The 121,896-nt window shown below is 44.1% G+C and overlaps 1 protein-coding gene across 1 annotated transcript; it reads right to left on the bottom strand.

The window, feature by feature from the left end:
• Positions 1-4,622: 4,622 nt before the first annotated feature.
• TAF1B (TATA-box binding protein associated factor, RNA polymerase I subunit B) lies at positions 4,623-64,462 on the bottom strand. Its single transcript, XM_077310522.1, has 15 exons — positions 64,217-64,462; positions 61,484-61,582; positions 60,483-60,570; positions 57,842-57,939; positions 53,174-53,272; positions 48,452-48,584; positions 41,955-42,108; positions 37,918-38,017; positions 16,804-16,951; positions 12,522-12,699; positions 11,507-11,550; positions 10,147-10,237; positions 7,941-8,011; positions 6,741-6,966; positions 4,623-5,451 (listed from the first exon to the last, which is right to left on the bottom strand). Exons 1-15 carry the CDS (start codon positions 64,232-64,234, stop codon positions 5,229-5,231), a joined length of 1,770 nt encoding a protein of 589 aa, XP_077166637.1. The 5' UTR covers positions 64,235-64,462; the 3' UTR covers positions 4,623-5,228.
• Positions 64,463-121,896: the final 57,434 nt, after the last annotated feature.

Here is a 121,896-nt window from a genome sequence, read left to right as displayed (position 1 = left end):
CAAGGTGTCTGTTGTGGGGAGAGGAATGGGAAGGCGACTGTAAGCCGCTTTGAGCCTCCTTCAGGTAGGGAGAAGTGGCATATAAGAACCAACTCTTCTTCTTCTAGTCCCAAGCCTTTCTGCTTGGCAGGGGCTCATGGGAATTGTAGTCCATGGACATCTGGAGGACCACAGGTTGACTCCCCCTGTTCTAAAGGATTGAGTTATTCAGCCTATAGCAGGCCGAGACCTGAGCAGCCAAGATGCACCCTGGATTCCTAGACATAATTTTCCTCTGGGTCCTTCCTTCAAAGTGATGGAGATTCCACTTTCACGTGACTTTTCACACTGGCCGAGTATTGCTACTTAGGCAGCCTATGCCGAAATCATGTTCACACAGAGGTAATATTTGTACCAACCAGTTCTTCTACATCACAATTACTCATGATTCAAAATATTTATAAGGCTGCCTTTCTCTTGACCAAGTCAGGTCCCAGGAAGGAAACCATAGAACACAATACAACCAACACTTAACAAAAAAAAAAAGAAAAACATCCTGCAAACCTATTTCTAGCGGCCCAGCTCCAAACTGCACTAAATGCTCGGCATGTTCTTCAGCCACCCCAGAATGGTAGATGATTCCTGACCTCTTGTGGGAGGCTGTTCCACAGGCATGGAGCAGCTGCTGAAAACACTCTGAGCATTTGCAGAGTATGCTCTAAGACAGCAAGGGCACACACCCCAGAGACCAGTGGTTCTCAACCAGGAGGTTTGGGACCCCCCTTGGAGTTCGAACGACCCTTTCACATTGGTCACGGCAGGGCAAGCAACTTGGCTGGGGGAACGCCATCCACACAACAGCCTTGAGGGGTAGATCGATATAGAGCGTTTGTCTGTCTGGAGCAGTGGAAAGGAGCGAGATCGGCATGGTGGGACAAGAGGCAGAGCTGAACTGAGAAACCCCAGAAAAAAAACAATTTATATACAACCATGAACAATGGTTCTTCACACCATCGGTCAGTATTGGATTAATTTCTGTGAAAGAACACTTGCATAATGTTATGGTTGGGGGTCACCACAATATGAGGAACTGTATTAAAGGGTCGTGGCATTAGGAAGGTTGAGAACCACTGTCACAGACCCTGCGAGGGAGAGCAAAGCCACCATACAGAAGCATGCAGGAAAGAGCCCAACTGGATCTGACCAATGGTCCATCTAGTTTCATTTGATTGCCTTGAGTTCTAGTACTTGGGGAGCGGAAGAAAATGTTCTCTTTTTCAACTCTCTCCAACCAATGCATAATTTTATAGACATCTATATCATGTCCCCTCTTAGTCATCTCTTTTCTAAATGGAAAAATCCCAGAATCTGCAGCATTTCCTCATAGGGAAGCTGCTTCAGTTGTCTTGGTTGCCCTCTTCTGTGCTTTTCCCAGCTCTGCAATGTCCTTTTTGAGATATAGGGACCAGAACTGTACACCGGATTCCAAACGAGGCCACAGTATTTAGATCTATACTGGGGCATTACGATATTGGCCATTTTATTCTCAATCCCTGCCCTAATAATTCCTAACACAGACCTTGTTTTTCACTGCTGTAGCAAACTGGGTTGGCATTTCCATTGAGTTATCCACTGTGACCCCAAGATCTTTTCACTTCTGTTTCAGTAAGTTCAGTCCCCATTAACCTATACTTGGATTTTTTTGCTCCAGTTATGCACTAACCAACATTGAACTTCATCTGCCACACTGTTGCCCACTCACCCAAGAGGGAGGTCCTCTTGGAGCTCTTCATAGTCTTGGAGCTCTTCACCATCCTAGATGATCTGGTGTCATCTGCAAACTTGGTCATTACACTGCTCACTCCCAGTTCCAGATCTTGGATGAATACATTAAATAGTACTGGCCCCAACAGTGATCCTTGTGGGACCAACCGTTGTGAGGAATGGATTTACTTCTCTCCATTGTGAGAAATGTCCATTGATTCCTACTCTTTGTTTCCTGTTGTTCAACTAGTTTTGAATCCATGTGAACCCGTTCTCTTGTCCCATGACTGCTAAATCTACTCAGGAGACTTTGATGAGGTACGTTGTTAAAAGCCTTTTGAAAATCCAGATATATGTCTAGTATACAGATATATGTCCAGATATATATCCAGATATATGTCTACTATGTAGTTCTTCTCCAACATTGTGGCAAACCATTTCTTAAAGGACACCTCCTCATTTTTTATAGCCTCCTTGACTTGCATTGTTAGCCATGCAGACCTTTCCTAACCAGCAGAATGCGTTCTATTTGGGCTTCTAGTAGTACAGTTTTAAATAGTATCCAAGCATCCTCTGGGATTTGACTCTCTTTTGTTTCCTTTTAGTATTCCCCTCATTTTTGTAAAGCTCACTAGAAAACCCCTGCTTGATCAGACCTATGGCCCATCTAGTCTAGCATCATGTCCCACAGTGGCCAACCAGTTCCTCCAGAAAGGCAGAGAGGTAAAGAGCTTACCCTGATGTTGCCTCTTGTCTCTGGGATTTAGAGGTTTAATGCCTCTCAATGTGGAGGCTCCCCTTGGTCACCAGGCCTAGTAGCCACTGATAGACCTATGCTCCATGAATCTATCAAATCCTTTTTTTAAAGCTGTTTATTCTGGTGGCCATCACTACATCCTCTGGCAGCAAATTCCACATTTTAATCACTTTCTGCTTAAATAAGGCAAACTGAGTGGTTGTATAGACAGCTTCCTCATTTAAAAGGCATCTCTAACCCATGTTCATTTAACTAAATGCACTTCAGCACCTGCATAGCTTGTGGGGGTCAGGGCCACCAACATGGGACAACTGGCCTTTGGCCATTGTTCACAATGTCCGTTTTAAATGCAAAATACTACTTTTCTTTTACTTGAAGCAATTTATACTGAGCCTCCGGGGAGGGCGGTATATAAATATAATAAATAAATAAATATATTGATGAATACAAATCAAGAACAGGCTCAGAAGAAGTCCAAAAGTCTAACTGTTACCGTAAGCGTAGGTGTTCTCTACTTGCCGACCACCCAAAAATAAATGAGCCCAGAATTTACAGCCACGCAGCATCTACAGTGTTCTGTAACCTTGGTGTCCTTTGTTGTTGTGTAAGCCTTATGCCATAAAACAATATCCAGTATTTTTCATAGGGCTGAAATTCTCTTGAAGAAAAAAAGAAAAACAACACAAATAAAAACAACCCTCCCCCTGAGATAAGAGTCCCTTTTTGCCTAAAAAGAAAAAACATCAACCCAGATAAAATGTTGATTTTTGCTGAAAGCTTTCCGTAAATGGCAGGGAGATCAAGGAGCTGCATATTGAATACAAACAGAAGACGTAGTTAAGCTGTTGTTTTGGAGGCACACACCCTGCCCTTGGGCTATCTAGCCTCATGTTCCTGCTTAAGAAATGCAGCTCCACCTCAGCAGAAGGTTGACTGGACTCAAATCATTTGCATCTCAAGCTCAGCCCAACTACCATTTCAGTAAAGATCATGTGTCCCACCCCTCTAAGTCTACAGACCCCATAGCTATCTTTACACCAACAAAATGTTGATTCATTCACTTGGAAGATACTGTTATCAGTCCCAACGAGAGGCAAATATCTTTTAACTTTTAAAGATCTGCTCTGCTCTAAGAGTCACAATGTTATAGACATTAAGCAAAAATATCTACTGCGGTATACTGAAATCCTACATTAAGTTACTCCAACATCCATAAAAGGGGTTTAGCTAAACTCTTGGATCAGGATCTGCCGAAGTCAAGCGCTTTACAAGGATGCAGAATTGACTGTGGCAGTCACAAAGGAAAGCTGTGCCTGTAATTAAGTGTGCATCATCTTTTCAAAAGGAGGTAAGCAATTAAACACAAGCCTTTAAAATAAGATTACTACGGTAACTCAAACGAAGATTCTAAAATAGGGCGTTAGCCTAGTGGGGCTCCCCAAATTGCACAACTATTTCAGGCAGAATGCATTATTAAATTTTCTGCAAATCATGGCCGCATCAGATATACTGCATCAGGACTGTTGCTGTAGTGGTTAGGAGCACGGACTTCTAATCTGGCAAGCCACGTTTGATTCCCCATTCCCCTACATACAGGCAGCTGCATGACCCTGGGTTTGTCACAGCACTGATAAAGCTGTTCTGACAGAGCAGTGATATAGAATCATAGAATCATAGAGTTGGAAGGGGCCATACAGGCCATCTAGTCCAACCCCCTGCTCAACGCAGGATCAGCCCAAGGCATCCTAAAGCATCCAAGAAAAGTGTGCATCCAACCTTTGCTTGAAGACTGCCAGTGAGGGGGAGCTCACCACCTCCTTAGGCAGCCTATTCCACTGCTGAACTACTCTGACTGTGAAAATTTTTTCCTGATATCTAGCCTATATTGTTGTACTTGAAGTTTAAACCCATTACTGCGTGTCCTCTCCTCTGCAGCCAGCAGAAACAGCATCCTGCCCTCGTCCAAGTGACAACCTTTCAAATACTTAAAGAGGGCTATCATGTCCCCTCTCAACCTCCTTTTCTCCAGGCTGAACATTCCCAAGTCCCTCAACCAGGGCTCTCTCAGCCTCACCTCACTCACAGGGTGTCTGTTGTGGGGAGAAGAAAGGGAAGGCGACTGTAAACTGCTATTTTTTAATTCCAATATATTAAGGATTTGTTTTTACAGTGGAAAATAAGGCAACCTTTAAGTGAAAAAATAATCCGAATACGTACAGATGTATCAAAACTTTACATAAAGGTAAAGGTAAAGGTATCCCCTGTGCAAGCACCGAGTCATGTCTGACCCTTGGGGTGACGCCCTCCAGCGTTTTCATGGCAGACTCAATACGGGGTGGTTTGCCAGTGCCTTCCCCAGTCATTACCGTTTACCCCCCAGCAAGCTGGGTACTCATTTTACCGACCTCGGAAGGATGGAAGGCTGAGTCAACCTTGAGCCGGCTGCTGGGATCGAACTCCCAGCCTCATGGGCAAAGCTTTCAGACGGCTGCCTTACCACTCTGCGCCACAAGAGGCTCTAAAAACTTTACATAGGCATTGACAATATATGAAAAAAGCAAAACTTATCCAGATCTCTCCTATTATGCAATTTTCCTACATATGTGAACCACATGTACAGACAAGTTGCAGAGACGTGTCTCAGTCCAATCCTTTGCTTTCAGTGGTCTTCCCTGGAAGCACCAAATCAACTACATGAGCTGCATCACTTGCTGCATGCGAGTCTTCATTATTGTTCTAGCCTATGGTCTTTATGTCTTCCTGCTTTTTTACCTCGGGAGATTCTGGGTTTCTTAGGGACCTCTAAACAGAAGAGTCGGTGTTCTATAGCACACACTTCTTCATGGACGAGAGAAAGCTGAACCCGTAGGATGAAGGCGAACAGGCTTAACACAAACCGGTAGGTATGAGGAAAGTCTGACTCTTTATAGTGTGCCAGACGACCACATTTTCTGTAAAGAGAAAGAAAAAGGGATATAAGATTACACATCCATGCTAAATTACAGTATCCAGACAGGTTCCAGTGGGTAGCCATGTTGGTCTGAAGTGGCAGAACAAAGTTTGAGTCCAGAAGCAACTTTAAGAATGAAATAAATAATAAACTTGAATAAAACTTTGATGGTCTTAAAGGCACCACTGGACACAAGCATCCAGATAGGCCCGATAGACAGATAGATAGACGGATGGACGGATAGATTAGAAAGAGGTGGAAAATCATTCAAGATGGAAAAGGCCCCTTTTTTTCTGTGGAAAAATTTCCACCTCACGTGTGTAATTATAGCTCATCTACAGTTGTTACAGCAAATCAATCCTGTTAGAAAACCAAAATGTGGAATATGAAACATCAGTGCTTGTACATGGTCCAGGCTTGTACAAAGTATTTTTGCCTTCTTTTCCTAACATTATTTACTAGCATTATTTAACTAAATTGGAAAATATTCCGATTTCCCCGAAAACCCACATCACCTAAAACCCTTCTTGTACTGCTCCTTCTAGTTACAGCTAAGCACTCATACAGCGCTTGTAATCTGCCAAGGGTTTAATTGTCTTTGCTGTGAAGTGCAAAGTTATGCCTTATTACCCTGCTATCCCATTAGATGGGTAGCTAAGGCCAAGGGACAGAAACTTACACAAAGATGTGCACGTTCAAGAAAAAGGAAGGCCTCCTTCTTCCCCAGACCACTGACTTCCATAAAAGGCTGTTCTTGCAAAACAGGGGAACTGATAGAAATTGCCAATTTAATCTGGATCCATCCCACTACTACAGAATACTGTCCATACTACTCTGTTCAGAGCCCTTTCAGGTAACAGCACCTCAGGACACAAACTCTGGGCCAGATGCTCCACTCTTCCTACTGGGAATACAATTAACCCCACGCACATGTAAGCAAAGGAAAAGGACCTCTACCCCAAACTCTGAATGGTGGCACGACTCCCCACCCAACTACGCACAGAACAGAAAGATCTCCTAAGAGGCATTCACTGAATGTTGGGTCATTGTCTGTACTCTCATCGCTCAACCTGCTGAAGCCAAGTAATACTGCTGTGCCTTCTTTTAAACTCATAACAAAAAAGTAACAAAACCTGTCATTGATTTGGACTAATTACAGTGTTGCGAAGTGAAACAAAGTCTAATCTCACCATTCCACAACTCTGCCTTTCACAAAAATCTGCCCCAAGCTACTTGGTTTTAAAAACTAAACCTCTAATCGCACACATTTCACAAGTGTCAAATCCTTACTTTGCCTTGCACAGTTTCGTTGTGCACAACCAGTATTCTGTCCCCGGAATGGTAAGGCCGCGGCCCTCTTGTTGCACAATTCCATCCAGACTGTGGCCGTGAAAACAAGGCCTTTCTGGGTCGTCCTCTGTCCAGTGAAGCTGGAAACTTGAAGGCTTCTTCTTCTCTGCATGCTCAGCGGTGCCAGACAATGCGCGAAACTGTTTTTGAAGGACGGTTACCATTCCTGAACAAAACAGAAAACAAACACAACCATCAGTCCCAAGTATTTTTTTTAAAGCATTTTAGAAGTTTTACACACACATGCTTCATCACGTGCACAATTGTTGTTTTAAAATGTTGTTTATTTGCAAAAGGTCTTGATACAATGTTAATTGTAAAATGTTGATAATTATAATCCTTCTGAAGAATGTGGAGCCTCTTGTGGCGCAGAGTAGTAAGGCAGCAGACATGCAGTCTGAAAGCTCTGTCCATGAGGCTGGGAGTTCGATCCCAGCAGCCAGCTCAAGGTTGACTCAGCCTTCCATCCTTCCGAGGTCGGTAAAATGAGAACCCAGCTTGCTGGGGGGTAAACAGTAATGACTGGGGAAAGCACTGGCAAACCACCCTGTATTAAGTCTGCCATGAAAACTCTGGAGGGCGTCACCCCAAGGGTCAGACATGACCCGGTACTTGCACAGGGGATACCTTTACTTTTACCTTTAAAGAATGTGGGTGTCACAGAAGTTAGCAGAAGGCATAATATGATCTTGTGCTCTTTTACTATCCACATGCAAAAGAAGAATTAAAGTGACAAACAAAAAGGCGTTCAGGTTCTTCTTTAAAGATTATCATCCTAACTCCTGCATTACCTTTGGGAACATAGAACGGATTATGATATGAATTTTTCCTCTTCTACGATGTCACTGTTCACCTACTTGCTTTGTTTAACAGAATATCTTTAAAAGATGCCACCAAATATAAGCCTGCTGGGTGAATACAAAATGTTGCATCCTCCACTGGGGTAAAGGCTATTCTACTCCTAGTTCCTTGTGAAGGGGTGGGGGAGGGGGTTTCCCACCACTGCCTCCTGATCCCGGACTCCCACGCAAGATGTTACAGCAATCTGGTCTGAAACAATTTTCTCCCCTTGGGTTTATGATCTATTATATTAGGAAATTATTATAGGAAATATATAAAAATATAAAAATTTGCACATACGCCTTTTCTTGAGAACTATACTCCTTTTGCCGTGTAAGTAGAAGAGCGGCTGTTTGGATCTCCATAAATACCTGCAGATTAAAAAGTTGAAAATAGTTGGGAAGAAACTTTCAATACAGTCATATTTATGACAAAGATCTAGATTGTGGTGGCCAAACTGTGGCTCTCCAGATATTCATGAACTACAACTCCCATGAGCACCCAAGTGCTCATGGGAATTGTAGGACATCTGGAGAGCCACAGTTTGGCCACCAATTTGGCCTTGATTTAGAGGAATCTTACAAATTAGCCTAGAAACCTGCTAAATTTTATTATTCCTTCAACAAACGTAAAACTGACTTTCTCGTTAATACCCCTGAGTCTGATTAGTGAACTATGGAGTAAACGGCAAACATTTTTTCTATTTGATCAATTTCTAAGTAAGTACAGATTGTTAATACTACTTCACAAAGTTTTTTTTTTAATTAAGATTATTTAGAATTTGCAAATTCTCCATTCATTAATGAGTATAGCAGAGAACATGCATAAATATGCATATGACACATACATACGCTCAAGAGACAAAATGCAAGACCAAAAAAGAATGACCGTTCAAACTCAAACCAGAGAATTACCTGACTGGCTTCCCTTTCAAGTAGTGAACCAGGTTACAAAATGGAGTTAGAGAGTAGAAGGACTGAAGCATGAAGGAGTGAAGACCCAAGGCTGAGCCTGCAGGGCCCACAATCCATGCTAGTACTTCAGTAGTCCAACAGAAACATCACTAATACAAAACCCTACGTTAGCTTATCTGTCAAAAACTGTTGACTCAGCTCTCCTGTATCAATAAAACAACTTTCAGAAGTTCTTTGCTGGGGGTCCCCCAGCTAATTATGTTTCACCTGAATCCCATCAAAATCCCTAACCAAAGCGGGCCCAGTTTTATCTGCAGCCCAATAGTAGACTCAATTTCTAGAGAGAGGGATGAATCTAAAACAGATCTTGCACAAATGGAAGGTGCTTCAGTTCATGCAAGTGGGATCGCTTGCTTGTAATAACTGTAGTCTGACATACCTATGCAGGCCACTAGAGAGCTGGAAAGAAGGAATATGAAGCCACACAACCTGTTTAATTAATTAAACATATCTATATGGCCCACCTTTCTCCTGAGCATCTCAGGACCCAAGGCTTGCCTAAACACAGAAATCGCAAATCATGATTTCCCATGATGTCTGCACTGAACCTTTAGCTATGCAATTTCTAGGAAGTCAATAGGACTTATAAATATTGCTGTAACCGTGCCTTATATTTTTACTCTACCCCGAAATAATGCAAATTATAGGGCAGCACTTTTTAAAAGGCATTACTGTCCTGTTACTGAAAACGCAGCCAATGCTTAGAAATTCAAAAATAACCACAATTCCTTATTTCCACCCTTCTTTTTTTCCCATAGGAACAGTAATATTACATTTTGCTTGTTATCCAAAGGGTTTAGAAATTATGAAACCAATTTCAAATAGAAACATGTGTGCTACACCAGGGGTAGTCAACCTGTGGTCCTCCAGATGTTCACAGACTACAATTCCCATGAGCCCCTGCCAGCATTTGCTGGCAGGGGCTCATGGGAATTGTAGCCCATGAACATCTGGAGGGCCACAGGTTGACTAACCCTGCGCTACACATTTCAATGCCTATTCCCACTTAGCAGTAACAAATGCTAATACTTGGTTTCTCTAAATTAAACATACAAATCAGCCTTTCTCAACTTTTTTACCATTGAAAACCCCCTGAAATCTACTTCAGGCTTCCAGAAACCCTAGACGTGGCACGATTGTGCAGAAAATAGTTGGGAAGCACAGTTGTGTACATGCCCACCCAGGGCCCCTCCCCTTCTCACCCAGGCCTATCATTGGCCATTTTGGGGATGGGGATGGCAGGTTGACATGACAAATTTAAAAATATATATATTATAAATGAATTAACTCCCACCCGTTCAGCAAAACCATTCCTGGGCCGTCAAGAAACTCCAGGGTTTCACAAAACTCTTAGTTGAGAAAGCCTGATATAGATTATCACTATTTTTTTTTAAAAAATAACCTCATTTGTACCCTTCCTTTCTTCCTAAAGGGGATCCAAAGCAGCTTTTAACATTTTCCTGTCCTCCTTTTTATCCTTACAACAACCTTGTGAGGTAGGTTAGTCCAAGAGAATACTTTTAAACACTGACCTGACTCTTTCTTCCTCCAGTTTCTTTTGCTCCACATCCATAACCTTCTTTACAACCATGTACCATTTCTTGATATCAAAAACTGGACGGCCTGCGGTACAAGTAACTGTTATTAATCTGAGCCCCATTCTTCCTTCGTGGAACTCAGGGTAGTACTGCGTGGAGAAATCCTAAGCAGCTCTTCTTGGAAGCCAGTCTCATTGTACTCCGTTACTACTAGGAAAGTGTTCTCAAAACACTCATAATAGCCATGTAAAATCAGTTTGATAGAGAAGGGACCAACTCAACATGACCCACCAAGTTTAATTTTGAGCCCAAATACATAATACTTTAGATAGATAGATCTATCCTGGATTTCTTTAAAACTATGATCCATTTGGAATTACAGAGCTTGTTTCCACTGGCCTTGCACAAATGGAAGATACTTCAGTTCATGCATTACTGACCCATGTGTCAAACTCATACTAAATTTCCCTATGGGTGATTCAACCCATGTCATCAGTGTTGTGCCTGGACACATGATGCTCATCCAGGGATACCTTGGAGGGATAGGAACTATCACAGACCAAAAACCTGGAAGACATTAGAGGTTAAAGATCTCAATGTGTTTTTTTATATTTGTACACTGGAAACTTGCTGGTCTATGACCGTATTAAATAAATTACACTGGATAAATTTGTGCAAGAAGAAAAATAAGGACCGAAGAGAGGAAGCAATTAAGCTTCATTGCATCAGCCGTTGCCATGATGGATTTCTCTTATGTTCCTGACAATTCAGGGCTTTGTTATTTATTACGTACACCCATTCTGCATCGGCCTGAAATCTAAAGGTGACCTTCATTCTAAAAACCAGACTCAAATGCCCGGTGTCATGCCCAGTTTTCCTCCGTTTCTGTCCATACACCTGATTGATTTGATAGTTTATTTTTAAATTCCCACAGTTTATTAAACAAATCTATAAAACTTTCTCACATGGTGCACGCCAGCCTTTCTCAACCTTTCCACCAATGAGAAACTCCTGAAACATTTTCCAGGCTTCGAGAAACCCCAGGAGCGGCACAATCGTGCAAGATAGGGTTGGGAATAGGGCTGGCGCTTCAGCATCTGAAGCGGCTGTTCGCGCCCAAAGCAGGGTGGGTGGTTTGCGCACAAAGAGGGGAGGCCACGACACTGGCTGTTTCGGGCATGAATGGCCACTTCAGATGCCAAAGGGCCCACCCCAAGTTGGGAAGCACAGCTGTGTACATGCCCACCCAGAGCCACCCATTTGGGAAACCCTTCCAGGGACGAAACCCTGGTTGAGAAAGGCGGGTGTAAGCACTGCAAAACGTATATTAGGCTTCCAATGAAACATCTGGTACCTTCTGGCTTTTTGTTTCTCTCTTTAGCGTAGTTCGACACCTGCCTGAAAATAATATATTCATCATATCCTCAGTTTACTGGAATGCTAAGCAGGTCTACTCACAACAGCAGGTACATTCTACTCAATGGTGCTTTCTCCTAGGTAAGGGTTCTTAAGCATTGCAACCGCCACTTTCCAAACTGCTTAAATATATTAAAAACTGGAACTGCTCTAGACAAGAAAGTAAAGCCCTTTTCATTTCTCCTTGGGGGGGAAAAAAAAAACTCCTGAATCCTTCCTGAAACTTTACTTGCCCTATGAGAGACTCCCAAAACTATTTTTATGAACTTAGGCTCCGCACTCTTTGCTCGATCCTTTAGACTAGTGATCCCCAACCTGTGGGCCGCGGACCACATGTGGTCCTTCGACTAATTGGAGGTGGGCCCCGAAGGACGCCTTCTCCCCCCCCCCGGCCCTTTACTTCACCCCCCCCCAGCCCTTTACAACACACTTCATTGTTGTGGCGTGTCTGTATCTTATTTTGAAGGGATGTTTAAACATTCCCATAGCGATCAGAGAGCGTTAGGGCAGTGGTTGAGAGTAGAGGAGTAAACTACCCCCCCCCACCGGGCCTCAGTAAAAGGCGTTGAGTGGTCCCCAGTGAGTGGTCCCCGGCATTGAGTGGTCCCCGGTGATAAAAAGGTTGGGGACCACTGATTTAGACTTGAACAAGTTTTATTTTGTTGCATGGAATGGAACTTTTCAATCAGCCCTGTGCATAATACAAGTCAATCTGCTTTAGAGCTTTATTAAATAATGCTTTTCTGTCTGCAAGGAAGGCAGAAGTATCCCAAGTACTATGCCTGTTTACTAAAAACGGAACGAAGCCTAGGTGCTTTTACTTTCACTAAACCGAACCCCATCTGCTTAGCTAAAAGGAGTTACAAAAAACATTTGCTTAATGGGTTTGTGATCCTGAGATAAAGCAAATTAGTATGCTTCCTTTGATTATGCAGGAATTAAGTAATACTTACCATTCGTATTCATCATTCAGCAAAAAAAGAATTTTCAGCACCACTATGACAACAGCTACTGCCATAATATCGTATTTCACTTTCCGGATCGATTTATTCCCAGGGTGAAGCGTCAGAAAGTCCACTTCACCGATACCAATTTCTTCGACCACTCTACACGTCCAATTGTGCATCTCATCTGAATGAATAAAAAACAAACCGAGGACTGATTCAACATAAAAATCCCAACTCAGAAATGAATGTTCCATGAAGGAATCTGCATATTTACTTATTTGTTATTTATATATTTTTATATTTGGAAGCATGCAGATCACCAGTATCTGGGCTAATGACTGCAGTGTTTGAAAGCAGTTTTAAAGTTGCAAGTCCATGCATTTTTGAAGTTGCAGAAACAAATAGATGGGATGGAGTTTGCTGTAAAACTGGAGATTTCTCTATTAATACCTTAACAAGTATTATGTGACCTACCCTGAACCATATCTGAAACATGAGACTTTTGCAAACTTCCCATATAGGAATCTTAAATGTGCTGCATTAAACAGCCACTGGGTTGCAAGAAAGCTTCCTTCCTTCCTTCCTTCCTTCCTTCCTTCCTTCCTTCCTTCCTTCCTTCCTTCCTTCCTTCCTTCCTTCCTTCCTTCCTTCCTTCCTTCCTTCCCTTTCTTTCTCCCTTATTTTTCCTTCCTTCCTTCCTTCCTTCCTTCCTTCCTTCCTTCCTTCCTTCCCTTTCTTTCTCCCTTATTTTTCCTTCCTTCCTTCCTTCCTTCCTTCCTTCCTTCCTTCCTTCCTTCCTTCCTTCCTTCCCTTTCTTTCTCCCTTATTTTTCCTTCCTTTCCTTCCTTCCTTCCTTCCTTCCTTCCTTCCTTCCTTCCTTCCTTCCTTCCTTCCTTCCTTCCTTCCTTCCTTCCCTTTCTTTCTCCCTTATTTTTCCTTCCTTCCTTCCTTCCTTCCTTCCTTCCTTCCTTCCTTCCTTCCTTCCTTCCTTCCTTCCTTCCTTCCTTCCTTCCTTCCTTCCTTCCTTCCTTCCTTCCTTCCCTTTCTTTCTCCCTTATTTTTCCTTCCTTCCTTCCTTCCTTCCTTCCTTCCTTCCTTCCTTCCTTCCTTCCTTCCTTCCTTCCTTCCTTCCTTCCTTCCTTCCTTCCTTCCTTCCTTCCTTTCCTTCCTTCCTTCCTTCCTTTCTATGCATTAACATGCTTCTCCTTGCTGGATACTGTATTTCCCAGAAAGGGTCAACTGAACCCCATCTAAGGTGGTAGAAGCACAATGCCCTTCAGGATCTCCGCCTTCCGAACAAACATTACTTGTATTTCCAGGTTTCAGCTTCAATTTGTTTGCTCTTCGGCCTTTTAACCACAACAGCCAGGCAGCAATTCAGGATCTGTACCGCATCACCAGGAGATTTGAATAAGTGTATAGACAGCTTGATATTGTCAACATATTGATGATGACAACCCAATAATGAAAGATCTGATCTGTCCTAAGCGTTCTGCATAAAGATTGACAATCATGGGGGACAGGATTGTGCCCTGCAGAACCTCACGGAATAGGCACCACACAGATAATAACTATTGTTCAACAGCAACCCTTTAAATCCAATACTTGGCAAACAATCTGAACCAGTCCATCACACATCCCATATTTTTTGAAATTTATTTTTAAATTTCTATACCACACCCTCGTGAATGGTCTTAGCTATTCCTCAACAAGTTCCTCAACAAGATGGCATGGATCTCTATACCAAAGGATGCCTTGATGGCGGTGGTTCTGCTGTCCTTGAAGAAATGTCCCCTCTCCCTTAGATTCTACATTAAAGGTAAAGGTATCCCCTGTGCAAGCACCGAGTCATGTCTGACCCTTGGGGTGACGCCCTCCAGCGTTTTCATGGCAGACTCAATACGAGGTGGTTTGCCAGTGCCTTCCCCAGTCATTACCATTTACCCCCCAGCAAGCTGGGTGCTCATTTTACCGACCTCGGAAGGATGGAAGGCTGAGTCAACCTTGAGCCAGCTGCTGGGATTGAACTCCCAGCCTCATGGGCAGAGCTTTCAGACTGCATGTCTGCTGCCTTATCACTCTGTACTACAAGAGGCTCTTAGATTCTACATTAGAGTCTTTAATGCAAGGGTAGTCAACCTGTGTTCCTCCAGATGTTCATGTACTACAATTCCCATAATCCCCTTCCAGCAAACGCTGGCAGGGGCTCATGGGAATTGTAGTCCATGAACATCTGGAGGAACACAGGTGGACTACCCCTGCTTTAATGTGAATCAACCTCTCAACCTGCTCTCATTCAGGGTTGAATGACGAGGAACATTGTGTTCGCAGAGTACACTGATTCCAAATAAATTGATAGCCATTGCATATAAAACACATGGTCAGAGTCAAAAAACTGGACTCAAAAAACTGAAATAATGGTCATGTTTACTTAACGACAAGCAAGTTGTTTTTCTGAGATGCGAGCCGCATACCTGTAGTACAGAGTCTGGATGGCTGAAAACATAGGAAAAAGTGCTTAAAAAGTAAGGTAAGAATACTTAGATGAAGACGGTAAGATGTTAACAATGCAGTTCTATCTATTCAGAGGTCTTGTGACCTTTGATTTCAATAAGTTTAGGTCACCTTAACTCTGCACAGGGTTGCACTTTAAGGGACCAAGTAGTGAGGAGTACCTTATTTCTGTAAAGTTAAAATCCACCTTTGGTCAAGGAGCATGGGATGATTCATTAGGGTAGCTGTATTTGAGTGTTTTATATTTCTGCTAGTATAACGCAGCAGTCAGGACAAGAAATTGGAGTTTGTGGGCATGATACTGCATTAAATTATATTAATGAAATTTCCACCCCACCCCGCATTAAGTACATATTGAAATGAGACTTGAACCCACAAATCAATTTACAATATGAGGGAGAAAGTCAAGGCACTTTTAGGAGCATTTGTATTGGTTTTTAGTCTGCCTTTTCTCCAAGGATCACATAAAGCCTAATGCGGTAGAATTTCCCGAGAGATAGCAGCTTAGATGCAGTTCACCCACAGAGCATGACATTCTTGCCCCTCCCCTCCCACTGCAACCTAAAATGTCCCATGAAATGCTGCAGAAAAGAGCAAGAGTCCAGTAACACTGTAAAAACTAACAAAAATTGTGGCAGGGTATGAGCTTTCCTGAGTTACTGTCTAGCTTTCTAGAGTTACTGCTCACTTCTTCATATACACACACACACACACATTAGCTTACCCAAAACATATTCATATACATATATATATATACACATACACATACATATACGTACACACACACACAGACACACACACACACACAGACACACACATATACCCATCCCTCTCTCTTCTTAAGAAATGCTGTTCATGGAACTCCCTCAAAAGCAACATTTCAGGAAGTACTTGGGCTACCGCAGATTGGGAGAGGAAGAGACAAGAAAATTGTACATCCTTTTGCCCACAAAAAGGCTCTGCTGGCCCGAAGCCAGCATTTAAAATGCTCTATCAGAAGTAGTTTAGCCATAATAGTGAAGTGTCACCTCGGTGCTCAGAAGCAGAGTATATCTGAACTACCAGGTGCTGAGGTAAACAACAGAGAGAGGCACTCCCTCCAGCCCTGGTTGTAGCCTTCCAGGCTGCCCACTGTTGGAAACTGGAAACCAGTCCAATCTAGCAAAGGTCCTTCCTTAGAATTCCCGTCACATGCTAAGATAATGGGGCTGCGTCAAATGTCAATGTGATAGCAGATATTTTTGTTAAAGCATGGACAGTGCTTCAGATGCTCTTGGGGAAGTATTTGAGAACAAAATCAATAAAAATTTAACTAGACACTTCAAAAGTCTAGGATTGCTCCATCATCACGCCGCACCAGGTCCTCTCCCCTTAACAGAGGCTCAGGGTGATCTTACTATGAGCCAGCTTGGTGTCGTGGTTAAGAGCAGCGGCTTCTCATCTGGTGAGCTGGATTTGATTCCCTGCTCCTCCACATGCAGCCGGCCGGGTGACCTTGGACCAGTCTTGTTAGAACTGTTCTCACAGCGCAGTCAGAGCTCTCTCAGCCCCACTGGGTGTCTGTTGTGGGGAGAGGAAGGGTTTGCGATTGCAAGCCGCTTTGAGACGACTTCAGACAGTGAAAAGCGGAGTATAAAAAATAAATCTTCTACTTCTTCTATTTACCTCCCTGGCATGAAAAGCTTCAGTTGCCCATTTCTACACACTGAACCTTTATTAAAGGGACTGGACATTTTTTCTCCACACTCTTGCCAACCCTACAAAGCACCCTTACCAGGCAGGTTGGCTTCCATTAAATACTTCATACAGAGAATGTTTGGATGAAAGAAGCTGTCCTCTGCTATATCTGGGAAACGGGGGAGCTCCAAGTAAGTGGCAAGGAACTGCATTTGCTTATGGACATCTTCATAAACAGGCCAAGACTGAAAAACAAAATATGAAAAGCAATTTTAAGTTGTCCCGTTAAGTTTTAATATTCTTGCTTCTACAGATCTTTTTCTTAAACACTGAAATAAAGGCATGTTTTAAGTCCCAATGGAGCAGGGGTGGACTGATTACCATGAGCCCCTGCTGGCATGGATGCTGACAGGGGCTCATGGTAATTGTAGTCCACGGACATCTGGAGGGCCACAGTTTGGCCACCCCTGCGAGTAATAGAAATTATTATGCACACACATGCATTACTGAAGCAGGCACAAAAAGTGAAGGGGGACAGAATCACCAGCTGCTGGAAAACAAAGGCTATTTCGTTTATGGTGTACCAAGCTAGTTTTCTTTTTAAAGCTCATCTATGTTTCTGGCAATAAAACACCCACCCCAATCTCTCATATTTAATCATTTCAATTAAATAAACACATTCTCAGATTTAAGGGCTTGAAATGTTTACTCATGCATGTAAATGTTCACAGGCCATACTTAGGCGCACAATCTTTCGAAACAGCAAGTTTTTTTAAAAGTAACCTTTCTGCCTGAAGGGTTTTTCTTGCAAAACGAGAAATACCTGCATTACAGGACTGTGGCACATCAGGGTTTAGAGCAATCTTCAGACATTTCAGCACTACAGTCTTACAGCAAAATTCAATGGTGAGAGTGACATCATTCTGCTTTCATTGCTAGCCCGCAAATAAATATCTTTTACAATCTTTTTTTTAAAGGACATTGGGGGTGGGGAAAATTTCCCCCCTCAGGATGCAAAAGAAATACAATGCCCAGCTAACTTACCAAACTGAATGTACAGGCAAGGGATAAATCTTAAGGAGATGAAACTGAAACAGAATTCCCTCTAAACATATTAAAGTTCAGAAGAGAAGCTATTACCAGAGTTGGGAAAGCAAGGAGACCGTAACAGGAATTTATTTATTTATTTCTACTTTGACTTGGCTCGTGGCAGGTTACAGATTATCCACCGATAAAAATCCCATAAAAACCCGCTCACACTCCCCAAAACTATTAGCCTAATGGCGAGAAACCCCTCCAGACAGTGTTCCCATCTTGGGAGGGGGGGGGTTAAGGCTGATGACCTGGCTCCACCTACGGGAGGGTCCAAGGTCTATTAAGAAGATGAAGAAGAGTTGGTTCTTATATGCCACTTTTCTCTACCCAAAGGAGGCTCAAAGCGGCTTACATTCACCTTCCTTTTCCTCTCTCCACAACAGACACCCAGTGAGGTGGGTGAGGCTGAGAGAACCCTGAGATCACTGCTCAGCTTTATCAGTGCTGTGGCGAGCCCAAGGTCACCCAGCTGGCTTCATGCAGGGGAGCGCGGAATCAGATTAGAAGTCCACACTCCTAGCCACTACACCAAGCTGGCTACTCCAGGAATGGTGGTAGACCCCCCAAATTGAAGTTACTGCATGGAAGATGTTGCTAAAAGAAGACAGGTAATCTCCTTTTCTTGAGATTGTAAAGAAAGCCTAAAATATATGGTTTTAGCTGAGGGAATCTTGACAGATCCTTTCCCCAGTTAAGATCCTAGGGCTAGAGAAAAACAAAAGGCAAACAGTGTTGTGCATGGAATACTGCTGCATATGCAAAGAGGTATTGTTGGCTTGTGGCATTACAGTATATGCTACGGGCCACACATGCTATAAATTAGCTGGAGCATATGTTATAACTCAAATCCTGTACTTAAAAGATATTAGGCCCTCTGGAAGGCTTGTGCTCTGCATCAGTCTGACTGCCAAGCAACTCAATCTTTATGGGCATACTGAAGAGCCTCTTGTGGCGCAGAGTGGTAAGGCAGCAGACATGCAGTCTGAAAGCTCTGCCCATGAGGCTGGGAGTTCGATCCCAGCAGCCGGCTCAAGGTTGACTCAGCCTTCCATTCTTCCGAGGTCAGTAAAATGAGTACCCAGCTTGCTGGGGGGTAAAGCGGTAATGACTGGGGAAGGCACTGGCAAACCACTCCCTATTGAGTCCGCCAAGAAAACGCTAGAGGGCGTCACCCCAAGGGTCAGACATGACTCGGTGCTTGCACAGGGGATACCTTTACCTTAACCTTAATGAAACAGAACTCAATCTGCGATGTGTGTTTTCCCACCCCCCAACAAAACAAACCCCACAACAACCCTGGACCCTCTTACATCGACATATAGAGCTACCTGGGTTACATCTGCCTCTCCTGCTTTATTGAATAATATATTTTCCTTTCCTTCAGCTTGTCCTGCACCATTGTCATAACTTCAAAGCTTCTATTCCCAAAATGCTAGAATCTATATTAACAAGAAAAGTTATAGTATTTCTTAATGTTAAATGAGTACTTTCCAAAATGGTTGTACTCCTATAAGATTTAGCTACTTCCAAGGAATAAATTCTTTACCTATTTTCAGAACTGTTTAGGTTTAAGCGCTTTAAAAAATGTAGTGGTAAACCTGGTGCAAAGCTTAATTTTAGCGTAATGATTTGGGAATCTAATAATTTAAAGGTAATCTTCATGTAATTGATAATTCTACTGGGATACAAAAGCATTATTTTAAAAATAACATGCTCTAGTATACTTTTCTTCCTTTTAGAGTAATATTTTTGAAATACAACTTAAGTATGTAGCCAGCCGTATAATTTAAACAGAATTGGAACATGAAGGAACTTGGGAGGAGCACATGTACTCCACCCAAGGCCACTCCACTGATTCCTATGGAAAACCCCAAATACTGAGGTGCACAGAACACCATATAGCAAACCCCTCACTAGCTTGCAGACAGGCCAGCAGGGGGAAGGAAATTCACCAAGAAAAGACAAGGGGGTTCTACCACTGTGTAGTTCTTCTATATGCCTCAGCAAACCAAAAGTGTTTTAAACAGACATGCTTCAGATTTTGTCTGTTATGAGTAATAATGTCCTGTTTTTCAACTTTCTTAGTAATTAGTGGCGCGTATTGTATGTTACACAAATTTCAACTTCTTAGCCAATGTGAAAGTGTCTTAAGCATTTAAGTCTCCGTTTGTGAAGAAAAGTACATAAAGATCATATTTCAGGCTTTCTTAGTAGAGCATCTTGTATGTTTGGCATGTGTACAAAAATCCAAATTGTTCAGACCTCACCTTATGCAGCTTTGGACACTCCAAAGGGGGTGAAGTCCTCCCTTTGACACTTGAGCTGACAATATTCCAGCCGTGGCCAATGAGGATGCCCCAACGGTTATGAAGCTAGAGGCAGAGGTGGGCAGCAATACCAAAAATAATGTCACCTTCGCAATGGCCTGAACTGCTGTTGGGTCCACTCAGACCAACGGGTCTGTTGCCTTGGCCTCAGAGACAGGGGCAAAAGTCAGAGTGGGCCAAGATATCCTATGAAAAGTGAAGCTCACACAGTCTGTTCAGAGGCATGCATACTTCACCAGACAGGGCCAAGGAATCATAGAATCCCAGAATCCTAGAGTCGGAAGGGGCCATACAGGCCATCTAGTCCAACCCTTTGCTTAATGCAGGATCAGCTGAAAGCATAGTTGATTAGCATCTGTCCAGCTGCTGCTATAAGACTCTCATTGGACTTCTTATACTCCCAACAGGCATCCAGAGTGAGGTGACAATAAGCACAGTACAATAAGCACACAGTATGTTATCATTAACATAAATCCTGCCTCCTCTGAGGATCAGCAGTGACATGCTCTATAACTAGGAGACTATGTAATCGCTACATAGGGCTCTAGCTCCTCTATTTATCTGAAAGGAAACTAGGCTTTTCTCCCCAGGAATGCTGAAATAGGGGACTATCTTGGATTTGCATAAAATCATGGGTGTGTATAGTGATAAAAAACATTTGGCATATAACCTTTTAGGAGGAGGGTCATCTTACATTCAGGATCATCTGAGACAGCCAGGATGGTGTAGTGGTTAAGAGCAGCAACCTCTAATCTGGAGAGTCAGGGTTGATTCCCTGCTCCTCCTCCACATGCAGCCAGCTGGGTGACCTTGGGCCACTCAAGATTCTCTCAGAGCTCTCTCAGCCTCACCTACCTCACAGGGTGTCTGCTGTGGGGAGAGGAAGGGAAGGCGACTGTGAGCTGATCGGAAACTCCTTAAGGAACAGAAAAAAGATGTATAAAACCTATTCTATTCCTTTATCATTTTCCTATTAGGCAACTAAGGCACACTAGCCACATGTAGGAAACGTGGTCATCACCACCACCATCTGGCAATGAACATGGCAAATTCACATACAAGGTAGAGGTTCTAGTAAACAAAAGATAACCCTGAATAGTAGATGAGGATTGAGTATGCTGGCTGCCTACAAGGAGGTGGAGAAAGGGGAGAGGAGTAGTTAAGGATCCGTTTCCAAAAGACAGCGTAAAACAAAAGGGGGAGAGAAATTGGCATCCTTGAAGCCCTTCTATGATCCCAGCATGAAACAGGATTTGTGAAATATGATTCAGTTGGCATTAGAGAGATTTGGTGGGATGATTCCCATGATTGGAATGTAGCAGTAGATGGGTAACAGTTGTTCAAGAAAAATTGAAAGGGTTAAAGAGGAGGTGGCAAGGCCCTGTATGTGAGGAGAGGATTAGCTTGTCAGGAAATACTGGGGGAGGCAGATGACAGCCCAGGGGAAAGTATCTGGGCGAGGATAAGGTTGGAGTCTGCTGCAGGCCACTTGACCAGGGTGAGGTGATGGATGGTACCCTCCTTGAGCAGTCCGACAATGTATGCAAGCAACATGACTTTGTGGTTATGGGTTACTTCCCTGACGTGTGCTGGGAGACAAACTCTGCTAAGTGTCCAAAGTCATGCAACTTCCTGACCTGCCTGACTGACCATGGTGGAAGAAGCTACAAGGGTTGGCCATACTTGATGTACTATGAAGCAACCAGGCAAGGGTTGATAGATGAGGTGAAGGTAATGGGGACCCTAGGGAGAAGTCCCCATTACCTTCACCTCATCAGAGTATTTGATGTCTCTGCTCAAATACTTTGGCCACCTCATGAGAAGGAAGGACTCCCTGGAGAAGAGCCTAATGCTGGGAGCGATTGAGGGCAAAAGAAGAAGGGGACGACAGAGAATGAGGTGGCTGGATGGAGTCACTGAAGCAGTCAGTGTGAGCTTAAATGGACTCCGGGGAATGGTAGAGGACAGGAAGGACTGGAGGATCATTGTCCATGGGGTCACAATGTGTCGAACATGACTTACAACAACAAAGGGGGAAGTGACCAAGTCTTCCTAGAATTCTGTTTTTGTTTTGTTTTTTGGAATGGGGGCAAGCAAGTTTGTAGCCAGATTTTAGATTTTAGTATATCAGACTTTAATGAACTTAAGAGGCATGATGACAGTCATTCCCTGGGAAGCAAAAGGAGCAAGTGAGAAGGAACTCTTACAAGCTCAAGCCATCACTATTCCAATTAGACAGAAATATGGTAGGGATTTCAAGAAGACAATGTGGATGAACAGAGAATTCCAAGAGGAGGCAAGAAAGAAAATGTAAATGTTCAAAGAACACAGTGAAGAACATATGTCTAAAGAAGAGTATTTAACGGTTGTTAGGCCCTATGGATCAGCCATTGGAGAGACCAAAACTCAAAGTGAGCTGAGGTTGGTCAGGGTGACTTGCCACAATAAAAAAGATTTCTTCAGCATTGTGAAGGTAAAAGAGGTGACAGGCTCACAATTGGACAAAAATCAAAGAACTAGGAGAGAAAGCAGAAAGGCTCAACTCCTATTTTGCCTCAGCGTTTTCCCTGAAGAAGAGAACTGACTTATCTAGAGATGGCAGCAGGCAGAGCATGGCATCTAGGTTGCTAAATGAGAAAGGCAGACATGTTGTTGAGAGTACAAATCCTCCAGGGACAGACATTGTGCACTTGAGTGCTCAAACAGTTTTCTAGAGAACCTGCAGGACATTTGTCCATCATCTTCAAGCCCTCTTGGAGGATGGGAGGTGTGCCACAAGACTGCAGAGGGACAAATGTTACCCTAATCTTAAAAAAAAAGAGGAGGAAACATGACTACAGGAAACTACAGACCAGTCCGTCTGATCTTTGTCTCAAGGAAGATACAGAAACAGATTTTATAGGGGTCAATCAGCAAGCATCTGAAGGACCATCTGGTGAAAAGGGGAAATCTTTCTCTTCCACAGGTCCTGCCAAACCAATCTAATTTTCTTCAATTGAGTGACAAGTTTACTGTACCATGAGAACACTGTTGATGTTGTTTACCTGGATTACAGTAAAGCTTTTGACAAAGTTCTTCATGGTATTCTGATGTGTAAACTGGAGGACTGTACACTAGACTCTAGGATAGTTAGGTGGTTAGGGAACTGGTTAGAGAACCCACCCAAAAATAATTTTCAATGACATTTCAAATGAGTGGAGGAAAGTATCCAGTAGGATGCCACAGGACTTGGTTGCGGGCCCAGGATTTTTCAATATCTTTCTAAATGATCTGGATGAGGGGGTGGAGGGACTATTCATTATATTCACTGATAACACCAAATAGGGAGGAGTAGCAAACATCCTGGAAGATAGCGATAGAATTCCACAAGATCTGAACACACTGGGAAAATGGGTGGATGTGAATAAGATGAAATTTAGCAACAAAAATGAGAAGTACATATACTGGATGGGGGACAGACTTCTAGATAGCAGTGTGTGTGAATAAGATCTTGGGATATGAGTGGACTGTAAGCTAAATATGAGCAGTCAGTGTGATGCAGCAGCAAAATGGGCTAATGTGGTCTTGGAATGTATCAACAGACGCATAACATCCAAAACACATGATACCATAGTCCTGCTGCACTGGTAAGGCTGCACTGGGAATACTGTGTGCAGTTCTGGGGACCTCACTTCAAAAAGGACGTGGACAGAATAGAGCAGGTGCAAAGAAGTGTGACAAGGACAATCAGGGGCCTTATGAGGAAGGGCTGAGGGGTTAGGAATGTTCCATTTGGAGGACACTGTGTAGGGTAGCGATCCCCAACCTGTGGGCCGTGGAACACATGTGGTCCTTAGACTAATTGGAAGTGGGCCCCGAAGGACGCCTTCTCCCCCCCCCCCCCGGCCCTTTAGGTCATCCCCCCAGCCCTTTACAACACACTTCATTGTTGTGGCATGTCTGTATCTTATTTTGAAGGGATGTTTAAACATTACCATAGCGATCAGAGAGCGTTAGGGCAGTGGCTGAGAGTAGAGGAATAAACTACCCCCCCCCCCACCGGGCCTCAGTAAAAGGCGTTGAGTGGTCCCTGGTGATAGAAAGGTTGAGGACCACTGGTGTAGGGGACATGATTGCTGTCTTCAAGTATTTGAAATTCAGTCAGAGGAGGGCAGGGCTGTGGGTAGCAGAGGATGGGACTTGCAATAATGAGTTTCAATTAAGGGGGAAAGTTACTGGCTGGATTTTAAGGAGGGAGTTCACAGTAAACCTAGTTCATCAGTGGAATTGCCTGCCTAGGAAAGTGGGCATCTCCCCCTCACAGGCAGCCTTCAAGCAGTAACTGGGCAAACACTTGCGGGGAATGTTTTAGGCCAGGGATGGGAAAACTGTGGCCCTCTAGATGTCCATGGACTACAATTCCCATGAGCCCCTGCCAAGGGCTCATGGGAATTATAGTCCATGGACATCTGGAAGGCCACAGTTTGCCCACCCAGCTTTAGGCTGATCCTGCATTGAACAGGGGGTTACTAGATGCCCTGTGTGGCCCCTTCCAACTCTATGATTATAGGATGAAATGTAATATCTCCACATTGGCTGGCCTGAGATCTGCAGAGGGAAAATCTGACAGAAAACAACTGTGTGTCTGTTACTTTATCACTGCACAATTATAGAACACGTTAAACAAAAAAACCAGGGTAGGGAACAAATCTTATGAACAAAAATAAACAAATTATGTTGGAGGATACAGAATCAGGAGATGCGTGTTGAAAGATGTTCATTTCAACATTGCCCAACTTTTCTCATGTAACCTGAAGGAGGGGAATTAGGATTAAGAAATGAGTGCAGTTGGGCGTTCATCCGCCATTCCTAATTTCCACCTCCCAGACTACATATAGGGAGGATAATTTAGGAAAGACAATTAATTAGAATCACTGGAAGAACACCCTTCCATTCCTTATTAATCACACCTCCTCTTTAGCATTTTAGCTGCAGAGGGTGAAGAATTCCAAACAGTTTAAAGTATTTTAGATTAGGGGTACAAATAAGGTCAAGGGAGGAACCCCATATAACACTGGAGTTAAAAATATGTACCTCACACTGTACCGTTCTATTTCAGACTAGATGAGGAGCTGCCTGCTCACCTAGGCCTAAACCCGAGAAGTCCACCCTCTAAGGCAGTGGTTTCCACACTTTTTCAGGCCACTACTTCAATCCAAATGCCCCATCCGACCCTATAAAAAGCATTATTCAGAACAGCGGTTTGCACAACCAGCTAAGGAAGATAATAACAATGAAATTCAAAATAGTAACAATTGATTGCACATTTATTTAAGACCCCACTAAAACCTTTTAGTCTAATTTATTCAGAAAAAACTGATATACTTCATCCAATACCGGCTTTTCAAAGTCTGATACTCATTTAGTCAGAATCTTAGACACCACATTTTGTAACTAGTAAAATCTTAAGGTGATAGTTGGGCTTGGCAAAGTGATACCAGTTTCCCAAAGTCTGGTTTGAAGTCAGAGCGAGTCTTAAATCACCATGTTTAGTAATCTGGAGTCGATTTCTTAGCTTGGTGAGAAGTTAGATGACCACACTAAAACCACGTTCCACTAAATATGATGTTGAAAATAGAACAAGGAGCTTCTTGACCACTATCCATAGTGCTGAATAGCAATCATTTCCTTCTGTAACTAAAAACCTTGGTACGATTTCTTAACCTTTTCTTCAGCTCAGTGTCATTTTGTGGCTTAATTCGTTCTTCCTCCACTACCCCAACTTTCTTGACATATGAAAATGCATTCATCACCCATCTGGAATATCCATTGAAAGAAGATTCTCAAATGACTCAGACAGATCTTCATGAAGCAATATCCAATGGTCTCAAAAACTTGCAAATCATCATAATTTTATTCACTACAGTAATGATGGCATGAAATGACTTGCACAGCTGATCTCTGAGAGGTCTTTTGCAACTGCATGTTGGCAATGGATGATAAAGACATTTGGCACTGCTTTTATCAAGTAAGCGACAAACCCACCATAGTGACCAGTCACAGATAATTCCCCATCAGTTGTACAAGCAAGTATGTTACCAAGCTCAATTTTCTTGTCTTTGAAGAACTGTTCAACAACATGAAATATGAACTCCCCTTCAGCATCTCTTCTTAGTTGCCTTGCAAACAACTCACAAGACATTTTTTAAATAAAACATACATAAGCGAGAAGCAAAGATTCTCACCTAAGTTGTCATCCAGCCATAATGCAAATTTTGTTGTTTTTTTGCTGATGCACAATGCATCTTCCACATTTTCAGCCATTTATCAATTATCAATTATTATCAATTATCCACATTTTTCCTTCTATGTCTCAATTTTTTTAAAAAATAGTATTTTTTTCCTTTTTGATAACCGTTATTGATAACTGTTAAATCCTCTATAACCTAGAAATATTAATACGGGGTAGGCTGCAACAAAAATAACACTTCCACAGCTTAAGAAGCGCCCTTCATAACCAACAGGTTCAATAACCAAGAACATAGGAAAATAAATGTCACATAATACTATGAAGAAAAAGGAGGAAGAGGAGGAGCTGGATTTTATATATCACTTTATCTACCAGAAGGAGGCTCAAAGTGGTTTACAATCACCTTCCTTTTTCTCTTTCCACAACAGACACCCTGTGAGGTATGTAAGGCTCGGTCAGAACAGCTTTATCAGGGTTGTGGCGAGCCCAAGGTCACCCAGCTGGCTGCATGTGGAGAAGCAGGGAATCAAACCCGAATCACCAGATTAGAAGACACTGCTCTTAACCACTACACCAAGATGGCTCCAGCAAAAACATCAACAAAGAGACAAAAAGACATATGGTGATGGCAACTTCTCAGAACAAGGCATAATATTTTAATTAGAGCTCTGGTGATCAATTTACTAACAATTCTGACCATTCCTACCAGATTTCAGCAATATGCAGAGGCGGAAACATGGAGGGCCATTTGATAACATCTAGCTTGGTCAATCATAAATTAGTGAAGCATATGGTTGAGGGGGCATATTTGCTATGCCTCCCTGCCACCCTTTTGCCTCTTAGTTCACCCCTTCTGGCCCCTTACCTGTTAACCCCCCCTCCAGTCAATCTCGGCAGGGAGTAGTACCCCAGGTGAGCCTCCCAGGATGTAGGACTGGCCACTTTGAGAACCACTGCTCTAAGGCACTATTTAACAGACCCACAATCTATTACACTCTAATAACATCAAGTATAAAGGAAAATATTAATATGTCAATTAAGCACATCCACGTATGTACTTCTTACCTAAAACAAATAAATGAGCATGCTCACTGAACTACAGAATGCTGATAACTGCTCAGGCATTATAGAGAACAACAACCTATTAGTTGAGTCCTTGACTTCAGCGGTCTCATGCTATTGCTCTACAAATGCAGAAAATTGCCCAGAAGTTTAACTTCCCAGGGGTACCTTTGGAACCCACAGTGTGTACCCTTAAGATGTAACTTAAGTACAAACAAGCCACTCTAAGATAAATCTCTCATACAGGTGAGAGTATGAATACTACATAGTATTAAAAAGATCAAAAGAAGTTAACAGATTGATGATGCAACAGTGCCCATGTAGCTGGCTGCCAATTATGTAACAACTGGCAATACTGTCAATGCCAATCTGATAGAAAAATTACTGCCACCCTTGTACGTGAAATACAAATGACCTAGTGACTCAGTGTCTTGCAGACTGGCATTTTATAGATTGACATATCAGATTAAAGTACCTGTTAAAACTATCCCTTAATTGTTTTGCATTATATTTCAGCCTGCTAATGTTTACATCCTTTCCCCACCTTAGATAAGGTAGGATGCAACCCTTGGAGGGGTGTGAGTGAATAGGACTCAATGACACCACTGACTACTAAACTCTCTTTTATGTTCACAGCTTCTCCTCCCCCCTTATCTTCTTCCCTTACAAATACAGTTGTGCTTCTGAAACTCTCAAATATAGCAATTTGCAGATTAAGAAGACAATAATTCATTCTAGCCTCATTAGTTACCTACCGGTACTATCCAAATGCGTAGCTCACCCTTATTAACTCTCTCTCTCTGAGTCAATATGGATAGAAATGGGCTACATGATTTCACTTTAGTGCAAGTACTTTATAAAGACTTTCACTAACTGGATCCAGTATATGATTCCTCATTACTTAGGGTAGGAACAAGACATATCTGTTAAACAAGCTACCAAGCCTGAAAGCAGATACCCTATATAATCGCATATAAGCCTAGTTTTTCAGCACCTTTTTCACACTGAAAGGCCCTCCTCGGCTTATAAGCAGGTATATACGGTAATTGAAATAAAAGCCTGCTCCAGCCAGCCAATCGTTGCTCTGGCAGCTTGTAGGACATCAGCGGTTTGGCTGAGGGACTCTGATCTTTCTTTTTCCTTTCGCCTTCACTTCCTCTTCTTAATAACTTCTTCCAAACGATTGTTTTGGTTTCTGTGGGTGAAAAATAGGGTACTAAACCCAGCAGCTATTCATCTGCTTGACTTTTCTGTATTTGTGTGTGGGGGGAGGCTGGATGGGAGAGGCTGTGATGATTGAGCATTTCTCACCTACGGCTTATATGCGAGTCAACAAGTTTGCCCAGATTTTGTGATAAAATTGGATGCCTCGGCTTATATGCAGGCTGGCTTATATGCGAGTATATATGGTAATTATTTTAAGATTTTGAATCAGCCTTGTCAGAAAGTTCCACACACACACCAATCTCTCTGGTCATCTAATGCAGGTGACCCCTGAGGTAGACCTGCCTGTTCAGAGCAGAGGGATAATATCAATCTTGATTAAACATCCAAATTCAGATACGGTTTCCCACTCAAAGACATTCTACATTTCTATTTAAAATTCTTCTGAAAAAAACTCATTTTGTCAGTGGGGTTGTTGAAATGAGATTTGTGTGGAAGGAAACGAATCACACTAAAACATAACTTCTACATAAACCCTTTGACAATGCAACCCTATGCAGAACTACTCCGGTGTAAGTCTGCTAGAAGCTGGAGCAACTCTGCCTAGCACTGCGCTGTTAATTATCATGAGGGGTCATGGAAACTGATACATAACAAAATGGCACATCTTCAAGAATGAATTAAGCGACTGGGCCAAAGCCGAAAGGACACTCGGTTGTGGAGGTAACTGGAGGTGAAAAGACAGTCCGATGCTTTAAAGATTTTTATTCCATAGGAACCTGGAACGTCAGATCCATGAATCAAGGCAAGCTGGACATGGTTAAACAAGAGATGACAAGATTGAACATTGACATTTTAGAAATAAGTGAACTAAAATGGACAGGAATGGGTGAATTTAATTCAGATGACCACCAGGTATACTACTGTGGACAAGAATCTCACAGAAGAAATGGAGTAGCCTTCATAATCAATAAGAGAGTAGGAATAGCAGTCGGGATACAATCCCCAAAATGACAGAATGATCTCAGTTCAAATCCAAGGCAAACCATTCAACATCACAGTAATCCAGGTCTATGCCCCAACCACTGCTGCTGAAGAGGATGAAGTTGACCAGTTCTATGAAGCTCTATAACACTTTCTAGAAGCAACACCAAAAAATGATGTGCTTATCATCATGGGGGATTGGGATGCTAAAGTAGGAAGCCAAAAGACAACCGGGATTACAGGCCAGTTTGGCCTTGGAGTACAAAATGAAGCAGGGCACAGGCTGGTAGAATTTTGTCAAGAGAATACAATGGTCATAGCAAACACTCTTTTCCAACAACCCAAGAGACGACTCTACACATGGACATCACCAGACGGTCAACACAGAAATCAGATTGACTATGTGCTCTGCAGCCAAAGATGGAGAAGTTCTATACAGTCAGTAAAAACAAGACCAGGAACTGATTGTGGTTCAGATCATCAGCTTCCTGTTGCAAAATTTAGGCTTAAATTGAAGAAAGTAGGGAAAAGCACTAGGCCATTCAGGTATGAACTAAATCATATCCCCGATGAATATACAGTAGAGGTGACAAATAGATTTAAGGGATTAGATCTGATAGACCGAGTGCCTGAAGAACTATGGACAGAGGTTCGCAACATTGTACAAGAGGTAGCAACGAAAACCATCCCAAAGAAAAAGAAATGCAAGAAATCAAATGGCTGTCTGTGGAAGCTTTACAAATAGCTAAGGAGAGAAGGGAAGTGAAAGGCAAGGGAGAAAGAGAAAGATACACCCAAATGAATGCAGAATTCTAGAGAAAAGCTAGAAGAGATAAGAATGCCTTCTTAAACGAGCAGTGCAAACAAATAGAAGAAAACCAGAGAATGGGGAGGACCAGAGATCTTTTAAAAAAAAAATTGGAGATATGAAGAGAACGTTTCATACAAACATGGGTATGATAAAGGACAAAAATGGTAGGGATCTCACAGAAGCAGAAGAGATTTTTAAAAGGTGGCAAAATTATACAGAGGAACTATAAAAGAGTGAGCTTAAGATCCCTGATAACCATGATGGAGTAATCACTGACCTGAAGCCAGACATTCTGGAATGTGAAGTCAAATGGGCCTTAGGAAGTTTGAGCAACAATAAAGCTAGTGGTGGTGACAGCATTCCAGTTGAACTATTCAAAATCTTAAAAAACGATGCAGTAAAAGTGCTACACTCAATATGCCAGCAAATTTGGAAAATTCAACAATGGCCACAGAATTGGAAAAGGTCAGTTTACATTCCAATCTCGAAGAAGGGCAATGCCAAAGAATGTTCAAACTACCGCACCATTGCACTGATTTCTCATGCGAGCAAAGTTATGCTCAAAATCCTACAAGCTAGGCTCCAGCAATATGTGGACCGAAAACTTCCAGAAGTACAGGCAGCATTTCGAAGAGGCAGAGGAACTAGAGATCAAATTGCCAACATACGCTGGATCATGGAGAAAGCTAGGGAGTTCCAGAAGAACATCTACTTCTGCTTCATTGACTATGCTAAAGCCTTTGATTGTGTGGAGCACAACTAACTGTGGCAAGTTCTTAAAGAAATGGGAATACCAGAGCATCTTATTTGTCTCTTGAGAAACCTATATGCAGGTCAAGAAGCAACAGTGAGAACCGGGCATGGAATCACTGATTGGTTCAAAATTGAGAAAGGAGTTCGGCAAGGCTGTATACTGTCGCCTTGCCTATTTAACTTGTGGGCGGAGCACAACCTGAGAAAGGCGGGATTAGATGAATCACAAATAGGGATCAAGATTGCAGGGCGAAATATCAACAACCTCAGATATGCACATGATACCACTCTAATGGCAGAAAGTGAAGAGGAACTAAAGAGCCTGTTGAGGCGGGTGAAGGAGGAAAGTGAAAAGTTGGCTTGAAACTCAACATCAAGAAAACAAAGATCATGGCATCCGGCCCTCTCAATTCCTGTCAAATAGATGGGGATGAAATGGAGATAGTGACAGATTTTATTTTCCTGGGCTCCGAGATCACTGCAGATGGGGACTGCAGCAAAGAAATTAAAAGACGCTTGCTCCTGGGGAGGAAAGCTATGGCAAATCTAGACAACATCCTAAAAAGCAGAGACATCACCCTGCCAACAAAAGTGCGTTTAGTCAAGGCTATGGTATTCCCAGTTGCAATGTATGGCTGCGAAAGTTGGACCATAAGGAAAGCCAAGCGTCAAATAATTGAGGCTTTTGAACTCTGGTGCTGGAGAAGACTCTTGCAAGTCCCTTGGACTGCAAGGCGAACAAACTGGTCAGTCCTAGAGGAGATCAGCCCTGACTGCTCCTTAGAAGGCCAGATCCTGAAGACGAAACTCAAATACTTTGGCCACCTCATGAGAAGGAAGGATTAATGCTGGGAGCAATTGAGGGCAAAAGAAGGAGGGGCCGACAGAGAATGAGGTGGCTGGATGGAGTCACTGAAGCAGTGGGTGTGAACTCAAATGGACTCTGGGGAATGGTAGAGGACAGGAAGGCCTGGAGGATCATTGTCCATGGGGTCGCGATGGGTCGGACACAACTTTGCAACAACAACTTTAGCTTTATATTTCCACTGTTATGATGGTAGTCTGAGGAAGAGTGCATGCACTCGAACGCTCACACCTTGAATAAATCTTTGTTGGTCTTAAAAGTGCCACTGGACTCCAATTAAGTTTCTCAAAAATACTAAAAGAATTATACAGGAGTCGAAGACTGTGTTGGAAACATACAGCAACGATACAAAGGGTAGTCACGTATATTGTAATACTGAAGCACAATCGCACAATGAGGTGACAAAGGAGGGGTGTGCCTGGGATTACTAAAAGACAACAAATGGCAGGAAAGAACAAATATGTGGGTGAAACGCCTACAGCCAGTGTTTGAGAGCTGCTTAGCATCCCGAGTTGTTCCAAGGAAGAAACACTTCATGAAGATAGTAACACCCAAAAAGGGAGATAGAGAGACTGACAACAGAAATTTCCCCAGATCCTCTGTATAGCAAACAGCTGAGATATGCAACAGCCATGGCACTAAAGCTCCCTTGGGAAGAGATGCCAAGGTTTGGCAAGGGAAGCAAAAATTCACTCAAGGTTTTGATCCCAAGCCAATAGCTTGGTGCAACTTCACTCCCTACCCAGCCACACTTTAGTTTGGAGGCATTGTTACACCCAGATTAGCAGGTGTCATGAACACAGAAAATCATTCAATTGGAAGATACTAAAAGGGCATGCGGTGCTATTCCCATGCAGCATGCATGATCTTTTGCACACACACACACTTTCACAAACACGCAAACACAAAAAGTTCCCTACATGTCATCCAATGCAAATCACAGTGATATACTCTAGGAAGATGAGGCTCATAATCATCATTAAAACATAAAGCATATATCTTGGAAGAACAGAGCAAGCCTCTGAAAATAAATTGTCCTGTATGACAGGTCCAGATGAACATCAAACTGGACAGATAAACACAGGGAAGCACAGAAAACCGTAATTACAGACTCCCCAAAGTCAATATCACCTGCACATAATTTTATTTTTAAAAACCCACAATCCCAGAAAAGAACTTTTGTTTCAATTTGACCAACATTTCAGCAGGCCTATTTTCTCTCTCTGTTAAGCAACGCTTCGACAGGTAAGGACAAGCCAGAGTTTCTGTTACACAACAGCAGATTCCTATGATAGACCTGATTATAATAAATGTCAGAAATGAACTTCCTCCTCAGCGCTTTTTAAAAGAGCCTCACCCTTGCCTATTGTCATTTCTAGAGCTGCTTTCAGGAGATAAAATAAAACGCTGCATGTGCACCTGCTAACGTCATTATCTCCAGTAATTTTTTTTTCAAATGAGATAGAAGATGTTTAAGCACCCCTAAATTTTACCCAGACAGACAAGGAAGGTATTTATAGGACAAAAAGGAAAGGGGGAGGAGATTGAGAAGTTGAGCCCTTCGTCTTATGTGTCTAATACAGGCCTGACAGCTAAATTCATACTGCCTTGATTACTGTTCTGATTAAATGAAAGCAAGATGTAGCCCATTAGAGACAATAACCATGACTTCAAAAATAAAAAACTGAATCCAGCACATCCCTGTTTTTTGACCCATGCCAGCCACCATACCTTAGCCTCACCTAGTCATTTTTGTCCCCAACACAAGGTGATAACTGACATCAAACTTGGCTATGGCATGAATCCAAGTAGAAAAGACAGGAAAACCTGACTTCCACAAGTCTGATTTTGAGGTCTACTGAAATCATGGTGATGCTGTGGAAGGCCGTTGAGGAACACTTCCTCTAGACTGGGGTCTGGAAAGGAGGAATGGGATTGTGCGAAGGGACAATGTAAAAGGTAATGGGATGCTAAGGTGAGCAATAAACTACAGACACAGCAGCAGCTCAGGAATGGAAGTGTCAGGTAGTCATATGTCTTGCAATAAGCCAACCTGGTAGGATGACCCGGAGAACATTTATTCAGCGACTCAAAGACCCAGGAGCAGATGAGGCAAACGTTTCCTGTGTCAGAGACACAAGATGGGCATTCTGAGGACTCGGGCAACTGGAGGAAACTCTCTGGAAGGAGAACTTCATATGGGTAGCCCTTTTGGTCTGAAGTAGCGGGAAAAAAATCCAGTGGCACCTTTAAGACCAACAACGTTTTATTCACGGTCTGAACTTTCGCATCCGGTAGGAGAAGTGAAAAGTCCCCAAACAGGAATGGGAACAGTGGTTCGTTACCACCTTATACGGAATACCCATGAAGTCATTAAGCTTTGGAACAGTCCCTTTGCCCAATTAAGTTGTCGGTGGATTTTTATTTCACTAGAATAAAAATGACTGTGCAGGTGGATCTACCCTGAGTTCTTCACTCCCATATTAAATGACAGTATTCAAGTTTTATAGCTCCTTTCCAAAGCAAAGAGAAGCTTGTCTTTTTATTCATGAGGCGACCAAACTGAATACTACTGAGGAAGAACTTATAATCAAAAGGGGTGAGGCATGCTGAAGAGATGACAGCTCATGAGCAACCTGTCCCAGCTTCTCCACTGCCCAAACAACAACAGCAGGAAAAGACTAGCAAATATATTTTTAAAAATCTTTCATGGTGCATCTTCAAAGTGACAGTAAAAAAGCTTATGGAGAAAACCTACTTGCGGAGAATGTATCTCTGTGAGGCAATATTTGCCAGAAACCTGAAGGTGCATGTACTATACCAAATCTGTTTCTTATATATCTTTGTGATATTAAACCACTTTTACACTCAGAAGTCAAATATAGACAAGTTTTATTTTTTAACTATGGGGCTGATACCTATGACAGTGCACCCGATCGACACAGACAACAGGAGAAAGTATACTTCTTTTTCAAGCCTTTTTCAAAAAACAAACAACCTGTATTAAATACAAGCAGAAATTCAGTACTGCTTGGAATTACAAACATAAATGAGGCAATATGCTTATTATTCTGATTTCTGTTGAAGGAAAAGTATACAATCTTCCAGGTGTACCCAGTAATTTCTCTAGGCAGAATGTGTAGGTGGCCAATTTCCAGCTAAATGCTGAGCAATGCTGCTAATTAATGCGATTTTTTCCCCTGGCTTGCTGCCAAAAGGCATGGAATCGAAAGCCACAGCAGGAAGTTCCTTTGGTGCTCATGGCCAGTGACGGGTGCTTATGGCTTATGAGTATGTTGGCGGAGCAGAACCTTTGAGCTGGGGAGGAAGGGACTAAAAGGTAAGGATGCTCAACCACACAGGAAGAGCTCTGCTGCCTCCTTGCACAAGTAAGTCAAAGGTTTGGTGCCTCTGACTATGGAATCTCTCCGCCACTGAATCTGTCCAACCCCTTTTAAAGACATCTACATTTGTGGCCATCACCACATCTTCTGGCAGTGGATTCCACAACTTAATTACTCCTTGTGTAAAGAAGAATTTCCTTTTGACTGTCCTGAATCTGTTGCCCTTAAATTTCATTGGGTGCACTTTTAGTATTATGAAGCCTGTCTTTGTCCTATTGCAAGCTATCAGCAATTCAGCATTTGGAACAAACAGAAAAGTTCGTGCTTCTCTTATTAATAAGCCTGTTTTCTGATTGGTGCCTCCTACCTTTTTGCAATTTTAAACACTGTCAACGCAAACAGGTTTTGCAGATTTCTGTGATTCTTTAGGGAAAACTTGTTCATACAACCATCTGAGCCCAAATCGCCTAACCTCTAGATTAGCGACCCCCAACCTGGACCACATGTGGTCCTTCGACTAACTGGAGGTGAGCCCCGAAGGACGCCTTCTCCCCCCCCCCCGGCCCTTTACTTCATCCCCCCCAGCCCTTTACAACACATTTCATTGTTGTGGCATGTCTGTATCTTATTTTGAAGGGATGTTTAAACATTACCATAGCGATCAGAGAGCGTTAGGGCAGTGGTTGAGAGTAGAGGAGTAAACTACCCCCCCCCACCGGGCCTCAGTAAAAGGCGTTGAGTGGTCCCCGGTGAGTGGTCCCCGGCATTGAGTGGTCCCCGGTGATAAAAAGGTTGGGGACCACTGCTCTAGATCACTTCGGAGCACTTGCCAAAGAGTGCCTAGATTAGTTGTCAGGATCCAATAGCTAAGCCCAGGAGCTCTAACTGGCTGAGTAGCAACAAGGAGACACAGTCCCAACATAAAATTAATCATCACAGTTACTTCAGGTATGAAAGGTGTGTAACTGGTTATTACTATTTTCCAATTCAAAAGATTTCACCACAGAGATAGGGACGTGCCATTCTGTATCTCTAGACATTAACAGTCAATGGCCGTTTTCTTCTGAATACTGGAACTTCAGGCTGTGCAGGCTGGTATTTTTCCATTTCTATGAGGAGCTCCAAAAAAATTTTCAAGGCCTAATTCTCATCTCTGGCAAGAAGTTGCCAACCAACTGGGAAGTTTCTGGCTGTCTCAAGGGGGGGGGGGGAGAAGTTCCAATGTTTATTCCCCTCATATCCCATACATGTGTTGGAAAATCTGTTCCACTATATATTTCTGGTAAGGGCTTGGAGGAGGAGCGCGTCTCATGGCTTAAGTGCCGCTCAGTGCTTAATACCCACTCAGGGCAGCTGTCCCACCCCTGAGGGCCTCCTCCTCCAACCAGCTTGCCTGTCTGTCCAGCAGCCAGCCAATCACCTTCTGTCCCCCACCCTTGACCACCCCCCTCCTCCTTCCACTTCCCTCTGAGGCTCGCAGGATGCAGATCCCTGCTGCGTGAGAGCTGCCCCTGCCAGTGAGTTCCATAACATCTCCTTGCAGCCTTTTTGGGCATTGCAGGGAGGGGGAAGTTCTTCTACTCCACCCCCCTAATCTAGTGCCCGTTGTATTCCTGAATGCAATGGGCTTGGCCCCTAGTAATTTATATGGATAAAACAAAAAATGCATTAAAGACAATACTTTTACCATTCCACAACACCTGTGTTAATGCATGCTACAGAACACTGCATGTATAATCATGCAACATGGCAGTAATACAGGAAAAGAAAGGCAGGTTAAGAGCTGGGAGAACTCTGGGCAGGCAGAAATAAGAAATGGCATGTGCGACTAAATAGCATATGATATACAACAGTGGTCCCACAGGCCAGTGAACCCTTTTCAAGCAAAAGCCCTATCTTCTAAGTACAGACCAAAGATTCCCAGCCGGGGAACCCTGAGGTTATGAGAGAGCTCCCCAGGGGTTATGTGGCCTTTCCCAGAAGTTCAGATGGCCACTGATATCACTAGACATCACTGGAACCTGCTTCGCCTATTCCTCTATAGGCGACTGACTGACTGGATGGTTCCCACATCTTACTTCTGCACCTATTTCTCTGAAGGAGCATGTCACTACTTCCTGGGTTCCTTGGTCAAAAGGTTGAAAAAGGCTGGCACAGACTAATAATATTATCTCTCCTTTTGTAGCTAAAGCAAGACTCTATTCTCTTTCTTTGAGACCTCTTTTAGGAAGTACAATGACAAAAATGACAATACCAAACTAATATCTAAATTCCTAACATGAACTGGGGGTAGGGAGAAATTTGCTGGGCGACAACCACTACAGGAAAAACTGCCGAAATCTATCATGGACACCCAATTTAATTCAGCTGATAAACTATATATGCATATAGAGTAGGGGTAGTCATCCTGTGGTCCTCCAGATGTCCATGGACTACAATTCCCATGAGCCCCTACCAGCAAATGCTGGCAGGGGCTCATGGGAATTGTAGTCCATGGACATCTGGAGGACCACAGGTTGACTACTCCTGATATAGAGGATGAAATGCTTGCACATAAGATAAATGGATAAAAATCACCTCTACATGGAAGATCTTGAAGTCAGTCCCATACACCTTCATCTCCTCTGGGAAATCTTCATACGCATTCACGTAAGGAATGTGACCATCCATTACCAGCCTGAGTTGAAGGGGTAAAAGTAAAATCAATATGTACAGAGTGATTTAAATGAACACACACAGCAAGTCTTACAATAACAAAGCAAAAACAGCAAAGTAAGTGACTGACAGTGCCCATCCTAAGCAGAGTTACACCCTTCTCATTTCAACAAAATCAATGGCCTTAGGATGGGCATGGCGAAATCTCCAATTATTGCCAGGAAGAAAAGCAAATACAAAAGACAACTGGTTGGAAATTGGCACTGTTCATACTCTGCCTTAAGTGCACTAGTGTGAAGTATTACATTATTGTACCATGTACTTTTGGGGCAAAGCTGTGCAGAAATATCCATTTAGATGTAGATGTATGTACTTCCTGTCCATTCTGAATAATGAGAATGTCACAGCACTACTTTAAGAGGCGATAACAGAAAACGGAGGCAGCTACACACTTGTTAATACATAGTGTGGCCTCCTTGCTGACCAAGGGGGAAGTTCCTTAGGCCCCAAGGTGAAGGGAAAACAAAACCAACTTTCCTCAGGACACAGGCAAGCTGAACACCCAGGCACCTTTACATGACAATGAATATTAAGGCGTGTTATTTCAACAGCAAAAATCAGCAAGTAGATTAATTTATTCAGTGTATATGGGGAAACAGAATTGGGTAACACATTTTAAAGTATGCATAAAACAGGAATGACTCAAGCGTCAGGATGGATATTCTTGAGCTCCACAATGGAGCAATTAATTAGTAACATGGCTGTCCAATAAATCTAGTGACAAAGTAATAAGGTAGATGAGTCCCAAGTTTTCTCATTTCAAAGATAACAAAGGTCTTAACAAAAACTTCTAAGGCTGACTATAACACGTCATTCATTCATTCATTCATTCATTCATTCATTCATTCATTCATTCATTCATTCATTCATTCATTCATTCATTCATATTCTAACTTTTATACCACTGCTCTCAAAGACTCACAGCAGTTTACAATAAAATAATAAAATAAAACAACCCAACCTGTAAAATCCCCAACACATTAAGGTAAAGGTATCCCCTGTGCAAACACCGAGTCATGTCTGACCCTTGGGGTGACGCCCGTTAGCGTTTTCATGGCAGACTCAATAAAGGGTGGTTTGCCAGTGCCTTCCCCAGTAATTACTGTTTACCCCCCCCCCCCAGCAAGCTGGGTACTCATTTTACCCACCTCAGAAGGATGGAAGGCTGAGTCAACCTTGAGCCGGCTGCTGGGATTGAACTCCCAGCCTCATGGGCAGAGCTTTCAGACTGCATGTCTGCTGCCTTAGCACTCTGCACCACAAGAGGCTCTTCCTCCCCAAAACATTAAAAGATGGCTATTCACTGGAGTTAACTCCCCATCTCCCTTCTCCTATACAGCTACAGTCAGGAGCTCTTTCATTAGGAGCGAGGGTCCTGATCTCACTAGTTCTAGGGGATCCCCTGATACTAACTCCGGGACCTCAGCCCTGCCTCAAACATACATCTGGCGGAAAAGCTCCGTCTTGCAGGCCCTCCAGAAAGCTGATAACTCCGGCAGGGCCCTTAGTTCTTCCAGGAACTCATTCCACCAGGTTGGGGCCAGGGCCAAAAAGGCCCTGGCCCTAGTTGAGGCCAGGTGAATGTCCCGGGGGCCTGAGATGACCAACAGATTCATACCCACGGAGTGGAGTGCCGTGTGGGGGGCATATTATGTAATTTACTATAAAATGTAAGGAGTTATGGTTAATCATCCAACACAGAAAATATATCTTAAACTAGGGACAAAGTCCGCTGCATTCAGGAATACAACGGCCGCTAGATTGGGGGGATGGGGTAGAAGAACTCTACAGATGGCCTCTCCGTCCCCCAGGACTTAGAAATGTCATTATGGAACCTAAAACTCGTAACATTTCTTTTTTATTCATTTTACATTTTAACTCTAGCCTATCCTACCCTGCAAGCAGGCTAAGGGCAGTGTACAAGTGTCAACAAACAACTAACTGGTGGGTTAGGAACTTAAAAGTCACAAAATGTAGCCAAGACACAATTTCGAAAGCAGCGTTAGTAGCTATTCATAGAAAGGCTCATAATTTTGGATATAATTATCTTCCTAATGCCATTTTTAATTATGCATCCATAAACGGTAATGACTGGGGAAGGCACTGGCAAACCACCCCGTATTGAGTCTGCCATGAAAATGCTGGAGGGCGTCACCCCAAGGGTCAGACATGACCCGGTGCTTGCACAGGGGATACCTTTACCTTTACCTTTAAGTGACCTAAGATGTGGATCTGCCCTTTAAAAGTACTCAGAAACCTCAATTGGTACAGAATGCTGCAGCCAACATGTTGTCTCGAATAAGTGGTAGGGACATATCAGTCCAGTCTTGGTGCAACATACTGTTCTGACCTTCAAAGCCCTTATTTGTTTTGGGGAACAGCACACTGGAAGGGCTGCATAATCCCTTATGGTTATCTTTGGAAGCCATGCTTCAGTACCCCCACTAGACAGGCAGCAACTGGGGAGAGGGCCTTCTCAGTCATGACACCAAAGCTCTGGAACTCTCCCCCTGGGAGATTTGTCTGTCTACTTCTGTTGCCACCTTCCACCAACAGATGAAGACTTTTTTGCTTGGCATTCCCTCAATGATCCCTCCTTCCTAACCAGTATTTTAATGTTTTCTATATATTTTAACTTGTTTTTTTAAGTTGTTTTAGTGACATACGTTTGGAAGCGGTACTGATTTTAATTCTATTTTATCCTATTCTTAACTGCCAATTAGAGTGTCATCTGGACCGATTCCAATAGCCCAATGTGTGGGGAAGAGTTTTCAAATTGTGTACCACCACAATTGTTGGGGATTGCTTTTAAGATTCTTATTAATGTGTTATATGGTTTTATGTTGGACTAGTAATCAAGCCCGCTGCAGCTAAATGCAGCGGGCACTAGACCACGGAGCTTCCGCAGCCGCGCAGAGCGCGGCTGCCGGGGCTCCGTGTGTCAGGGGGCTGACGCTGCGAGAGGCGCTTTGCGCCTCTCGCAGCATCAGCCTGCCAGGCAGGGAGCCCCCGGCAGCCGCACGGCCTCTCACCGCTTTGGACCGCCGGGCAGGGAGCCCCCGGCAGCCGCTCTCTGCGCGGCTGCCGGGGGTTCCCTTTGCGGGCGGGCTGAAGCGGCGAGAGGCGCTTTGCGCCTCTCACCGCTTCATCCCGCCGGGCAGGGAGCCCCTGGCAGCCGCGCAGAGAGCGGCTGCCGGGGGCTCCCTTGCCGGCGGCCTGACGCGTCGGAGGCGCTTTGCACCTCCCGACGCGTCAGGCCACCCTCAAGGAAGCAACTGCGAGCCGCGCTTCGCGTGGCTCACCGTTACTTCCTTCAGCAGCCTAGGAATCGGCCGGGCCAATCGGCAGGTGCTTCGGCCGATGGTCTGTCAGGAGGAAGGGGCCAATTAGGCCCCTTCCTCATCACGGACAAAGCCCTTATAAATGAATAAATATATAAACAAATGAATAAAGACAGCCCTTGTAAAGGCAGCTTGGTGTAGTGGTTAGGAGCGTGGATATCTAATCTGGCGAGCTGGGTTCAATTCCGCACTCCCCCACATGCAGCCAGCTGGGTGACCTTCGGCTTGTCACAGCACTGATAAAGCTGTTCTGACCAAGCAGTGATATCTGGGCTCTCACAGCCTCACCCACCTCACAGGGTGTCTGTTGTGGGGAGAGGAAAGGGAAGCTGAATATAAGCCGCTCTGAGACTCTTTTGGGTAGAGAAAAGCAGCCTATAAGAACCAACTCTTCTTCTTCAGAAAAGTAGGACATTAATTTTGTAAATAAATAAATAACCAAATCAGAGTGTGGCAAATCTTAGTCACTAACATTTCATTCAGACAAATACACAGAGCCGTATTTGAAAGCAGAAGTTAAGGTGGTCTTAATACTGATTCACAAGATATTGTTCTCACCTTAAGAGATCAGATAATGTAATGGATTCCCTCAGCCATAGCAATGCCATATAGCAGAAAGCCAGGGTCATTGGCATTGTCATGGTCACATGTCCTTTCCTCTTGTTCCGTAAATATGCACTCCCATCTACTGATCCAGACCAGTTGGACATTTCTGTGGAAAAAGTGTACGAAACTTACAAAGTACACAGGCTACACCAGACTTATACTATATATTAATATTAAATATATAATAAAGGGAAAGCAATAACTGAGAACGTTCTTATTTTGATAAAAGAGATGGAAGAAAATAATGCTGAGACAAATATATTAAACCACCCACTATGGGTCATGGCTTAATCTTCTTCCATCTCAAAAGACTTGTATAAAACAAACCATTTAATGGCTGGAATCGTATGGCTCTTCATTCAGCATCCGCAAATCGTCTGACAATCCCCGGCCCCAGAGAAGCCCCACCGGCCTTGACCAGGGCCAGGGCTTTTTATACATAGGTAGCATTTAGTCTGTACAATGCTCAGCATTTCTAACCCCATGCCAGGAAAGGTACACCTGTGGCTTGTTCAAAAAAGGGCATGCAATTGATGTCCTAGCTAACAGTGTAATCCCATGCAGTATTATCCCTAATCATTGGGCATAGACTTTACAGATTAATACTCATTAATGGTACCTAACTTGTCACACAAAATCCTGAGGGCTGCCAATTCGTTTTGTTATATTAAATGCTATTTGCGCTTCATATTTCCTATAGAAATACTTTGATATGTACATACATGCTGATTTGATATAACATAATAAAATATTAATGATGGAGCTGCTATTAATATGAGTTGGCTGAGGGAGGGCAGAATAGAAGTCTAAGGCAGTGGTCCCCAACCTTTTTATCACCGGGGACCACTCAACGCCTTTTACTGAGGCCCGGTGGGGGGTAGTTTACTCCTCTACTCTCAACCACTGCCCTAGCGCTCTCTTATCGCTATGGTAATGTTTAAACATCCCTTCAAAATAAGATACAGACACGCCACAACAATGAAGGGTGTTGTAAAGGGCTGGGGGGGATGAAGTAAAGGGCCGGGGGGGGGGGAGAAGGCGTCCTTCGGGGCCCACCTCCAATTAGTCGAAGGACCACATGTGGTCCACGGCCCACAGGTTGGGGATCGCTAGTCTAAGGGATAGATGGATGGATAAATATTTTTATTGTGTTAAATCAAACATAAATATGCCAAACATTCTATGCCACCTTTCCACCAATGCAACTTACAACATACATTAAAATAATAATCACTCAGTTTCATAATCTTAAAGTACAAACAAAATACCCCAGCAAAATCCACTGCCCTTTTGTTTCTCAACAAAACACCTGATAACAGTTAGTGAAAGCAGTTTCTAGTGTGTGATTCCTAAAAACCCAGTAGGAAACACTAGAGCTGCTCTGAATGGCTATTGTGCATATGTGAGTCATTGAACAAAATATCTGAATCTCAAGTATGGTAATCCCTTTCAGTCATCAGTTTTGCCCTTTTCATGTAGAGGCTGAGCCTTAAGAGTACTTGTGATGGAAACTCTATTGCTAGCTCCATATTCTGCCCAGTTTACAATAATCCTTGTATTCTATTTATAGCCATCGTGTTAACATGGAAGCTTTCATTTTATTTGGTTGAGATTACACGGGACATATCAGACAGTCAGCACTAAACCCAACACGACGTACAATTTAAGACATGTCATAGCAATCAACACATTAAAAAGGCTTCCCAAGCAATGTTTGTATACTGCCTCCAATGGAGGGGTTCATCCTACCAACTTGGATAACAATAATCCAGTGGTTCTCAATCTGGGGGTCGGGACCACTTTGCGGGTCGAACAACCCTTTCAAAGGGGTCGCGGCAGGGCAAGCAACTTGGCCGGGGAAGGGGGTATCCACACAACAGCCTTGAGGGGTAGATCGAGAAGCAGAAAAGAGAGAGATCGGCATGGTGGGACAAGAGGCAGAACTGAACTGAGAAACCCCAGAAAAAAACCTATTTATGTACAGTCATAAACAATGGATCTTCATGCCATGGGTCAGTTTCGGCTTAATTTCTGTGAAAGAACACTTGCATAATTTTATGGTTGGGGGTCACCACAACATGAGGAACTATGTTAAAGGGACGTGGCATTAGGCAGGTAGTGAACCACTGCAATAATCAAACAGTCAGTACCACCAGAAAAATCTCTTTAAAACCCCAAACACCACATCATGCCATAGTGTTGCAGAAATGAGTGTTTACTGGGTGCCGATCACCAACCACAGTGATACTGCACAAAACACCCTACCTTGAGCCTTACAGAGAAGCCTGCACAAAACCAGTTCTAGGGCAGGGGTGCTCTTAAAACAACTTATTCAAAACACGTAAAAAGGGAGATCATACATTGTGTCAAACAGCAAGCAGTGAATTTTGCTAGAACCTACACAACACAACAGTCCCCACGCACCTTTCCTCACCAAGTAATAAGTTTTCAATCCTCCTGTCTAAACTCTTTTAAGAATCTAAACTGACGGACTTTCTGTAAAAAAAAAAAAGGCTACTCATTTTTAGGTATCACGATATAACATCCAGTAATCCTCATCTCCAGGTGAAACCATATACCAGACTGTTCCAATTAAGTTTACCTCTCCCAGCAGCTAGTTGCCCCAGACCAGCCACAAAACTGACTCATCTGAACTTCACAAAGGATTCAATTTCTCAACTAATTCCAGAGGTAGCAAAAACAAATGAATGTCTAATGGTAGTATAAAGATTAATGCATTTTTATGCTGACATATCAAGAAGAATGCAAACAGTGCAGTTAAAAGGGGCCATAAACTGCAGGAAAACATAGGGTGAGATGTAAAATGTAATCAAGACAAGTAGAGACTCTATTTACAACAACCGTAATTGACAAGCTTCCTAGTTCAGCCAAACACCTGCAATGGCTACAGAAATCCAGATTTTGTTTAATTAACATTTGTATCGTATGAGAAATTTCTAGTTCTTCCTGGCCCTCAGGAGTCACATTGGCGTCACGACCTGAAGTTCTTGGGTTAACAATGGAGATCTGCATTTCATATTAATGACACAGTTGTGGGTACCCTCATGGCCCCACAGGATAAAAACATATTCATGGCTAATCACCAGCTGAAGGAAGCTCTCAAGGGATTCTACAAGTACTTCGATAACTTTTTCCCCACCATCAACATAAGCCTGGACCTGTCTACATAATGAGTCCATTTTCAGGACGCTACTGTTCAATTGCATAATAGACACATAAATCCTACTTTGTAATGAAAACTCACAAATCGATAATTTCTAAATGCTTCCAGCTATCCCCTGGAGCTCACCAAGCAACTGGTTGTCCACAGCCTACATTACAACATTTGCTCCATTTCCTTCAACACAGATGTATTCCTAGAAGGTTTACAACAGCAAGCCTTGGGATGGAAACATCGGCCTAAAGTCATAAAAAATGGTTTGACAAGCCAGACTGGCACCAAGAAATAGCCCATTACAAGACAGGCCCCAAAGAGTTAACAACAGAACACCAATGGTGGTCACCTACAACTCCCAGCTCACATTAACCCAGCCCAGCGGTTCTCAACCTTACCTTCGCGGCGACCCCAACTTGGCGGTGGTTGGTGCGGCAGCGGCAGCAGTGTGCATGTGTGCACGGGTGGCATGCACATGTTCGGGTGTGAGCGCACAGGCGGGCACATGCACGCAACAACTGAGGCAGCGTGGAGGTGGCCACTGACATGGCTCCACTGCCTCCGCTACCACCTGCCTCCACCTGCTGCCACCCGACCCCAAGGTTGAGAACCACTGCTTTAGCCCAACTCACCATCCAAGATGCATAGTCTATCCCGGACATAGGGCTTATGTGGCCTTTTCTTGTTGATATGCACCCCCCTTCCACTAGAACAGTGGTTCTCAACCTGGGGGTCAGGACCCCTTTGGAGGTCGAACAACCTTTTCACAGGGGTTGCGGCATGGCAAGCAGCTTGGCTGGGGGGGGGGAGCTCCGCCAATGAGGAACTGCATTAGGAAAGTTGAGAACCACTGCACTAGAACAGCTTCTTACAAATAGTGCGCCTCTGAATAGCAACACAAACCCAGGGATCAGACACTAAAGGAAGCTAAATGCCAAATCCGTCTCCCATATTCACTGGACAATACCATAACAGCAGCCCATATTATCTTGGATTTATCCCTACTCATCCTCTAATGTAATAACTGCTCCTTGCATAGGACAAATAGCAGTCTCAAGACAAAAGAATAAATGAACACAAATATGACAAGTGGCATATTTTTAAAAGCAATTTCCAGAAACCAATCTGTGACATAAATAAAATTAGACTGGCATGGTGAGAGAAGTTGGGACTCATTGTCTATCTGATGAGCTGTCTGTCCAACGAACGGCCCATCAGGTTGGCTGCATCCCCCCCCCCCAACTTCTTCCCCATTGACGAAGTGCCAGCCCACAGTAAGCCAGGCAGTGTGGGGGAGGGAGAGGGAGGGCCTGGGACTATGGGCCCGGGGGGGGGAGGGAGGGAGGCAATTCCCGTCAGCACTCCTTCTGCCCCGAGCAGCCCCAAACCACAACCTTGGCAGGCCTCAGCAGGGGTGCCCGAGTTGGGGAGCGGGAGGGGGAGGGAGACCGCCCTACTAGCGCTCCCCTCCCCCTCCTGAGCAGCTCCGGTGCAGCCTCACCAGGTCTTGGCAGACCTGCTCAGGTTGTGGACGGGGGAAGGCTAGCACCCATTATATTTTTTGTACAACGGGCTTTTCTGCTACTAGAGGAATATTTCAATATCTGTAGGGGACTTAAAAGTCACTGTTCCCTAGCAAAACAATTTAAAAGGAGGATTCAAGTGGTAAACTGCTGAGCTAGAATTCAGAACCCTGATACTCTCTCAAATGGGTTTTAACGTGGGATTCTGCCGACATTACAGCATCAACTGCTTATGGGGAGATTGCCATTGCAAATCGTCTTTATACTTTGGTTGATTACGTTTGAGTTTCACCTAATTATGTCTCAACCTGTATTTCCTGAACTTCATGGCCCTTTCACCCTAGTGTTACAATTTCCCCAGGGGTACAGGTCACTTACTTGTTTGCACACAAGGAAACATTACGAACAATGCAATAACATTTTAAGAATTTTCATGCCAACATTTTCTACATTGTTTAATACACAGGATCATCCATATATGACTTTTACTGCCAAATACTAGGTGGAGTTAGGTAAAGGTATCATATCTGACCCTTGGGGTGACGTCCTCTAGCATTTTCATGGCAGACTCAATACAGAGTGGTTTGCCATTCCTTTCCCCAGTCATTACTGTTTTATCCCCCAGCAAGCTGGGTACTCATTTTACCGACCTCGGAAGGCTGGAAGGCTGAGTCAACCTTGAGCCGGATGCTGGGATTGAACTCCCAGCCTCATGGGCAGAGCTTCAGACTGCATGTCTGCTGCCTTACCACTCTGCGCCACAAGAGGCTCACTAGATGGGAGTTATTTTAGGTTAAACCAGATACTTTTATCTCTGCTCAGACTCGGGTAGTCCAAGGAAGCCTAGTCTCATCAAATCCTGGAAACTAAACAGGATTAAGTATTTGGATGGGCGACCACCAGAGAAGTCTAGGATTGCTACGCAGAGGCAGGCCATGGCAAACCTCTGAATGCCTCTTGCCTTGAACATCAGGGGGTTGCTTTTATTCAGCTGTGCCCTGATGGCAAAAAAGTGCCCAGTTTTAATTATTCGGTTGAGGTCAACCTGTACCATCACTTCCCAAGGGCCCTCCTCCTGAGACCCCTGCTATGGCACCCACCATAATTCTGCCCAACCCACTGGGGCATCAGTATAAGTTAATTTAATGTTTCCCACATTTTTCTAGTGTTCCATGTTGCTTGTTGTTTCACTTCATTCATTATTGTTAATCTAAGTTATCTGTATTGTTTCTGTTCTGTTTTATGTGAACCCCCTTGAGCCTTTGGGCTCGGTGGTATATAAATATAGATTATATTAAAATAAAATAGAATAAATTTAGAATAAATTTAGAATAGAATAGAATAGGGGTAGTCAAACTGCGGCCCTCCAGATGTCCATGGACTACAATTCCCACGAGCCCCTGCCAGCGAACACTGGCAGGGGCTCATGGGAACTGTAGTCCATGGACATCTGGAGGGCCGCAGTTTGACTACCCCTGGAATAGAACATATAAATAAATAGGCGTGGACTGGAGCAGTACTGTCAACAGTGCAATCCTAAACAGCATGACACCATTTTTAATTCACCAGTCAATGGGCTTAGAAGAGCGCTAAACAAGTCCACTCAGTATCCTACTCAGGTCTGTTCAATGGGACTTTCTTCCAGGGAAGTATATTTAGGATTGCAATGTTAATCTCCTAGACCAACAGGGTATTTGCACATTGAGACGATTACGTACAGAACTGATTATTCAAGATCCATTTACTCTTACCTGAAGTAACAGAAGAAGTCTCTCCAATGCTAAAATCGGATGTTAGCTCTACATCGCTTCCAGACGAGGGCAAGCCAAGAAGTCTAACAATATCTCGTTCCGGGTTCGCTTCGCTATCAGTATCAGATGGCTGCTTAAAAAAAAAAAAATTAATGACAGCATGACTGCCAACACAGCTCAAATCCATACAATTATTCTTTCAATATTTGTTCTCTCTGGTTGCATTCAGGCGTTACAACCAACCACAAATGGTTTGTGCCAAGGACTGAGTTCAAATCAGTGGGCTTGTAGTGCTTCCACACCAGAGTGCTTAAGAGTGGCGGACTCTAATCTCAAGAACCAGATTTGATCCCCCTCTCCTCCACTTGCAGCCAGCTGGGTGACCTTGAACTAGTCATAGTTCTCTTAGGGCTGTTCTCACAGTGCAGTTCCCTCAGAGCTCTTTCAGCCCCACCTACCTTACAGGGTATCTGTTGAGGGAAGAGGAAGGGAAAGGTATTTGTAAGCTGCTTTGGGACTCATTCGGAGAGTGAAAAGCAGGGTATAAAAAAACAGCTCTTTTTCTTTCATACAGAACCACAGTGGAATATTTCTTGCTCAAAGAAATCTAATTTAACCACAATTTGCTGTGATGCCTTCATGAACTAAGATTTGTTCCTTTACCACTAACTAAGACTCTTAGCCATGGTGTGATCCTGGTATAGCGTTCCAGTTATTGGTAAAGATACAAACCCTTATTTGTTCCAACTGTGCAGAGTTCAATCAAAAGGAAATTAGGCAATCTTGGATGTGTGAGGAGAATGGAGGGGATAAGAGGTCACAGGGAACATACAAGGAGGAGGAGGAGGAGGAGGAGAGTTGGTTCTTATATGCCGACTTTCTCTATCCGAAGGAGTCTCAAAGTGGCTTACAATCGCGTTCCCTTTCCTCTTGTTTGCATCATGAAGCCTGTTTGCATCGTGAACAATATGTAGTTGGGGACATGAGAATACAACCTCTTTCTTAAAAGAAGTTGTGCTAAAAATATCCAATGGCTATCAAGCAAAATTTACTCTGCCAACACACAGACCTAGTTTTTTATATACAATATTTATTTATTTTATTTATTTGTTTGATTTCTATACCGCCCTTCCATATGGCTCAGGGCAGTTTACATACAACATGGGGGATACATGGAACAAATTAATACATAACGTAAACAAATACAACAATAGTATAAACAGTTGTGACTTATGTCTAGTGCAATGAGAAGGATCTGCGTGGGGAAACATTCCACTACAAACAGAAGAAAAGGAAAGCATCATCAATCTCTTGGTTGAGATCTGTCTTGATGGTTAGTTCCCCCGATACATAATCAATGTCGACAAAATTTGCCATCTTCACAGCTATAATTTTTTTTGTGGCGGGGGGGTACCAAGTCAGTGCCACATGTCTTATACTGGTGCAAGAACAAGCTTTGCACATATTTTATACGGTTAAATATAAGTAGTAGGTCGTGTCACATGGTATTTTCTACCTAGTTTCACCACGAGGCAATAGGCCTCATGATCACACATGCCCTTTTACACTATGCGTAATCTGCCCTGTGTCCCTGTGAGAAAGTCCCTGAGCCTCTTCCTATCTGGTTCTAAGATTGTTCTGAAACCAGATTTTCACAGAACCTGGTATTAATTATTGGTGGAAGGCAGGTTAAGATATGGTTTGAGAACGTTACAGTTTTACAGAAACCACAACTTTGCCATTAATGTATTTACATCCCACTCCCCACCCGCCAATAGGACTCAAAGTCCTTTACATCATTGTTCTGCCCTGCTCCGTTTTATCCTCACTGCTTAGCTAAGGTAGGCTTTTCTGAGAGAATGCAGCTGGCCCAAGGTCACCCAGTGAGCTTCCATGGCAAAAGTAGACATCTGAACTTCCGGTGCGGAGTACAGCAAGGACACGGTGTCCAAAGGTCCATTCCCAGACACTGTAGCTGGCTAGAAAATGCAATCTGAATGAAGCCACTATAGTTCTTCAATACATTTACAAGGTTTGCATGCATTTGCAGAATATGTTTTCTGAAGAACAGCATATGAGGCTCCATCTGGATAATTCAACACTCAAAAAATAACCCCCCTGAACGTTGCAAAATAAACATTTGTACATGTACTAACTGAATAATTAAATGTCAGTGGAGTACACATTTTTAAGGGAGAACCAACTCCCAGCATCAATGTCTTCTTACAGGTTCTGAGTAGAGATGCCATGAAAGTCTGTAACTATCTGGTAATTGTTACACACGCTTGCCCAGAATTACAAGTGTTTTTCACAAAGGTCAGCTGCACTGTAAACTGTACCATTTTCTCTGGAACCAAAAGACATTAAGTGAGATTCTATGCTGGCATTCAGACAAGATGCTCAAAACCAGCAGCCTGCTGGAATCTGCAGAAATTGATTAGGATATTTATACCCAGATTTCCCCACAATGGGGATCCAAAGGACCTTATTCTCCCCTCTTTCATTTTGTCCTCACAAGTACTACTCCAGGAAGTAGGATACACTGAGAAAGAGTGACTGGCCCAAGGTCACCCAGCAATCTTCCTAGCAAGGTAGGGGTTCAAAACCAGCGTCTCACAGATCCTAGTCTGACATGCTAATGGCTACACCATACTGGCTCTAACAATAATGTCTTACACGCTCTATGAAATACTATTGATTATTATATTATCAGATCACTTGCCCAAACAGCCTGTTATCAGCTGAGCTTGCTCAAATCCTTTGATGCACCCCTTCAAATGTTTTAATTGGTTGTTATTCTTCAGCTGAGTTCCTCTCTTGTTCCCAGATACATGTTTGTGTTCTGGAGGGTGGGGTGGAGTTGAGTAATTCCCAGCCAATTTCCCAAATCTGGTAACATGGGGTGGGCGCAGGGCAAGCAATTCTCATAGAGCAGTGATTCTTACCCTTCCTAATGCCGTGACCCTTTAATACAGTTCCTCATGTTGTGGTGACCCCCAACCATAAAATTATACAAGTGTTCATTCACAGAAATTAAACCAAAACTGACCAATGGCGTGAAGACCCATTGCTCATGATTGTGTATAAATCGTGAAGAATCTCTAATAGTAGTAGAGATCTAAGCAATACAAGAAAGAAGCCCAATTCACATGTTACAGTGAATGTATAAACAACCCATGCAGTGTGTATATTTGTTTTTTCTTTATACATGCCTTGAGTAATTCTCATATCATATTCAATGCATGCATTTCTGAATGTGTTATTTAAGCCCAACGTTTATCCAGGTGCCAGTCCCTGATTTCATTTGCAAAAACAGAAGCACATGGATACTTTCTTTAAAACAGGTAGTTCATGGCAGTTCACAAAAACAAAAAAGCAATTATCAGAGTACCACCAATCCTTATCCATGGTTATGGTTCCTCTATATATTTGTGAAACAGCCTGGGGGTGGGGTGGAAAGTGTCTGGCTGTCTAAGTTGGGCCAATCAGGATGCAGCTAGTAAAACAATAAAACAATTTAAACATATATACAAGTGCAAAATGGCTGTATACTAAATAACTTTTAAAATCGCTCCCCATATTCCGGATATTAGTCTTAATACTGATAAAATTTGTACTGGCTGAAAGGCTCAGTTTTTAGGATGGCACAAGCAAGTTTCAGAAAACAAGGTGCCAGAAGTTCTGTTTTACAAACGAAACACCCACTTTTTCAACTTTTGCCCATGAAGGAACTCCTGAAATATTTTTCAGGCTTCAAGGAACCCCAGAAGTGGTGACGTGCCTCTTCAGAAAATGGGTGTGGGAGTTGATCTAAATCAGGGGTAGTCAAACTGTGGCCCTCCAGATGTCCATGGACTACAATTTCCAGGAGCCCCCTGCCAGCAAATGCTGGCAGGGGGCTCCTGGGAATTGTAGTCCATGGACATCTGGAGGGCCGCAGTTTGACTACCCCTGATCTAAATGATCAATTAATCGACCATTTACTGTTTCCATCATGGAAAAAGAGACTATTCCTGTAGAGCAACAGCAGAAGTGGGCTCCAGTGATGTCTACTGATGTTAGCAGCCATCCAAATTTCTGGGAAAGGCCGCATAACCCCCAGGAAGGTCTCAGATAATTCCAGGGTTCCCCAAAACCTTAGCTGGGAATCTCTGGCCTAGACAGCCAGCTTGGTGTAGTAGTTAGGAGCGTCAACTTCAAATCTGGCGAGCTGGTTCTGATTCCCCAATCCTGCTCCTCCACATGCAGCCAAGCTGGGTGACCTTGGGCTCATCACAGCCGTGATAAAACAGTTCTGACAGAGTAGTAACATCAGGGCTCTCTCAGCCTCACCTCCCTCACAGGGTGTCTGTTGCGGGGAGGGGAAAGGGAAGGTGATTAGAGGCCATTTTGAGACTCTTGGCAGAGATAAAGGGAGTATAAAGAACCAACTCTTCTACTTCTAGGGACTTCTCTTCCAGGAGGGATAGGGCTTCTGGCTTGTCTCTTTGTAATGGAGAATGGTAATGGAGAAGGACCAGCAGCACATAGCCTCTCTGCTGTTCCTGCTTCCATCATCATGGAGGCCACTGTACTTTCAGAAAACATGAGTTATAACCTCAGTTCCAAGCACAACCATGATGGCACTCTGCAGTTTGGTGTATATTATTATGTCTATATAAACTGCACTGGACACCATCAATGAGGGATAAATGGGCTGGTCATTCTGAATGCCACACTTACAGGTAAGGTATCAGCAGAAGCACTCCTGAGGACTTTTTCACGACATGGCTGCATGCTCTTCTGAAGGTAATGTTTCCATAAATTCCACAGAACTTCATCCTGACAGGAACAGTAAAATATGTTCAATTTGACCCAAGGGTGCCTTTCCAGGGGCACCTATACAGCAGAGAAAACTCTTGGCAAACACCCCTGGTTCTAAGCACAGCACCCCATGCTGCTCCTGGAGTTTTCCTACCCAATCATCAGGAGCGGTTTTTAGGATGGCACAAGCAAGTTTCAGAAAACCAGGTGCCAGAAGTTCTGTTCCATCAATGGAGCTCCCACTTGCGGCTATGAAGTCAGTTTTATAGAAATAGGCTAGAAACATACAAAAATGAAGACGGAGATCCTGTAGCTGAAAAGGAAGGAAGCAGAGGATGATGTACGCCTCCTGTCTTAATGGGTTGCAGCTACAAGCTGCACAGACTGTCAGGAATCTGGGCGTGACCTTCAATGCCTCCCTTACTATGGAGGCACAGGTCACACAAGTAACTCCTCAGGCAATTTTCCATCTTCTCCAGATGAAGCACCCTACCTGGATCCAGAATATCTAGCCAGTGATCCATGCTACGTCACCTCCAGGCTAGATTACTATAACAGAATGCGGCTTCCTGAGTTCTTATGAGCAGGAGTAGTCAACCTGAGGTCCTCCAGATGTCCATGGATTACAATTCCTATGAGCCCCTGCCAGGGGCTCATGGGAATTGTAGTCCATGAACATCTGGGGGGGCACAGGTTGACTATCTCTGCTTAAGAGGACCCTTGTCAAGAACTCACACTTGACCTGTTCTCCTGCGGCTGCCCTGGTTGCTGGTTGAATTCCAAATCAGGTTTTACGGTGCTGGTTTTAATCTTTAGGAGCTAAGCAATCTGCGACTTGCATATATTAGCGACCTCCTCTCCGAGGATGCCCCCCGAAGAGTGCTCCGCTCTGCAAGTGCCAACAAGCTAGTGATCCCCAGGTATGAAGAGGTGTGCTTGGCCTCAACCAGAGCCAGGAGCTTTTTGGCCCTGGCTCCAGCCTGGTGGGATGAGCTGCCAGCTGAGATTCAGGCCCTTTTGGGACTGTCAAAGTTCTGATGGGCCTTTAAAACAGCACTCTCCCATAAGGCTTATGGTTGGGGCCAAGGCTAAGCACTTATTGGCTGCTGACCGGGACCCTCCACCACCACCACCCTTTTCCACCTGAGCCTGGGTGAAACTTGGTTCCATATGGCCCCAGTCTTAGTGACGGAGCATGTTTGTTTCATTTTATTCAGTACCCTTTTAAATTGACTATTAAATACATACAATTTTATCTTGTATGCAATGAAATGCTATTGATGTATAAGCCGCCCCAAGACTGTTGCCAGCAGGAGGCAGCCTAGAAATAAAAGCCACTTTGGTGTAGTGGTTGGGAGTGCGGATTTATAATCTGGCTTGCCAGGTTCGATTCTGCACTCCCCCACATGCAGCCAGCTGGGTGACCTTGGGCTTTCCACGGCACTGATAAAGCTGTTCTGACCAAGCAGTGATATCAGGGCTCCCTCAGCCTCACCCACCCCACAGGGTGTCTGTTGTGGGGAGAGGAATGGGAAGGAGACTGTAAGCCGCTTTGAGCCTCCTTCAGGTAGAGAAAAGTGGCATATTAGAACGAACTATAATAATAATAATAATAATAATAATAATAATAATAATAATAATAATAATAATAATAATACTCACCTCCACTTAGTCCAGGTCAGGCAGTTCCTTACTCAAGGCCAGTCTAACCCACACTGCTTTAGCCCATTACATTGTATTACACAGGATGGAACATGTTCTGCTTTGATGATGTCAAAGATGCATTAGCATTTCCCTTGGCATGTACAGAGCAGAATCAGGCAAATTTATTACAGCTTCAGGTAAGGAATTTGATAGCTCTCCACATTCTCACAGCCGGTCAATGTCTGGGTGCCAAAAGTCCTTTAAACACTGTGCACACACAGGCATGCCTACAAAGATCATCCTAATCCTGCAGTTCAGGTCAGGTAAATATCAGAGGCAGAAGACCCTGTCCTGACAACACCAGGTCCTGAAAAGAGACACAGAGAAAGATGAGGGCCAAGTAAGGAATTCAACAAGAAAAATGCGGGTGACAGCTTTTATAGAATTGCCTTCAGATTATTCTAAAAGTACCTAAAATAATTTGAAGGCAATTCTATAAAAGCTGCCACCCACATTTTTCTTGTTGAATTCCTTACTTGGCCCTCATCTTTCTCTGTGTCTCTTTTTAGGTCATGGTTTAAGAGAAAGATATTCTCCTTACAGAAGAAAAAAATCACAGTTTTCTCCCTATATCTAATGCTTAGTCATTTTTCCTCTTTATTATCTATTCCCTCTGCTACTGATAATATATGCAGACAGTGCTTTTCCATATCCTCACTGCAGGGATACAGGGCCTCTAAGCTAAAAAAGAGAATGGGGCGGACACAATAAGCCTCTGCGCATATGCATGCACAAACTTAAAAAATAAAAACAAAAACAGCAACGAACGCACACAAGGCATATAGCATTTGTGTAATCACGTTCCATTCTGCAATGCAGCACAAGCACTATTGGGGGTGGGGGAACCACATTTTTTGAACAACAAAATACTATGGTCACTTGGAAAATGTAATAATCCAGTCCAACTAGTCCCCCATTAGAGTGGGGCTAAATCACGGGGGACTAGCAAAGGACAGCATGGATGGAACCACCTTCAGATTACAAAAGGATTGGAAAGACGTTAAAGGTTTATCTTTAAATGGGGCCAGAAGTATTTTTTTAAATAGCCATTGGACTTTGTTACTGTACATGATAACGGCTGCAAGACTCTTATACACTCAGAATTGGAAAACTACAGAACTACCTACAGTAGAGGACAGGTGAATATGCTAGGATTAGCAGAAACAGCTAAAATTACATTATTGGTTAGACTGGAGAAAAGACAACAACTTCCTTTATAACTAACTGAAAACCCCTCATGGACTTCTTGCAATTAAGAGGGGCGGAATGACTGGATGACTTGCAGCTTTAGAGATTGAAGAATGCAATTGTACCACATTTAATTTCGACTTTAAGAAGTAAGTTTGATATAAATCGATAAAGTATAGTTTAAAATCCAGTTGGATGGAGAATCAAAAAATTTATTGTAACAAATGTAATTAATTCAAAATAATTTTTGGCTAAACATCCATAAGAAGTTCCTAACAGTTAGAGCAGTTCTGCAGTGGAACAGGCTTCCTTGGGAGGTGGTGAGTTCTCCTTTGGAAGTTTTTAAGCAGAGGCGAGATAGTCATCAGACAGAAATGCTGATTTTATGAACTTAGGCAGACTGTGAGTGGGTGGGCAGGAAGGGATGTGCCAGTGTTTGTCTCTTGTGGCCCTTCCTCCTTGTATACCCAGGGAATTGCTAATCACCACTGTGGAATGATTTTCCTCCAGGCCAGGCTGGATTCTGGAGATATGGGGGGGGGGTCACTTGGACATGAAATTGGGATCACTGTGGGTGGACAGGTAGTTGTGAGGTCCTGCATTGTGCAAGGGGTTGCAGTAGATGACCCTGGGGTCCCTTCCAACTCTATAATTCTATGATTCTAAGCTAATAGGTCTGTTCTTTATTCTATTTTTGATGTTACTGTTGTAGTCTTTCTATCTTTTAAAAAGTCTGCATAAAATCACTAATAAAAATGCTTTAAAAAATATTACAAAGGAATTTTTTTTAAGCGTTGAGAAGAAAAGGAGAGAATGCCCCAGGTGGGTGTGCATGCTTGGGCATGCTTTAAAGGAGGTAGTGAGGTGAAGTTCTGGGGTTGGACTCTCCTTAGTATGGCGAGTGATATAACTCAACAGGGACTGTAACTTGGTAATGGCAGAGGCAAAGGAAAGAAAAAGTTAAAATATGGTTGCCAACTGTTTTTCACATGGCATTGATTCAGGAGGGTAGCCACGTTGGTCTAAAAGCAACAGAACAAATCTGAATTGTAGAATCATAGAGTTGGAAGGGACCTCCAGGGTCATCTAGTTCAACCCCCTGCCCAATGCAGGAATTCACAGCTACCTGTCCACCCACAGTGACCCCAATTTCATGCCCAAGTGATTCTCCTTCCCCCGGCCCCCACTACCAAAAATCTCCAGAATCCAGCCTGACCTGGAGGAAATTCACCTACCATCCCACAGTGGTGATCAGCAATTCCCTGGGTTTGCAAGGAAGGTCCACAAGAGACAAACACTGGCACATCCCTTCCTGCCCACCCACTCACAATCTGTCTGTTCTTAAAATCAGCATTTCTGTCAGATGACTATCTAGTATCTGCTTAAAAACCTCTTGGAGAGAAGAAGTGTGCATGCATATGAAAGTTCATACCCAGAATTAATCTTTCTTGGTCCTAAAGATGCCACTGGACTCAAACCTTGTTCCACATGTCATGTAGGTATGTTCTCGGGTACCCAAAGATTGAGGCTGAGCACGGCCCTTCCCCAGCTTCCTCCATGTTGTGGTCTCGGCCACAAGAGACAGCGCACAAGTGCCTTCCTTAATGCACATTCTGTGAGCTACTCCTTACTTTAACACCCAATGAAATCTGCAGTTCAGTACTACCCTAGTTGTGTTAAGTCAAGTCAACATACCTTCATACGTGAAGAAACACCTAAAGACTGCAGTGATTCTGCTTGCTTCTGGAGTATGTACTGAAATCCTTCACAGATGTACCACTCCAAGCCTTTCTCTAAATTTCAAAAGGATAATAGAACGTTACAATTCACAGCTTGCATTTATTAATATCTCAAAAAAATACACCAATTAGGATACTTGCCAAATTACCATCTACCTAAACAAGTGTAAGTGACTAGCAAACTTGTCCAAAGAAGCGGCCATCGCATGAGCTACTCTGCCTGATTAGCTTTCGTTCAGTCGCCTATTCTCAGGAAGATCCTGCATCCTAGATACAGGTCATGGATTCCTAGACAGGAAACTGCTCTATCACAGTGGCTGCTAAACCAGATCCCTGAGACTCATTACACAAACCAAAGGCCCTGCAGGAAAAGAAAAATCTTGCCCTCCGCACTTCTCTGCTTCTCCTATTCTCTACCATCAGGAAACCCCATCTTGCTGGTGGTAGGGAAAAACAGCCTTTGAAATACTACATGATGCTCAAATTTAGCACTGCTGTTCAAAGAGATCTGGGATTTGACACACACATATACTCCAACCCCACAAATTCCAGTGACGTGGGCTTCCATAGACATGTGTCCTCTCCTTTTTAAAATTTGTCTCATTTATATCCCGCTTTTCTCCCTAATGGAGACCCAACATAGCATACATTTTCCCCTTCTCCATCTTATGCTCACTACAACCCTGAGAGGTAAATTAGGCTGAGAGTGTCTGAATGGCCCAATGTGTCCAGGCAAGCCTCTATGGCAGTGGGAATTTGAACCAGAGGTTTCTCAGATTCCAGCCCAACATTCTAGCCCAGGGGTAGTCAAACTGCGGCCCCGCAGATGTCCTTGCCAGCATTCGCTGGCAGGAGATCATGGGAATTGTAGTCCATGGACATCTGGAGGGCCAGTTTGACTACCCCTGCTCTAGTCACTACCAGACACTGGCTCTGTTAATTTCATTAGGGAATGCATAAGACAAGTTGACTAATTCACGTGTTTTATGAACACGTGTATTCAAGACAGGACTACCTGTGTTGATGGTATAATCCCTCTTTCTTGTGTCTTTACATATTATGCAATAGCATGGATAGGATTCTGTTTGGTCGTGGAAGATACTGCACAGCCCTTAAACTCATATGTCGAGTCTGGACAAGTCTCAGCAAAACCCACTTACTGGATTGATGCAAGGATAAATTGAGAGAGAGAGAATATAAAAATCAAAATATGCATACTAGACAAAGCTATAAACTAAGAGGAGACACATGAAGAGCCACATCTAATTTACATATTTCAATAGACTACAATTAGCATCATTTCTATGCTTATACGTACCTATAAATAATGTTACTGCTATCTCATAAGGGACAAACAGCCATCCTGCTAAACTTATGTCAATTTATTACAGTTCTGAGGCCATTGTTTTCAATTCTTGTCTTTAAGGGAAGAACTAGATTGGAAATAATGATTGCAGAAATGCCTAATGAAGGCAGATTCCTTTTATAAGTTCTCCTCCCTGCCACCTCAATAACCTTTAAATATGTTTGCCATTTTATTTTCCAGTACATTCTTGAATTCATCATAACTAGCACTCTATTAAAATGAAGCTTGGATTCTCAAGCTAAGGAACATGCTGGGAGATCTCTTAGGAAAGCCACAGTCTGGATCCAGAGTATGGCATGCATCTGGATTCAACCCACTGAAAACATTCTCAAAAATGGCCCCTCAGACCTGATATTTGCTCCACATGGGACAATATAAATTCACAAGCTTTCCCTGGGGGGGGGGGGGAAACAGTTCCTCCAAGGGACCATCTAAAGTTGACAAAACAGTGAAGGGTGGGAAAGAGTTAAAAAGCCTTCATCAACCTTGAGAATATTTAGTTCCCAAGACTTTCAGTATATCTTGCTGTGCCCGTCATAAACTGTGTCACACGTTTCTGTCAAAAAACTGTCTACCTGTGTTACAATTCTGACTGCAGTTTTCTTCAACGTGAATTAGTTTGAGTTTACATGCTATCCGGTCTCTTCTCCTTGTATGATCAGATGCATCCAACCCACAAATTAAAGTCTTTTTCTCTCCCCCCCCCTTTTTTGTGCAGATTAGGATTTCAAACTAGAGCCAGAGTGATCATGAGGTAGTGGTTGGAATCAGACTAGGATCTGGGAGATCCAGATCTGAATCCCAACTCTGCCATGGAAGCTTGCTGGGTGACCTTTGGCCAGTCACAAACTCCCAGTCTTACTTTACTGGGTTGCTCTGAGAATAAAACAGAGGAGACAACAATGTAAAGCCCTTTTGGGTCCCCACAGGGAAGGAAGGTGGGAAATAAACAAACAAACAATAAATACATTTGAAATACTGTTTGTGGGGAAATCACAAAACGTAGTTTGGCGCTCTAGCAATATGACCATTGCATACAGGAGAGTGCCCAATCTTGAGAATATCTGAAGCTCATTCTCAAAGTATAAAACCATGGTTTCCACATCTGAACTACGTCAGCATATGGTGAGAGTTGACTACAACTTTGTAAGACTGTTCCCTTCTTGATACAACAGGTGGAAAAGACACATAACCCACATTTTATAAAACAAGTTTTGAGGGAAAATCTTACCAAATTTGTTTTTATTTCTTAATCCTCTAGAGATAGACTGTCCTCTGGCATTTGAAGTCACGTCTCCACTTACAACTTCTCTCGTCCGCTGCAAAGACAGCAACCAAAACGCCTGAGTCTCTTTAGAACTGAATGTAGAAGTAGCACAAGAATCCCCAGCTTGGTGTAGTGGTTAAGAGTGCAGACTTCTAATCTGGCGAGCCGTGTTTGATTCTGAGCTCCCTCATGTGCAACCAGTTGGGTGACCTTGGACTTGCCACAGCACTGATAAAGCTGTTCTGACCAAGCAGTGATATCAGGGCTCTCTCAGCCTCACCTACCTCACAGGGTGTCTGTTGTGGGGAGAGGAAAGGGAAGGCAAATGTAAACTGCTTTGAGACTCCTTCAGGTAGGGAAAAGCAGCATATAAGAACCAACTCTTCTTCTTCATTTGGAATAGCATGTAGATTTCCACCGAATTACCCCAATGCATCATTTGCTGGGGTCTGTGAAACACTCAATTGCATCTGGGATGAATTTCTGAATTTTGAATAGCCTTGTATGCCCAGGAAAATGCTAATTGCTGTTGAGGGATGGTAGGTGAATTTCTTCCAGGCCAGACTGGATTCTGGAGATTTTTGGTGGGGAAGGGATCACTTGGGCATGAAATTGTGGTCATCGTGGGTGGGCAAGTTGTTGTGAATTTCTGCATTGTGCAGGGGGTTGGACTAGATGACCCTGGAGGTCCCTTTCAACTCTATGATTCTATGATTCTACGTCACAAACTATACCTCTTGTATTTCATGGCCTTTTTACCCACTCTTCGTATCTCCCTCCTGATTGAAGCTCGGCCTTCTGAGGACGTTGAACTTGTGCTGCAATAACTGCTTTATAGACACTGGTCAGTACAATGAGTGCTACATCTGGATCAAAAGTGTTCACGTATTGCCATCATTTCTTTAGTAGGAAATGGAGGACAGTTTGGGGGTTGAGAAAAAGAAGAACAGACATTAATAACTTACTTCAATAACATTATGGCAGGTTCTGCAGTAAAAAGCGCCCTCATCCGTAAGGCCCCAGTGGACCTCTGAACACTGGGGACAGGGTTCATTGTAGTCTCTCTGGAAATAAAAGAAGAATTTGGGTAGACCCATAAGAAACAGTTTGGTGTTTTTGTTTTTGAATGCACAATAAATACTACTTCATAGCCAAAACAAACGGGGGGAAATATGTCAGTATGCTGCAGTGAAGTATCATGCCTGGCCAAAAGAGTGAATTGTAAATTAGAGGAGAAAATGCGATGGCGTTCACAGTCCAAAGGTACGAATGTTTATATCCCACGTAGATTATATGAACCTGCCCCAATTCAGTGTGCAGACTGGAGCCTTAAACCATTTGTGTATTTATTATAACTAGCCTCACTGAGTTCAATAAAGCTTAATGTGCATGGAATCACAGGCTCTGAGAGCACTTCTAAGCAGGGCTATTCATCAATACCATTTTATTCAATAGTGACACTCCCTGTAGCATGTAGCAGGGGTAGTCAACCTGTGGTCCTCCTGATGTTCATGGACTACAATTCCCATGAGTCCCTGCCAGCATTTGCTTGCAGGGGATCATGGGAATTATAGTCCATGGACATCTGAAGGACCACAGGTTGACTACAACTTCAGACATCCAGTTAGCATCAATAAGTAAGATTTCAGCACATGAACATCTTTGACAAAAGATGCCGTCTTCTATCTATTAATAACATAATAATTGTGTCAAGTCACAGTGGATTCATGGCAACCTCTCGTGGGGTTTTCAAGGCAAAAGATTGAATATTAGTCTTTATATATCCAAACTAATCATCTATGCAAAAAGACCAAAGGTTCGTTCGGTATCTGAATTCTGTAAACATTGAACAAGTGCATTGTTTCAAACTTAGGAATTATTTTTCAGGCCTCTGGTATTAGGAAGGCACATATTGAATATGTTATATCAAATGGCAGTAAAAGTGCAGGAGCTACAAAAAATTCTGGTGGACAAAATGTTACTGCAGGATTAAAATTGTATTTGGCAAAATCTCCCATTCAACTCCACTGAGTCGCACAGCAGAAAAGACAAGTGGGAAAAAGTGCAGTCTAAATTCTTAAGTACCATCAAATGTCTCCAATGTAGCTATATGCATGGAGACAGGAATAGTTACTGTGGGCAGGCCTGTCTTTGGATTGCTGCTATATCCTAATAAATATGTGTCCCAAGAATCTGGTCACCCTAATTTTTAAGGATACCTATGTCCCTCAATGGGCCAGAATGGTAAGGAACAAATTGGGCTGTTTTGGTTTTCCCATCAATTTCTGTTAAGTATGTAATATAATCAAGCCAAGGTCATTGTTAAACAAAGAATCTTGGATATGTAAAAGGAGCACAATCTACATTGGGTTAAGAGACAGTTATTTGGTTGATCTTAACAGGGTTACCCCCAATGCCCTATTTAAGAAATTTTAAGACAGTTTTAATAGCTTTTACTCTCTTCAGTCAGAATGCTTTACTCACTGCTGTACTGGATGGCAAATTTAGGAGGATTCCATAAGACCACTTATGGGGGGATGGGAAGGCTGAGTGCATACTATATAAGCACATCCAAGATATTAGCATAGAACCCTTATGTGCAGAAAACACCAGAAAAGATAGAAGTTTTATCTTTGCAGATTTTTAGACAATAAGAATGAAGAGATTACATGTGAAGTGACTAAGTATGAATGAGTGGGAGTTTTTACATATATGTGTGTGTTAAACATTTATTGTAATATAAACATTTATTGTAATATAACCATATTTGGTCATGATGACCCCCTCCCAAAAATGGCCAATGATGCGCCTAAGGGGGTGGGAGGGGGAAGGGCTCCAAATGATCCATATTCTGCAGGACCACATCACTCCTGGGGTTTCTTGAGGCCTAAAAATGTATCAGGGGTAAAAATGTTGAAAAAGGCTGACCTAAACAAATAAACATGGTTAAGCATCCTATTCCACAAGGGAAACTTTCCAGAGCATGCGTCCTAGTAGTAGCTTGGTGTAGTAGTTAGGAGTGCTGACTTCTAATCTGGAGAGCCAGGTTTGATTCCCTGCTCCCCCACATGCAGCCAGCTGGGTGACCTTGGGCTCGCCACAGCACTGGTAAAGCTGTTCTGACCGAGCAGTAGTATCAGGGCTCTCAGCCTCACCCACCCCACAGGGTGTCTGTTGGGGGCAGAGGGAAGGCGACTGTAAGCTGCTTTGAGACTCCTTCGGGTAGAGAGAAGCGGCATATAAGAACCAACTCTTCTTTTTGAACAGCTACTCAGAAGGCAGCTGTTAAACGCCCAGGCTTCCTAAGAAATGAGGCGGGAAACTTTAAAGCCGCCCCGAATCCATCCATGTTTTCCCACCAGCCAGGCACAAGCAACACTCTTCTCTCACACCAGCTACACGTGCGACGTACCACTACAAACCCTTCTAGCACTTGGCGCGGTTGCAACCAAGATAAAACAGGAGGCCAGAAGAGGCATCAGGCCAAACAACACTGCATTCCGGCATGAACGTGACCAAGGCCGAAAAGGCGAAAGTGCAATGCTGGATTTCTACCCCGGATACTCCAGGACCAGACCGGTGCCCAACCAGACATCCCTCCCTCCCTCTCTCTGCCTTCAGGGCTTCGTGCCCCCACACAGTGTGCCCGAGGGGGCGGCGGAGGGACTGCAAAACGCCGCCGCCGCCCCCACCCTCACCGTGTCTTCCTCCTCCATCGCGTGCTCACGCTCCAAGCTGGCCGTCAATCACCGCCACTGCGCCCTAGCAACGGCTCAGCCGGCGGAAGGCGGAGGGGGGAGCTGCAGCCGACCGGGAAACAAACCCTCCAGCACTTTGGTTCCGAACGTCCTGTGGGAAGTAGGATCTCTTCACGCGCCAGCAGCAAGGGAGAGTAAACCGCCTCGGAGTGCAAAAGGAGCCCTGCAGAATCATAAGCACTAACCCAGGGGTAGTCAAACTGCGGCCCTCCAGATGTCCATGGACTACAATTCCCAGGAGCCCCTGCCAGCGAATGCTGGCAGGGGCTTCTGGGAATTGGAGTCCATGGACATCTGGAGGGCCGCAGTTTGACTACCCCTGCACTAACCAATGTATTGTGGTAGCGGCTTTGGAGGGCTCGCTGCTAGTTTCTCAGTTTCATTAAATGTATCGTCCAATGGGGGGGGGGGGAGAGGAATGATTGCGTTTCTTTTCTGTTTTTAAACTAGTTATTTTTTTCTGCATATTCTTCAGTATAGTGTGATATGTATTTATATCTGAAGAAATGTGCTTGCACACAAAAGCTTATATCTTTGTTGGTCTTAAAAGTGTCACAGTATTGGCTGTATTGCGTCTTAAGATCTAGGGATGCCAATCCCCAGGTGAGACCTGAGGATTTTTCATCTCGTATCCAGGCAACAGAATAGTTCCCATGGAGAAAATTACTACGTTGGAGGGTAGACTCCATGGCATTATACTCCACTGCGGTGCTCCTTGCCTCAAATCCTGGCTTCACTCCTGAAGTCTCTAGGTATTCCCCAACCTAGAGCTGGTAACCCTATTAGGATCCTTTATATTTTTTCTCCTGTGGCTATAGTTGTGTGTGTGTGTGAGAAGATATTGAGGACTTTATAGGGTTACTAACCTCCAGGCGCAGCCTGGAGATCTCCTGGAATTAAATTGGTCTCCAGATGACAGAGATCAATACCTTTGGGGAAAATGCCTGTGTTGGAGGATCCACTCTATGGCATTGCATCCCTACAGAACTCTGCCCTTCAAATTTCCAGGAGTTTCTCAATCCAGTGTTGGCAACCTATACACCTTAGGAAGTAAGATGTTCTCCACCAAATCTACAATAAATTTATTAGCCTTTAAGGTGCAACAAATACTCTTTACTTGGAAAAGTGCCTCTGCACTTGTGCAGAATAATCACAACTTGTTGTCTTACAAGTGAAATCCTATTCTGAAGGTTTATTTATTCAGAGATTAAACTGATTTTTTACAATGTGCAAACTTAACTTACTAGTGAATGTGTTTTTTTCTATATATAACTTTTACAGTATTTCTATATTCTGTGATGTAGTTCTAGGGTTGACAGGGCCACTTGCAGGGGATGTGGGATGGGGTTTCCAAGTCCAGGTTGGGAAACTCCTGAAGATTTGGGGATGGAGTCTCAGGTGAACTGGGAACTCCATGGAGTACAACGCCATAGACCAGTGGTTCCCAAACATTTTTGGCCGGCACCCCCTACACACACACACATAGGAACACATACACACACATAAATTCTATGATTCTAACCAGAGGAAGGCAATGGCAAGCCATCTTAGAATGTCTCTGACTAGGGAAACGCAACCATAGCAAGAAGAGTCAGACTGCTGCTCCCCTACTGCCTCAAAATTCCTCACTGTCCACCTGGATCCTTCCCTCACCCCCTGGGGGAACATACCACCCACTTAGGGAACTCCTACGATAGACTCTACCCCCCCCCCCCAAAGCATCCATTTTCTCAAAGGAAACTGATCTTTGTAGTTTGGAGAAGAACTTCAATTCTGGGGAATCCCAAGACCTCACCTGGAGGCTGGCATCCTTATTTGTTTCTTGTTCATTAAACAACTTGAGAATGGTGCAGCTTTCATTTTGTAGGTTTTCCATTTGCTAAGATGTCATTTAATTTACCACATTAGATGGTAAATAATAGATGGTACATTAAAAGACGTAATTTAATTTACCACATTAAATATTACACAAATAATAGGTGGTACATAAAAAGTACAATAATGCAGAAGTTTACCTTTAAAAAAAATTGATAGTCAAAATAATATGAACGCCAACAATAAAAACCTGTTGCGCCACAATTTCCACATACATAATCACTATAATCTGGGAAACACTGTGACCTTATTACCGGTACATTACAGTATTATTCAGGGAATGAAGGTGTTCTAATTATTTGAATCCATTATGTCATCATACTCAGAAGTGTTTGGATGGAACCAGCCACGCTTCATTTGCTTATACTAATTCATTTAAATAAGTGAACCTTTCCCTAGAACAAAGTCAGACAATAACAATAGCAAAATTGTTTACACTGTTTAAAAATAAACCTCCCAGCTCTCTGCCTAATCTAGATGAGGGACAAAGTCTGGAAATCATCATAATAGTAAGAGAGTATCTCTGTTGGTTTTTTAATCTAATGCTGTAGTCCCCAACATAGCGCCCATCAGGGTCCTAGATATGTTTCCTAGTGCCTACTTGCTTCCCTAAAAAGGCAGTTCTGGGTTTCCATCACCTCACTGGAACACCAATGTTTCAGAAGACTCAAGGATGCTTATGCTTTATGTGTACATAGATTGCTAGTTCAGAAATACAGAACAATGGTTTCCATGATAGGAGGTTGTTTACCTTGTAATTTGAGAACATGTCATGATTGGCCACATCGCATGGCAGCCATTTTGTGATTTGCCCCACCTCCTGTGCCTGCCACTTTGCATTCCAGTGACATTAACATTACGAAACAAAACTTGTAATCTAATGTTTTACACAAGTAAGTAGAGCACACAGGTTGAAAAAGAGGACAGTTTGTCTTCAGGTTTATAGCAGGGTATCAAATGCCACGTGTTGAGAACAATAGAAGTTCAAGCTCATCCCTGACGGTTTAGCGTAGGAGGGTGGGGAAGCATAAGATAAAGCCAGCACATATATAAAGTGGCAAAGATCAAAAGAATTCCAAAATGTATCTGATTTCTTAAAATAAGATCCATTTGGAATTGCCTTGAAAAAGAGAATCAGGTGATTATGTGGGGAGTCAATGGGAATTGCACGTTATAAATACTGCAATGTAAAAGGAGCTTCCAATTAAAAATAATTTACACTATAAAAACACAAGAGCTATTGCTCTGTTTTGCCAGCTACATGGCTTGCTTAAGCCCACTGGATTTCTTTCTTGAGCTTTCTGGGATATTGGCTCACCAACTACTTGACAGGAAAATGTCCTGTCCCTTTTAATAGAGGCTTAATAGGTTGTTATTTGCTGGATGATATGATTTACCTCCTTGCTATGAAAAGCTTTACCTGTCCATTCCCACACATTAAGCCTCTCTTAAAGAGTCAGGCCATTTTCCTCCAGGCCTAATTTTAATACAATAAGGTATTCAATTAAAGTAACATCAAAAAGGCCAAAGCTGAGAGTGAGCTAAGATTGGCCAGGGAAGCCCACTGTAAGAAAAGATTTTTCAGTTATGTGAGGAGCAAACGTAAAATAGAGGAGGCAATAGGCCCACTGTTGGGTGCGGATGGACAAACTCTAATGGAGGATGCAGAGAAAGCAGAAAGGCTCAGTGCCTATTTTACATCTGTTTTTTCCCACAGGTCAAAGGGTTTAGGTACATCTAGAGATGGCAGTAGCCAAGAGCCAAGAGATAGTGTCTGGGTGGCAGGTTGACATGGACAGAGAGGTTGTTGAGAGGCATTTAGCTGCACTGGATGAGTCAAAACCCCCTGGGCCGGATGAAATGCACCCAAGAGTGCTCAAAGAACTTTCCAGAGAACTTGCACAACCCTTGTCCATCATCTTTGGGACCTCTTTAAGGATGTCCCGGAGGACTGGAAGAGAGCAAACGTTATTCCGATCGTCAAAAAAGGGTGGAAGGATGACCCGGGAAACTACAGACCAGTGAGTCTGACCTCTGTTGTCAGTAAGATAAGGGAGCGATCTGCAAACATCTGGAGGACAATTTGGTGATCCAAGGAAGTCAGCATGGATTTGTCTCCAACAGGTCCTGTCAGACCAACCTGGTTTCCTTTTCTGACCAAGTGGCAGGTTTGCTGGATCGTGGAAATTCGGTTGATGTCGTTTACTTGGATTTTACTAAAGTTTTTGATAAGGTTCCCCATGATGTTCTGATGGATAAATTGAAGGATTGCAATCTGGATTTTCAGATAGTTAGGTAGATAGGGAATTGGTTAGAGAACCAATGGTGTTTCATCAGACTGGAGGGAGGTGAGTAGCGGGGTACCTCAGTGCTCAGGGTTCGGCCCAGTACTTTTTTACATATTTATTAACGATCTAGATGAGGGGGTGGAGGGACTACTCATCAAGTTTGCAGATGACAACAAATTGGGAGGACTGGCAAATACTCCAGAATAGCGATCCCCAACCTGTGGGCTCCGGACCACATGTGGTCCTTCGACTAATTGGAGGTGGGCCCCAAAGGACGCCTTCTCCCCCCCCCCAGCCCTTTACAACACACTTCATCGTTGTGGCATGTCTGTATCTTATTTTGAATGGATGTTTAAATATTACCATAGCGATCAGAGAGCGCTAGGGCAGTGGTTGAGAGTAGAGGAGTAAACTACCCCCCCCCCACCGGGCCTCAGTAAAAGGCGTTGAGTGGTCCCCGGTGATAAAAAGGTTGGGGACCACTGCTCCAGAAGATAGAGACAGAGTTCAATGAGATCTGAACACAATGGAAAAATGGTAAATGAGAACAAGATGCAATTTAATACAGATAAGTGTAAAGTTCTGCATCTGGGTCAGAAAAATGAAAAGCATGCCTACTGGATGGGGGATACGCTTCTAGGTAACACTGTGTGTGACCAAGACCTTGGGGTACTTGTGGATTGTAAACTAAACATGAGCAGGCAGTGTGATGCAGCGGTAAAAAAGGCAAATGCCATTTTGGGCTGTATCAACAGGAGCATCACATCAAAATCACAAGATGTCATAGTCCCATTGTATACGGCACTGGTCAGACCACACCTGGAGTGCTGTGTGCAGTTCTGGAGGCCTCACTTCAAGAAGGACGTAGATAAAATTGAAAGGGTTCAGAGGAGAGTAACGAGGATGATCTGTGGCCAAGGGACCACGCCCTATGAAGATAGGTTGAGGGACTTGGGAATGTTCAGCCTGGAGAAAAGGAGGTTGAGAGGGGACATGATAGCCCTCTTTAAGTATCTGAAAGGTTGTCATTTGGAGGAGGGCAGGATGCTGTTCCCATTGGCTGCAGAGGAAAGGACGCGCAGTAATGGGTTTAAACTACAAATACAACAATAAAGGCTAGATATTAGGGGAAAAAATTCACAGTCAGAGTAGTTCAGCAGTGGAATAGGCTGCCTAAGGAGGTGGTGAGCTCCCCCTCACTGGCAGTCTTCAAGCAAAGGTTGGATACACACTTTTCTTGGATGCTTTAGGATGCGTAGGGCTGATCCTGCGTTCAGCAGGGGGTTGGACTAGATGGCCTGTGTGGCCCCTTCCAACTCCAATTCTATGATTCTATAACATACAAGCAGAACACCTTTAAAATCAACAAAGTTTTATTTGTGATATATATGCTTTTGGATGCAAGTACACTTCTTCAGATATAAGTAAGTGAGCTTGCAAATGAAAGCTTTTATCTTAAAATTTTGTGGGTTTTGAAAGTGCCACTGGACTCAAACTTTGTTCTTCTGCTTCAGACCAACATGGCTACCCACTAGAAGCATAAGAAAAGAATCCTTCCCTCTTTCCCTTACCTTCCAGAGAGGTTTCAGTAACAATACACATTGGATGTATGTTTGACTAAATCACTATTTTTCTTTCCCATTCTTTTCTCCTTAGAAGCGCCATGATACATAGATTGTTTAAACCTGCTGCTTTAGTGACACAAGGACTATTTTTCATATATTGCTTCATTAATTAGCTTAATATGCTGTCACATTTACCATAATTATCAGCCATACATTTTTCCAATGTGGCGTGGCGGTTAAGAGCTAGCGTGGTATAATAGTTAAGCGCAGCAGTCTCTATTCTGGGAAATCGGGCTTGATTCCCACTCCTCCACATGAAGCCAGTTGGATTACCTTGGGCCAATCACAGTTCTCTCAGAGCTCTCTCAGCCATGTCTATTTCACAGGGTGTCTGTTGTGGAGAGAGGAAGGGAAGTCGATTGGAAGCCACTCTGAGACTTCTTCAGGTAGTGAACAGCAGGGTATAAAAAACAACTCTTCTTTTTGGGCTTGGAGTCCTGCTTCCTTGTGCTTTTCTTTATCTTATAAACATTTTAATTCATTTGGCTTGCTCTTTTGGAGGCTTTAGCCTCCTCCCTGTCCTGTGTTCAAGGGCTCAGATTACCCCACAGACCTGTTATTGACTCCATTAAGAAAGTTACATGTAGTAGCCACATAAGGAATGGGATTCTCACAGCACATGTGTGATACAAAGGCTGTGGGGGGATTAATAAAGCTTTTATTCAAAATTTTAAAATATATTTTAGATAAAAAAGAATAATAGTGATTACCAGATAAAAAGAGAAAGGTAAATGAGAGAAAGGAAGAACAGAGATGGAGAGACTTTGTGTTGCAATGCATAGATGGAGCCTCAGATGTGAGTGACAGGTTTCCCTTGATTCCTCACACCTACTGCACAATTTGGATATGGATCACAACACATACAGGGTAGGGGCTTCACCCTACATGCCCCGTTTTCTTGATATGAAGTGACCTTGGAAGACATCATCTGGCCTGTTGGGGATACCCACATGTATTCCAGGAAATACACGAGTTCCCCTGCGACACAAAGAACTCTGGACCATTATAGGTCAGGGAAATGTGACAGTGGGAAAAGTTGGGGCTCATTCTGCATGCATGTCATTGTCCTAATCCAGTTTTAGGAGCCTTCTTGGCATTCTAATGCCTCTGGCTACCAGAAACATGCAACATATAACAGGCACAATATGCTGTAAAACATGAGGAATCAAATATAGAACCGTGGATTCCTCAATGTGAACTCAGAAGGAAAAAGGAAGTCACGAGGCACATAGTAGTCTTCTCTATGTTTATAGATGAAAAGGTTATAACATAAAGCATAAATGGTCAAACATATGATCAAACATAAAGAGTCAACCAAAACGGGATCCTAGGTTAAGTGACCCGCTTCATAAAGTGCACTTTATGAAATCCCCAGACAATTATGAGCATTTTGCCAATGTGATACTACGACTACTACTGTGACAGTATATTGGAAGAGCAACCAAGTGGTGCAGGGGTTCAGGCGGTGACAAAAGAGCAACCACTTTACGAAGATAAAACAGAAAGCGGGTCACTTAACCTAGGATCCCGTTTTGGTTGACTCTTTATGTTTGATCATATGTTTGACCATTTAGACTTTATGTTATACCCTTTTCATCTATAAACATAGAGAAGACTAGAGAAGACTACTATGTGCCTCGTGATTTCCTTTTTCCTCCTGAGTAAAACATGAGGAACCAATGTTCTTATACAAACATTCCCACCCGCTACGAGTCCATGGAGAGTGGCGGGATATAAATTGCATATATAAATAAATCATATCTAGGGTTGGACTTATAACCGCTCCAGATGATAGAAATCTGTCCCCCTGGAGAAAATGGCTACTTTGGAAGGTGGACTCTGTACGGCATTATATCCTGCTGAGTTTCCTCCCCTCTTCAAGGCTCCACTCCCAAATCTCCAGGAATTCCCCATCCTGGAGCTGGCAACCCTAGACTGGTTTTTGTTATATCATTACATTTTAAGAGGCAGCAAGGCCCGAAAGGTAATTGTTTCACGGCAGCTTAAGCTTCTTGCAACAGTTGTGGCTCTTTTAATACATGGGAACCAGCAACTGATCTGGGGATGCAAGGAAAATAGACTCCAGATAAAGAGGCTCTGTAACTCATGCCAGATGCAATCTCATTTCAATATGTGTGGGATGGATTAATGCAACACCCTTGAATGAGAACCATGTACGTGGCTCGTATGCATGAACAAGCTTTGATTTCTAGATTACCACTCGGGTTCAGTCAGTGGAAGGAAGGTCTGTGTGCCGATATTCTATGAAGAGTTTTCATAATAGTGTAAAGTCATATCATATCTTCTTTTGTGCCTGGCTTTCAGAAAATAAGATGAAGAGTTGGTTCTTATATGCCGCTTTTCTCTACCTGAAGGAGTCTCAAAGGGGCTTACATTCGCCTTCCCTTCCTCTCCCCACAACAGACACCCTGTGAGGTGGGTGAGGCTGAGAGAGCCCTGATATTACTGCTCGGTCAGAACAGCTTTATCAGTGCTGTGGCCAGCCCAAGGTCACCCAGCTGGCTGCATGTGGGGGAGTGCAGAATCGAACCCGGCTCGCCAGATTAGAAATCCACACTCCTAACCACTACACCAAAGTGGCTCCCCCCCCACCCCCCCTCAAACATGCAGGCAGCCCTCGTGTGACTGCCAGAACTTTTCTTGCACCAACTCTGAAGGCAGAATCCCACCTCCACATCCCACTTTGCCCCAGAAATAAATGCACACAACAGTGTAAGGAAAAAAATTAACAATTAACAAACCATTTGTTTTTTTAACAAAAATGTTGGGGGAATATGGTAATAGGGGTCAATGGGAATACTTGTCCTTTGGCTTTATTACCCATCGCCTTTTTGCTGTTGCCCCTGGCTGGACCAAGGCCTGGTCTGAGTGCCCTAGCTGATTCCAGGAGTGGGGGGATGGGTCGGGGGCTGGTTGTACAGGGGAGCTGTGGGGAGATCAAGGGTGGCCGGGTTGGGGTTCTCCTTTCCCCTGCCCTCCATAACAGTCACCGTCATCTCCGTAAGGTCCCCCATCCTGTTCAGTGACTCCACAGCCCCCATGAGGACTGTGTTGCTCCTGTCCATGGAGGCACTGAAAGCCTCCCTGGCTAGCCTTGCCTCCTCCGTGTCCAGCATGGCATCCTCCCTGTAGTCTTCCTGACAGTGGACTAACCTCTCCCTTTCCAACTGGAGCATCGCCTCCCCCAGCTCCCTGGCCTGCCTCATGTCTTCTTCCCCCTACTCTAGGTTGGTGAGGAGGGAGATACACTTCTGCCTCCTCCTCTTCCTCCGCAGCTGCTCCTCAGCTTATGTCCACCAAGAAAATCAGAGTCCAGTAGCACCCTTAAGACCAACAAAGCTTTATTCAAGGCGTGAGCTTTCGAGTGCAAGCACTCTTCATTGGATTTGCACTCAAAAACTCGTGCCTTGAATAAATCTTTGTTGGTCTTAAAGGTAGTACTATCCACCAAGAGGCCGCTCAAGGTTCCGCTCAGCCACCTCTCCTTCCTCCTTCTCTCCTGAGAATCACCTGGGAAAAAAAGAAAAAAGCGGTGTGGGGGGGGGAGCATTGGAATCCTCCACATCAACGCTCTTTGAGTTGACACTGAGCACCCGCCTCTGCCCATCAGCAGGCCTCTTCCTGCTGAAGAGACTAGTCTTTCCATGGCAGGACAGGCTCAGTGGATGTGGTCACCCCTTGTGTGACCTCGAGCAGGATCCTGTGGAATGACCACCACTGCTTAGCTTTGTACAGAGTGAGGGATACTTACCACCGGACATCTTGGGCCTGCTAGGGCAGGTTCCCTCCAAGCCACAGCTCCAGGCTGCACCCTAGAACAGTGGTCCACAACCCCGGGCCGGGGACCAGTACCCGTCTGTGGATCAGTCGGTACCAGGCCGCCGCTCCCCCTCGTCCTCCTCCCTGGCTGCTGTCTCGGGGGCTGCACTGTCACTCTGCCACCAGCTCACCTTTGGTGCTCTCCAGCTGCCGCCATGGCTGGGGCTCCCCCTCAGAGTGGCACTATGCAGCTGCTGCTGGCAGCACCCCCCAGCGGGCTTCAAGAAGTGAGGGACGCTGGTGAGAAAGCAAGTGGAGCAGGGGTTCAGGCGGCGGCAACGTCCCTTGGCAAAAGACTACCCCCCCCCCAGCCGGGCCTCAGTAAAATTTTCAAGCGTTCACTGGTGATAAAAAGGTTGGGGACCACTGCCCTAGAAGGGGTTGGTGAGATGTAGTCTGTGGAGAAAAGGTAGGTCAGACCTCTGAAGCATTTTTGTGCAAGAAATGAGAAGCACAGTGGAGGTCTGTTGACGCCTTCTTTGCAAATAGAAGCCTTCTCCTGCTCAGAGAAACCTCCCTGGGGAGCTTCTCGGAGAACCAACACCTTCCCACCCCCCTCCCAAGGATATCTGGTTGGCACAAGCACCCACCAGTCTCCATGGCAGACAAATCACTGCCCTGCAATTCCTCTCCACAAAGAGACATATCCTAGGATTTGGGGGGTGCTGGCTTGGGAGAAGGATGCCCTGTGAATGAATAGCAGATGTTGTGGCCAGCTGCCCAGAAAAGTTCCCAGGACTGCTAGCAGGATACACAGAGGTTGGGAGGGGTAGGGAACAGTAGCGGGGAAGCCTCTAGTGACCCAGCACACAGCAGGAGATGGAAGAGCCATGGATGGGCAGTGTCATTTAGCTGAGATTCCCCCCTACATGGAGCAACAAATCTGCATAGGATCACCAGGCACATGTCAAAGGGTCCACACGTCAAAGGGTCTGTCCACCCAAATCTGTACCCTGGGGCTCCCAGCTTACCTGCAGAGAGGGGAGGGGAGCAACGACAGCTGTGTAGTTCCCCCTGCTGAATAGGGACGAAGTCCAGGGTCACAAACCTGGTCCCTGGGATCCTCTCCAAGGCAGCTTGCTTCTGTGGCTGCTCCCTGGAAGTGGAGAGCAAATCCAAAAACCATGGAGAGCTTGAGTGTCCTAAAGAGTCTTAGGAAAGGTTGTAATGAACATATACATCTGGCAGCTGAGGGGAAATTGGGGATCTGTTATAGTAACTGATAGTATTACACAATGTAGCTGCTCTTCTTTTTGTATTTGCAGCTATGTTTATTGGACAATACTTGAATAGAGACACTGGACCACTTTAAAGTTGTTTGCTGCTTCTGGACAGAACAGAAGAAATAAGTTAATTCCAAACCTGTGCAGTCTTTGTTGGGTCACCTTCGAAGGAAGACAATTAGACCGTCTTAAAATTGTATTGCTGCTATTGATCTTATTTATTTCATCCTAGCTTTGCACAGAGCATAAGTTCCCTTTAAAATTATTTGGTTGCTATTGTTGAACAAAGGCACAAGGTCACTTTAATGACTGGATTATACTTGAAGAAGATCATCTGGAATGCACACTTTGTCTGTCAGCAAGGAATAAACCTGAACATGGCTATGTCGCTTGTTAGTGCTATGAATGTTTAGTTATTTATGGCTATTTCCGAAAGAGTAATGTTGTTTGGATTGTATATACAGAGGGGAAGAAGTTGTAAAATGAAATACTTGTAGGGTGTGGGTTTTATATTGTTGAATAGGGCCTACTCAAGGTAATAGGTTTTAACAGTGGAAATACAAAATGGTGTTACTAGTGGATTTAGTTACTGAGATTTAATGAAATGTTGAGTCAGTGTACAGCTTAAGAGTTTGATTATAGCTATCATTTGAATATAAATGAATAAAGAGGAAGTCTTAACACTTGTGTAGTGATTTGGGGTCTGTAAAAGATAGAAGTAGGATAAAAACCATTTTCGCATGAGGAACATATTCCTGGACAGCCCTCAAATGTTGGTGGGTTTTAGAGCCACATGACATCACCTGCATCCCGAGGCTGTCCAGTAGCTGGGTTGAGTTTGGGGCATTTTTAACTCACGATTTTGGGTATCGGCAAAACTGGGGGCCATTCCGCACCCAAGTAAAAAAGTGAAATACTAACCTTATGCAGATGCTTTTTTTTTTTTTACATTTTGCACGACGTTGTCTACATCCAGCATCCCAGCAGCAAACCGGCAGCTAAATCCTTCATTTTAAAGTGATAGTTGGGGAATCCCAAAAAGTGGATTTCCCCAACCATCTAGTGCTAGCAGAAGGAGACCAAGTAGCAAGCCACGCGCTAAGGACGTGTGCATAACCAACATGGGCAAAGTAGCACGATCTCCGTCTCCAGCACCCGTCCTCGTCTGCCTTCTACCCAAACAATTTTTTTTTTGAGCAAGCTGCCTGGACCAACAAATATGCATTGGTCCATAGAGGCAGAACAAAACAAATTCCCAACCACCAGTTTGCATACAAAGCATCCCTCTCAACCCCCCACCAAGAAAAATCTGGGGGGAAAATTACTTCTGTTCATCTTCAAGTGTCAAACTTCCAAAATGGGCTGGCTAAACTATGCCCATGCATCTATGATTATATGCATAGGCATAGCAACTGAGAAGTTTTACTTAAAAAAAAAAGATTGCTTTCCCATTAAAGCTAGGAGAAAGCTGATTGGCTGGCTGCCATGATTGACAAGCAGGGGGAGACTCGCTGGTAATGCGAGTCCCTCTCCACAGCCATTTTAATCAACCGTGCTGAGTGCCTGGAAGCATGAGAAAGCGGGAGGAGAGCAAGGAGGTGAGAAATGGGGGGGGGGCGTGTTTTATAATACCATTAAGCAATTGCGGTTGCTTAATGCTACATTTTTAGAAGTGCAAATGGCCCTGGATTTACATCCCTAAATTGAGTGTCCCTTTGGTGAGCAACCAGTCAGGATTTGAACCTGTGTCTTCCAGACAACTATTCAGACACCCTAACCCTATACTGGCTCAGCATTCCATTTTCACAATCAGCTGCATGTCGAATTGCCCCTGGTATTCAGTCTTCTCCCCTCTGTCTGAAAGGTAAGATTTCCTTCTGTTATATTAATTTCTACAGGGGACTGACCCCTTGCAGTCATTAATCCATGAAAGAGTGGATTAACACTTCCTTAATTACACTGTTTCTTCTTGAGACACAAGATACTACTCCTGGCCCATAGCGTCTTGCTTAGGAAACACTGGAGGTTTTGCCAGTATAAAATAAAGCAGACCTTTCTTGTGGAAGGAATGGATTGTTAATGGTCTGTCTGTACAAATGAAAGACGATGTCATGTGGAAACATGGAGACAGAAAAAAAACACATCAGTCAGGTCATTGAAATGTCTGAAATCTTTAGTGTGGAAGCAGCCCAAATGTTGGGTTGGACCCCGGGTTGGACCCTTCCTCACGACAGACAATCGGAGGGACCAATCGGCAGGCGCTTCGCGCCTGCCGATTGGTCCCTCCGATTCCCAGCCTAAGCAACTGCGAGCCGCGCGCAGCGCGGCTCGCAGTTGCTCCCGGCCTGACGCCCCAGGGAACCCCCGGCAGTCGCGCGAAGCGCAGCTGCCGGGGGTTCCCTCCCTGGCGGTCTGACGCAGCGAGAGGCGCGAAGCGCCTCTCGCCGCATCAGGCCGCCGCCCGAGGGAACCCCCGGCAGTCACACGAAGCGCGGCTGCCGGGGGTTCCCTCCCTGGCGGTCTGACTGCCGCCCGAGGGAGCCTGCCGCAGCAGCGGCGTCCCCCAAGGAAAACCAGCAGAGAGGCGTCGGGGAAGGGGCTGCCCGGCCGCCGCCTCTCCGGGCCTGCGTCTCCTCGCCCATGGTCCTTCGCCTCCACCCACGGCGCGACGAGCGGACCTCAGCGACGGGGTCTGAGCTGCCTTCCCGCAGCCGGACCCACCAGCCCCAGCAGCAGCAGCAGCTACGTTCCCCGAGCAAAGCCGGTGAGTGTACCTGGCGTTCTCTCTCGCCTTCGGAGGGAGGACTGCGGCGCCGCTTTTCGGGGGGAGCCTCTAGGAGAGGGGGTGGGTGGGACCGTGTCCCTTACCCTTCCCCCTTCTCCCCTTTCAAACCCCCTTTTTATAAAGGGGCTTTGAAACTAGTCAAGTATAATTGACACACCTGCCCGTATTAAATCACATAACTACATTTTGTTAAACAGCAACTGCTTTAATAGTACTCAGGTACTTTATTACACTGACTTAATGACTGGAAATGCCAAGACAATAAATCACAGTGAATATTGGGATAGTCTTAGTCCTGCAAAAACTGGAGAAGCACCTAAACGTCTGCTGAATGGGATTCAGTTACTACTAGAGTCACCACCACAAAAATCAATATATTAGTGGGATTTGGGGAAAAGTTTCCAGCAGAAATTATGTAGCTAGAAATAACCCTCTTTGCTGCCCAAAAAGCCATTGTTTCCAACAATATTATATGCTGGCGAGAGTGTCTGAGTAAGACTAGAAAGACACAGGTTCAAATTTTCTCTCAGCTATGAAATTCACTGGGTTGAGTACCACAGCTACAGAGCTCATCTGAGGCAGTCCCACAGCCTCAGCCTAATCTACCTCCCAGAGTTGTTGTGGGGAAAAAAACATGTGCAGTGTCCCTGAACACCTTGGGGAAAAGGGTGGAATCAAATTCCTCACATGAATTTTGAGACAATGATAGGATTAAGGACCATTAAAGTGGTTTCAGTGCATTTCTCTCCTCTATCGAAAAGCTAAAGCTAAACGCTACTGAGATTTGGAATACAAACAACTGTGCTGCTGTTGTTCGTATTTGGAAATAGTAGTTTTATTGTCTGAGGTGTTCAATCATATAACTGTTGAGATCATCCATTCACTCAACTGATTTGACTGTGTAATCCTGTTTTTCTCAATCAAGGTTTTGTGAAACACTGAGATCATTTCCGGACAAGAAACATGTTCCTGGACAGCCTCTGAATATTGGTGGCTTTTCAAGTCCCCTCGACATGACATCACCAACATACCAAAGCTGTCCAGTAACTGGGGCCCATTCTGCACATAATAGATAATGCAATTCAAATGCACTTTAGAAGTAGATTTTCCTGTTCTGCACAGGAAAATCCAGCTGCAAAAGTACACTGAAAGTGCATTATCCCATGTGTGCAGAATGAGCCCGGGTCAATATTCAGCCATTTTTAAAGTGTGGTGCGGTAAGGAAAGTGATTTACCACCCTCTATTGCACGTCCCATCGGTGAGCAAACAGTGAGCAGCCAGGGATAAGACCATATGGAGGGGGGAACATGCTACAGTTTCTTTAGCGTTATTCTGCCCTCACACCCATCCTTCCCTCTCAATTTCCTGCATTTGTATCCAATGCCTGTGTTTGTGTCTTGCCTCGTCCTCCTCACTATCCCTGTTTCCTTCCCAATGGCCCTGGCAGCTGCTGCCACTGCTAATTGCCCCCGCCTCATCCTCCTTACCCCACTTCTTGTCTGCCAGCACACTGCTGCCCCTGCTACCCCTGCCTCCTTCTCAATGCTCCGGACAGCTTCCGCCACTAATTGCTCCCCACCTAGACCTCCTCACCCCCCTTTCTCACCCGCCAGTGCCTCACTGCCCAAGCTGCCACTGCCCCTGACTCCCCACCATGTCTTCCACTGGCCAGCCATACTGCTGCCTAGGTGTCCGCGGGGGAGCTTGTCCAGCACCAGCGTAACGCGGGTGGTGCCCAGCACTGGGGCCAAGCCAGCCACACACAGCTTGCCGTGTTCGGCTATACCATCTTTGCCCAGGAGCCAGGCATTTGAATTTTTTGTTTGTACAGTTCTTTCTGTGGCATTGTGTACGCATAGCAACACATTGCAACGCATAAGTTTGAAGTTTTTTAAAAAATAATAATTTTGCACCCGGGAGAACTTTGGAGGCACACAAACCTCCACTGAGAGGGGATTGGTTGCCTCCAGTGATTGACGGGCTGAGGAGCAGTAAGTAAAGAGCATGTTGTTCTCTCTTCTGTCTTTTCCCCCTGCTAGTGAGGAGGGGGAAAGGCATGACAAGGCAGCATAAAAGTGCGAAAAGGCTTTATAGGGTGGAGGAGCGAAAAAGCTCAATTTACTATCCTGCAATTGCAGACAGGAGACAATGCACAATTTGGCCCTCTACGCAGAAATGGTCTGAGGTTTCATAATGGCCCCAGAATGGCTTTGTCAATGAGTAGGAGCTAACTAATTTTTAATTAAAAAAAAATTTTTTTTTAATTAACAGGTGATATGACCATATATGGTAATGTCAACCTGCCCCTCCTCCTAAAATGGCCATTGATGTGCCTGTATGTGGTGGGAAAGGGAGGGGCCCCAGCCATACAAATCCCTGCTGGCCAAGGCTCATCACAGGTGGTAGCAAATGAAGTCCAGAGAAGTTAGTACTCTCATTTTAACTTAACTGCCCGGGGAGGGGAGGCAATGGAGCGGAATGGGCCTGCTCCAGCCTTGTTTCTGGAGTTGAGAGGGTGGAGATGACTGAATGAAATAGGCCTACCTTGGCCCTGTTTCTGGCATGGGGAAATGGAGGTGGCCCTGTTTCTGCAGGCTCTCTTTGGTGAAGAAAAGCAAACTGGAAACCAGCCTAGAGTACCGGTATGGTTCTGTTTACAAATCATCTGAAAATATTTCTGTGCTGTCACTTCCTGTGCTGTGGGAGTGGCCTGGTTATATCACATCAGGTGGGCGTGCCAGGATGATGTCACTTCTGGTGACAGTTGACTTACAGGGACATGGCAGCAGGGTGTGGCCTGCTGTCATCACTTACAAGGTTTCTTGAAGCCTGAAGAATGTTTCAAGGGGTTTCTCAACAGTAAAAAGTTTGAGACATAACCGGATTGGAGGAAAGCAAGTTCTGCGCTTAAATAACAAGATGTACATAACCGGTTATTCAACATATACTCACAAGTTTTAACCTTTGTCCCTAATTATAAGTTACCCAAGTATACAGAGACATTGATAGGAATATGATAATTTTGGAGTTAGGAGACAGACTGTCTTCTCACTTCAGTTCACTTTTCTAATTAAGATCATTATATGCACTGCACATGGGCTGATGCACAGCTCAGATAAGTATCAGGCATCATTTCTAATGAACAGGGTTCTACTGCCAATATTACAGTTTTGATTCCTGTTTTCCCAACCTGCACAGCTGAATAAGCATATATACTACTATAATGAAACCATTAATCTCCACTATAATAGAACCATGCTCTTAAGTTATATTGTTAAATGTCCTGGCATTTGCTTTTAGAACACCCCCAAGCTTTTGCAGAACCAACTTTAAACAACGTTCACAAAGGAGCAGTCAGTACAACCTCTGGCCAACCACTAACTTGTCACGGAACAAAATCCACTTGTACATACATGTTCATTTTTTAAAATGTTTTCCAAGTTGGATTTTGTTCATACTTCACACCAGGATCGCTTTTCCTGAATTATATGCAAAGTGCAAACATATATAACAATTTCCACCAAGCATATTTTATCTTAGGGGGCAATATACCCTCCCCCCTGGTGATGGGCCGGTGGAAGGAGTCAGGGAACAGTGAGGAATTTTGGGGTAGTAGGGGAGCAGCAGTCGGACTCTTCCTGCTGGGGCTGTGTTTTCCTAGTAAGACACGTTCCAAGGTGACTTGCCATTGCCTGCAACCCTGGACTTCCTTGGTGGTCTCCAATTCCCAGTGTTGACCTTGCTTAACTTCCTGAAGAAAATGACAGCTTCAGAAGGTGGGGTGGATAGGATCAGATTCCTGTTGAATTCCTTCCCCTCCTCAGATTCTGTCCTTCCAAGGCTCCACCCCAGATCTCCAGGAATTTCTTAACCCAGGGTTGGCAACCCTTTCCCAAAAGCCTCCATCTTTGGGAGGCTGGAAAAACCTTTTCCTGATTGCTCTTGGCCACGACATTTCCCATTGCTTCTCTCTATCTCGGCATTTCCGCACCTCTTAAATATAGTGAAATGCTCACCTTATGTAGTCGTTATATTCCGGCCCCTCCGCATGTCGCCAACATCCAGCATCTGGGCGGTAACTGGCTGGCTACATCCTCCATTTTAAAGTGTTAGTTGGGAAATCGCATAAAGTGGATTCACCGACCTATTTAGTGCTAGCTAAGGGAGAGCAACCAGCAGGCAACCAGCAGAGAGAAAGTATGGAGGCTCAAACACACTAAAGGCTAACATCCTGAAGCAACCAATAGGTGGACAAGCGTGCAGGCAATGCTAGAAATAAAAGAACTTTTATTCAACATTGTAACACAAGGCATGCCTCTCTAAAGTTTTCTCCCTGCCCCCCCAAATCAGGAATGAGCTTAATTTTTAAAAGTGTTCTATGGCCCTATTGAATCCTGCTAGGAATACGGTGGTATGTTATTTTCTTAAAGTTAAGCAGGTCCAAAAGCTAATCAGGCTAACTGTCAGAGACAAACTGTATAGGAACACCATGTGAGATGTTCCAAGGATTTGAAAGGAAGAACAGGATGTGTAATACATAAATAATAATTAAATGTTAGGGTGGGGGGATTGAGAATAAATCAGAAATACAGTAAACCTTCATAGACAACTTGTAGCAGAACTATGGCTCTTTACTAATTACCAAATAGATATTGCATCACGGACTATAATGCAAAGTGGGACCAAATAATGTCAATCAGACTTCATGGAAAAGCCTCTCTATATAACTGTTTGTTTGTTTATTATAAATTATGCACGGGTCCTCACTAAATCATCTTGGAGGTCCCATGTTCAGCCTCTGCTGAAGCAGCTGCACTGGTTGCCAGTTTGTTTCCGGATTAGGTTCAAGGTTTTGGTATTAACCTTCAAGACTATACGCGGCTTGGGTCCTGCATACTTGAGGGACCGCCTATCTCCTTATGCCCCCCGCAGGGTACTTCGCTCTGCGGGTAAGAATCTGCTGATGATCCCAGGACCCCGGGAGGCACGCCTGGCCTCGACAAGGGCCAGGGCCTTTTCGGTCCTGGCCCCTACCTGGTGGAACGAGCTCCCTGAAGAGCTGCGGGCCCTGTCGGAGCTCTCTGAGTTCCGCAGAGCCTGCAAAACGGAGCTCTTCCGCCAGGCGTTTGTCTAAGGCCGGGTGATGGCCCGGGGCTAAGATCGGACCCCTCTCCCCGGAGGGGGGAGGCCAGTACTAGACTGACCTGGTTCCCCAGATTGTTCGACCCTATGGCCAATTATCCATCCGTTCCCTTCTGCTCATCCAGTGGGCCTGTACGGGAATAGTTTTTTAATCGCCATCATTGTGACTCAGTCATTATTTTAATGGGGTTTTAATGGGGAATTTTAATGGTTAATATATTGTATTTGTATTAAAACATTGTGAACCGCCGCGAGCCGGTTTCCGAGAGCGGCGGTCATACAAATCAAATAAATAAATAAATAAAATAATAAATAAGATTTCTTTACTACTCTTCCCAGCATGGCCAGCTTGAGGCAGTTTCCAACATATTCCATCACAGAACAATACAAAATTAGTTCATACAGTACAATTCAGAAACTTCAAACACTAAAACATAATTAAAACCTATTCAATCAGTTAGACCAGCTGTTTGCCAAATAATGTTCTTTCAATGCTGTCATCATCATTACTTCTTTGTTTTGGTGTGTATTTGTACACAGGGAGGCCCAGATCACATTTTTATTGTTAATATGATTATAAACAGAAGACACTGGGTTTGCAGGGCACTGTACATTGCACTGGTTCTGCTGGGCCTGCAAAAATGCCTTGCCCCTTCAGTTTCTACTACAGACATATTCTGAATCAGAATAGCCTGATCTCGTCAGATCTCAGAAGCTAAGCAGGGCCAATGTGGAGGCTGGCAATGACCTTACAGGATAAACATTAGTCAGCTGTGACTTGATGCCCAAAGTTTATAGAGGAAAGGGATACCAAAAAGTTATCTGCCCTGAGCACCAAATAGACTAGGTAATTTGTTGATAATTAGAGATGACTACAATGCAAAAGCAAAAAACAAAGGAGAATCAAATATTTTCAGATTTGGACTAGGAGTATGAAATGAAGCAGAAGAGCACATCATAGAACTGTGCAAAGACAACAATTTGTTCATTGCAAACATCCATTTCAGGCAACCAAACAGACAATTGTATACATGAACATCACCAGATAGCCAATATAGAAATGAGATCGTTTACATTACTGGAAGCAGAAGATAGAGAAGCTCTATTCCCTCTGCTAAAATGAGACCAGAAGACATTTGTGGTATTGTTAATACCAAAAAATCAGAGGAAAGCTGAAGAAAAAAAATCAAAACATTCATCATACCAAAATCCAACATTCCTGAAGAGCTTAAAGACCATATACATAACAGATATGCATTACTAAGTTCAAGTGAACGTGAACTGGAAAAACTGTGGGTTGAAACCAGAGATATTCTCAAGGAATAATGCGTAAAGACTATTCCTGTAGCCAAACAAAATGAAAAGCCTCAAGATGGATAAACAAGTACATTCTTCACATTGCTAATGATAGAAGAGAAGCAAAAGGTGACAGAAAAAGAACCAGAAGTCTCTAGGAATACCACAAACTGTCTATATTCTAAGGCACTGAGACTACAGGCTGATAGCCCACAATTAATATGATAGATCCCTGTGCATCCTACTATAGAACCACCAAGGTTTAGTAGTTAAAGTGTCATATTAGATCTGAGAGATCCAATTTCAGATAATCAGTTTGCCATGGAAGTTCATTTGGTAACCGTGGGCTAATAACACTCTAACATATATCCCAGGGCCTTGTGAGGCTAAAATGGAGGACGGGAGAATGATGTAAGTCCTCATCCACGAGGGAGAAAAGCAAAATCTGTCAGAATAATTATATACATTCTATATAAGAAAATTTTACCTATTTAATTTTGGGGATAGTACGAATCTGGAAGGCCCAGGCTAGCCTAACATCAGACCTTGGAACTAAATGGAATTAGCCGTGGTTAGTACTTGGATGGGAGATCACCAAGAAAGTCCAGGATTGTAATGCAGAGGCAGGCAATGGCAAACCAACTCTGAACATCACTTGCCTTGAAAACCCTGCGAGGCCTCCGTTGGCTGGCTGTGACTTCATGGCACTTCCCACCACCACCAGGTATTTATTTGTAATAAAAGGAAAGTTAACAACAAAACTTTCCACACTACATGCCCCTCACAGACTTGAAGTTCATGCATAGCTTTTTGCTTAAAAAAAAATAACATGCCACTTGTTTCCTGCATCATGCAATCATCCGTAATTAATTATAGTTCTTCCCTATTTTCATGATTTCTCCTGTCCTGCATGTGTCCCTGAGAATAAGTAGCTGAAGTAGAGAAAATAAAGGTAGGTATCCATGCTTGCTGAAGTCTATAGTGCAGAGCGCAAATATATGAGCAATTTGTCCAGCTCTTTGAAAGATGCTCCTTGGGAACACTTTGAGCGGGTTGGAATCAGATTTAACTTCAGTCTATCACCAGGTAAGTGTAAACCTCAACTGGAAAAGGAACATCTTGCCTAGATAAAAACTGTGAGCGGCAAGTAGAACATATTTCCACAATGTCATCTCCCAACATGGGTTGTTGATCCTGTTTATGTAGAGGTAAGGATCGCCACCTTGTGGAGCTGGAATGTTACCACAGTACCAGCATGCCCCAAACCAGGATTAACATCCTGCTAAACCAGGCAGGGGTGGGCAACTGTGGCCCTCCAGATGTTCATGGACTAGAATTCCCACGAGTCCCTGCATACTAATGCTGGCAGGGACTCATGGCAATTGTAGTCCATGGACATCTGGAGGGTCACAGTTGCCCACCCTTGTAAGGTCATTGAAGCCAATGATCTTAGAATCGTGTAACACTGCTTAGAATGTCAGTATATAACAAGAGAATTTTCCACATGGGTTTGCCTCCCCTTGGTTCTGGCCCCATCAAGTTTATCCCATGATTTCTACATATGTGTCTTTACTTTTCACTTAGGTTTCCACCCTTTTTCCCTCTTTTTCCAGAGCACATTCACCAAAGTGAATATCAACCTAATCATGCATACATGCACACATACAAAATTTAGGTTTAGTGGGTTCTCTGAATTGCCATCTTTCTTTTTCTTTTTTTTAAATCTCTAGCTCATTCCCTTATATTGTAAAAAAACAAAAACAGATCAACAAGGTCAGAATGGTACCAAGGGTTAACCAGCTACAAGATAAGCCCAAATGAAACAACAGGACACCACTGTTGGTCACATACAATTCTCCTCATAAACCAGTTCAGCACATCATTAATGACTTGCAACCTATTCTAGATAAGGAAGCTGTCTTATTGGGACAAATCTGTTTATTAGTCTCCATCCACTCCATGACTACCTCCAGACACAGGTTCAGTTTTTGCAGCCTTCCAAGGTTAGAGCTGAGTGTCATCCACGTTGTGCTGACTACCCAGCCCAGAAGCCTACCAGGTTATTCCATTATTCTAGAACTGGGGTAGTCAAACTGCGGCCCTCCAGATATCCATGGACTACCAATTCCCATGAGACCCTGCCAGCGAATGCTGGGCATCTGGAAGGCTGCAGTTTGAATACCCCTGTTCTTAAACCCCACCAGCATATCAACAGGAGCACCAACCATATCAACAGGAAAATCCCTTAGACTGCCCCAGCTCCAGTGCAGGAGCACAAAACGGGGGCGGATGAGGTGCACCAGGCCAAATGCTCCCCCGTGTGGGTGCAGGAAGAGGTGGGGCAACCTGCCATGACTAAAACTCCAGCCTGCAGACTAGCATGGAACCTCCAGTGCATAGGGGAAACTGGAGGACAAAACAAAAACCATATAAAACATATATCCAAACAGGAGCTCTACACCTTAGCTGTTACATGGTAAAGATTCAAGATGGATCGACTCTCTGCCTAAGGCAGAGCTCTTCTCAAACAAAGGGAGGAAGCAGAAAGCTTCTCTTCCTGCTAAACTTGTGGATGTGACAAACCTGAGTCAGGTAATGGCCCCAGCAAAACAAATCTGCATATCTAAACAGACCACTTGACCCACTCTGCCTGTCCATAAGGTGACCAGATTGTCCCACTTTTGGAGGGACATCTGGGGGCACCTGGCAAACTGTACTTACGTTGAAATTAAAAATATATATATTACAATACTATTTTTGCATTCTATGCGTTCAGTGCAATTTTTTGTTGCTCCATATAGAACAAATTTTTAATCAGGAACACCCCCCCTCCCCATGGTGTCCCACTTTACCACTGTTAAAATCTGGTCACCTTACGCCCATTAGCAACAACTGTAAACAATCAGTTTAACTCTTTGATTGACAGTCTGTGGCTGGCTCTTTCTAAGAGACAAAGTCCAACATCCATCTGGCTCCAGGAGCAGATAGATCTCTGATCCCTACAGAGCCTTGATAAGTCTTGATATCCCTGAGCAAACAGTGGTCTATGCATGACAGAGAGACTGTCATTGTATATCAATGACATCAGATAGTGATGTGATCAATTCAGGACAAAGGAACAAGCAGAGCTAGTGAAAGTGGCTCTGAACAGTATATTTAAAATGGAAGCGGAAACCAATGAACTTTTCAAAGAAATATTTCTGTCCCACTGCAATTGCAAGTTTGTACCCCAAAACTGAAACTATCAAATAGTTAATAAATCATAATAAATATCTACCTTGCTCTCAATCTATTCCAGTGCTTTTAGTCAATAATAGAGGGAAGAATAACATATGCCAACCCTAGAGTATTTAGAGAGCAATCTTAAGCAGGTCTACTCAGAATCTTAATCAGAGAGGATAAATGGGACTTACTTCCAGGAAACTCTTATTGGGATTGCACTGCTAGTCTGACTGATGTGGCCCTGCATGATAATTTCAATCTATGGAGTACAACTTCTTCACCTTCTCCCTCCGATGGTGGCCCAAAATGCCTCCTTGAGTGATGTTTGTTGGGTATAGGGAACTCCATTGGAACAAAATGAGTTGGAAACTAGAAGTCAGGAGTAGGGAATCAGCAGAAACCATCCCTCCAGCTTCCATTTGTGGAAATCTTCCATGGGAGCTTGGTAACTTTTCAGAAAATCTATAACATCCTCTTGAACACATGATCAGGTCTGGTTATCTAAATGCATATAGAAAGTGTTCACTATCCAAGTAAATAACGCTTAAATTCATTGGAATGATTATATTTGTTCAGCTTTTGGCTCTTCCACTCCGTGTCTCTCTCAGTCCGTCTCACCATCTTGAATATGTCTGTGTTTTCAGTGGTGATTTATATGAGTGTAAAGGCTAATGAAAGAGATAGTGTAACCTCCCTGTTCAAAATTATCTGTTCCAGTCTCTAAGCTGTTCGGTATCTTCCAAGTCCAACAATATTTTATTCTCCTCTGTAATTTACTGTTCTCTGAACGAACATTTGCTAAATAATGCTATGGTAGCTAGCTGCCATGACTTTCTTAATACTTAAAGAACACTGTGCCCATTTTAGGAAGTTTTGAAATAAATTGTAGGTTCTCGTGCCTAATAAACCTCCTGTGCTGTAGTGACTGCTTAAATAAGACACCCAAAAAAGGAGTCTTACAAACTCTTTGTTGAGCAAGTCAGTGAGAAACCTATGGCATAAATGACATCTGATTGAATAAATGTACTTGTATACATTGAGGCACCAGGGCATGTGGTGTATTTGCCTCTGGCAACAGCGTTCACAGTCTAAAAAAAGTTACTTTCTAGATGTTCTAGATGCACACATATACACTCGTGAAAAACGTGTCACAGAGGTGTGTTAATGCTAAGCCAGCTTGGTGTAATGGTTAGGAGCACGGACTTCTAATCTGGCGAGCCTAGTTTGATTCTGTACTTCTCTACATGCAGCCAGCTGGGTGACCTTGGGCTCGTCACAGCACTGATAAAGCTGTTCTGACCAAGCAGTAATATCAGGGCTCTCTCAGCCTCACCTCCTTCACAAGGTGCCTGTGGTGGGGAGAGGAAAGGGAAGGCGAATGTAAGCCACTTTGAGCCTCCTTCTGGTAGAGAAAAGTGGCATATAAGAGCCAGCAATTAAAGATTTTGATAGTGGTATTTGTTAGAGGATAAAATTAGTAGCATCCAAGATGTAAAGCAGCCTCTTGGTTTCCAAAATTGCATTATACATTTCTCAATATTTAAAAATCTATTTTTCTTATATCAGGTATGGCATCTTTGACCCTGTGTTGTGAGAGGTTCCCTTCAGTCTGTTGGATGGTTCCAAATGAAAATGTTCAGTAAACTGGGATTGTTAAACCGCTTAAGCATTTCAGTAGTATGTGGATTGGCCTCCTGACTTTCAGAGATGAGCAAAGAGAAACTTTTCCTCATAACGTTAGACCGAGGCTCCTCTGGAACAATATTTGTGTTTCTTCTAAAAATAATATCCTAAACAATAAGAATTAATGCCAGTTTTATTGAATAGCTTTCCAATAAAATCATAGAAGGCATATTTTTCTTATTCCTGGTTTTATACAAAGTAATAAATATAATTAGAGCAAGGAAACAAAAGGAAAAGAGAGTAGCTGAAGAAGTAAAGGTAGAATCAAAGGGGAGTGACAAAAGAAGAGTCGTTTTTTATACCCCACTTTTCACTATATGAAGAAGTCTCAAAGTAGCTTACAATTACCTTCCCTTCACAACAGAAGAGATACGTGGGGATGAGAAAACCATGATAGAACTGCTCAGTGAGAACTGTACTATCAGGACTATGACGAGCCCAAGGTCACCCAGCTGGCTGCACTTGGAATAACAGGGGATATAAACCTGGCTCTCCAGATTAGAAACCTCTGCTCTTAACCACTACACCAGGGGTATGGTTAGAGGTGAAAGGGACTGTACCAAGGGGGAAAGACAAGATTTGCCTGATTAAAAACTAGGATCAGGGGGTGGGCCTTGTGGATTTCATTAAGGGCTTCCTTCTTAACCCCCCACCCCCACCCCCAATCTAAGCATTGCATACTTACTTTTCCCCTGTAGGATTTAACAGCTATTATTATTACATTTTTTTTCTGGATATGTTCCTCATATCAAGCAAGCCTAATTGCTGTTGCTTCCAGTCCTGTTATTTTTATTTTAAATTTAAGAAGACTTTCTGATCTTAAAAATTACTTGAGAGCTTGTAGCTCCTTGCCACTTTTGAAAGCGGCCAGTCTAAATGAGCGTGCTCCTCTTCCTGTCATGCAGCAAACAGAAAATGCAGCCTCATTTTTATCAGTTTAAAGAAGAAATCCCAAGAAACATGAATGGCATGAGATCAGTACAGAGTAATGGTACTCATTAGAAATAACATGACACAGTGTGTCTATTAGGGCCCATTAACAGATGCCCAACCAGATTCCCCATAGCTATCAATATAGCCATGGGTGTGCAGTTATCCCAGGCACAAAATATTGTGCTCTGAATGCTGGGGGAATATAATCCACAACAAAACCACTACCCTGAGGGAAGATAAGCATCCACTCCACATTTTATGAACACAGCCCTCTGAGTCCTTCAGGAAACTGTCCAAACCACTGATTGATACAATGCAAAAGGGAAGAGAGTTCATCTGATGAATGTTAAGAGAACTTCCATGGCCCTGGTCCATTAAACATCATTGATTTTATTCATAGCGAAGCCACAAGCTTGACAGGGTATAAATAAGAGACTCTACACAACGGTTTTGGTGATAGTTCTTTCTCTGAATACAACTGAGAGCACGAGCCCCTCCAAATACTTTCAGCAGGGATTTCTTCAAGGGATTTTGTTTTACTTGTAAGATTTAAGCAGATTGCTGATTTTAAAAACAGGCTGGTAAAAACCAGGATTTCGGTTGGTGAAAGGCACTTTGGCCAGTGGGAAAGGAGGATGATTTCCACCAATTCTCTCCCTCCCCCCCCCTACTCTTTGCAGACAACAGCCCAGTCCCTAGAGCACAACTTCAGGGACGTAGCTTGGGCCACCAGGCACAGTGAGAAGGGAATGAGCTTCCTTCAAGTAAAATCCCATTTGCAGGATTCTTCCCCCAACCCCCCTCTGTTCTCAGCTCAGTGAATAGCAGGTGTCAAGAATGTGTAAAAACAGTCCCCCCCCCCACCCCCAGCTCAAGGTCATCCCACAGGCATACAGCTGGCCTACTAATAATTTTATTGATCACATATGTAGGGGTTGGGGGGGGGGGGTGGAGCATCACTTATCTTCCCAAATGGTCTCACAGGACACATCTTGATTGGTTATAGGAGGAGCTGAACTGTGGCCTAAGTTTCGTATACATGGAGACTAACATGGTAGGCCTCACCTCCTTCCCTTTGGTACCTTTGGTTGCTTGCGATTATAGCAGTTTTGGATTACGCTGTTTATGAGGCCAAGCACCCAAAGCGCCCTGAGACAGGCAACCGAGAGGGACAGTATATAACTTGCTAAATAAATAACTAAATAAATTCCCTCAAGGGTTAACTTGATTATTAGCAGGCCTGTTCCAGCTCACATGTGTCTGTGGTTTGGGCCTTCCTACAGATGCCATCCTTATCTCTTTCAAGGTCCTAAAGAATGAGGTAATCAGTTCATAACAAGAAGCTGTACTCAGCTGTATAATCAGATGAAGGGGGGGGGGGGTTGGAGCAGACCTCTGAAACTTCCATCAAAAGAGATTCCTGATTGGATCCAAAGGACTGCTTGATGCCAGAGGGCAAAAGCTATAACAAGGCTAGACCAAAGGGAAGCTATGCTGACTTTATGCAAGTATGTTTTGATATGCTGTATCATGCTGGACTGCAACATATAGAAGTCTTAAGTTACAGCTTGAACTCTTACATTGCAAGGAGGTATGCCATCTAATACCAGGTACGAAATGTGTTAAATACAAAAATTAGCTTTTTTATTTCTTTGTTGCTGAGCTGCTGTTGCTTCTGATGTCAATGCCAGGATGGCAGGTCATGGGCTAATTAATTGGTTAGGTAGGCAGGAAGCCTTCCGGCCATCTAAGCAGTCAACAGCTAAATGGGATAAACTTCATTCCTGATGCATGAGAGACCATGCCTCAATGCAGCCTGGGAAATGTAGTCTCCAGGATGCCTGCCTTATTTTCATAAGGAAAAAAGGAGAGGAGAGAGGAGGGAGAATTCCATGCAGAGGAACAAAAGGACAAATAACATTATCATTACTTTTCCAATATAGAAATGAAACTATCATTTTTTCATTTCATTTTCCATTAAGAAACAAATGCAGGTCTCTATAAGTGTATGTCTAGTGAAATAGAGGGACATACTAGAATAGTGGTGGAATTCTAAGCTCCTAAATAGGAGACCACCTCACAGAAAAGTTGAGATTTCAAGGGAAAAGGGTAACAAACTCTTGGGCCAGTGAATTTCAGACATCAGTGTTGGAAGAGCCATACAAAGAAACAACTACAAATCAACAGCAACAAAAAAAAATTCCACTCTTGCACCCTATGAAAAATAGAGGCTGTGCAAAGAATTTCTGCTAAAATATTTTCACACAGTTTTTTCACAGACCAACACCGTGAGACATTCATAATTACTTCAGATTGCATAAAAATAGCCTTTTACAGAACCAATGCAAAAGAACAGCAAACACCCAATAACTTACTGAAAGAGATTTTGTATCCTAGCAACCATGCAGGGTCTCTGCAGAAAAGAGAGGTGGTTGGAAAAACAGGCTGCCAACTACGTAAAATCATAAAAGAAAGAAAGATCTCTAAAAGAACTGGAGTGATCACTAGTGTCACTTGTTATTTTTTCATTTTGTCTCAGTCACACGCACCTCACCTTTCCTCTGATGTGAAATCACACATAAGATTTAAAGTGTGGTAGAAATGATTGGAACGTTCTTGCACTGCATAACTAATTAAGGCGCCTCCTTCCACCACAACAATATTAACAACAACGCTACAATCTATTAAATAATGAAGTAGGAACTGAACAAGATAGTGACCACCTTCCAATCACTCTGGACCTTAACATCTGCAACCTATCAGAACGTACTTCTGAGCATCTCAAGAATGACCTAGAATCTGTTCTGGGCTACAGAAGGTTAGTGTGGTTGGAGAAAGTAGATAATTAATGCCAAAAATACTTTACTTCAGGCATCTCAGCTCTGAAACACTGTGATCTCAGCAAATGCCTTAGATACAGTCATTTCATCATACCAACTTACTCTGTGCTGGATGCAAACCCTCTTAAGGAAACCTCATGGCCACAATACACAACCATTAAGCAAGAGCAAATCAAAGATCTGATTTCAGGTCTTTCAGAGTAAAACAATTTAGTGGCCAATTCTAGCAGTACAGGGTAAGTAATGTATCCAAAATTCCCCGAGCTTAAAGCCATAAAGTCGTGCTATTAAATCTGTGGGTCTGGTCAGACACAGGCACTTAAGCACCAAACAACCATGCAGCTTTATTGAATATGTAGAACTGAACAGCTATAGGCATAACTGGTGGGCCTTGAATACTTGCTTAAACCACACCCCGAGACACACCATTGGCTGATAACATACATTATATGTTTTAAATGTCCTTCTCAGATTAGAGGTTGAGCTGATCTCCTTGGATAATTTCCTTGCTACTCTTATCTACCTACTGGCTAAAACTCATTTTCAGTCTGGTGGGTCTAGAATCCTTGTTCCTTGCTGATAGCCACTGCTCGACCTGGGAAAGAACCGAGGAGAAGGGCCTCTTCCCCCAAGTTTTACTGCATCCTGGGTATGAAAAAGCAAAATAAATAATTAAACAGTGGTGCTGGGATCATGCCCTACAATCAGATAGGGTACAAGCACAGAAATATCCAGTTATTCTGCATCATATCAGACATTTTCAGATAACAGATTATTTTATATCCCTTGAGATCACCAAGGGCCATTCCGCATGCCATAAATTTAACGTGATACTTAACCCCAAAAGATGTTATATTCTGGGTGCTCCGCATGATGTCACCAATCTCCCGCGTCCGGCCAGCAAACTTCACACTAAATCCGCCACTTTAAAGTGCAAGTTGGTGAATCCCAAATAGTGGATTCACCAACCTAAAAAGCGCTTTCCCCCAGTGGACAACCAGCATAATACACGTCAAAGAAATGTATGGAGGCGAAGAAGTGCTATCTCTACCTCCAATGTCCCATCCTCGCACTCACCTCCCTCTCCCTTCTCCCGGAGATGGGATTTTTTTAAGTGAACTGCCTGGAGCAACGAATAGTTTTGCATACATGCAGGCAAAGCCAAAAATATTTTCCCTCAAAGTTGTCACACAAAGCATGCCTCTCTAAAGTCCCCTTCCCAAAATCAGGAACAAGATTAATTTTTTAAAGATTCAAGACTCATGATTCCATAAGGGGTGGCATTATCAAAAGCACTATGCATCTATGATTAAATGCATAGGTGTTTAAATGGAGAACTATTAATTTTAAAAATTGGTGGGCATCACAGGACTTTTAAAAAATGAAAAAGAGGATTGGCTGCCTGGCTTGACTGAGAGGCAAAAGAGAGTCACGGATAAACCGCGTTGCTCTATTCTGTCATTTCCAGCAGCACTTGTGGAGGGTAAGAACCGCAAAAAGGCAGCAGACTACAGCGGGATGGCAAGAAGGTGAGGAATGGCTGGAGGTGCGATAATATTTAGTGCTACACCATTCAGCTGGCATATTGCTATTTTTTGTGATGTGTGGAAACTCCCCAAATATCAGAGAATGTTTACTCTGGCACATTTTAATGCACTCCTAGAAGGCAGATACCTCTCACTCCCTCAATAGTTTTGTCCATGTCATATAGGGAAAGCAGAGTATATTCAACATATTCTACTGCATTGCCCATTCTGTAATGACATCCAACACCAGTACATTGTCTCCTGAGAAGAGTCTACAAGGAGAGCAACTATTCAAGTTGCCAAAATCTCCCTGCGGTCATGTAGGACAGTGGTCTCCAATCCCCGGTCTGGGGACCGGGACTGGTCCACAGATCAGTCAGTATCAGGCCGCAGCTTCTCCACCTCCTCATCTCTGGCTGCTGCCTCGGGGGCTGCCCTGCCTCTCTGCTGCCAGCTCACCTTTGGTGCTCTCCAGCGGCTGCCATGACTGGGACTCCCCCTCGGAGTGGCATTGCGCAGCTGCTGCTCGCAGCACCCCCCAGCAGGCAGCGAGAAGTCAGAGACGCCGGTGGGAAAGCAAGTGGAGCAGGGGCTCAGGCGGCGGCGGTGTCCCTCAGCAAAAAACTACCCCCTCGGGCCTCAGTAAAATTGTCAAGCGTTGACCAGTCCCTGGTGATAAAAAGGTTGGGGACCACTGATGTAGGATATGCAAGTGGCTGATTGAGTCCCAATAACTCTGTTGACAGAAGGTGTTAACCTCCCTGCCCCTCCTCTTAATCTGTGCTCTTTATTTGATGCTTGTTGCTCTGCATGTTTTCTTTTTTTATTATTGCTGACTCTCTGGAGTTGATTTTGCATCAAAATAAAATCTAAAGAACAGCTGTTTTCTCTTAAACATAATAGAATTTATTTAGAAGTGAAACAGCTGAATGATTTCAGTATTTGTGATGGCTTCAGATAGGTACAGTTTTCCTTGTTTCTCTAGAGTTCTTTAAATAGACATAGTCACAAAAAGCTTATATTCTCACTTGGTACTCAGCTAATAACTTCCCCAAATTTCCCTCACAGCACTTTATTCTTCCTCACTCAGCTCTCTTTCCACAAACACTGAAATCTCTCATTCTCTCCCAGTCAGTGAGATCCACTTCCTAGGGTACACCTACCAAACAGTCGTAACACAATTCAGTTGACTGAAGCAGCCCTCTTTCCATGCCACCCGTGGCGCTTCTATGGTCCTTCCACGCCACCCCATGCAGCTTCCACGCTGCCCGTGCTGCCGCCACACCGCCAGAGATCTTGCCTTAGGTGGCGGCGGCGGCGGCGGCAGTGGCAGCAGCACAGCAGCAGCACAGGGAGCATGGAGGCGGCAAGGAAGTGGCACAGGTAACATGGAGGTGGAACGGGCAGCATGGTGGATGGCACAGAGGCGGCACAGAGGCGGCGCCCCGCTTAAGAAGTGGTTGGGGAGGGAGAGGGAGGGCAGGAGTCCTAGGCAATTGTGGAAGGGAATGGCTGAGTGACAGGTGGGCGGACCAGCAGGGTGGTGAAGGAAAGAGAGGAGAAGAAGGGACGGGGGTCTGACAACCAAGAGGAGGAAGGGAAGGAGGCACTTAATTAAAAAAAACACTACATTAAGACTTAATGAAGGTTGAACTGACACGGGGGTGGGAATCTGCCTCACTGGGCAGGAAATGGAGGGGGGCACAAGTGAGGGCAGGACAAAACTGCTGAGTCTATCGCGCCTTTTCCCCTCCATATGTTCTTTGCGCTGGTTGTTCACTGGTGGCTCGCGCATACCTCTCTGTTAGTAATCCATTTCATTTTCTAATCTAAATATCTAATCTATTGGTTATAGTTACCTGTAAGCACCACTTTGCATAATTTGACCATTCCATTTCTAGGATTGCCAACTGTTCATTCATCTTCTGCTCAAGGGACTTTAAAAACAACCCAAAAATGTAGAAAGGTAGCAGGGGTAAATTTTACTATCATGGAAATAGAGTTGCCAAGTGGGGCTGCAATTACAGCTGATCTTCCAACTACAGAGATCAGTTTCCTGAGGAAAATGGCTGCTCTGGAGGGAAGAGTCTGTCGCCTCACATCCCAAATGAATTCCAACCCCTCCCCAAAGTCTACCTTTACCCAAGGACCATCCCCAGATCTTGAGGAATTTCCCCAGCCAGTGACGGCAACCCTAAAGTGAAGTAAAAAAAATGTTTAATTGCTGTGTAAAAAAGCAGGGCTAGTAAACGTTTTAGCAACTTATGCTTTTCTCTGTAGGGCTGCCAAATGATTTGGAAATTACTGGGCAGGTGAAGGTTTCCTTATCTTCTCTCAGGCTGCTGTTGCCAGGCAACAATTCTGTTTTCCTCAGCTGTTTGTGTCCCTGCGCTGGAGATGGGAGAGAGCTGGCCAACAAGGAAGAAGTTTTACATTCACTAGGCCACCGTATTATAAAAGGATGCCACATACCACTGCCAAGGAGAGAGGCCATGGATTGGGTTCTGTCTGACTCCTGTTGTGGCTGGGCTGGGTTTTCCATTCACTTGCTTATTCATTGACGGTTTCCACATTAGGAGACATACCATATATACTTGCATATAAACCGAGTTTTCCAGCACAGCTTTTAGCACTAAAAAGTCCTCCTCAGCTTATACACGGGTAATTGAAATAACAACCTGCTCCCAGCCAGCCAATCGTAGCATTGCTTTTTGCAGCAGAGTTTATTGCAAACTGTGCTGACCTTGTTGCAAGATGAGCTTATTACTCCCAGCCAGCCAATCGTAGCATTCCTTTTTGCAGCTAAGCTTCTTGCAAGTGAGCTAGTTGCTCCTAGCCAACCATTACCTTCTGCAAAGATCTTGAAAGCTGGCAGCTTGTAGGACATCAATGGTTTGACTGAGGTTTGACTCCCCCCCCCTTCTTTTCCTAATGACTTCTTCCAAACTATTCTTTTGGTTTTTGTGGGTGGGGTGGATTTTGAGGGTGCTTTGGGATTGACTGTTTATTTCTCCTAGTGTTTCTTCTTTTATCTGAGGGGCAGCATTGTTTGCCTTTTCTTCTTGGGGTTGTGTTTCTTTTAAAAGTTGATTTTTACAGTTCTTTCAGTTTTCAGTTTTACAGTTGTTTATTTCAGTGTTTTGTTCTGGTGGGCAATGTAGCCCCCAGTTTGGTAGCTGTTGTACTTGTTGTAGTAGGATGCCAACTTTGGGTACTATTGTTCTGTACTGGTTGGCCGGCCTGGGGGGGCACTGTTTGGTTCTCCTGCCAGAGCTGTTCTCACAGAGCAGTTCTGTCAGTGCTCTCTTAGGGTGTCTAGCATCAAGAGAGGAAGGGAAGGCAATTGTAAGCCGCTTTGAGACTCCTTTGGTTAGTGAAAAGTGGGGTACAAAAACCAGCAGCTATTCATCCTCTTGACTTTTCTGTATTTGTTGTGGGCGGGAGGTTGGATGGGAGAGCCTGTGATGATTGAGCATGGATTAAGCACTTAGGCTACCTTGTAAATTTACCAGTAGCCTGCTGCATTTCCCACCCTCGGCTTATATGTAAGTCAATAAATTTGCCCAGATTTTGTGGTAAAATTAGGTGCCTCGGCTTATATTTGGGTCGGCTTATATGCGAGTATATACAGTACCTTGTTTTAGCCTCTCTGGATTTCCTTTGGATTCTGTGAGTCGTCTCTAGCCTTTCCATATTTGGGCAATCCTCCCCTCATTTCCCAGGCTGAAATTCATGATACACTTTCTGCACTGAGTCTGACACAGGCAGCCTCCCATCATGCATTGTTCTCTTCCACTTTTCAAGATTTTTTTGCAAAATGGTGCCTGCTTGCACCCTTGTTTTCATTGCACCCCTTAATCCCACCATTCTGCACCGTGTTCTTGCTACCCCACCTCCCTTGCAGGGCGTCTGTTATGAGGAGAAGGGAAGGCAATTTTAAACTGCTTGGAGACACCTGAGGCCTGCTGGGTGAGTGCGGACCATTCCCAGTTCTCTCAGAGTTCTCTCTACCCCACCTCCCTCACAGGGAGTCTGTTATGGGGAGAGAAAGGGAAGGCAATTGGAAACTGCTTTGAGACGCCTGAGACCTGCTGGGACACTGCAGCCCATTCCCAGTTCTCTCAGATCTCTCACAGCCCTGCATCCCTCACAGGTTGTCTGTTGTGGGGAGACGAAGGGAAAAGGTGTTTGTAAACTGCTTTGAGACTCCTTTTGGTAGTAAACAGCAGGGTACAAAAATCCAGCTCTTCTTCTAATGGGCAACAGTGATGGGCAACCGCCATGGTTGGATTGTTCCATGTAGTTTTAATTATTGGTTTTGGATAAGTTTTATTGGGGTTTTTAGGCATTGGGATTTTATGCATTGGGGTTTTGTTGTGAGCTGCCGCGAGCCCTTGTGGGAGCGGCAGGATAAAAATGTAAAGATAAATAAATAAATAAATAAATAAATAAGAAGCATGTGGGCACATAACATTATATTAACAGTAAAAAATGGAGACAGAAGGAGCAGGGTAGACACCTGTGTACTGTGACTACTCCATGTGGATTAGGGCAGGGGGACATTTCGGTGTCTGTGGTGTAAGTCAGCGGTCCGCAACCTTTCAGCTGCCGCGGACCACTGCTCCAGAGTGGGGGGGAGAGGGCGGCTCGGGGGCCTGTGCACGCGCGGCAGCCCCAGCACAAACGCGCATGCACGGACTGCCACGCAAGCGCGTTTGCGCCCAGCAGGCCGCGGCTCCCCCTCCCGGCCCCTCCGGGCCGCCAGCAAATCGGCCGCTAAAGCGGCCAATTAGCTTGTGGCTCGGCAAGCTTCTCTTCCCCCCCCTCCAAAAACAAGAAGCTTGCCGGGCCGTGAGTTAATCGGCCGCTTTGGCGGCTGATTTGCTCGCGGCCTGGCAAGCTTCTCACTTCGGAGGGGGGGAAGAAGGAGCCGCGGCCCAGCGCCAAGGCCTTCGCGGCCTGGCACCGGGCCGCAGCCCGCAGGTTGGAGACCACTGGTCTAAGTCACACAAGAAGGGAAATTAGGATGAATGCAGAATTGGGAGGAATTGGTTGCCATGTAATCTCTCCCTAAGAAGAGTCTCCAGTCTAATTTTCCCTTCACATATCTGAAGACATGGCTCTTGAAAGCTCATCTGTAACCACTATGCCACAATTCCCAAGGGTCAGTCCTCTCCCACACTCCGCTAACATTCCAAACTACAGGTTCTTGACACCCATCTCTCCATACCCACACCCTCATTTGTCACCACACTACCACAACCCCCCCCCCACAACACACACATTCAACCCGTGCCCTTACAGACTGGACAACTCCTCCCCTTCCTCTTCCCAATGCCAAGCTCTCTCTGTCTTAATGACTCTCTTCCTTTCTACCTCCCTCTCTCTTTGCTATTCCCCCCCCACTAACGCCCGTTGTATCTTAACACCGCCCGTGGCGCCACGGGCGCCACGGACTAAATAAAGCTCTAAGACGTTCTGAGGCGGGATGTGTCCGGGATGAGGAAGGGTCCAGATTGGACCCTTCCTCTGCACAGACAATCGGAGGGACCAATCGGCAGGCGCGAAGCGCCTGCCGATTGGTCCCTCCGATTCCCAGCCCCATGCAACTGCGAGCCGTGTGCAGCGCGGCTCGCAGTTGTTCCTAGCACCTCCGACGCGTCAGGCCGCCCGATCGCCTTCCCTGGGGCCTGGTGAGCTTTTCCTCAGATCGGGGGGGGGGGCAGGAAAAAAGCTCCCCAAGCACCGGGGAAGGCGATCCGCGGCTCGCAGAGCCGCAGATCGCCTTCCCCGGTGCTTGGGGAGCTTTTTCCGAGAGTGTATTTTCCGAGAGTGGGAAGCTTTTTCCGAGAGCTTTTTCCGACAATGTATTACTGTGGGAGGAGGGGAGAGGGAATCAGGGCCGGGCTGCGCCCGTGCAGGCCGCGCCCGCCCGGCCCGATCTGCGGCTGCGGCCCGATCCGCGGGCGCGGCTCGCGGGCGCGGCCCGATCCGCGGGCGCGGCTCGCGGGCGCGGACCGATCCGCGGGCGCGGCTTGCGGGCGCGGCCGGGCGCGGCTCGATCCGCGGGCGCGGACCGAAGCGTGGGCGTGGCCCACGCGGGTGCGGTCCCCGCGGGTGCGGCCCGATGCCCTGCCGGTCCCCAGCCAAATAAAGGTTGGGGACCACTGCACTAATCTACCTATATCTGCTTCCCCCAATTTTCTGCTTTCCCCAATGGATCCTTGCCTTTCTTCTATCCAGATAACTTTCTCTATTCTCTCCCCTTCAGTTCTATCTCCTCTTTTCATGGTTCCTTCCCTGTAATATTTTTTTATTTTTTAATCCCATTGCCACCACCTTTGATTTAAGATAATCAAAGCATAGAAGCCTCTATAATATTGCTTCTGTAATATGCCTCTTAAGCAATCTCCCAACATTACCATTGATAGCTCTCAGCATAGTATTGTGAAATTTTGGTAGGAATTTATTTCTTGATCCACATTCTGGAGCCATTGTTCTGAATTAGATATATTAATAAGTTTTTTGAAAAATTAATAGCTGTTCTGAATATATTTGAACTTAGGAATACAATGTATTATGCCTAGAGCAAAGCACTTTGCCATGGGAAGCAATTTCACAGCTATGTTCCTGTGGCAAGTGTAAGACACCCCTTACAACTAGCCCTTTTTATTTTTTTTCCTTTGCATCTCTGCTATCTGGCATGGGCATGACCATTTTATTAGCATTATACTTTCTATCCCTTTAATCTGTCATCAGCCCAGCTATTCAGATAAGCACTTACAGGGAGCTGTCCTGAAAGGTATTTGCATGACAAAGGAAGAAAATAGAGAAAACAGAAACATTTTAAACTGGTCTGAGAACTTTACATTTGATTTGGTTCAAATTAGCTATATGGAATTCAAATAGATTTGTTCAGTGGAAAATTCAGGGAAGGTGGTTTTGTTTCGTTTGTTGCTGCCAGAGGTTGCTGGGAAGTGCTGACAGACAAAAGTATAAAAATCTGCAGGTTGTTTACATTCTTTTCACAGTATATCCAGCAGCACAAACTGGAACAAAAAACATGCCTGCAGTTTGAATAGCCCGAGCAAGACCTTCTGCAGGTACCACCCTACAAACAAATGAAAAATCTGCACCAGTTGCCAGGAATTTGGGACTGACCTTTGATGCCTCTCTTTCTATGGAGGCTCAGGTCACTACAGTTGCCTGGACGGCATTTTCCCATCTTCGCCAAGCTAGGAAATGCCCTACCTGTCCTCAGACAACTTGGCCCACAGTGATCCATGCAACAGTCACTTCCAGACTAGACTACTGTAACTTGCTCTATGCAGGCCTGCCCTGGTCCTTGACCCGGAAGTTGCAGCTGGTACAAAATGTGGCTGCTAGGGTCCTCACTGGTACATCATGGAGGGCCCATATTCAGCCAGCGCTTCGACATCTGTACTGATTACCAGTCTGCTTCCGGATCAAGTTCAAGGTTTTAGTCTTGACCTTTAAGGCCAGACGCAGTCTGGGTCCTGTTTACCTGTGGGACCAACTGATTGCTTATGCCCCCCGCAGTGCTCATCGCTCTGTGGATATGAACTTACTGGTAGTCCAGGGCTCTCGGGATGCTCGCCTGGCCTCAACCTGGGCAAGGGCCTTTTCGGTCCTGGCTGCAACCTGGTGGAATGAGCTCCCGGAAGAGCTAAGGGCCCTGCGCGGCTGCCGGGGGCTCCCTGCCCAGCGGCTTGATGCGAAGCGCCTCTCGCTGCATCAAGCCGCAGCACAAGGGAGCCCCCAGCATCGGACTACACGCCGCCTCCATCAAGAAAATGGCCGCCAGCCAGAAGATGCCGCGAGGGAGCCCGCCCGCTCACTGGTAAGCCACCTTTTACTCTGCCCCAGCCTGCTAGCGCCCATTGTATTTCGGATACAATGGGCTTTTTTTACTAGTCAGCTATAACGGGCTTTAATTCTAGTTTATACATAAAATTGACATCCCACCCCCTCAAAGCCCATCATTGGCCATTGCAGGGATATGTGGTTATATCTCCTAATAAATGTTTTACAAATGTTAAAATATACAAAAAATTAATTAACTCCTACCCATTCAGAAAACCTTCCAGGGCCACCAAGAAACCCCAGGGTTGAGAAACGGTTGAGAATAGCTGAGAAAGCCTTTCTAAACTATTCTATATTCAGCTCTGGAGTTTCTATTATGATGAAGGCATGCCTCAAAATCACCATCTTATTTATTATTATGTATTTATTATATTTATATGCCACTCATCCCAGCATAGCTGGCTCGCTGCTGTTCACAATACACATAAAAATACAACATCCAACCAGAAAACATGAATCAGTTATTAAAAACACATTAAATTACATCAACAATTCCCCCTGATAATAAATATCAAGATGGTGGTTAAAAATAAAAAATTCTTCCCCCAACGTCTCAAGCAGTTGAAAACTAGTACAGAACATAGTCAATGACTGGTGATGGAAAGAAAAAGAAAAATCAGGGGTGGAGCACTCAGTGGTTCCAGGCAGGTCTAATACCTAATCCTGGGACCAGGGCAGTGGGGGGGAGACCTGCGGTTAATCCCCGGTACCAGCAACACTGGGCCTCAACCAAACACCTGGTAGAAGAGCTCTGTCTTGCAGGCCCTGCAGAACCCAGAGAGCTCTGTCAGGGCCTGCAGCTCTTCTGGGAGCTTGTTCCACCAGGTAGGGGCCAGGACCAAAAAGGCCCTGGCCCTGGTCAAGGCAAGACACACTTCCCAGGGGCCTGGGACTCTCAGCAGATTCATACCCGCAGAACCAAGCACCCTGCAGGGGGCATAAGGAGGTAAGTGATCCCGCAGGTAGGTAGGACCCAAGCAGTATATAGCCTTAAAGGTCAAAAGCAGTGCCTTGAACTTGATCCGGAAACAGACTGGCAGTGTTTTTTTCTTGATGGCAGTGTTTACTGAGCTAGTCTGAAAAGGTATATAAAAACATCTCTAAAGATGTTTGCAAAAGTTCCTCCAAGTTGTTTAAAATGAGGCCATTTTATAAGATTACGTTAACAGTCACTCTTCTGCAAATCTAGCCATTTTGTCATCTTATTTAACAACCTGCAGAGTTTGAGCCTGGATGCTGATACAATCCCTAATCTAAATTTCCAGCCTTTTTCAAGTTATGTAATACATTGATCTGTTTTCACCACCTCAGAAGACGGAGAATTGTTCAGATCCCCCCCAATGTGTCAAACCTGACGTTCTTTCACTGGACCGCCATTCTCCTAGTCACTTATCTTTCCCTTCATCCCATTTCTTATTCAGAGATACTATTTCCTCAGCTTTCCATTATTCTACAAAGCAACTAGCTGCTGCTTTGACATGGACATAAAACGGTGTGTTTTTCCCCCCTCTTCCGCCCACACAGAATGCTGTTCTTGGTCACCATAGAAACTACATCTCTCTCTGCGGTCTAATAAAGTTTGACTGAATATTAAAATTATCAGTCTGTCAAGTCTACTCTCCCTAGTTACGTGATCTTTCAAACGTATTTCAAAATTCTTGAAATATGTGAATAATAGAATGCACACCTGTAACTGTATTGTATTTGATATTTGGCTTTGCAAAATGACTTTACCTCAAAAATGCTTGGGATCCTCACTTGCAAATAGTGATGTACAAGGCAAGCAGGGACCTGCAGCAGTTTGCAAGGGACATATAATTTTTGCTGGTATCCTCTCCCCTCTGTTTTCACTTTCCTTTCCCTGGCACCCCCATAACCTTTCTCCTTTTCCTGCTTCCATATATTTTCCCCACCCACCAACCAGCCTACCTTCATCTCCTCCTGCGTCTTCAGCTTTCTGTCCTTCCATTCACCTGGCAGCTTCTCTCTGGGAAACTCTGGCCAAGTTGTAAAGTTAGAGTAGCTGTCCTCCAGGCGTGCCCTGGAGGTCTCCTGGAATTACAGCTGATCTCCAGATTACAGAGATTTCCTGCAGAAAATGGCAGCTTTGGAGGGTAGGTTCTATGATATTAAACCCTGTTTAAGTCTCTCCCCTCCCCAGATCTCACCCTCTCCACGCCCCACCCCTGAACATCTAGGAATAGCATGGCTACTGCTGCTAGTTGCTCAAGGGTCAGCAGTGGTACCAGGCCAGGCCCAGTTGTGCAATAGTTGCATACTGATGTAGTCCACAAAAACTTACCTATGTATCTGTTAACTAAACTTTTGTTGTTCATCTCCATCTGTGTCTTTTCTGTCTAGTCAACTATCTATGAAAAATCTCTACGTCCTTCATAGCCTTGGTGTAGGACAGGGGTCCCCACTCCTTTCTGAGCCTGCAGGCAGCTTTGGAATTCTGACATGGCATGAAAGCCACAGCCACAAAATGGTCACCACAGGAGGCGGAGCCAGCCACAATATGATTGCCGCAGCTTAACTTCAGCAACACTGTGTGAATCTTCATGCTGTAGAGGCAGCTGCTGCCAAAGCAACGTCTTTCAAAATCTGCACAATCAAAACTCCAATAGTCAATAAGAAGCTTTGCTGGGGGAAAGCCCTACTTAGCCCCACCCATTTCCTAAAAACACTTTTCTGGTGCCAGTGGGTGACACATCACATTGGAAACCACTGGTCTAACAGGTTCTCAAATAACAGGCTTTATATGATCTGTGTATGTACGTACAGTACCATCAAGCAGCAGCCAATGTATGGTAATTCTGCAGATTTTTCAAAGCATGAGACAAACAGAAGTGGTTTACCATTGCTTTTCTCTGCAAAAACTTAGAATTCCATAGTGGTCTCCCCATCCAAATATTAACTAGGGCCCATTCCGCACACATAGGATAGTGCACTTTCAGTGTGCTTTGGCAGCTGGATTTTCCTCTGCAGAACAGGAAAATCTACTTCTAAAGTGCGTTGAAAGTGCATTATCTATCATGTGCAGACTAGGCCCAGGACTGACCTTGCTTAACTTCCAAGATCTGATGAGATCAGCCTATCCTAGGCCATCCAGGTCAATGTGTTTACATACTATCTCCCCTTTAATTGAAGCTTGTGTCCTGCTTTTTATCTGATCATAAAATTAGGCTAGACTAGAGCATTGTTTCTATTGTAATCTCCTCACCTTTTGTTTATGAATTTTTCTGCTAATTTAGAATTTCCTGCAGGTTTCCTAGCTCAATTTTGCCATTTTATCATCCCACACTATATGGCTCAGTTTGAAATATATGATTTTCTGAATTATATATGACATCTAGGAATACGTCATGTCATTACTGGATATTTGAAATAGTATTTAACAGCGTTCAGTGCTTTTGTTTATTGGATGACATGCAATAGTGTTTAGTAACTATTAGGAAACTGTAAATATTAGGAAACTGACAGGCAATAGTATTTGATAGCTGACATTTTATTTGAAATCAGAAATCTGGACATGCCTATGAATCTGAAACTCTTGGATTTTGAATAAAATTTCACATTCAAAACCTGAGTGGTAAAATTTTGAAATTTTTGCAAGCTTTGATCTCAGTTTTGATCTGTTAAACAATAAGAATGTACAAATGCTGAGTGCAGTAAGTCAGATGGAATTTTCCTGAAATGAGTTTTCCTGCAAATTTTCCAGGTTACATGTCTTAATTTTTAAAACATTGGAACAAATGCTAAAGTGTGTAACTATGCATAAAGACAAGAGACAGGGGTGGGGTGCGGTGGGGAGGGGAGTCAGTCAACTCTGCAACAGGGGGCTTGCCTACATGTTGGCAAGTTTCCAGTACAAATTCTGAAGAGTTCAAGGAAGACTCAAGTCTCCTGTACAATTTGTAGTAGCCTAAAGCCAAGAATGTGTCAGAAATAATACAATTAGACGGACAGGCGGGAGTGGGGGGGGGGTCATTCATCTTCAGCACTGAGGCACTATTGCTAAAGTATATGTGAGAAAAAAGAGACGCATGCTTTGGGCATGATTTCATGAGACCAAGGAACCTTATAATGTGACCCTAAGCAAGTGAGGGCCCACTAAACTCAGTGGAATTACTAGCTAGCATATATAGGACTGCTGCCTTGAAAGACAAAGGATGTTTTGGACTTGGTGACAGGGTTGTCAGAATTCCTGCGGGGGGAGGGGGATATATTCCTTTCCCTTTGACAGGGGCTTGATGGGACATTGTATACCTGGTAATGTTATTTACCTCCACATAGTGAACAGCTGCCCACCTACAGGCCTCTTAAAGAGTTCAGGACATGTTTTTCTCTCACTCTGGCAGCAACTCTATTTGACGGATAAAGGAAATTGCTGAAAATTAGGATGTTGTTGCGTTGGAAGAGCCCACACCTCCCTTTATATTGTGCTGATCAGAAAATGTTCAAGAAAGAAATCCAGTTCTTGGCCCCATGTGAATGAACCCAAGCTTGTTTGAAGGCAGACTCCAGGACCTCTTACCTCTGACACTGCAAACCAAGAAATTTGAGTTTTCTTACTTGGTACATTTTGAAAGTTCTTAACTGCCCTTATTTTCATACAAAATATTTTTTCTATCATATCCTTATCCAAGGTTCCTCTATATATTTGTGAAACAGCCTGGGGGATGGGACGTGTCCGGCTGTCCAAGTTGGAATAGGGCCAATCAGGGTGCAGCTCCCACCCTCCCTCCCTGGACGCTAGCCACGTTCCTCTCAGACACGCCACAGACAGAGAAAGACACACAGAGCCCTGCTAGACCGAACACAAGCCCTCATTCCCTCCTATCACTCCTGCTGCAAGGGAGGCCGAGAGAGACACAGCGAGCTGCCCCAAGCTGCTGACAGAGACACACAGAGAGCCACCCCTGCTGTGACTGAGGGAGAGACAGACAGACAGAGACAGAGAAGGCTAATGCTGGGAGAGGCTCATGGGAATTGTAGTCCATGGACATCTGGAGGACCACAGGTTGACTACCCCTGCCCTAGAAAGTCTATGGCCTATTGATACTATAATACTAAAACAGTAATATAAGGAAAGGCGATAGGATTTTGCCACCTTTGATACAACAAACTGTTTTTGGAGGATTGGAGGATTCAACCACTGATGAAGTCAATGAAAACGGAACTTATCTAGAAGCTGTTATGGTTGTTCCTTATATGGTATATAAAAGAAATTGAATTGAAATTCATTATATACATTATTACAAACATATTGCCTTGGAAAAGTTCCCTGTTTTCTTCTGTTGATTTTCCATTGTGAACCTTTCTTTTTTTGTATTGTAATTTCATTGTTATACTATAACAGGCAGGAACCCACAAGGACTTGAGAAAGTTCCCCCTAATTTCCCCCTCTCCCACTATTTCCCCTTTCTCTCTCTTAAAGTCCCCACAGAATTTCCCCTTTTCCTGCTTCCTTCTCTCTTTCTCACTCAACAGCCAACCTACCTTTATCTCTCCCCCTACATCTTCAGCCTCCCCCCCCCCCGTTAGCCTCTACCTAGGAAAACTAAGGCCTAGTTTTGGTGCCGGCTGCTTGACCTGTATGGTAGGGAGCCTCAAGGACTAGTGGGGGCATATCATTTCCCCCCCATATCAACCTCCCTACATTATTTCCTTTTTCTCTCTCCTGGCAACCCCTACATGACCTTTCCCTACTTCCTTCTTTCCATCTCAGTCATTAACCAACCTACCTTTTGTCTACCCACTACATTCAGCTATATGTATTATTAATTGTCTTTATTGATACCCCACTTTTCTCAGTAGCCAAGGCCAAAGCACCTTGCATCCTTCTCCTCATCTCCTTGTATATCTTTACAACAGCACTGTTGTCATGTGATGACAATCTCTTTCCTTCCCAGCGCAGTTCTGGAACTGGTTTTCCCTGGGATCCTCTGGTTTGATGCTCTTTTGTGCATGAATGATCAATGGTGTTACCAATAATCCTAGAACCTGAGCAGAGCTCCCCTCAGGGGAGCCCCCCACCTCCTTCTGCATCTGGATCAATGTTTTGTTTAGCGGTTATCTATTTGTTGGTATGTGCAAGGCCATCTTGCACAGTGGTATCCTTGACGACATTCTGGAATGTGTGCCTGATGTATTTCCTGTGCAGGTTGGTTTTCACATCTTATTCTATGAACTGCCTGTCGGTTTTGGCCTTTGAAGTATATCCTGCTTGATGTGGTAATTGCCTTCTTGAAGGAACTGCTTGCAAATTGTAAATCTTGCCCTAAGGCAAGGGGGCTTGTTTGTCTCTTTACCCCTGAATAGAGAAAGCCTCATCAAGGCTTGGAACTCAGAGATCTTGGAATCTCCAGGTTTCCCCCAGAGATCTCCAGGACAGGACGTCGTAGCTAAACCTTTGAAATGTCTTTTATTTCTCATGGCCCTTATATAAGGGCCTATTGATTATACTCCTGTCATTATGTATAAGTTGTTAACCTTTTTATTATGGTTGGAATCCTTTGCTAGGTAAAGGTAAAGGTATCCCCTGTGCAAGCACTGAGTCATGTCTGACCCTTGGGGTGACGCCCTCTAGCGTTTTCATGGCAGACTCAATACGGGGTGGTTTGCCAGTGCCTTCCCCAGTCATTACTGTTTACCCCCCAGCAAGCTGGGTACTCATTTTACCAACCTCGGAAGGATGGAAGGCTGAGTCAACCTTGAGCCGGCTGCTGGGATTGAACTCCCAGACTCATGGGCAAAGCTTTCAGACGGCTGCCTTACCACTCTGCGCCACAAGAGGCTCTAATCCTTTGCTACGGTCTTGTATTAGTCCTAGAATTGCCGGCTGCCCGCTTGCTTTGAAACCAAGATAGTCTTTGATAGCATAAAGTCTCTGCCATGCTTCTCAGGGCATGTTATCTCTTATGGACCATTGTTTTACAGAGTATGAGAATACTGTGATGCCAGAATGCTCTGGCCATACCCATCTACATATTTGGCACGAAAACCTTTCGCCATGCCTTACTCTTGATGTAACTCTGACGTGTTCTCTGGTAAATTGACCCCGATCTTAGGTAAATTGTAGCGTAAATTGTAGCGTAATAGCCTTGCTCTTTGTCCTTGACAGAACAGCTGATCATGTTTAAACCTTCCTATGCTTTCCATTTTGTAATAAACACTTAGATTTGGATCCCCAGATCACCTTGGCTTGTTTTCTCATCCTTCTCGGTGCGCTAGTCATGGGACATGACACCTGTGGGGTAGGCTAGGATGAAAGTATATGACAGGCCATATATCACGTAGGTCGATCCTGCATCAGCCGCGGTACTCTGGGCTGCACTGAAATGTGTCCCCCCTGGAAACACAGCCGCGGCAGCAAGGTTCCGCCACAGGTAGCGGGGGCTTTTATTCTGCTGGAAGGTGGGTTTGCATAGAATGAAATCCCACCTTCCTGCAAATTTCTTTTTAAAGCCCTGGACCACCCCGCAGCACCATAAATTGCTGCAAAGCTGTCCAGGGCATTTTTTTGTCCCCTGCAGGCCTCCGTAGGGTGGGGAGGAGTCGGGCTTCTTGTTAGGCTTGACCCAATCTTCCCTCAAAGGCTAAACAAAAATAACTCTCAGACCCTACAGCTGTCCTGGCTTCTCTGCAAGAGAATCTGGCTCCAAGATCGGCTTTCAGTGGGGAGATCTCTCCCCGTTGCACACCTGCCTGGCTGGGAGCTGTCAGCTCCTGCTGTCCCAAATGATCTTTAGAATAGCTTTATTTGGGCTCGACCGTTATGGTAGCTAATTAGGTTTTCTTATCAGTATTTAGTTTAAATAATACCCCGTAAAATACTGGCAAAGGATTTTTTTTAACTTGGTTTATGCCAAATGCACACCTCTAATAATCAGCTGAGCTGTCTCCTTTGGTTTGGCCTTTTACATCATAGCCCCAAGAATTTTGACTCTGACCACCGGTGGGACCTACCACCTGTGTTCCCAATCCTTGTCCTCTATGGCTGATAAAAAGTGAGAGAAAGGAATGGCTCAGTGCATAAGGGAAGCTTAATGCTTCCATGAGAGTGGAAAGTTTGGCACCTGTGCTACACCAGCCAGGTCTGATTCCCCGCTCTTCCACATGCAACCAGCTGGGTGACCTTGGGCTAGCCAGACAATCCTATTAAAAGCTGTTCTCGCAGAGTTGTTTCTCTCCAAGCACTATCAGCCTCACCTACTTCACATGGTGTCTGTTGTGGGGAGAGGAGGGGAAGGTGATTGTGAAAAGCGGGGTATAAAAACCAACTCTTCTTCTTCTGGAAAAAAACATCCCTGAGCCCTATTGTGTTAGAGCATTTCCAGCTAGCCTCTAATATTCCATTCTTGGGCAAGGTGCCAGAGCAAATAGTTGCCTCTCAGCTCCAGGGGTTCTTGGAAGAGGTTGATTTTCTGGACCCATTTCAGTGTGGCTTCAGGCCAGGATTTGGAGCAGAGACTACTTTGGGTGCCTTTGCTGATTATCTCTATGGACAGGTAGACACCAGGAATGTAACCCTACTAGTTCTTCTCGATCTCAGTACCATTGAGCACAGTATCCCACTGAGACTGTTTCTGCACTAGCAATATTGCTTGGATTTGGATTTTTTAAGGCACGGCTTTTCCGTCCTTTTCCGTATTAAAATTCTCCTGTCCAGACACAGTCTCAAATTGCTATCTGACTTACCGCATGTTTTGTGAATTCCTGATTATCCCGATTTTATCAGTCAAAGCTAAATCTAATTTGGGGCTACCAAATGCTGAAATGCATGCAATTGGGTTTTTCCCAACAACCGCCATTTTGAGTCATTTGGGCACACCCCGTTCCTCATTGCTGTCCTCCTTCCTCCCTCCCTCTCTCCCTCCCTCCTTTCTGAAAAATCTGCCTTAAAAAAAAGGGGGGGTGATCACATTACACTGCTATTTCTTTGCTTTAAAAAAAAAGCAGTATTGCACAGCAGCGTTATAACCCAGGTTGTAAAAAAAAAATTACATCCAGGACACTAAATTCTATTCTAATATGGCTGGGAAGCATGCATGCCCACCCGAGGTCCCTCCCCTTCCCATCTCCTCTAGGCCCATCAATGGTAATATTGGGAGGTGGGTCAGGATCAACATGACCATATATGGTCATGTTAAACAAAATTTTAAAATATATTAACATTAATGAACTCCCATCCATTCAGGAAACCCTTCCAGAGCCCTCAAGAAGCCCCAGGGTTTCATGAAACCCTGGCTGAGAAAGCCTGACCTAGAGGTTTACAAAATTATGCATGGGGGAGTGAACGTAGAGAAAGAAGTACTTTTCTCCCTTTCTCGCAAAATGAGAACTTGTGGACACTCAATGCAGTTAATGAGCAGTAGTCTTTAGTAATTAATACGGAGAATTCACTTCCACAGGAAGTGGTGGTGGTGGCCATAAGCAACAACAGTTTCAAGAAGATAACATCTGGAGCAGAGGTTCTTGAGTGTCTGTTAGCCACAATGTATAGATGGAATGCTGCTCTGTATCCTCGGTGCTGGGGGGCAGCAACAGTGGGAGGGCTTCTGGAGTTCTGGCCCTGGTGGACTTTCTGATGGCACCTGGGTTTTGGCCAGTGTGTGATGCAGAGTGCTGGACTGGATAAGCCACTGGCCTGATCCAACATGGCTTTTCTTAGGTGTGGGCTTCACCACTATGCAAATGATACCCAGCTCTGCCTTTATTTTTCACTTTATTCCAAGGATGGTGCTGATGTTCTGAACCAGTTGTTAGAGTCAGTAGTGGTCTAGATGAAGGTGAACAAGCTCAGGCTTAACTCTGTCAAGGCAGACCAGGGACTTCAGATCGCTCCTGCCTTGGATGTGGTTATACCCCCCTTGAAAAGCCAGGTCTGCAGCTTGGGAGTACTGCTTGATACAGTTACCTTAGAAAACCAGCTGGCTACTGTGACTCACAGTGCGTTTGCCCAGCTTTAGCTGATGTGCCAACTGCATCCACTTCTGGGTCAATCAGTTCTAGTCCCAGTGAGAACAGCCCCAGCCTTAGTTACATTTAGAATAGACTACTGCAATGCTCTCTTCTTGGAGCTACGCTTGAAGAGTGTTCAGAAGCTGCAACTAGTGAAAAACTTTGCAGCTATACTGCTGGTTATGGCAGCTACTGGAAGTATATGGCCACAAATACTACAGCTATTACTATGCTCCCAAGACGAGTTCAAGGTGTTGGTTTTGTCCTTTAAAGCTCTGCATGACTTGGGACTGGGGTATCTGAAGTACCGTATTTTCCCATATATTCCATATATAACATGTGTGCGTGCACGATCACGGGTACACGGGTAAATATTCAGAGAAATGGTTTCATGGCTATTGCTTTATAAATTATATATTTCTTTCTCTGGGGCTATTTCCAAAACGTCAGCCAAGCAATGAAGCGTGTTCATAACCATCGGTTATGCAAAGCCTCCTCTGTATGGATCCTAGATACTACTGCAGCAGAGGCTCTGCTGTCAGCAAGAAAGAGGCTCTTAGCCAATGTGCTCTCTTTTCAGCAAAGTTTATATTGATTTCGCAGTTTGCCCAAATGAGACCCGGTAGCTTCCCCAGCTCATGATAAATTGCATTAGAAGCAGGGGAGAGAAGGGGGGGGGAGAAGGCTGCAGAAGGTATATTAATTCCAGCTTAATTTGATGCAGAGGCATAAATGTGGAATAAAACAACTCAGGCTTCGTCTTCACATCTTGTTACCCAAAATGGAATGTCTCCTGAATATAGATGGGGGAATTACCAAATTCTCGGAGATGCAGGAGAATGGTGACAACGGGAGTCTCCCCCTGTGTACGCCAGGGCCCTTCCCTTAGAAAACCTGGGGGAATGAGCTCCCGGAAGAGCTAAGGGCCCTGCCGAAGTTACCAGCTTTTAGCAGGGCCTGTAAGACAGAGCTCTTCTGCCAGGCGTATGGTTGAGGCTGGGCTGAGGTCCCGTAGTTACCATCAGGGAATCCCCTAGAACCAATGAGATCAGGATCCTCCCTCCTAATGAAAGAGCCCCTTGTCTGCAAGCTGGACAGGGGAGGAGATGGGGGGGTAATTTTAATGAATTGCCATCTTTTATGTGTGGGGATTTTAAGAGTTGTTTTATTCTTTTATGGTAAACCACCGGAAGTCTTTGAGAGCGGCGGTATATAAGTTAAAATATAAATAAATATAAATAAATAAGGTTGAGCTCTGCGGTAATCTAAAACAATGGACTGACAAAATCTAGGAGTAAGGAAATGTTATTGTCTAGGGCAGTGGTCCCCAACCTTTTTATCACCGGGGACCGGTCGCTTGATAATTTTACTGAAGCCCGGGGGGGGGTAGTCTTTTGCTGAGGGACATCAGCACCACCTGAGCCCTTGCTCCACTTGGTTTCCCGCTGGCGCCCCTGACTTCCTGCTGCCCACTGGGGGGCGCTGCCAGCAGCAGCTGCGCAGTGCCACGCCGAGAGAGAGCCCCAGCCATGGCGGCTGCTGAGAGCACCAAAGGTGAGCTGGTGGCAGTGTGGCAGGGCAGCCCCCAAGGCAGCAGCCGGGGAGGAGGACGAGGAGCCTCGGCCCGGTACCCACTGATCCCTGGACCGGTCCCCGGACCGGGTGTTGGGGACCACTGTTCTAGGATAGACAAAGGATAGGGCAAGGTCCCCTCCCAGAACAGGGATAATACCAGTGATTGCTCTGGATAGACCCTTTATTTGTTTGTTTGTTTGTTTATTTAGATTTTTTATACCGCCCTTCCCTACGGCTCTGGGCGGTTTCTCAAAGGCCAAAGCCTGAAATTGTCAAAATGCAAATAATGTCTTGAAAACCTTGGGATTAGTGGGTGGGAAATGGGTGCAGGTGTGTTAGGTAGGTTAATTATGGCTAGTGGAGTACCACAGGTGAGACGGGAAGAAAAGCACGCTTAAGGGGTGATGAGATTGGTACATTCCTTGGTATGCCATTGATCTGCAAATGGCTATTGTTTCTAGGAAGGGAGCAGTATACAAATTTAATTAATAAATAACCCGTGCAGGCTGACCATAATGTCACCTGAGGAATCCAGGCAGCTCCTGAGTGCAGACATTAGTGGTCAGTTCTTTGGCAAAACCGACACACATTTGTACATTTCTAGCACATTTTAATCATTTGTTCTCAACTGCACAGGGAAGTCCTGGTACCACACAAAAGCTCTTCTGGCAGAAAGGGGACAGATGTATTCCAGCCACTCTAAAGATTTTTAAGGCCAAAACTCTTGCACAATTGTTATATGGTGCTGCAATAAGTGTTACGGGCAACCGTTATAATTTAGAGAAGGCGCAGTCAAAATTTCTAAAAACAGTCCTCCAACTACAAAATTATATCTAATGTTGCAGTTAGGTTAGAGACAGGGATGATTAATGTTCAGACAAGATTGTGGGTTGCAACATTAATGTTTTGGTTAAAACTGCATTACTCTCAAAAGGGTTTATATCCACCTTATTACTGATTCACTGTTTTGTCGGGCTCTGGCAAATTGCTTTAACAAAAAAGTTAGAATACTGTGGTCTTTCACCCCAAGCCATTCTGGCTATGGATTATTGCACAGCAAAAGAGCTGGTCAAGACCAGGGTCCTAGAGATGGAAAGGCAACATTATCTTAATCTGATTCCCAATCCCCTTTTCAGGAAAAAACTTTTTAACAGAAATGACATGATGCCTTTTTAACATTATTAATTCTGAACACAAAAGATCCTTCACCTTGCTATGCTATAATGCTTGACATACTTGGTAGCAAAACAGTGTAAATTGTACTCAAGTAAAATCATTAGCTTAAATCCTTACTGAATGTTCACGTGGCTAGAGAAAACATCTACTAAAACTAATCTTGTCAGATATTTCAGTGAACATTTTACCTTAGTTGTCTAGTTTAAAACAGGAAATAAATAATCTTAAACCATGAACAATGTGATCTAATGGTTATTTTTGTATCATTCAACTCGTTCTTTCCTGTTGTTGGTCAATTATAAGATTGATTTGATTTGGCTCTTCCTTTGCTTTGCTTTGACTCATTCAAAAGGTTATAAAGAATATTCATAGAATCATAGAGTTGGAAGGGGCCACACAGGCCATCTAGTCCAACCCCCTGCTCAACGCAGGATCAGTCCAAAGAATCCTAAATATTCCTGTCCCTGCAGGTGGTGCATTTGTACTAGAAGAAAAAACATGCTTTTCATTGAACCGTTTAGCATGAAAGATGAATTAAAAAGTGTCTGATCACACTGAAGATTTCTTTTTAAAAAATAACAGATTACAAAGGAATGAGTAAACCTGTTTGTAAAGCCGCCAGTTCCATTGAATTTATGTTTGATAGACACTAAAACCTGCTCCTGAAAAAGATCAGCCAGTCAAATGTCCTCTACTTCTATGACAGAAATAAGCTAACGATAATTTTTAAATGATGGGTTTGAGCCCAAAACGTTATTAGAACAAATTATTCACTGTAATTATGATAATAATTATAATGATGATGATGGTGATAATAATAATTTATATTCCACCCTATCTCTACAGACTCAGAGAGAATTATAATAAAATACATATAAAATGTCAGAAATACAAAATATAATTTAAATTTATTAATCATTATCCATTGTTCCGCTTTATATATTTGTGAAACAGGCCTGGGGTGGAGACTGTCCTGGCAGTCTGAGATGGAATAGGGCAAATCAGGGTGCGGCCAGTGAAGCTGATTGGGCCACCCTCTCCACCTCCCATCCTCCCTCCTTGCCTGCTCACAGGGGGGGGGGAGGTTCCCTTCCCTGTGGCCTGCAAAGCGCTCTCGCCGCCTTGCAGAGGTGGCCCCAGGGAGGTGGCCGCAGCACTGGCGGGGCAGTGGGGGGGGGGGTTCCCTTCCCTTGGGCCTGCAAAGTGCTCTCACTGCCTTGCAGAGGTGGCGAGAGCAGCTTTGCGGGCCCCAGGGAAGCGGCTGCAGCACCAGCGGACTGCAGGCGGCTGGGGGGGGGGCTTTCAAAGCCCATTCTTAGGAATGGGCTTGGCAGCTAGTGTTATTTATAAAGAAAATATTACGGCTAAAGCTCACTTACTTTGGACACATCATGCCATCAAACTCATTGGAGAAATCATTAATGCTTGGCATGGTCAGCAGCAAAAGGGAACGTGGTCGCCAAAGAATCCGCTGGCTCGACACGATCAAAGCCGATACAGGGATGACCATGAACCAACTAAAAAAAGCGGTCATTGACAGAAACGTATGGCAAAAACTTTCCTATAGAATCGCCAAGGGTTGGACACGATTGAATGTATAACAGCATCATCATCAATGTTACTTTAAAATATTAATACACTGAATTTGATATTAAAAATTACCCATAGTGCTTTGTCTCTTGGGTGGGTGGGGGTCATCCAGAGTAGGCCTCATTAGGAGTTTTAGCTTGGTGGAGATGAACAGATAGGCCAGCAGCTCCCAATATTACTTCAGGCCTCAAACATAGGTTGAAGGACCTGCAGAGATCTAATCTCACTTGGCAGAGTGTTCAGGCTGGAGCTAGGCCCGACAAAGCCCACCACATTAGATCCCACCCACACTTATTTCCAGGAGTTCAGGATGGAGGTGATCACATTTTCTCTTCACAACAACCCCATGAGATAAATTAGGCATCAAGAAAATAACTTGCCTAATGCTCCTTAGGGTTGCCAGCTCTGGTTTTGGAAATACCTGGAGATTTTGGGTGGTAGGGCCTGAGGAGGGTAAGATTTAGGGAGGGAGGGACTTCAGTGGGGTATAATGTCATAGAGTCCATCTTTCAAAGGGGCTATTTTCTCTAAATGAACTGTTTTCTGTTGCTGGAAGATCAGTTGGAATAGTGGAAAACCTGAACCCTATTTATAGTGCAATCCTAAACAGAGTTACACCCTTCTGAGGCCAGTCAGTGGACTAAGACAGTTGTACCTCTGTTTAGGATTGTACCACAAGAGAGTTCTGGCCACTTGCTTTCAAAGAGCGGTGTGACCTGGGAATGCAGAACCCACCACACACCTGCTGCTCTGTCCTCTGCAAGCTTCCCCTCCCTGCTTCTGGACAGGCTCCAATACTATACATGAACTTCATGGTATTTTTGGAGAGGCTCATTGTGGCTCAGTGCCCAGCCACATGGTTATATGAAGCCCCCAGTTCAAGACCCCTCTCTGCCCAAGACCCCCCCTCCCTTGAGTTGTTGCTGGTTGAGATGGACCAGTGGTATAAGGCAGTTTCATATATTCAGCCTGGTTGGAAGAAAATGCTCCCCTCCTTCAATCCCTCCATTAACTATCATTGGGTCAAGCCTATATTTGAACGGATGGCTCTATGGGGTATAATTTAAGCTTAAAGATGAGTGAAGATACAGAGAGCTAGATTTCCCCACTTCCTTGCTGGATCAGTTCTTTCCATCTCTGCAGTTGGCACTCAATTCATTTTTTACTCTATGGGCTACTGCTGAATTTAATTTTCTGCATCCAGCTAATGTGCAACCAAATGTAATTTCTTTTCTGCTCAATTAAATTAGTGCAACAGCAGCAGAAAATATTTGACAGTGCAGCAATTGCTGCGGAAAGCAGGTTGTCCCAGTGCACTGTGTGGTGATACCAAGAATTCTTAATCACATCAGCAAGTCAGTTATATTTTGGTGTCATAAAAGAGTTCTAGGCACAGAGGAATCTAACAGAACCCTTTATTGACTTGGCATGGGAAGGGAACTTGCCTTGTCCCCTGTAGGAGGAACAGGAGACGCCGAGCCTTTTAACTAGCACAGCCAACCAAACCAGAAGGTGTTAAATCCCTGGAAACACTCCCATGTGCCTTTTTTGCTGGTAGACTCATCCTACCCGCCCATCCCTCCCTTTATATAGCAGTACAGCTGCCCCAGGGCTGAGTGGGAATTTTTTCCTTCTAGTGAGACGTTTGTTACCCTTTGCTCCATATTGGCCAGGAATGAAGGTTTTCTTGCCTACTTGGTAGTGACCTCTGCCTAGGCCCATTGCAGTTGAGAATGTGCATACACCCACAAAAAACCACTGCAAAACACACACAAAGGTTATTAAGTAAATAAGGGAGGAAAGGGGAGAGAGTATTTTTGGAGATGGTCATATTTGCAGTCTAGATGAGAAGAGATCCATGGAAACAGCAACAAAATGACTAGCATTTCATGGAAGAAGAGAGGAGGTGGGATAACACACTTGGTGTATGTATGGGTCCAAAAATTAAACAATGATCTAGGAGAAAAATAATAGGCTTCCTGGGAGTAGAACTATAGCTGTTAATGGTTCTTGATGACCCTTTGAGTACTGGATGGGAAAGCTTTTAAGTTTGGGAAAAATGTTAAATATTGCTAAAATAAAGTGAGTGGACGCCTGTGAAGTGAAACTGGGAATTTGATGAGTTTAGTTGCAAGTCCCTGAGAAACCTCTTGGCCTACTGAGGTAAATCAAACTGAGGACTGTGGCTTCTTTCATTGAGTCATTCCATCTCATGATGGGTCTTCTTTTCTTCTGCCTTCAACTTTTCCTAGCATTATTCTCTTTTCCAATAAGTCTTGTCTTTTCATAATGTGGCAAACATACAGAAACCTCCGCTTAGTCATTTGAACTTCTAGGGAGCGTTCAGGCTTGATTTGGTCTAGGTTCTATTTATTTATCTTTTTATTTATCTTTTTGGCAGTCCACAGTATCCTTTCACACTTCAAATGAATAAACTTTATTCCTGTCAGCTTTTTTCACTGTCCAGCTTTCACATGCATATATATTAATAGGGAATTTTATGGCATGAGTTAATTTAGACACATCCCTATACTTAAGGATCTTATCTAGCTCTTTCATGGCTGTCCTTCCCAGACTCAATTCCTGATTTCTTTGTTGCAGTCTCCCTTTAGGCCAATAATGGAGGCAAGGAATAGAAAATCTTGAACAATTGCTAATTGTCAGCCTTAAAGTTATGTAATTGCCCAGTAGTCATTAGCTTTGTCGTCTTGATGTTCAGCTGTAATCCTACTTTGCCATTTTCTGATTAAACCTTCATTAGGAGTCATTGCAAGTCTTCACTATTAATGTGGTGTCATTTTTCCAACTATTAATGTTCCTTCTACCAGTATTCCCTCTACTTTCATCTAAATCTAATCCAGATTTCCTTATTTATTTGGATTTTTATATTGCCCTTCCATACGGCTCTGGGCTGTTTCCATAGAACGTCATAGGGCAATTACATAGAGCATTATAACAAATACTAGCAGGAAAGCCCATTGCAACCAGGAATGCAATGGGTACTAGGACCCAGGGGACACTGGCAGGTGCAGATGTCTGTCTGTCTGTCTGTCTCTCTCTCTCTCTCTCTCTGTCTCACTCTCTCCCCATCTCCTCAGGAGCCATAGCAGGTAATCAGGCCTCCTTTGTAGCAGGGAAGCAGGGCCGATTTGCGGTTTGGCAGGGTTCTCTCTTTCTCTCTCACTCGGGCTGGGTCCAGCTGGAGGGAGGGCAAGAGCTGTAGGGGCAGGGCCAATCAGGATGCAGGCAGTTTTGCTGGCCGCACCCTGATTGGCCCTATTCCAACTCGGACACCCTGGATACGTTCCATCCCCCAGGCTGTTTCACAAATATTAAGAGGAACAATGGATAAGGATAACAATCATAATGTAACATATCAACGAGAGCAATATTTTAACAGGAACAGTAACAATTAATTATGATATGTTCTGCATATAGAGTGAAGAGAATATTCTCCAAAACATTTGAAGGGTTGCCATTAGTCAGAAGTGACATACAGATTAATAAAGGACAGACCCATCAATTGCTAATAGTCCAAATGGCAAGTGGAATATACATCGGCAGAGGCAGCGTTATGTATGAATAGTTGTTGGGAACAAAAGATGGTGTGGTATTGCCATGCTCCATTGGCAAACTCCCCAAAAACCATCTGGCTGGCTGCTGTTAACATCTCCCAAACTCACAGCACAATGATAACTTTTAGTGGGAAGGGGGGATAAAACCAGTGGAAACTGTTGTTTGCAGTGAATTGGGATTGCAGATTGCTGGTGTGAAAATTTTATGTAAATTTCCTGCTATGATGGTAGGGTACAGTTATGCTCTATCCCATTGTAAAGAGATATCCCATAATCTTTGTTTAATTAACATTCTGGATCCCAAATGTGCGTAGAGGATTGTTGGAATGTTGTGGAGAAGTTTCTCCTCTACTTTTCTCAACCAGGTTGAGTGAAAATTATCTGAAAAAAATGAATGATGTTATAGCAGATGGAGTATAACTTACTTTCAACCATGATGCACACTTTGAAGCCAAGTGTGGGTTTCTAAAAAGATGAGCCCTGGTTCTAGCATCACACATGTGTCAACGTACATCACATACCATTCTCAGGAATTTGGGTTGGATTGCTTCTAATTTTGGTTGGTTTTTGTAGAGGCACAATTGAGCTCCACCCATGAGCCTTTTTCAGTCATGTGAGATGACATGAATGATCTGTTTCATGATGGGGGCCTGGGTGAATGTTTGTGACAGATGTCACCGTAGCAAAGTGAGCCACTGGTATATTGGATGCTGAGACCTAAAGTAGATAATGACTAGCATGATTTCAGTTGTGAAAGGAGGCATACAAACAACCATCCTCCTATAACTGATCCTCCCAAACACAGATATCATGGAGCCTCTTGGGTAGAATCGCTGCTGGCATTTTTTTCTGCTTTGCAAACTCAAAAGTCCATGACACAGTTAAACTCCCAGGGAAATGACGAGTAGATGCTGCTGAAATCAGTGGTACGTCAGTTGCTTCCATCTGCCTGCACGTTTAATTGATTCCAATGGAACACATGATTGGCGCTTCAAGGCACTTAGATAAAGTCAGCAACATCATCACATTCCCATTTGAAATATACCAGCATATGCTTCTGCCATTAATAACCCTGGGCACAATCCAGTTAAAGTTAAGCACTTTTTAAAGTCTCATTGATTTCCGTAGAAGATTTAAGAACCAGCTTCATCACAAGGCATCCATCCCAGTTTTGTAGGGGTGTTACGGCCGCAGAGTCTACCACCAGACTTTCTTCCTATGTACAAATCTCTCCTTGCAGTCAAACGGTAACAAATATGAGCATTTATTGTCTATAACTGGCAGAATGACATTGTATGCATTCACTTGAAATGTGAATAGCCAGTTTGGGGGGGGGGGGTGTTGTTTTTAACTGGCTGGGCTTCTGGGCGCTCTACACCCAAACAACAAGCACAAAGCCAGAACTACTTCTCATGTTACAAAGTTCTCCTGACCCCTATGTTACCCCCGTGGGTCCTGTCACTCAGATGTCAGCTAGATGTTAGAGTCCTAGAATCTAAGAGTTCGAAGGGGCCACCTTGTCCAACCTGCTGCTCAATGCAGGATCAGACTTAGTCTGAGGAAGAGTGCTTGCAC

Source organism: Paroedura picta, chromosome 1 (genome assembly GCF_049243985.1).
Source record: "Paroedura picta isolate Pp20150507F chromosome 1, Ppicta_v3.0, whole genome shotgun sequence".
NCBI classification, from domain to species: Eukaryota; Metazoa; Chordata; class Lepidosauria; order Squamata; family Gekkonidae; genus Paroedura; species Paroedura picta.
The sequence above is the reverse complement of the archived record's forward strand: the minus strand, read 5'-3'. Positions and strand labels throughout refer to the sequence as shown.

What these genes read in the sequence shown, in the direction of transcription:
- TAF1B (XM_077310522.1), bottom strand. An exon ending in CTGAATGATGAATACGAATG is followed by an intron (nt 11,551 to 12,521) that starts GTAAGTATTACT and finishes TATTATTTTCAG; the next exon opens with GCAGGTGTCGAACTACGCTA. An exon ending in CTGGAGGAAGAAAGAGTCAG is followed by an intron (nt 8,012 to 10,146) that starts GTCAGTGTTTAA and finishes TTTAATCTGCAG; the next exon opens with GTATTTATGGAGATCCAAAC.